Below are 144,179 nucleotides of genomic sequence, written 5' to 3' on the forward strand. Positions count from 1 at the left end.
TATCAAATATTTATGTTATGATTCATAGCAACAGGAAGATATTATAGGTATGAGAAGTATCAATGAAAACAATGTTATGGTTGAGGTCACCACACCATGAGGACCTGTATTTAAGGGTGGCAGCCTCATGAAGGGTACAAAGTACTGTTTCAAAGTGAAGAGACAAGTGTGCAGCTTAAAATGTCAGGATTATTTTATTCAAGAGCTAATTTCCCTGCTCATTTCTCATAGACTTGAAAAAGTGACACCTCATATGTTAAGGTAATTTGAGTGTTATCTCTCAATTTTCTTAATAAATTATGTGCAAGTTTCAGTACCAACTGATTTGATACTGTTATGACTATGAAAAAATAAACAGGAAAGAGCCCAGCATGTGGTATGCAGAGTTCATCAAAAGATATGGATATCTACTAATAAATTATGTTCTTCAAGTTGCAGTACTTACTTTTTTAGGAGATAGATAGCAACTACAAGCCACTCTGAAGTTTTATTTTTAAATTAATTCCTTTACAGTCAAAAATGTAGGCAACTAGGGGCAATGGTTATAGTTCTGAATTCAAAATCCTTTAACAAACTGTCTTGAACAATGTTTGCCAAGTGTATCAGCAGAAGGTAGATCTTGTCTAGCTAATTCTGGCCAATTTTTGTATTTGTTCTTCGGTAGTGCCTAATGAGATGGAAATCGTGTCTTTTTAAGCACAAAGTTCTGGATCATGAGCCTAGACCTGAGCCCATTTATGGCAAAGATAGCGTTGGATCCAGGAGGTTTACAAGATGTCTAGATTTAGGACAGATAGACACTACAGATCCATATAGGACCCTTTCTGCCGAGCATGAAACTTTCTCAGAGAGCTTCGTTAAGTCTGTGCTCCTCAAATACTGGACACACGGGGAGCGACACATGGGGAGCGACACACGGGGAGCGACACACGGGGAGCTCCTTGAAACAATGAGTCTGACCGAGCAGCTTCTGAAGTCAGGCCTCTAGAGATACTGATAGGGTTGGTCCATGAAATACAGATTAGTATTGATAACCAAGTAATATAGCATGTAACACTTAAGTTGTGGTTGCAGCATATAACACTGAAGTTGAGGTCATAGCATGAACAGTGAAGTTGAGTTCATGTACCACTAAAGCTGAGGTTACAGTGACTGCTCTTTTGAAAAAATGCCTTAGACTTTTCAAGCTTCTCTGTTCACAAAACCTTTCACATTTTTATGTGGCCCTAGAATACATGTAAAGCACCAAAATATTTAGTTTTTAATAATTACCAATATCGTTAGGCTTCTTTTTAGTAATTTATTATTTATTTATTTATGTTTTTTTGAGACAGGGTTTCTCTGTGTAGCCCTGGCTGTCCTGGAACTCACTTTGTAGACCAGGCTGGCCTCAAACTCAGAAATCTGCCTGCCTCTGTCTCCAGAGTGCTGGGATTAAAGGCGTGCACCACCACTGCCTGGCTATTTTAGTAATTTTTTTAAAGAATTCTTTTAAAATGAAGGTTACTATTTTGGACAGAAAATTTCTTGATTTCCATAATCTTCCAAAGTAAGTTATAATTAACACTGTTTTTAGTATTCAATCCCTTCCAAAGTAGCCGTAGGCTAAAACTTTTATCCTAGAATTGAAGTTCTAATAATAACTTACATACCTTTGGGATATTAACAGCTAAACGTGAAATATGCTACTTACTGCAGAAAAGCTAAAATGCTGTATTTGGAATCAACGAAATTGACATCCCTGGATCATAATTTAAAGCTCATGAACACTAAACTGAAAGATTTTGAAGTGTATTTCTTATACTGACAAATTTCTACGGAAAACACATTCCTATGATTTTTATCTCCCTTTTTTGGAAATACTATTATTCTTTAGTTACTTGGCCTGGCAAGGGAATTAAATTAAATTTTTTTGAAAGAACAAAAGAGAAATTCGCATGCAGATAGATATTACATTCAATCATGCTCTCAAGATAATGAAATCTTTTGAGTGAGTAGGGAATCAGTGAAACGTTCTAAAATATCATCGCATCTTTCCAGGATGGAGACTGGTGCTTAGATATTAAGAATGCACATACTGAGTACACATTAGAAAATCAGTTGTTCTGGGGGTCGAGAGACTAGATAAGTGTGAAAATAGCCACCACAGCGCCCAGCTCACAGGTGTGAAAGCTCTGCTTGATCTCAGTATTTGTCACAGCCTGTTCTTGGGAAGGTTGTAGAGACCTGTCTTTCTATGATGGCGATTCTGGTGTGGCTCCAACAGTCTTTTTTATCTTTCACAATAGCATCTTCAGGGACGTTAGGGTATAAAAATTAGGGCACAAGTTAAACATGCATGTTGTAATTCTATCACTCCTGAACCTCATGTCACACTACTTTGCTTATTTACTGAGCAAAGCTTCACAACCCAGATACAATTCAGAGACCATATGGAACATAGGAAGAAGGAAGACCAAAGTGCTTCAGTGCTTCTTAGATGCAGGAACAAAATACTCACAGGAGGAACTATGGAAACAAAGTGTGGAGCAGAGACTGAAGGAAAGGCCATCCAGAGACTGCCCAGCCTAGGGATCCATCCCATATACAGTCACCAAACCAGGATACTATTGTGGATGCTGGGAAGTGTTTTCTGACAGGAGCCTGCCTGATATGGCTGTCTTTTGAGAGGCTCTGCTGAGCATGACAAATACAGAGGTGGATGCTCACAGCCAACCCTTGTACTGAGCTCCGGTCCCCGATAGAGGAATTGGAGAAGGGACTGAAGGAGCTGAGGGGTTTTGCAGCCCCATGGGGGAGCAACACTGTCAACTGGCCAGACCCCAGAGCTCTCTGGGATTTGACCACCAACCAGAGTACATATTGAGGGACCCATGGCTCTGACAGCATATGTGGCAGAGGATGGCCTTGTTGGACATCAGTGGGAGGAGCGGCCCTTGGTTGTGGGGGATGGGGAGGGGGATTGATGCCCCAGTGTAGGGGAATGCCAGGGTGGGAAGGCAAGAGTGGCTATGAGGGTGGGGGAGCACCTTATAGAGGCAGGGAGAGAGGGGATGGGATAGGAGGTTTCTGGAGGGTATACCTGGACAGAGGAAAACATTTGAAATGTAAATAAAGGAAATATCTAATAAAAGAGGGAAAGTAATGTTTCAGCAGGTAAGAGCACTGACTGCTCTTCCAGAGGTCCTGAGTTCAACTCCCAGCAACCACAATATAGCTCACAACCATCTGTAATGGGATCAGATGCCCTCTTCTGGTGTCTGAATATAGCTACAGTGTATTCATAAGCATAAAACAAATAAATCTTTAAGAAAAAAGAAAAAAAACCGAATGAGCTTTAATTTTGTAATAAAAAAAAAAAAAAAGCTAAGGAGATCCAATCGATTCATCCTTCATTCGTTATCTTTAACGACCGAGCTAATCTAGTAATGTGCCAGGAAGGGTTTGTGAACCCCAAAAGTCTACCAAGGAGCCATTTCTGATGTTCTAATGTATTCACATTAGGGTGTCTTTATTACAAATTCGAGTTTGGGCTTATTTACCACAGACCCACAGAACAGTTTGGTGAAGCAGCCTTGAACTCTCATTGGGTACAGTTTTGTAGAAAATGGAAGCAAGTGTGCCTGTGGGGGTTATCCATCCTGGCAAGCATCTAATTGAATGACTATTGAAAACTGACAGGTGAGTGCTCTGAAGCAAGATCTTATATAATCACAAGCAGTCTGGAAGTGCCTCTGAAGCCATCAGACTAATCTTTGATTAACTGTTGTTAGGAAGTAGCTAGAGAGTAACTCTGGTCAAGGACAAGGCATGGGGTTCTTCCTGGTACTTGGGTGTAGCTTGGGCTCAGCTGCAGGTCAAATTTTCAGGCCCACCCCCTTTTCTTTTAAGATAGAGGACAATTCCAAGATGGAGTAGGTTTAGCCTGTCAGTAAGAAGAGCAAATTCTTTGCTGAGCACTTGCAATCAACATATTGTAACCAAAATAGGAAGCAAGTAATTTTGGTGATAAAGGTAGATACTAATTGTGCTACACATCTACTAAATGAAGCATACTTTCAATAAGAATTTCAAATCTCTTTATCTGCAGCCTATACAGCATTTGCTATTAGTGAGAGCAACATTAACTATTTCTTTCTTATAAATGTTTAGTTTCCTATTCAAAATTCTAGCCCTGAAAAAAAAATCAACCCCCCCCAAAAACAACAACAACAACAAAAAAACCAAACAAAAAAACTTGAACTTCAAAACATTAAAATGTATTCTTCCGAACAGTTGTGGATGTGAACCCATCTTCCCAGCACTTGGAAGGCCGAGGCCTCAGGAGTTTAAGGTCATCCTCAACAGCACAGCAAGTTTGAGGCCAGTTCTGGCTCAAACATAAATGAATAAAATAAAAGCCTCCAGTGTAGTATAATCTGCTCTCTAGTGTCTGGAACTTTCTAACAGTTGCAGCAGTTGGTCGTGTGAAAGCACACCTGGATTCTCTGGAGTCCGCTGCTTTTGTTTAACAAAACACACTCAACACCATTCGATACAGTAGAAGAGGTCCTTTGATAGCTCTAATCTTGAGCTCTGTCTTCCTGAGGTGTTGTATGCCGGCCTGCGGCCTACTTGAACCGGGTACACCAGGGAGGCAGGCTGGGGCTGAAAGAGACTTAGACAACAAGAGATTAATGGAGCCAAGACATGATTCCGTTCAAGGCCCTCCAGTTTACTAACAGAGTTTACTTATAAAAGGGGAAGGCTCATCCCCCGCCAGTCCCTTCTTGGTGTCTGAAGCCAGCCTGTAGGTGATGTGCAGAATAGATTGTCTCAGGGGCTTCTCAGCAGGTAGCAGGGTCTTGGAGAGAGCAGTGGCTGGTGGCAGAACAAAAGAGCCATCTAGGTTGGAAGGCTCCACCTTAGGTAATTTCCTTGGCAGCAAGGTCAAAGTCTGGATCAGCCTGCTTCAGGGCTGAGGGAGGCTACACTGAGGTAAAGTGGAAGAGAGCATGGATACTTCGATCATTAAACTCTCTTCTCCTGACTCCTGCCAGGGAACCCTAGTCTCACCCCCAGCTGTGCAGTAGAACCTGCACTTTATCTGTAGTAGATCCCACAGATCTTCCACTCCTAACTCCCCCTCCCCAACTCAAGGTTTTCTCTCAGTCCCCAAGTCCAGCAGGCTCACCCTGCTAACCCACAGGCCACGCCCCCAAGGGCAGCAGGTAAACTGATTGACAGCTTTCCCTCTCCCTCTGTCCCTCCAGATCTAATCCCTAAGCAGGGGTGGGGGGGAGAAGACACATTGAGTCAAAAAATAAACAACAAACAAATAAACAAAAACAAACAACAAAAAGGAACAAACAAAAACAAAACCAAAAAGATTCTAAGATTTCTGGCCATGCAGAGGCTGGCCAGCTGCCAGGCAACTAACTAGAAGATATCCAAGAGGTGTCCCAGTGAGGATTCAGTATTGATGGTATAGCAGAAGCCAGAGTTCTCGAACCAGACAGGAACATTTGCAGGTAATGCTGTTTTGGCAAAAGGGCATATACTGTGGGACACATGGTGACACACCAAAGCTTCCATGGGAAGATAAGGGTGGAAGGCATATATGGTGAAAAAATAATATAAACCTCATTTGTCTCCATTTAAGGACCAGGCCTGATTTGGGGGGGGGGGGCGGGGAGAGACCGTAAGGCACCAGCTACAGGAACAGACGCTAAGTCCCAGAAACTAGGCCATGAGATATCAGCTCTAGGAATGGACCATAAAACCCAGAACAAGGTCATAAAACCCCCTCCCAAAGAACAGCCTGGGGATAACCACAAAAAATGGGGAAATATCTCAGAATGGGCCATCTGCACTGGCCAGCCTATCTACACGAATGTAGACCTCTGACCACCTGTGACCTCCTAGCACCCAGGAATGACATTTTCAATTACCTAATCCCTTTAGAGAGTTCTCCTGGTTCCCCATAAGAAGGCCTGAGCCCCTTTGTCTGAGGTCTCCATTTTCAAAGAATGATTGACCCCTACAAACTGGTTGTTTGTGCAGAATAAATGCTCTTTGTTTTTTCATACTATCTGAGTCTGGGGTCTTCTTTCAGGGATTTTTGGACCTTTACAATGAGAAGATGCGTGGGATTTGCATACATAATGTAAAATTCATATAAAAAATCAATAAGAAGTTTTAAAAATTATATTAAAAAACTACCTGATAACAATTCCCCCACCTTGAGGATGTTTACAGTATGGAAGACAAAAAAAAAAAAAATGGGGATCTGATGTGACAACCAGACAAGCAAAAGTATTTCCAGATTTCTGGCCTGAGCAACGAAAGGGTGTAGGTGCATCTGAGGAGAGGTAGGGGCAGAAGTGAATTTAAAGCAAGTTGAGATAAGCAACTATGAGGAAAGGAACTGTGCAGCCAAATCAAATGTGAAATCTGCATATTTGACCCACTGCAGATTAAGCACAATCTGGAAGCAGAATGAACAGGTCTGCAAAGAACTTGTACAATGCCCTTGGTTGGCATTGTCCCTACAACACAGCATGACACCTACCTGCACAGGGTTTCCACTGGATTGGGTCTTGTATGTAATCTAGAAGTGGTTCAAACGGCAGGGAAGACTGCACACGGGCTATATTGAGATACTTTCTAGATACAGCATTTGAAGAGCCTCAGGTTTGGACACCGTTTTGCAGGGAGGAGCCCTAAATCAAATGCCATATAAAATAGAGGACTGGATCCTAGAGGAAGTGGGGACAAGAACAAGTTTGGTTGTAGAGGATGAAATCATAACACATTTGGAAAACACAGTCTTGTCTGGGGTAGGCACAAAGTCGCTTTTACAAGTTGTAACTGATTGGTCCTGTGAAGGTTGTTCTGTGCCACCGTATAAGGGAATGCCAGGGCCAGGAAGTGGGAGTGGGTGGGTTGGTGACCGGGGGAGGGAGAGAGGTAGGGAGTTTTTGGAGGGGAAACCAGGAAATGTAAATTTGAAATGTAATAAATTTGAAATGTAATAAATTTGAAATGTAAATTAAAAAAGAAGAAAAAACCAATAAAAAAATAAAAAAAATATAACGTCTTTGCTTTCGGTTTTTCAAAACATGGTAGCATGGATATGAAACCTAAGTTGATATAAAAAGTAACTGTGATACCAGAGAGGTGCCTCAGTGGGCAAAGATGCTTGCTGCCAAATCTGGTGACCTCATTTCAATGCCATATGCTGAAAGGAGAGAACCGACTTTTGAGAATTTGTTCTCTCCTACATATGCTCTTATGTGTGTGTGTGTGTGTGTGTGTGTGTGTGTTTACTGGGGTCTACAGAATCCCATGCCAGTCAAATGGAAAGCAATGTAGTAAAATTTAGCCTGGAATTTGTGTCTCTCTCTGCTTTTCTGAAATTCAGCTGTTCAATTCCAACACCCTCTGTCATGTTAAAGGCCTTTGCTCCAAGGAGATTTAAATACACTCATGTTTGTTCTATGCTGCCATTGGTTAGTACTCTTAGGCCGGATTGTACCTTGGAAACTTCGAGTAAAAACACTAAACATTTGAAAAAGTCTTTTCATTGACAGAACATCTGCAAATTTAATGAGGAAACCCACTGAGATAAGTGTGCCAATTAATAGATTCCTGTACAGTAGCTTCACCGGCCAAGTCCAAGCGATCTGTGGAGGCTTGAGGATTTAGCCATGGGTTAACAAAGAGTAGTATTTCACACAGTTGATTAGTGTATTGTTTGTGGCCAACTCTCACGAGCTTATAAAGCATGTTTCCTATTTGACTCTCCAAGGTCATTAAGTAATGACTGGACCATTATCTTAACTCTCTTGTATATTTATTATATGTGTTTCACTAGCTGGATTACTAACGCTTGAAGATTGGGAAATTTCTTCCATCTTTTTTTTTTAACGATTAATGTTAAGCGTCTTTATTTAATCAATTTGGTTTTTAGATGATTTCATACATATTTACAATGAATTCTGATGCTTCACAACCTCGTCCTTCCCCTCACTCCTGTCAGCCTCCCTTTCCTTACTAATTTATTTCTCATATTCACAAGTTTTTCTTTTGTTTCATTTCCCATAAAGGCGAGAGACATCTATGTGACCCTGGATTCAGAACTAACCATCAGAGCCTGGCGGACTCTCCAGGAGCTATAAAACTGGATGCTATTTCTCTGCTTTTCACAGAGATTCTTCTAGTTGACAAGAGATCAGCAGCAGGAGACAGGACCTTCTCCATCTATAGCTAACTGTTAGGAGGGCTCAGCCTCTGTGGTCCAGCATCAGTAGGGACAGCTGGGATGACTTCCTGATTGCCATGAAAACTTAGCACTTTTCAACTCTTCTCCCTATCTTCTGGGTTTTAAATTCTTTCATCTCCTGATCGTCAGGAGTGGTACACATCTTGTTTAGGGCTGAGCACTTAATCATCCTTTGTCCTTAGCACCATGTGTGGCTATGTGTTTCTACATTCACCTCCATTTTCTGCAGGAAGCTTTTCTGATTAAGGCTGAGAGTAGTTTTTGTTTGTGTAAATAAACATGGAACTTTAGAAGGTAATTTGATGCTATACCATTTCAGCTAAGCAGCAGTATTAGATTGCTACCTAGCCAATAAACAGGGGTTAAAATTATGCACCATTTACATAGAAACCCATGGACATCAAGCCAGTAAGCAGCACTCCACCACAGTTTCTGCTTCAGTTACTACCTCCAGATTCCTGCCCTGCCCTCCCTCAGTGATGGACTGTGACCTGGAAGTATGAGATGAAATAAGCTCTTTCCTCTCCAAGTGCTTTTGCTTGTGGTATTTATCACAGCAGTAGAAAGCAAAGTAGGATGGTCCAGGAGTACCAGGATTAAGTACAAAAAGTACTTGATGAGTAGAGATTCAATAAGGGATTACAGCTTCAATTATATGGCTCTATGCTAATTAACGGTTTGTTTTTCTTGAAGCAGTTAGTTCTTAAACAAAATTTCCAGAAAATTATATGATGCTTAAACTTCATGGGCAAAAGTTATTCCTAACTTTTTTTTTCTGATTAATGTAGGATGTAGAGCAACGTGGGTTTTTTTTGTTTGTTTGTTTTTTGTTTTTTTTTGTTATTCCTGATACTCTATTTCAGTGTCATTTTAAACCTAATTAGTTTTGTCAAGGTTGTATAAATTTTCTTACTTATCTAATAAAATTTGGATGTGTTAACAATTTATATGTGTGTTATTTTTCATTATTAATAATTCATTTGCATAATATTTCTTTTCTAATGATTACATTACAACACAATACTACATCTCAAAGACAAAGTAGTAAAGTTAGATGACACAAGGTAAGGCTATAAAAAAATCCACAGTTGAGCACACTATGAACAGAGCAAATGGTTGAATTATAGGCATAGACATGGGAAAAGAATCCCAGACCAATGGCGTAGATCAGATCTTCACCAAGATCATATATGAAACTTCCTCAAACTAAGGAAAGGTATTGCCATACAGATACAAGCAGCAAACAGAACATCAAATAGGCAAAACCCGAAAACACTAAATATACAGAATAGCAACAAGGAATGCCACTTGACTGTGCTCCAGAATTGAAATATATGGAAGTCGCATGGGTCTGTTCTACACATTAGTTGTTTTAATTTGTCTGTATGTTTTTACTTTTGCGAGTGGGCAATTATTGGCAAAACTGTGTGTTTGGTAAGAAATTGACTTCTACCAGTTTCTAGCTATATAACATGATAATGACAGACCTTTATGAACATTATAGAGGATGTGTGTGTGTGTGTGTGTGTGTGTGTGTGTGTGTGTGTGTTTTGGCCATGTCTAAACAAAGCGCATTTGCTGGTACTGTGATATCATGAACTGCTACTTTCTATAACATATTTAGTATGTGACTGAAGCAGATGATATGCTCATTTTCCAGACTCGTTGTGAGCAGGGTGTGCTTTAGGCATAATGAATTTTCCAAGTAACTTTTGGGTAACATAACCCATTATGACAGCATGGTACACTGGTGGCAGAATTTATTTTTAGATGTTATACTTGTACATATTCTAGGCATCTCATCTGTGTTCATATCTATTCTAACCCTCCGTAATATTAAAGGCATGATCAGCAGTAGTGAACTTAGACTAGACACTGCCCTGTGTGACAGCACATCTCTTGGCTATATACATTTGTGAAATAATTTATGGCAACGATATCCTTATGTAATTTTATAGCAATGAGCTAAGATTGAGGAGAATGAAATAAAAAATATTTTCCTATATTTGGAAAATTAACTCAAAAGAATAGAGAGTAACAACAATTTGAGAAAAAAAAAAAAACAAAAAACAAGAATAGTCAACTTGAACTCACAGCCATTTAAAGAAAATAAGAAACGTCATGCCTCATGAAAGAGATGCTGGCTTAAGTATGGAAGCTTAAAGGGGGTGTTACTCCTCCTCCTCCTCTTCCTCCTCTTCTTCTTCCTCCTCCTTCTCTTCTTCTTCCTCCTCCTCCTTTTCATCATCATCATCATCATCATCGCTAGAGATATAACTACAAATCAAAGAACAATCTATGAAGCATATAATATGGCAATAGCCTTTTGTGGTGTCTCTGTTTATGCCTATAGATAAATAACTAAGGCAGGAAATACAGGACATGGATGGTAGAAATTAACATAAAATGAATATTAACCTTGAGATATAGCTCCATGATGCATACAGCACCTGGTAAAGAACAGTTAAGGCCCCAAGTTTAACTCCCTAGGCCACCCAAATGATTATTAATTAAAAGATAATGAATTATCTCAGCAAGAAAAAAATGCTCTAAAACTTTGCTTTTCATCTGATAATATTTCACCTTCAAATGTAGGTAATCTCATTTGCAAGTCATTTGACTAGAATTTAGAACACGCTTTTTCCTATTAATTCAATGCTATAAACATGAGCAAGTTCCCCTATCTGTCCCTCTAGGATACTTAACTAATACAAGTATTAAACAGCGTGCAGTCAGGGCCAGGAAGTAAATGCTTGACACTTCGAAATTCACCACCTGCAGCAGTGTGATGGAGCTCTTGGGTCTAGGAACTGAAACCACCCGAGTCACCACGATTTATTTGTTTGTTATAGGAAAACCTTGCCTGGGAAAGATAATGCTGTAAAGCAATAAATAACCTCATTGTTTCAGGAAATACTTACATATCGGCTTATCTCAGAAAAGTAATCGTACCTTGGTAAAGAGCTCACTTATCAAGTTTACTTATCAAGACTTTCTTCAAAATAAAGCACAAATAGAATTTTAAAAAAAAGACTTCCTTTCAAGAACCTGGCACTGTGATACACACACACACACACACACACACACACACACACACACACACACACAGACACACACACACATGCCCACACAATGGTGTCCAGACACGTACAAAGCCCAGTCTTTTTCAAAATGGTGCCCAGACACTTACAAACCATAAATCTCTCCCTTCAACAATGCTAACCAGACTGTCAAGCTGAAGCTGGCCAACTGTGTTGCCGCAGTGGGTTCTAATAAACTTAATCTCATTTTTCATGGCTGTCTTGGAGTTCAGTAGCACTTATTAGTACAGTCCTCATAAGAGCTGCCTCACTGTTTTATGTTGTTATACATTTATCTGAGACTGAGTTACTTATATACAAACAAAATGCACTCTTTATGGTTCTGGAAGTTGGACAGTGCATCACGCATGGTGTTGGATGCTGATGTGGGCCTTTTTATTGTGTCTTTCGTGGTGAAAACCCAAAGGACAAAGAGTAGACACACCCCCATAGCTCATTTATAACAGCGGAACTTTCAGGACCTAAATACTTTCCAAAGGCTTCACTTCCCTTTGTTGGGGTTGAAGTTTTTAACCTGAGGTTTTGAGGAAATAGATCACACAAGACATACCAACATTATGAGGGGAAAAAAATTAAAAGACAAAAAATTGAGGTACACTAATGAGCTGAGCTACTTATCCAATTGACATCATTTTGACTTAAGTGATTTAAATCACGGGACTCTAAACTATGGTGCTTCCAGCTGAGGATTCTTAATCTGAAAAGCCTAAAACGGAAATGATCTAAAATTTAAAGTACTTTCTGTCACACATAGAATGGACATACTTGTCACACCTAAAAAAATTCCATGCCACAGAAGTGCTTTATATATAAAATTATTGAAAATTGAGAAAAATTCTTCTCAGGTTGTATGAAATACATATGAATTACAAATGAACTGTAGGTTTAAATTAACATTGCGATTGCATATTGGACTGTGCTCAGGGACCTCAATGGAGAAGTTAGGGCAAGGATTGAAGGAGCTGAAGGGGTTTGCAACTTCATAGGAAGAACAATATCAACCAAACAGACCCCCCCCCCCCAAAGCTCCCAGGGACTAAACCATCAACCAAAGAGTACACATGGAGGGAGGGGGGCACCCATGGCTCCAGCTGGATATGTAGCAGAGGACTGCTTAATTGGGCATCACTGGGAGGGGAGCCCCTTGGTCCTCCTGTGGACCCAGGATAGGAGAATGCTAGGGCACTGAGGTAGGAGTGGGCGGGCAGGTAGGGGAGCACCCTCATAGAGGCAGGGGGAGTGGGGAGGGACTAGGGTGTTTGTGGAGGGGAACCTGGGAAGGGGGATAACATTTGAAATGTAAATAAATAAAATAATGACTTAAAAAGTGGAAAAAAAAGAGAAGAAAGTGACACAAATTAACAAAAGCAAGTGAGATGGTTTAAGGGTAAAGGCACCCACTGTTGACTGATGGCCTGAGTTTGATTCTTGGAATCCACATGGTGGATGGACAGAGCTGACTTCCCAAAGTTGTCCTCTGACCTCCACAAACTGCTACGGCCCCCATGCACAAACTAACTCCCTTCCCTCCGAAAACAAGGAAATAAAAAAGATGCAATAAACCCAAAAATCTCAAAGCACTAAGCAACCACCTCACTTAATCAAGTTCAAACTGAACTGATATACTTTCTTAGCAAAGCAATGTGAGTGGGAAGAACTAACATGTTAGGATAGAACAAGATTCCCAGGTTTCAGAAATAAATTGACGATGAAATTACAGTTCTTTAGCGGGGGAAGTCCTGCTGGATGTGTATGTGTACGTTCATAAAGGTGAAGTATGACTGATAAAATACTGATAATCATTAAAGTCTGTGACCAGCACACAGGAATCCCTCACAACTGACCTGCCTCCTCCATGCACTAGAATCCTTACCAGATAAAAGGTAGTTTATCTATGGACAGTTCCTGGTCATGTGTGTGTGTGTTCCTGTATGGATATTGGCTAGAAACTCTCTAAGTAACCCCAAAGAAATGAAATCCTTCCCATCCTAGGGAGAAGCTCAACCATTTACAACAGCAGTTCCTTCCTCTTCTCTAGAGTCTCTAGGAGGACTGAGCCCGGAGGATGCCTTACCCAGCTGCCCAGCTCCTTGTGTATTGCTAAAGGAAGGACTCGTTCTACACTGGGAAAGGAGGCTTCCCATTCAAGCTGGCTTCACTCAGGCTGGCTTCTTATGGAGCACAGCTCAATTCCCCCAAGCATCACCCCATCGCTTCATCTTAGCAGGATAAATAGCCTCAGGAATCCTTACGTGAGTCCTTACTACTCATACGATACACATTTCCTCACGGAAAGAGAATATGTCCATATGTACCTTATTGGAACAGTCTAAAATATGCTCTATATTAGGCCCGTTTTATAACTGATCTGATCGTGAGTCTTTTCATATGTATATCCCCCTTTATAGCAATGTGGAAAAATATTCCAAAATGTTCTGGAAAATGCACATAATATTCAGCATTTCATAACAACTACATCTGGGATTATCATTTCCTTGATTGAGTAAATAAAGCTTAAAATGTGATGTGGGTAAACACTAAGGCTTCCAAATATTGAACAGAAATTAAAATCAGATTGTAATCTACTATTGACACACTCAAGAACATTGATCATAATATTTACATAAATTCTTATTTTATTACTGTATGCTTTGAGAATGAAAACACTATGATTTTGTTAGGCAATATTTTATTATTTAAAATATAGATTTAAAATGTTTACATAACAGGATATAAATGTTTAAGAAAGCAGTAAGTCCCCAGCCAGGCTGTCTAGCACTCTGCTTCAGCCACGATCACACTGCTTCTTCAGAGCAATGACAGCGTAGCATCTGGGCGACTGCACAGGGTCAAACAACTTCACGAGGGCAGACCAGGCTACACCGTCCTGAAAATTGATAAAGAATTTACATACACAACCATTTTTGAGTAAACAAAATGATGAATCAGAATACATAGATGATCATTGATGAATACATAGAAAATATAAGTATACCACCAATCAAACAAAACACATGGTGGAACTTGTGGCTCTAGCTGCATATGTAGCAGAGGATGGCCTAGTTGGTCATCAATGGGAGGAGAGGCCCTTGTTCCTGTGAAGTTTCTAGGCCCCAGTATAGGGGAATGCCAGGACCAGGAATGGGAGTGGGTGCATTGGGGAGCAGGGGGTAGGGGTAGTGGATAGGGGATTTTCAGAGGGAAAACTAGGAAAGGGGATTACATTTGAAATTTAAAAACAGAAAATATCCAATAAAAAATATAAGTAGAAACCAAAGGTTGTAACTTTTATGCTAAATAAAAATGAACATTTACAATTTTATTTTCAAGATGTTAAAAACATATATACCTATAGAGATTGGCTGCCACAGTATTCTTTGTTTCAATATAGAAAAGCAGGAGAAGGCCAGTAACAAATATTGTATTTTAAACATTATTCACCTTGTACAGACAAGAGGCAATGCTATATAAATTAAAAATAAACAGTAAACAAGTATTACAGCTTTAAAGTGTAAATAATGTGCACACACACATGTGCATGCACAGTCTACATGTCTGACATCATTACAAAATGCTCCTAGCATGTAATAACTGAGTCTGAACGGCAGGATGCTTATCACTCCTTTCACTTCTCTTTTTTTATATTACATAGCTTAGATTTTTAAAACTAATATGAGAACCTTCATAAGACATTTAAATATTCAAAATGAATGATCATATGCTTGTATCTTTTTATTTGGACCGATCAATTTGGTTGTGAGCTACTTTGAGTAGCTATTACCTAGGTCAATGGAGTTCTTTTGAGAAGGAAAATGAGTACTTATTAAAGCAGGGACTGAGTGTCTTGCCCCTCAACTAGGACCAAGGCTGTGTTGTGACTGGGAAGTAACTGGAGGCAAAGGAAAGTATATTATTTCAATACTTAAAAACTGCCTTAATCTGTAAGACCACCAATTAAAATGAAGACATTTATTTAGATCCCTTTGTTTCAAAGTCTTTTGAAAAGAAAAATCACAGGGGATAACGTGAAATGTAAATAAAGAAAATATTTAATAAAAAAAAGAGAAAAATCACTAAATGACATAATAAGGTTGTTAAAATAAAGGATTTATAGTGGGCAGTAAGCTGATTCCATGAAAGGGATCAAACAGTCTACAGTAATCTATTAACCTCAGCTCAGCAGACCATAGGACACAGATGAAACAATACGGTTGTGGGAGAGCAATACTCTTCCCTGATTACAGAGACATTTGTACATTAAAGGACACATATGTCCAAAGCACATTAAAAGATCAAATCTTACAAAGTGAAATCTGTACACAGGATCTTCAATATCTGGCCATAATTAATTTTGGCTCTAAAACATATATGGTTGCTTGTATTCACTGCCTATGAATATTAACTATCGTACAATTAAAAGAACATCAAGTTTATTACAGCAATTTTCTGAAAACATCTGCTGTACATATGTGTATCCATAAAGCAGAAAATAGAATGTATATTAAAAGCACTGGGGCATGGGAGACATCATCTTACTAATTTGTGTGAAATAACTGTATCCCAGCTATATGATTTTACTTATTTCATTCATTTACTTATTACATACTGTAATCTATGTTGCATATTGAAAAATAACATAATCTACCTGTTCCTTCAGGTAACAAAGTCGATCAAGAAGAATCAGTGTTTCTATGCAAGGAGCCAGAACAACTTTCAACTGCAAGAAAACATAAGAGGTAGTGGTACTTTAAAGGTTTGTTTGTTTAACAGTTATGTTTGAGAAAATGTATCTACAGAACTTTATATATGTCAGATAGCCGATATCCACCGTACATCTTCAGAAAATGGATCCTACAGATCAAAAGCGTTTCTTTACTAATTACAGAAAAAGAATGTCCTCTAGGAGACACGAGGTGGGATCCAGGAAGCCATCATGGGATGGAAAGCTTTTAAAGGACTCCCAAGAATGCAATTCATTAAAGGGAAAGCTTGTGAAATGACTGCTCTGGAGATCACCATGTGTTCAAAGGACTCCGAAGCATCGCTCTGCGCATTTATGATGCACTTTAAAAGAAATCTACCATGTGCTCTTTTATGACATTACTGACACCTAATATAGTTCTGAAATAGGAAATGATCCCAAATAATAGTTTGCTTATAGAAAGAAAATTCTCCCCCTCCCCCCCCCCCTCTCTCTCACACACACACACACACACACACACACACCACCACCACCACCAACCACCACCACCACCACCACCACCATCACCACCACCCATAATAAAATTTAATAGGCTACTATTCGAGTCTAGCATCATATCTAATACAATGTGTGTGTGTGTGTGTGTGTGTGCGCACGAGTGTGTGTGTGCGCGTGTGCATAACTTACCATATTAAATGCCTCTAGCTCATTCATTCTAGGCTTATAATTCTCATAGTAGTCCATTATAATTTCTTCAGAGACCTTTGAAATAAAAACAGTAGCAATAAATTTATCAATGGTTAAAGTTAAATAATTAAAAAATTCCTATAACACAACCTGAAGTAAAATAGCATAATATCAATTTAAGATAACTGTATTGTTAGAAAAACTGTTTTTAGGCAGAGAGCTGAATGGGAACACCATGGGTTTTGAAACCTCCAAGTCCACCACCAGCGACTCAACTCCTCCAACAGGGCCACACCTCCTAAGCCTTCCCAGTTTTACCAACTGGGGACAGAGCATTCATGTATGAGTCTTTGGGGGCCAGTCTCAAACTATGACACATGTAATTTATTTAATTGGTTGGTTGATTTTTATTTCATGAGATAAGATCTTGATGTGCAGCCCAGTCTGGTCTAAGATTTGTAGTCCTCCTGCCTGGGCCCCCCAAGTGCTGGGATTCCAGGGTACACCACCATTCCTGGTACTCTCATGTATTTCAACAGCTGTTTCATCTGGTGCCTCCCCTTTGGTTAGCACTTCACAAGATACTTACCTTATAAAAACAAGGTTGTTTACATTCACTTTATTGATTATGTAACTTCATCAATTATGTATTATTTATATTATTGTGATAATATAACTGACATCAAAGAGCTTAGAAATGCAAACAATTGACTGGCTAACCAAAAAGTTCAACTGCTGACTGCAGACTTGTATATGACTATAAAGTGGCTCCTGAGTGTGATAATTCAGTATATTATGGATATATATAATATATATATATATATATATATTATTCAGAGGAAGAAAATGGGAAATGATTGTTTATGAATGAGAAAATTACTTATGTGTAAACTGTATTGTTCTTGCATGCCTCCTGCCTTTAAGCACTGAATATACATTAAATGGCAGATGGAAGCACTGAAATAATTCTACTCTTTCCTGTTGTCCAATCTCCACGCCCTAGGAAAACCTGTAGTTTAACTGTAAGTAAGGACTATGGAGTATAGTCAAGGACATGGTCAGTTCTAAGAGACTTGGAATGGAAAACTGTAAACAAACTGTCATTTCAGGCCCTGTGTTCTATCTCCCAACCGCCTTGTATTTGTTGAATTATTCTGGCTGTAACAGAGCTTATATCTTGGGATAATGTATAACTATATAGAGACTACATATGTGTGACTACCCAGTGGATTTTGTACCCCTAACCATATGCATTCTGTCTGGAAGAATTTCAAGAATTAAAATTAAAATGGAAGCCATCTTTCTGTGAACTGTTCACTAACTTGTAATATATCCATCCATCCATATATATATATATATACACACACATACATATACACACATATACAGTAATATGCAGCTATATACATATATATGTATATATGAGTGTGTGTGTGTATATATATATATATATACACACACATATACACACACATACACACATATATATACACATACATACATATATATGTAAAGTGGAAAATACAGACCTGAAGAGAGGTAGTCAAATGAGAATTCAGAAAGAGTAAATACAGAAGCATTTTGGAGTCTTGCATAGAAATTGGTGAGCAAGTTTGTGGCCTTGGAGGTTTGGGTTGTTTTATCCACTTGTGTTTGCATCCAGAAAAATGAAATTCATGTGCCAAGGTAATAGCTTTTCAGACCGTTTTCTGCCTTTATTAGATATTTAAAATAAAATACTTCAAAGCCTCCAGAAAATGAAAGCAAAAACGAAGTATACTTATGTCCCCTATAAAATGAAAATCACGTCAACTATTTTATAATCACTAATATTTGACATGATAAAATACTTCAGTACAATATTTGCATGAGCAGAATTCATAAATGTTTCTTCATGCTGTCTAAATATTGATTGATTTTTATTTTATGTGCATGCGCGTTTGCCTGAGTGTGTGTGTGTGTGTGTGTGTGTGTGTGTGTGTGTGTGTACTGTGTGTATGTAGCTATCCACAGAGAGCAGAAGGTGACAGATCCTGTACACCTAAAGCCACCCTATGTGAGTACTGAGAATCGAATCCTGATCGATCTTCTGCAAGAGCAGCAAGTGCAGCTACACGCTGAGTTACCAGTCTTCATGCTAAGAGGTCAGCATGAGGGGACATTTACACACACACACACACACACACACACACACACAGCACGCACACACACACACACACACACACACACACACACACACACACACACCCCACACACACAAATCATGTTTTAGTGGAGTTTTGATAATGTTATATACATCATTTCCATATATGTATTTTATTTTTGAAAAACTGTATTCTGATCATATATTTCCCCTATCTCACCTCCTCCTGGAGTTTCCCCACCTCCCACCTCTCCATCATATACAGTGGTATATTTATTTTAAGAATTATTGTGGATTCATTATTAACTGAAGCCCATACAATATTCAGATTTCCTTGGCTTTTACATACATTTTACTACGTTTTCAGTTTTGGAATCAAACAAAGGATGATGTATAACATTTAGCTGTATTAGCTTTGACACTTTCTTATTCTTGTTTTTGATAGCCTTAACAAGTTTTGAGAAATATTGATCATATATTACAGAATATTCTTCTGGTATGGTTTAGATATTTTTCCTTCACAAAACAACGAGGGCAGGGAGGACACTGGAGTACAGTGCCATGCCCATGCCTCAGAGCGAGGGGCCACACTAGCCACCTCTCGTGTCACTGTTGATGCTGACCTTGACTCTCTGCCTCAGACAATGTCTGCAAGGATTTTTTTTTTTAAATTGGGGAGTTCCTTTCCGTCCCATTCCCAGAGTCTACTCTTCAGAAGAACGTGATCATGTACTGCCCCACCTAGCTAGTCCACAGTCACGATGCCTGTGTTTGTGTATAGAAGACTGTGGCGGTTTTAGTGAAAATGTCCTCCATAGACTCAGATGTTTGAACACTTGGTGCTCACTTGGTGGAACTGTTTGGTAGGTTTAGTATTACAGCCTTGCTGGAGGAAGTATGTCATTGGCACAGGATTTGGCTTTGGGATTTCGAAGTCACACACCAGTCCCAGTGTGATCTCTGCATTTCTTCTTGAAGTTCAAAACAACGAGCTCTCAATTTTTCCTGCCCCATGCCTGTCACCTACCCTGATTTTGTGTCATGACAGAATCTGGAACCATAAGCCAAATCAACACTTCCTCCTATAGTCTGTCTTGGCATGGTGTTCTATCACAGCACTAGCAAAGGGACTAATACAACTATCTATATAAATTACTTTTCAAGAGCGATTTCTCTCTTTTTATCTACTTATTCTGTTCTTAGAAAGATCAGTATGAGGGTCTGCAGTGTAGCAAAGGTGGCCATGACACTTAGAGGGAGCTCTGGATGAGTTCATGAGAGTTGCATAATCGTTCAGCTTTTTTTCCCCCACTCACCTGAGCAGGTGACTTAGTAACTGCCTTACCTCCTATCACAGGAGGGTGAGATGAAAGCTGCTGAGATGCCACTGGCTAGCAGAGAACTGGCTCAAGAACTACGGTAAATAGAAAACCTCCTCGTGTAATGCAGTTATAACACAATTCCCAACGTAGGGAACGATAGGGATGGATAAGTCCAAGAGCAATTTAGAACTCCAAATAGACCTGGCCAAAAAAGAATCTCTGAGACATATCATTTTTAACATGTTAAAGCTAGATTCTAAGTAAGTAGCAAGAGAAAAACTCATTACTTCCTATGTCAAGCACAGCAGAACAACACTGTACCTCTTAACAGAAAGCTTAAAAAGGAAGGGAAGCGGCTCTGTTGGTAAAGGTGCCAGCTGCTGTCCTGAGTTTAGTCCCCAGAACCCACATAAATATGGAGGGAGAGAGCCGACTCTACACAGCTGTTCTCTGGTTTCCACATGTGCAGTGCACCAAGGTATGTACTCTCCCATATGTACACACACACACAGTAATAACAAAACTTAAGCACGCTTAAAAACCAGAAACACATGGAATGATATATTTCAGGTCATGAAAGCAAGTAACTGTCAAGATAAATTATATTTTATCTAGCAAATATAGCTTAAAATTGCTGGAAAATACTTTCCAAGATAAGCACAAGTAAAATCAATTCACCCCCACTAAGCAAGCATTACAGGAGTTACTTAAAAGAAATTCCACACACAAGAGAAAGAAAGTCACAACACAGGAGCACACGAAAGAATACATCTCATGAGGAACAGACTAAGAAATGAGACTATGGGGCAGAAGATGGTTTTGTCATTAAGAGCACTTGCTGTTCGTGCAAAGGACTAGATTTCAGCTCACAGCACCCATGGTGGGCAAGTCAAGTGCCTATGATATAGATGCAGAAGACCCAACACTTTCTTCTGGCCTCTACTGGTCTCATATATAAATGTGCATATAAACACACACACACACACACACACACACACACACACACACACACACACACAGATAAATCTTTTTAATTAATGAAATCTCAAATAGAATCAAACATTTCTAATTCAGTAATCAATACATGTCTAAGGTAAAGAAGGGAGAAAGAAAAACAAACCAAACTAAAACAGTATCACAACCAACTAGAAATGTAGTAACCATAGTCAGCAGACATCTTAATGATAATGTAGATAGAGGTTAATGCTCTCAATGCTCAAATTAAGACATTTAGACTAGTTGACTGGATCAACCCATAAGATCCAGGCATTTGTTTTAAAAGACAACTCAACAATAAAGAATCACACAGAAAAACAAAGGATAGTAGTGTGCATCAAGTGAGCAGTAATAGGAAGCAGGCACAATATCTCACAACGAAAACAAAAGACAAATATAGTCTAAAGAGGTAAAAAGGTCACTAAGTTACTACATATTGTAAGGAATACAGTCTATCAAGAAGAATCAACAATTTAAATACATGCTCACCAACTGTTGGGGCACTTACGTTGAGAAAACCAACCATGGGGCATAAAGAACAGCCAGGCCTACATAATGACATAAACAGGTGACCTCAATACCCCAGTTTCAGCAACAGAAAATAATTCATATAGAAATTCAACAAAGAAAATTGAGACTTAACCTGTCATAGATCAAACGGACATAGAAGACATCTAAAAGGTTTTGTTCCCAACGGCTACAGAGTACACAGCATACACTCTGAAGCTCCTGAAAGTGTCTCTAAAAGAAACTACAATTAGGGCCTTATGTCAAGTCATTAAAATACAGAGGAATCAAATTGATTTGCATATGTTATTAGGAATAATGGAATAAAAATAGTAATAAGTAGTAAGAGAAACTACAGAAACTCTGCAAACACATGGAAACCAAGAAACATGTTCCTAAATGACGGGGTGGGCGGGGCAGTTACTGAAGAAATCAAGGAGAAAAGTAAAAAGTTCTTAGAATTAAATGAAAATGGAACTACAAATAGATGTAAAAACTTCTAATGAATACCTACAAACTCAGCTCAACAATACATTATAAAAATCATACAATATAGTCAAGTTTGTTTCATTTGAGGGAAGCCAGCATTGATTCAACATATACAAACCAATAGGTACAGGATATTACACAGACCAAAGAGGTTAGGAGAAGGACTGTACCTTATATAATAAAAAATACGATATGGCAAATATATTCTGAAAACAGTACAGTTCTAAATATAGTGTCTGTAACTAAAAACAGAACCACCATATGATCCACCTATGCCACTCCTGGGGATGTAAATTATTCTACTAAAGAGAAATGAGTTCTACCATGATTATTGGAGCATAATTCACAATAACCAACTTTTAGAACAAGGTTAAGTGTTCATCAATACATAAAGAACAAGCCAGACACATAAAGACAAATGTCATGTACTTTTTCCTAAGATATGAAACCTAGTTAACAGACACACATAGACAGACAAACATATATACGGACACCATACACATAGCATGGATGCAACATGCAAATTAGGCGGGGTGGTATTTGAGAAGGAGGAGTCTAAACAGGCAGGGAGTGAATAACCTTGAGCAAAAAATGCTATTATTAAAATCAGCTTGTACAACAAATATATTCTAATAAAAAAATTAAACCATTCTTTGTATATATTATCAAAATAAAGAAAAAGAAACAAAAAGCATTAAAAGAGGCGGCTCTAGAGGTAAGGTTAATTTTTAAAAAGTTTTTGATTCTTTGTGAGTTTCATATCATGCATTCCAGGTACACTCATCTCTGTGTCCCCTCATATCCACCATTTGCTCTTGCATCTTCTCCTCCAAATAATATACATACACAAACACAGACACAGACACAGACACACACATAAACACAGACACGCACGCACACACACACACACACACAAAGACACAAACACAGACACACACACACAGACACACACATAACAACAACAAATAAAGCTGTAGTATGTCACAGTGTGTCCCACAGTATATCCCTCTGTCCACACATCTTCACTTGCAAATGTTCATTGGTCTGGTTCAATATCTGTGATTTCTGTGACACCATCAATATTGGATCCACATCAGAACTCCTTCCTGTTATCCTGCTGTTGCCCCGTGTCATGGAGATCCTGCAGCTCTGGAACAACAGGGCAGGCCTTTGCAAGCAAGCATCCCAGATGCATATACACTTGCATTTGCATGTGATACAGAATGTGGGGTCTGACAATTCAGAGACCTGGATCTGGGCTTGGGCCAACCACTCCCCACTACCTGCTCTCCTGAACCGCTCCAGCTAGGCAACCCAAAGCTGCCATCAGCAGGAGGCAGGGGCAGCTCTCCTCTTCTCATGCCCCCAGGGCAGCGCAGTGTCACCCACACCTCCAGCGCCAGCTCCACCGTTGCACTGTGAAAGTTCAGAGGCCCGTTTTCTCAAGGGGTGCATGCAGTGTGGGAAGGGCTGGGCCAGCTCTCCTGCTCTCACCTCTGCAGACTCTCACAGTGCCTTTCCCATCAGGGCCAGCTTCACTGCCCAGGTGAGGTGCAGGGCCTGCTCTCTCATGATCCCAGGGTCAGCGCTCCTGGATACTGCAGGTGCTGAGAGCGTAGAAGGGTAGAGCCCCCCGGCCCCTCTCCACCCGTCACCTCAAACCAGACGAGTGGCAGGGCCAGCTTGCCCACCCCTATCAGGGCAGGCTCACCTTTGCTTCCTACACCAGGATTAGCTTTATTGCGCTGTCCAGGAGGTGCAGGACCTGCTCTCTCACTCACGTGGCCTGGGGCCAACCCCTGGACTGCCATGTTTGGGAAGAGTCAAGGAAGCTGAGGCATCACACCTGTACCCACAGCCCTCATGACTGAAGAGTGGCAGGGCCAATTCTAGCCCTTGAGGCTGGTTCACCTGCGCCCCCCCAGCCCCCCCCCCCAAACCAGGGTCAGCTCTTTTGTGCTGTTCAGATGACTTCCTGTCTGTCTTGGTCCTCCAGTGCATCGCTGACCAGCTTTGATTTGATTTTTATGAGTTGTAGGCATAAGATAGCTTTGTCCACCAAGCCAGGCATCAAGCTAGGATGAACAAAGGACTGCCATCTACTCTGCCTCTGACTGACGCAAGAACACCACTATCATCAAAGGGTTAATTTCATAAATCCTCTCAAGCAAGCATGGACAGATAAAGCCAGTGGCAAAGAGGCTCATGTGACCATGGTGTAAGAAACTTACCATACTGTTTCTCAAAAGATTATTGACACTGTATTTCTTTGTAGAAACAAGAGAGGATTGAATTAACATACATATGACTTTTAGAAATCATACAATTATGTAGACAGGTATTTCTTGGGAATGTGAATCTTAGGGGAAGTAAAATAGATGTTTTGATTTGTTTTAAAAATGAAAGGTAAGCTACGGGGGATTGCTCCTCCTTCTCTTCTTTCATATTTGGGTTTTAATTATTAAGCTTTGAGACTCCATATTCCTTCTGGGCACATATCCAAAGGAAATGAAATCACCACCTTGGAAGAATATCTATGCTGCAGTATCCATTGGAGCATTATTCATGAGAGCCAAGATGTAATAACCATCTACTCTTTCACTGACAGATTAATGGATTAAAAAAACTACCCTGGTATTTGTGTGCATGTCACACACACACACACACACACACACACACACACACACACACTGAAATACTATTCAGCCTCCAACAAGAAGAGAATCCTGTAAACCTGCCACAGGTACTTGATATTGTGTCACAGTTGACTGTTTCAGAGGTACATATTTAGAATTAACTTGCTTGGAGAATGGTAAATGTGCTTTAAAAATAGTGCATACTTTATGAAAAGGGCCAATAAACATCACTCCAAGGTTATTACAACTATTCAAGATGAAGGAGCTAAGAAGGAATCATTTTGAATAAAAAGTCTTCAAAGATAACCATGTTCAACAGTCTGCAGTGTGCCTGACTTTCCTTTCCCAAACTTGGTGATGGTAAACTGCAGTTTAAAACATAGAAACATAACGTGACTGTTAGGTTGCTGCTGAGAGAATCATAAAAGGAAAAAAAAAAAGCTCAAAATTAGTGACTCTCAACAGGGGCAATTCTGGCAAATGCCAGGTTGTTTAGAATCGTTCTCCTGCTGACATCTAGTGGCCAGAGGCCAGAGGTGCTGGGAGTACACGGAGCTGCTTCTCACTACAAATTCAGATCCACAGGCCGGTGGTGCAGAGGTTGAAGAAGGCCCTGAGAGCTAAGTCCACTTGGCTTTCACAACTGACTGCAGACTCGTGGAGAAACTCTTCATGCTTTGTGAGAGCCAGTGTAAATCCAGCACATTTAGCCTCGGTGTCCTTTGAAAGGAGATGTCTCGGAATTTTCGGTTTCCTTTCATGTTTAGTATAATTTCTTGTGACTCCAATTTAAACGGGTGTAGTAAGTAATTCGCTTACCTACACTGTTAAGTGCACAGCAGTACATTTGCCACCCATGGAATTACACAGAAAGGTCATTAATAAAACAATTATGGATCTAGTCAAAGCTCTTTTAAGTCTTTTGGTATATTTAAAAATTAAAATTCTATATAGCATTTAGGATTTCTTGAAATAATGCTACATACAAATATCTATTGGTTGTGGTGAAATTTTTAATTAATACTCCTATTTCATAGTATGCACGCAAAATGAAATATTTGTATTTTATATCAGAAATGTAATTTTGGTTTTATCACTTTTCCTGTTCCAAACAAAGACCTAGAAAGCACTATTTTTAAAAATCTCTTTTGCTTAAAATCAAGACAGTAACCCACCCCCAAATCCATTCTTATAGGTTTGCTTCCGTTCCTATACCCCATTGTTTCAGACCCTAAGATGTTTGCTGGTTTTCCTCGTTCTCAGTGTACTCCAGGTCATACTTTTGTTTTCCTTTAAATCACTTCTATTTAAAACACAAAACAAAATAAAATGGGCCCTGTGATTATACGAGAAAACCAATAGGCCATTATTAACATCTCTATTAGTTAAGTAAAAGCAAGAAATCATTTACTACAGTCTTTTTAGTCAGTGATACTTGCCTTTTCCTGAGACTCCTCCTAGATGTATTTTGAATAATTGAAGCAGCTACCATGAGTAATTTTTTCTTAAGCTATTTCTTTTAGGAAAGTTCAGAGCACCTGTAATGTGCCCTGACAGCACACAAGCAGACGCCCCATCAGTGTCACAAGAACACTGCATTGGCTATAGAGAGACTGTACACCACTGCTGCCCAGGACTGTACTTTATATTGGGATCCAGTCTCAGAAGTATGCGTTTCAGAGGTTTAGGTAACTTCATGAATTATGATTTTGCTTCTTCTGTAAGTGTTATAGACCTATAGACCTATATTTTACATTTCTATATGTGACTCATTTCGAGTTTGGGAAAGATGTAAAGTTTGTTTCTAGAGTCATCTATCTACTGTGTCTGCCCTGTTGTCTGAACAGCATGTGGTGAAGAGGTTTTTCGCTCTACTCCATTGTCTTTGTCTCCTTACTAAAGTCCACTTGGCTGCATTTGGATGGGTCTACTTCTGGGCTCTCAGTTCTGTTCCTGGACCCATTTATCTATTACTCTACAAATATCTACTTGTCTTTACACTAAATCTTAAAGCTACCTAGTAACAATTTGTAAGCTTTCTTTTCAGTTAGTATTGTTAGCTCTTTTTGATTCTTTTCTACAAAAGACTTAGAAACAGTTTCTACGTCTACAGAAAACCTTTTTGAAATACTGACTGAGATGTACTGAAACATTGTCTCAAGTTGGGGCGCACTGACACTTGAGAACAGGGAATTTTCCTACCCATGAACACAGACTCTCTGTACACTTAACTTATTTCTAGTTTTGTACTTGAGAGGCATTTCCTTTGAATTCTATTAGAAAAACTGTATCTTTCACTTTAAGAGAGGATGCTCACATAAATACTGATGTATCTTAATTTACGTCAAACTTGTTCATTGTTGGTGTAGAGGAAATGATTTTCTCTATATAATCTATATCCTACCTTATTTAATTTTATTATTTTAATTGCTTGTTGTTTCTTTGGATTTTTTCCATGAACATTATCACGCCATCTTGAACAAGAACAGTCTTCTTTCTTCTCAATCAAACACCATTCACCCCCTTTCTTCTCTGACCGAGAGAGCCGGTAGGTACAGTATGATGTCGAAAAGTATGGAGGAAAAAAAATCTTGCTTCTCATCTTATTGAGAAAATGTTGCTTTTCACATCGAACAGAATGTAGCTGTGATTTTCTGTTGATTAAAGCTATGTGTCTTGATGCATTTTTTTTTGGTAACTTGTCTTGCTTGGTGTTGGTGGTGGTCTCTGATTTCTGGATCTGTGGTTTGGTAACTAGCCAACGGAAGACATTTCCATCATTAGCAATTCAAGTATTTCTTCTGTTCCTTTTATGTTTTTCATTCTGATAAAACTTTAGCTTGTCCAGTGCTTGGAATCCATGGTTTTATTTTCTGTTTTACAGTCTGACTGAGTTCACTGCTTGCATATTCTCAACCCTGAGGTCATTTCCTCTGCTGTGTTCAGAATCCTAGTAAGTCACAATTTCTTCTGTCTGCTTATACTCCGTTTTTATTCATCCATTCAGTCATTTATTCAGAAATCTTTCCTTTTTGCACAGGCAATACATTTTGATTGTTCTTTTTCACTTCCTTTAACTCCTTCCAGATCCACCCACTCTGCTCCTACCTAACACCTCATGTTCTCGCTTTCCTTTACTCTCCAAAACCAGAAACAGTGAACATCAAAACAAACACAAGTAAGATTAAAAAAATCATCAAAGTGAAACAAAGAGGCCACCAACCCCAATAAAACACCCTATACACGGGCACATGCACACAGATATGTGCATACACACATGAACACACCCACAGACACACACACACAAACAGCCACAGACACCATCCCCTACCACACACACACATGCACACACACACCACAAAAAAAGTTCTCCAAACCCAAAAAACCATGGAGTCTTGATTTGTGATAGCCAACTGCTCCAAAGCATGTTGCCCGTTGCAGAACACGGTTGACACCCACTGGAGAGATTTCCCCTTCCCTGCAGATATCAACTGCACAAGGCCTCTGGCTTAGAGGTGGGACGCCGTGTCTACTTCACTGTGCTAGGCTGGAGCTGTGCAGGTCTTGCTCAGGCTATCGCAGTCTTCGAGACTTTAGATGTGCATTGGTCCTGCTTTGTTTCCTTAGAGGCATCTGCCACCTCTGGCCTTCCATAATCTTCCTGCCTGGATATAATCTTTTTAAGTATTTCTATTTTAAAAACATTTTAACTGTTTCCAAAATCTCTCTACTTGCACTGCCCATCTGCTTTTGTCTGATGTCGTTTATTAATCCCAACTTTTAGCACATTACTCCATTTGCAATTGCAGATTATAATTCTAGTGTTCTTGTCACATCTCATGTGACTGTGATGACTTCCATCTCTTCAAATTTTTTTTTTTACTTTAGTGTGCATTGTAAATTTCTGTTATAAAATTGACGTACTGTATAAAAAACACTTTCATGGACATGCCATTAGTAGTGTGGTGGTAAAACGTATTTTGTAATCTTATGCTTGGATCTGTCACTGAATGTGTTTCTGGACTATGAAATTTCCCAGCACTTCTCCGTATTTTCAAGTCCTGTAGTATGGGACAGATTGATAGAACTGACTAATGTTGGCTACTTTCCTTGCCCTCTTCAGTTAGGTATACATGAAACTCCAGTAGCTGTGTTCTAATTAAATGCTGTCTTTTTAGAAGTGGATCTTGGTAAGAACAATTCGCTTAACAAAAATGACCTTTCTCTGCCCTTGCCTCAACAGTGAGGGGCCTTTTCTCCAATGTTCATCAGAACTGGGTTATATTCAGAGGCAAACATCTCAACAGCGTGGGGACCACTTGTAATTGTCTTGCTATCTCCAGCCTTTCATTCTTAGAACTGTTCATCCTGAGCCTCTGAGACTCTGCCAGATTTCCTAACTGTGGTTCGTGTATACGTCAAAGTTTGCTCCTATGTGTACAGCCTCCTGTATCTCTCCACTTTGGGGAAACCCATGGTTTACCCTATGATTTCAGTTATCTATTGTAAATGTATTTGTGAGGAGGAAATGAGGCAATGTGATCTCCTTAGCAGAGCATCTCTCACAAAGTGCTAAGTAAAAGTTAAATATTCTAATAATTCCACATTAAGAGATGTATGAAAGAACTTTTACTGTGGTTACTATTATTTATTAATATTACTATTGATAAACTTGAGAAGACAAAAACAGAAGAAAGAATAAACATAGTCCTGAATTCTAGTGTGTGTGTTGTTTTTGGAAAAGTATAGTAGTTTTCACTTTGAGTAAGCCATAGTGTCCTGTGCAATCATTCATTCAAAAGTAAAAGAGGCTTCATTTTATTAAATAAAACTAGTTACGAGAGTTTTATCAATTAGGTCTTAATTAATTATACACAAATAGAGATGAATAGTAAGTACTGTCATGCAGCTAACAACTGTATATAAATACTGGGGGAATTCTACATCTATCTTGTCATTTACTTATTTCTATATTTTTCAGCTCTTTCTTAACCATTTACCAGCTCAATTTGACTTTTTAGTTCATGTATAACTGGTATTACATTGAGTTTTCCCTTAGAGTCATCTAGCTTACTATTTACTTTCAACAATATTATCAACAATGTTAGATGAGATCCACTGTGATGTTACAACTTAACAGAAAGAGCACACTTAACAGGCTCTCTGAATTCAATAATGAAATTTATAGTTAGCCATAAAACTGCAAATAAATAACTTTAAAATTATTCATTTCTTTATTTAATTCTAATTTTACATTGACAATGTTCTGACTTTCAACCCTATATTATTTAGTGAAGTTATTCTTTTAACTAAATAATCTAAAAAAGTCTCTTTGGTACACAATAATAAACTTTCCATATATTTGACAGGGAAAATGAGTTGCAAAAAAGTAACAGAAGCTTAATTTCAATACAATTGAGACTTCACAGGAGGAGGATGAGCAGAAAGCCAACCACTGTATCCTGCCTCAACCCGTGACTCTACCAGCAATTCCTGTACTATGTGAAAATAAAGCGTAATCATTGACTGACCTTGGACTCATCTAATCCAAGCTTCTTTAGAGACATTCTGACATACTCCAGAAAAGAGGAACATTTGGAATAAATTTTACCAACGTGCTGTTCACTGCAAAACAAAAGCAAACATCTTTTTAGTTTTTCCACTTTCAAGTATAGATAGTTTTAAATTTCAACATGGAGTATTTTAAAATATCTTCCATCTATATGGCACAAGATCCAGATGTGATAAAAATGAAGTAATACTTTTGTGATATTTGTAAGTGACATTATATCAGGATCTGCTTTGGGGAGTTCCTGGACCATGCAGCAGTAGAAGATAATATTCTGCACAATACTATGTAAGAGATGTTTCAAACTTATACTATTAAAAAATCTCAGTTTAACAAGGTCCTCAAGTTTCCACTGTGCTCAAAACACATTTTCCCTTTATTGGCTTGACATTACATTACACATTTTATGGCAACATGCTCTAACAGGGGCAATATTTCAGCTAGTGAGGGAGCTACCAAGCACTAACAGCCAATTGGGGTCTGACTATCATTTATGCCTTAAAGATTTTCAGTGCAATTTAAACAAAGTGTCATGAAATAGTTTTCAATTTAAATAATGCTAAGATGGACTATTACATCTCTCAATTTTGGCTACAACTTAAGCATAATGTAAAGTGTAAAAATCAGAGGCATAAAGAACATCAGTACCTACATGCTATCAAAAGTGGTAAATAAAGCCTCATTTACTGGTGAGAGATTAAACCCATGATTAGACATTATATTCTACCCTTCTACCTTAGCAATGTAGCTTAGATTTCTTCAGTCACACGTCAAGACAGCAACCTCAATTCTACTTACCATGTCAAATAATCATAATTCCAAGTATCCCCTGGATGATTTTGTAAATTACTGTTTGAGAATTTTATACACAGATCCATGCACATACTTTGGTCAAATTCACCCCTATTTCTTCTTAGCTCCCCCCCCCCCCTAATCCTCCATCACCTTTCCTTCTCTCCTCCAAGTGCTGTGCTTAGTAAACCATAAAGCCCAGTAAGTGTTGCATGTACATGCATGGGTTGTGCATCATCTATTGAAGCATGAGTAGCCTCTCCGGGGTCTTATAAAAACTGTCTGGCTGTCTCCCAGTCTCTGTCAACTGCTAATATCTCTTGAGATAGAGGTGAGAGTCCATGATCCCATTCCCCACTCATGTGTCTAATTTGGCTGTTTTGATATATTAAGCATTGAGTCACAACTTTGTATGTCCAATGATGCTGTCATGCCTGGCAAATACGGCTTTACTACAGAAGGCCACTACCCCTGGCTTTAAGGTGAAGAGGCAGGGTACAGATGCCTCATATAAATCGAAAGCACCCATAGTCTCTTACTCTCTGCAGGTTAATTAGTTGTGGATCTCCATATTAATCACCATCTACTGCAAAAGTCAGCTTCTCTAGCCGAGATATGTATGGATATAAAGACTAAACTATGGGTATGAAGATAAGAGCATGGGGTGGGGCAGTGCACTGCTATGTCCACTTAGTAGAATAATAGTATTGGGCTGTTCCCTAGGGTCCGTGACCTCGCCAGTTATGGGATTTTGGCCCAGTTGACAGTATTAGGCATGAACTCCATCTTGTGGGGTGGGCTTTAAATCCAGCTGGAATGTTGCTGGTTAGTTCTATGCCATCTGTGCCACGCCAGTGGCATATCTGCATGCCACCTCTTATCATAGTTTTCAATGTTCACAACTGAGTAAGACTTTTGATGATTTTTCTGCCACATTAGTATTCATGGAATGTTCCAGAACCATGAAAACAGCCTGTGAGAAGAGAGCTTCCAGGTGAGTAGATACTTGATTCCTCCATATCCGACAACTTAAGTATTTGACGTCTTTTAAAACATAGGACTTTTCTGTCACCGTCTGGAAGGTAATCAAAATAAATGGCAGTAGCTTGTAACTTTTTGGAGGTGGGTTATGCTACCTCATTGGCTAACAACTCAGAGAGAGGTAACCCAACGTAGCACTGGGATTTTTATTTAAGGGCCTGTGGTATCTAGGAGGGGGCCGGTGCCATTACAGGGTAACAGGGCTTAAACTTCTTTCCCGTATGTGTATGCACATGTACATACCTTTGGAAGCTTCTACAATAGGTTTCTATAAGGTGTGTTCCAAATTCTGTCCTCTTAGCTAGCCCTCCCCACAGCCTGTCCTCTCCCACTTCCCGCTCCAGTTGGAGCCTCCTGCCTCCATCACCACCAGTGCTCCATACGCATCCTTGAGACCTTAGTTCATTTCTGTTTACATTCTTTTAGAAGATTTTTTTTTTTGTCTTTTAGAAGTGTTTTGTCTCTTCTCTACCCCCAAAGTTGTGACTAACTATTCCATCAATTATACAACCAGGACCCCCATTTACAGCAATGCTTCCCCACCTTCTCACACGTTGTCGACTCTGGTCTTCTCCTCGTAGTGCTTGGTGACTGGTTTGGAATGTCTACCACACTTGCGTTTGTTTTATGTGTGCAGGTAATCACTTCTGAACAGAGAAGCAGATCCCGCCCTCCTGGGCTGTCTTAGTAACTCACACGGAAAAGCCCACGTGCACCAAGCCTTTTTCACAAAGTGGCTATCAATCTGCTTATTCTGAATTTCTATTCCTTAGTATCTTCTCATTCAATCTGTTATTCTACCACTGTCTTGAGTACGAAGGCGATTGAATAGGTACAGCCTGAGGAAGCCAAAACAAATGCTTTACAGGGCTATATGTCATTCTTAGTTTCGACAAATAGTTACCCATCTTATCCCCAACAGATATTGATAGAGTAGACAGGTACAGCTGAAACATCATAGAATACTGAACCGAACTGCTTAGCTAGTCACAAAAGATGCCATCTAATGTCACTTCCTGCTTTTCATCTTAAGAATGCCTCCAGGGTATCTTCCCTGCACCCAAAGGGAAAAGCCATTAAGTCTTCCCTTGGTGAAAGGCCTCTACTGTACAGTGTTCACTGTCACCTTATGGAGTTCCTCCACAGAGAAAGTACATAGACAAGATTGTAGCTTTCTGTGACGCTAGTTCTGCCATCAACTAGCAGCAGTAGTACTTCCTTATTAGAGAACATTAGGATTACCATGGCTAACACATGTACAGTTCTTAGAAGAAGACATATTAACTGTCTCTATGCATAGTATCCTTTTATTTTAAAATTACATTTACTTTGTGCATGTGAGCATGGGTATGCGACGGTGCCTACTGTGGAGGACAGCACACAGTCTGCAAGCCTGCACACCTATTCTACTGTGTGGGGCCCAGGGGCTGAACTCAGGTCATCAGGGTTGGAGCAAGCACCTCTACCCAGTGAGCCTTTTCTCTTACTCTACTCAAAGCAAAACCACTCCTGAACTCATATTTCTGGGTTAGTCTGTGTGTGACTCTTTTCCTCTCCATTTCACTTCTTCAGACAGGGTTTCTCACTGGCCTGGAACCCAGCACTTTATCTAGACAGGCTGGCTGCCGAGGCTGACGGCTCTCTTGCTTTGCCACTGTGCTTTAGGCTTGCAATGGTTTTTATTATAGGTGTGGTTTTATGTGGATAGATGAGATTCCCAACTTGGGCCCTAAGGCTTGAGCAGGAAGCGTTTTACCCAATGAGCCATCCTCTAAGCTCCTGGAATTTTTTTTTAGCCTTCAGTGTAAATATTTTATTAACATTTTTATATTCAATATCTATTTGTGTCTGTTAAGTAATCTTCTGCATATAAATATAAAATTTTAACTTTTCCTCTCTGAGAATTTCCCATGTTTTCAGCCTATTCATCATCCCCCCAATTCTTCCCAGATCCACCGCTCTTCCCCACTGACCTACGACCTACCCACCCACCTTGTGTCCTTTGTTTTACCCAGTAAGTCCAGTTCCTGCTTCCCACGTAGTCGTGGATACATGATCTTCCACTGTCATGAGACCAACCTACCAGATCTCTCTCTCTCTCTCTCATCTAGAAGCTGGTTAAGTAACATCAAAGTTACCAGAATTAGATGCATTACAGGCTAACATCAGAATGTAAGTATAAGTGGAGTGCTTTGATTCCTGAATTTATTAATTTAGACTGCTTAAAAGTAAAAGAAATATTTTCAATTTTCATTTCCTTTATAGCTCAGCTATTGTTAAGACTACTCTAGAACACTATACAATAATTTGTTACATAAGACATTTGAAATCTTTGTATTATTGTCTTTAGCAATAACAGGAAGAAACTATAAGCCAAGTAGAACTAGAAAGGTGACTGGTTGGGTCACTCTCGCTGTTTAAATTCTTCACGAGTGTCCCATGAACCCTGAATCGTAAGGAGTAAGCCGGAGCCCTGCCCTGAGTGAAGCAGGCTGGCCTGGCCCCACTGAGTGTTCCAACACTGTGATGACACTGTCTCCTCGGCAACACTGGCGCTTGCACAGCTTTTGAGCATGCTTTCTTTTAACTATAAACACTGTTCTTAGAACATTCATTCTACTTTCAAGCTTTGTCCTTGGAAGCCCAAACTCCCTTCAGAACCTACCTCAAACAGGGCTTCCTTACGGAAGCCGCCTCTGGCACTCCAGATGAAATTAGAATCCTGACACAAACATTCCTTTCACATGTTCTTATTTTTCTGATTATTCTTTTCTTGATATTTTAACTTAGTAGGCTTTTCCAAAGGGGACGAACATTATAATTTTATTCTTCCTTTCATTTTTTTTGCCTTCTTTATTCCATATTTTGAGCTCACTACAAAAGTTCTATACTAGCGTATCACACAATAAGTATTCATTTTATGTGTAAGATATGACACATAAGACTGTGACTGTGAGCATGGGTGTGTTGTAGTGCCTATGTGGAAGATAGCAGACAGTTTGCAAGAGCCTGTATGTATCCTCTTATTCTACTGTGTGGGGCCCAGGGGTTGAGCTGAGGTCGCCACTATTCTCAGCAGCCAAGGACAGTCTCTACTGCTTTGTTTCTGAGCACACTGCTAGTGCCTAGCATAGCAGACAAATATGGGAGCATCTCAATAGTGGATCCAATCATTTATCAAACAACCAGAACAAACCTTATTACACAACAACAGGAAAATGTATTACTATATTTACTGTATGTACTGAAGGAACACAAACAAAGGCAAACCTAAGGATACAAACAAGACTAAGTTGGGACACGGTGGAAATGTTAAAGGAAACATGAGGTGAAGCGCAAAGTAAAGAACACACTGTTCCTTCACTGGGCCCTTAAACCGCTCCATGGGCTAGCTCTTACTAACACCATTAACAAAAATAATTTGAGAGGTTTAGCAAGCTGCCTGGTGTCTGTTTCCACGCTTCAGTCAGGAACGGAGCCAATGCTACATCCTGCAGAGCAAGGATGGAACTCCTGCTTTATACTACTAAGTTGCAAACGAAGAAGGGTCACCTCTGAGCTACAGGCAAACTGATATAGGGATCTCTCAGAACACCTTTCTATGTCTATGTCCTTACAGAATAGCCATGCAACAATCCTGTCACACTCAAGGAAAAGGAGTTATGGAATTTCTGATACAGAATATGACCTACTCTTTTGTAGTTGCAAGAAAAGTTTTTTTTTTTTGACTAGAATATAGAAGCATTTACTGTTCTAAGGATAGATACTGAATTTTGTTAGTCAATATGAGAAAAAGATGCAGGCCCAAGACCTTTAAGACTTAAATTATGGAAAATAAATGAGTAGAATAAAGATATACACAAATGGAATATGGATATATTATGTTTTTAGTAATGTTAGTCATTTTGTGAGAACTTGCTATAACTAGTCTGCACCCTCCAGTTTTATAATCACCATTTATAACAATGAAATCTGATTAGATAACTTCAGAATATAGGAGCCTTAAACATAAAGTGCTAATCTCACTTTTTCACTATGAAACAAGATGTATTTTGAGTCTGCTTGGATAACTTTATTACTTACATGGCATATTCACTGTCTTAATTTATGTTGAAATATTTCAATTAAATTTAAATCTTTTCATTCATTATTTAGGTAATATTTCCTGCCAGAAAATACACAAGATTAAAGATTTGAGTGTTACTCTTTTCCTTCCTTTCTGTATCTTGGAACCCTTTTTGTTTAGATTTATGTGTATGCATGTGCATGTACGTGCAAGGAAGGCAGCATCAGAAGATGGAGGCTCCCTTAGATCTAGAATTTACAAATGATGTTCCCAGCCCAACATGGGTGCTGTGAACTGAGTCTGCTCCTCTGGCTGGAGAGGGAGTGCTCATACCCACTGACTCACCTCTCCAGTCCCGTTCTGAAATTCTCTACTCACAGGCTCTTTATTTTCATTATATAAAATTCTTCAAGGGGAACTGCTGAGGTAGCTCAACAAGTAAGAGCGCTGCCACCACGTCTGATGACCTGATCTAATCCCAGGACCCATGTGCTGGAAGCAAAGAACTCCCTCCTGCAAGCTGTCCTCCACACAGGCGCCATGCTACATGGACAGCATCTCCCAAATTCTGAATGAAAACACAAAATCATAGATGTAATATTTTAAAAAATATATAAGGACAGCCGGGCAGTGGTGGTGCATGCCTTTAATCCCAGAACTTGGGAGGCAGAGGCAGGCGGATTTCTGAGTTCGAGGCCAGCCTGGTCTACAAAGTGAGTTCCAGGACAGCCAGGGCTACACGGAGAAACCCTGTCTAGAAAAGACAAAAACCCAAAACAACAACAACAAAAATATATAAGGACAAGATGTTCAAGGACCCGTGTAGATGCTCGGCTGGTGTTCAAGGACCTAGGTTCAGATCCCTGAACTGAAGTAAAAATCTAGGCTTATGCTTTTAACCCAGCCCTGGAAAGCTGGAGAGATGCAGACAGATAGGCCAACCAGCCTAGACAAACCAAGAACGTCAGTTTCAGAGGCAGAAATTATCTAAGAGGAGAAGGACCACACAGCAGCTGTTGGCCTCCACGTGCACATCGGTATGCACTTGTACACACAGGGAGGCATGCACATCAACACAGATACAGACACGACAAAGCTTTCATTTGTGAAATAGAAGAACACAAGCAAGCAAGCAAACAGCAATAACAAAATACAACCCTATCTTCTAATCCCGCATCCCCATATTATTTACTATATGGTATATATCATATGAACAGAAAATACATTAGAGTTGATTCCTGTGAGCATTTAAATCACATGAATCTAAGCAATATTTGCTTGGTATAACATTTAAATTGTTACAGAATATTTTAAACAAGTATTTTGTGATACACAGGCAAATAATATGCAGAGGAAACTGTCAAAAATAATTGCCGGCTTCTCGACAGATGGAATTCTGTCACATATAGACCTATCAAGGACTGCGAAGACTAGTGAGCCAATGAAAAGACGTTGCACAAAACTTCCAAGATGTAAAACACGTCTGTATTTACTACAGCTAACAGAAAATATGAATGTAAACAGTTCTATTTAATAAGAATCTTAGTACCTTACAGTTGTTCACAGGTGTTTATAACATTTATGTTGCTGCTGTCAGTGCCTTTGGATTTTGAACAGGCAGATACTGAGTTAAATACCAACAGAGGTTCTCAGAGGTGTCCAAATAATTCTTTTCATAATGTGTTTTAAAGTCTGTTTCACAAAGCAGTTTAAGACTATTAGCGTGCATATACTTTGAGAGATGGTTTTAAGAAAGATATTTACTAGGAAAGTAATAACACTATGTTTCAAGCATTGTTTTGAGCAGTGACTGAACTTTCCCAGTACCTCTTTAAGGTATCACTATCAATCTCAATTTGCACACCACAGAATGGAGGGGAAGGGACTCAGAAGCACGGAAAACATCAGTTATTACATGGGGAGCAGAATTCATGCAGAGCTCTTGCACTTATGATCTTTTTCTTTATCTCTGTATTTGTGAGACAGAGTCTCACAAAGTTGCCCAAACTAATCATGAAATGTCAATCTTATCTCAGCCATCCCCAAATACCTTTCTTATAATGACTCTGATGTCTCTCATCCAATGACCTAGTCTTTATGTGTGAGTATGCGGGACTGTAGGCAGGGGGCCATCAGATAATGCATGAATTTACATTAACGTCTCTACCAAGTACTTTCCTAATACCATTCTGGAACAATTTGGAGGACATCAACCCACACTGATCAAAGTCCAATTTGTCCTTTTTCAAATGTCTAAAAATACTTTGGAGGCAGGTTATCAGGTCCTACAAGTTGTACTGATGAAAACCAAGAAAAAAAAATCATAGGAATTCTGAGATGACAACAAGGTAAATGAAATAGGGAATAAGAATGAGAAAGTGCAGGAAGAGAGCACTACAAAAAGGAGTGAGGACAGAGGGAGGGAGGGAGGGAGGGAGGGAGGAGGGTGAGTGACTGCTCTGCAGACAATGATGCTTACTGAGAGAGCTCCAGGAGGGTCTGCAGTGGAGCACTCCAGCCAGGGAACAGAGGATGCAAAGCCCTAGTAGCTCTTCCAGCATTTTCAAGAAACACCAAGCAAATCGGTGCTTCACTAGAATAGGAGAGAAGGATGCTTCAACACAAAGCAATAAACTGTAGGCAACACAGATCCCAGGCAAAGACGGATAAGGGCGGAGCAATGCCGGTGACATCAGCCACAGGGAAGTCAAGGCTCCTGAAAAGGCTTGCTAGCTTCAGTGGGGGAAGTAAAACACAGCACAATATACTCAAAGGGAAGTAGAATAGGAGCGAGAGTAAAGGAAAAGCATTTATAACTACAAGTGAGTTGGGAGATGATCAATAACGGGAACTGTGGTCCACAGAGGACTTTCCGCCTTTTTTTTTTTTTTAAATTAGGTATTTTCCTCGTTTACATTTCCAATGCTATCCCAAAAGTCCCCCATACCCACCCCCCCCCAATCCCCTACCCACCCACTCCCCCTTTTTGGCCCTGGCGTTCCCCTGTACTGGGGCATATAAAGTTTGCAAGTCCAAAGGGCCTCTCTTTCCAGTGATGGCCGACTAGGCCATCTTTTGATACATATGCAGCTAGAGACAAGGACTTTCCATTTAACAGGACTGTGGCCATAGGAGTTCACCAGGTGGTTGAGAAGGACAGGTCATTTTACTATGAAAATCATTAGAAGCCATTTATTATAGTTTAAGTACAATGGGCAGAAAGAAGGTTAAAAAAAAAAAGTTAAAAATAAAACTCCTGTGTGGAGTTGAGCGGACACTCAGGGTTCCACGTGCTAGGGAAAGAAGTGGCAGCAATAGGTAAGAGACTATACCAGGTATATCAAAGCCTCCCCAAAGCACGGGAGACACAAAAATAGCCACACAAGATACGCAACAATCCAGTGCAGCCAGGGAGCACGGGCAGCTGCTCAGAGACCAAGGGATGTATTAAGTGGCAAGGGTAGATGTGACAGATCAGAAGTGGCTTGGAATGTGACAATGAAAATCTTTAAGGTTGGCTATATAAAGGTGAAGCATTATCAAATATTTTCAATAAGTTAGAAAAATGTAATGGTTGAAAGAAAAAGGAAGGGAAATTCAGGGCAGATTGAAGGGGCCCTGTGTGAGAGTAAAGCACGGCCAGCATGCTAAGGAGGAACGCGCTCCTTCCTTTAATAGAAGTGAATACATTAGATCTAATTACGATTCTACTCAAGGCAAGGCACCACTACTCACACGCTTTCCCCTGAATACAACCCCACGAGCACGGGGGCGGCACACATACTCTCCAACCAACAGCTGTGTGCAGTTTGAGGACACGGTGAAGCAGCAGCACACAGGGTAAATGGATGCAAGGACACAAAGAATAGATGTACAAGGATCAGCTTCTCCAGCCCCACCAGAGAGCCACGGACTCACCGAGTACCTTTTATGCGATAATACACATTAAAGGCTTCAAACATCATGTGCGAGACCGTCCTCTGTAAATCTTTAAACTACATTTCAGTTTTAAAGATAAAAGTCCTTTTAATTTTAAATTGACTACACAGTGCAGCTTAGAGGATCTGCTGTAATTTAGTGAGAAAGTTTTAACGATCTGGGTTTTCAATTTACTATTGGGTAAGACTAAAAAAAATAAGGTTAAATTTGGTAACTCATAACTTACAACAGAAATAAAACAACAACAACAACAACAAGAAACCAATCAAAACCCGATCTGCTTCTTATGGCTCTCACTACAGAAGAGAGAAACATGGATAGACAGTAGTGATGTAGTCCAGCAGTGAACTGTTTGCCTAGCATGCATCATCCCCAACACCACAGAAAGACAAGGACAGAAGTGAATGAAGGGTGAACATGCACGATTACTAAAACACAGGACTGCAGTTATGTGGAAAACTGTCAAAGAACGTAAGGAGCACAGGACTCCTTCCCACCCTGCTGTACCATCCCGCCACCGCCGCCTTACTCCTTCCCTTGTGTAACCCTGCTGTCACGAGACCAGCATCTCCCTCCCTCCCCAGCCCCTTCATGACTGTCTTAGCTTCATTTGCTATTCAGCTTTCTTGTATATGTGCTGGTAAATTCTGTGTATGCATCGACACACCCATGCTCTGGGTTAGTCCTTAAAGGCTCTGGACCACAGGGAGCCTGTAATAAACGGGAGCACTTGCATTTTAGTTTTTCAGTACATTCATTTTTCTATTTATTGTATTCCTCATGAGTGTATTCAATGACAGTAGCTAGGCTTCTAATTAGACGTATTTTTCTTTCTCTTTTCTGGTCATTTGGACAGAATTTCCCTACATGGTCTAATCTGCCTTTAAACTTTCATACCTTCGCCCCAGTCTCTTGATTAGCTGGGGCTACGGTATATTTGACCATGCCCAGGTCTAGATATGGCTGATTTTTTTTTTAGTTAAGATTCTAGTGGTATTTTAAAATTATGCTTTTAAATGATGCCTGGGTAAAGAACCATCTTTCTGAAAATCCAACTACCATCCTGAGATCTTCTGTGTAATACTTGGTAAGTTTCTCCTGCTCCTTCAATTTATCAAAGAGACTTTCCAAAGCCTCCCATACGTGCACCTTTCTCTTCATTCAAAGTCAGGCTCCACCCTCCTTCCTCTTCATTCTGTTCATTTACTGTTATTTGTTATTTAAAATTACAGTTTTTATGTGGGCCACTATTGTATGTCTCCCATTGCTTTTATGAAATGTTTTATCATAAAATGTAAGATCACACAGAGTTGTAAGAAAGAAGATGCATGACTGAGTGTAGCTTCCTCCGGATGGTAAAGTAGTGGACACAGATTCTAACCACCGAGACAGCATGTCCATCACAGCAGGGTCACTTGGTCTGCTGTCTTACAACCATACCCACTCCTTCCCACCCTACCTTCTTCCTTTTTCCCCTAGAAATCAGTAATATCTTGCAACTAACTTTCGTCATTTTAAGAACGTACTGAATGGGTCTATTTTGTTGTCCCCCAATGTAACCTCCCCTCCCCAGCCTGAAACCTGTTTGCTCAGGTTTCAGTGTTAGAGAGCATCAGGGCGGAGCTTGCCGCCCTATTGTCCTGCAACTCCTACTGCCGCTGCCTGCCAACTAGCTGTTCTGGACCTATCACATGTTCACCTGCAACTTTACTCCAAGATGAGTTAGCGGGAATCGGGCCCCTTCCCCTGCTTCATAACTGAGTGTTGGAAATAGTAAAATTGAACCTTGATCAGACTGACTGTCTTGGTTTCCTCTCTCTCTCTCTCTCTCTCTCTCTCTCTCTCTCTCTCTCTCTCTCTCTCTCTCTCTCTCTCTCTTTCCCCCCCCCTCTGGCGCCGCCTAGCCCCCCTCTTCTCTTCCAGGTTTCCAAGATGCCTTTCCAGACTAGAACCAAGACATGTGAGCCTATGGTCGGACACAACACCCCAACACCTTGCCCTGTTGTTACACTGTGCCTAAACCCATGGCCTTGTGCATTCTAAAAAAATTGTTCTTCCACTGAGCTATGCTTCATCCCCTAAATTGGGTAAAAACAGAATCACATACTATATATGCTTTTATAATTGTGTTTTCTTCTCCAAGCCAATTCTCTGAAGATTCATCCAGGTTTCTGTACATAACGGTATTTTGTTCCGTTTTGCTGCCCATCGAGTAGTCTCTGATAGGAGCTATCAAGGGCTGTTTTAACAACAGATCTACTGATGGCCATCTATTTGTTTGTTTGCTTCAGTCTGTATATCTATGAATAAAGCGCTAAACCATCTGCAGAGTCAGTCTCCACGGATGTCTACATGCTTGGTGGAGTTCATCCTAGCTACTGCTATGACCCCAAGTGATCTCCACTGACAGTGGAGTAGCTGATTACTGCTGAGCAGCAGTGTAGTGTAAAGTCTCAGTTTTTATTTTCCTGTGTTTGGAAGGAGAAAGGGGCAAGTGCCAGGTAGCTTGATAGGGAGGAAGCAAGCTTTTCATGTAGACTCTGTAAGACTAGGTTGTTAGTGACAAAGTACTTCTCACCAGAGGTTAGAGTGCCAGTTTTCTATTCAGCCTTAACCTTAAGTGACAGGACTCTACAACACTGAAGAAGGCAGCAGAGTTTAAGAGCCAGAGCAGGTAGATGACTCCAAGGAAACAGTGTCTTCTGGACACATGACAGCTGCACATATAAACTTATAGTAGCCATGACAATGTACACAAGACCATGCAGCCAGACTAAATTCTAGTATGGAGAGGGGTAACTGGGCACAAAGCTCCACCCCTAACTGAGGACTATCAGCACTTGTCACGTGCTAGTTAGTTAGTTAGTTTAGTTTAGTTAGTGTAGTCCCTGTCTGGCTAGTCAACTACACTCCACTGTATGGACACACATCCAAGATGATTTGGGCAATACAAATTAACCTTGACGTGGGGAAAGGGGGAAGTGGCAAATCATGGGTATAGGAGAAGGAAGACAAAGGGTTGAGTATGTTCACAAGTCACTGCACCATCTTCCCCGACAGTGAAGAGCCCACCCTTTACCCTCCAGGCCCTACTTCTCCTCACTGCATCTTTCTGCTCTGTGGTCCCAGGAGCTCAGCCACATCACAAGATGCCCTGTCCATTTTAAAATCCACTCAATGGAAGCCTGTAAACCCAGGTATTTGCCTTCAAAAGTCTTTCTGTTTGGCCACACAATACCTTGGTTTGAGAACAGCTGAATCATGGATTTCTTGGGTTTCTGATGGACTCTCATGTAATATCTGAGTGTCAGTGTGTGTCACCATGAAGGGAAATGGAAAAATCTGCTTTAGTTATAAAGCAACACTGGAAGGATTATCCAAGCCCTTTAATATTAATAGAACAAGCTTTTACTAATGGAAGGACCAGCATCTATCTCCTCACTTCCAACTGCCAGACACTGTGCCGTTTGCTTGACTTTCAGTCACATCCTTGCTTGTGGAAAACGCGAGGCTGGCACTATCATTCCACCGCTGCAGGGGCTGAAATGTACCTAAGGTTAGGGACACTCTTGCTCCTCTCTGCTTGGGCCAACTCTGTGCCACACTGATTATCCTTTATTAAGCATTAATAAACTCAATGCTCTCTCTCCAAAATGTTTTTTTCAAAGAATAAACAAACTAAACTATTTATAATTTATTTTTTCTAAACTAACCTAAATATTAAAAAAATCCCTACTCATCTAAAAATATAACACAGGTATTTTATTTATATACTCATTGTTTGGTTGCTTGCTATTGAACCAAAGGTATTTCAAGTTATAGGTAAACTATCTATCTCTGGGTCCCAGCAAAAATGACAAAATAAAATTCTCATACCATTTGCTGATGCCATAATAATCCTTAATAATATTCTGAAGAACAGCACGATAGAAGAGTGATTCAGTAGGCAGCTGAAAAAAATGCAGATATGTGCATAAAAATAAATGAAACTCAGAAACAAAATTAACAGTAGAGACTTGGGGGTCTAGTAAGCATTACAAGCCTGACCTACGGAAATGCCAAGTATTTTGGTAGATTTACTCGTTTGAAATATCGTTAGTTATAAATTGCTTACAAAGTTCTTCACTTTTTCTTGGCACAGCTACAGAGTAGATGACAATTTCTCCTTTACATTAAGATAATATATACATATATTATAAAAAGATACTTTGTAAATAAATGGATATTTTATAAAAAATAAAAGAGTAGTAACGACAGACTGTATGAGATGCATTTGCATTTTAAACAAGGTAATATACATAAATAAAGTTCACAAAGAAAAACAAACAGGACAAAACCAACTATTATTCCCAAGGTTATCTATCATGAGCAAATAAAGCTTTACAGTCGTTTCTCAAGAGAAATGAAGGGAGTTACCAGTCCCTTCCAGTGCTCATTCTTGGAATAACTCGTCTACTCGATCTTGTGGAGTCCAGATGGGAGGGAGGGGAAGACAGTCAACATTTCCTACGCTGCCTGTGCTTGGCTGGCCTAGGAATGAACTAGATGTGTCAGAACTGACTTCTCTTTTTTCACAAGTAATCAATCCACCTAACACTGACAGTGTATTTTACATGAGGAAAAAACAAGAGTGTGTACCCCCTGACACATGTATTTTGTGTGTGACACATAGGACGAGGGCAAAGGGTAAATTTTCCTCAAACCTTCACGTATCATGCTGAGAGTTCACATTACTTTAAACACACGGCGCATGTATACACTTGAATGTGCAGCGATGACAAGAGGAGGTGTTATTTATTAAAATCCACCAGGTTTCAAGTTCAACAGCAGGTCAGGTCTGAAGAGGGCTTGAGAAAAACCACATTCGTTCGTTAGCTACGTTAAACACTTTCACTTACCCCTTGGCCAACTGCAACCCGCTGCAATGCCTGAAAGAAGAAAGAAACAAGACAAAGTCTGCTGACACATTGAGTCTTAGGAGACTTGTAAATATACTCGACAAGGATTTACACAGTGACAATCAAAAAGATTAATTACGTAATAACACAGAAGTTTACATAGTTAAAGCATTAATATTGTTAAAGAATGTTACCTCATACCCTTGTATAAATTAGGACTAATTTATAATGGAAATGTGTCATATATAAGAACACATTCATATTCTGATTATACATTCTGAATTGTAGGAGGCATTAGCAGGAAATGGCAGAGTCTAGCTGGTGTTTAGTATGATTAGGTAATTAAATCCAAAGTTGCTCTTATGTATGGCACACTCATAGATGGATTTGTAAACTTCTTTGTGATATCTTACACTTTATGGGACATGCAATTCCGTTTTTTTCCTAAGTTTTCCTCCAGCATTGGGAATTAAACCCAGGTTCTTATTCTTAACTAAGCAGGTATTCTACCAGAAAGCTTCCCCCTTGATCTGTTAATTTCATCTTTCCCAAGAAAGCATGAACAGATTGTAGGTAGAAGAGTATTTTAGGGGAAAAATATAACCTGCACGTTATATGAATTTAAAGCACATTTTCATCTGTCTAGTGTCAGAAGAAATGGAACTTGCTAGAAGTGTGCAGTGTCAATATGTGTTCTGAATGCTTGCTGGCGTTATTTTGGGAGGCTGTAGACCATGTCAGCGACAGTCAGCGGGGGGGGGGGGGGATTAATACTATTAATGGATGTTTGAAGGTTACACCCAGTCTCTGGAGAGTCATGGTGGCTCTGCGTCCAGATGTGCAGTGGTGTGAACACTATGCCCTCACTAACATGAATTGGGCTGCCTCACTCTGCCGTCCCTGCCACAATGGACTGAGACCCCCTGAAACTGTGAGCCAAAAGAAAGCTTTCTTACATTGTTACTGTTAGGGATTACAGTCACAGTGACACAAAGATAATTAATACAGCACTACAGCACACTTCTACAAATCTATATTATTGATTTTACATTTGTACTTAAGAACTCAGATATTTTATAAAAACATACCCTAATTCTTTTAATAATCATATTGAATATATATGATATTTACCATATAATTTATATATGGAATAAGCCTTTATAAAACTTTTCATTTCTTAGACATGCATTTCCACATTTATTGGATGTTAAGTATTTAACTAAAATTTTGTTTTAAAATTTTAATTAGAAACACTCCAAACAGAGGACAGATAAAGTATAATTGAGCTGCGTAAGCTTGCTACTAATATTTTAAATCTCTCTGTTTTGCTTCAGGTGTCTAGGTTTCCATAATAGGTCTTCAGCTATAGCTGAAACAAACACATTTAGAATGAAAATGAACTGTACAGACTATCTTGTGTAAGCGCAGCTTATCCGTACACACAAGGTCACTGGCCTGATCAGGATCAGAAGCTTGCCTGAGATTGGGAGGCTAGTTAGCAAGTGGTTATAAGCTAACCTTGTTACTTAACCCATTAGTCATACCTCTGCGCCTCATGCCACAGAGATCAGGTGCGGATGCTCACATATGGAACTGTGCTTCCATGTATGTTACAAAACAAATGTTCATCAAGTTAACGCCCTGAAAAACTCTATTTCAATTTCCTGCCTTTAGGTCCATGCCTGGCGAGCGTTGTTCCATGGTCATGACCTTTCAAGGATGACAGCTATTCTAACAATAGTCTCAGTTTGTTTCATGTACACATAGAATGAAGAAGAGAAATTTCCAGAGAAGTATGTTAAATGTGCTTCATAAGAAAATTATTATTTGAGAAGAAATAGATCTCTAAGCTATTCACAGGATACACTGCTATTCACAGAATACAAAACCTCTGCAGTAAATTACATGCACGCAATAGCAGACTAGTAATGTAGAAACAATGGGTTTTGAAAGAATTCATTTCTCCAATGGCTGGACATTGAGCAAATTGTTCAACCAACTATATCTTATTTTTAAAAACTTACTCTATGCTTATGTAAACCAACACGTTGTGATGCCCACATATAACTAGTGAAAGGATTAGTTCAGCTAAGCCATTTCACATCTCTATTATTGTATGTTTTTGTGTGTATGTGGTAAGAGCACTATGCTCAGAATATTTAAGAATATAATACTATAATATTAATTATTATCTTCATTCTATAATTTAGTTTTCTAGATTCATTCTTCCAAACTAATTGCATCATTTAAGCTTTCTGGTGGCAAATACTCACCTTTAACATTTAGCTTGCCCTTCTGTAAGCTCACATGACAACATGGACAAATAAGTAATGCCAAGGGCTAAAATGTTCTACATCTAGGGACACCATTTAAATCAAACAAAATAACATTTCTGACTAAATTAAACAGTTTAATAATTTCCTATTCTATTAAAAAATAGATTATGAAAAGACTTTTACAAATATATAGACACTGTGAAGCTATATATAATAAAGTACTGAACTAATTCTATGTTTAAGACCTGTAGTTGATGCACTTCATATCATAAATAAAACAGCCATGTGTAAACTTTTCTATGATGCTGCATGTAAAACGGATGCTCTCTTCACGTGGCTATGCCCGGTTTCCCTATCTGAAACGTAGGAAGACTAGCATACTTAGTTCATAGAATTGGTTACCTAGTAACAATTCCTAGTAATAATGGAGATGTGAAAATGATTACCTGAAGTAATCAGAGAATAGCATACCTAGTTCATACCTTTATCATATTTTTCACAAATTGTTATTAAACAACAGTTGCCAAAAATAATGAATTCCATAAGATCTGGATAAAGTTCTCGTGTTTTCTAGGGAACAGACGTACCAAACATGCTGACATTCTTGCATTACGGCCGCAGCACCATCTCTCCTCTTTCAGATAGTGGCACATTGGAAACCCCCAGTTTTCGTTAGCACATCCTGCAGATGGGAAAAATAAGGATCATTTAAATAAAATCCTTCCGCTTCCAGGGGCCATAAATAATCTCCTGAGAGAGAGGCAGTCAGTCACTGAGGCAGTCAAACAGTGATGAAAATGAAGTGGTGACAAGATGTTTAACAGTGCATTCCAAGTTTGTCAACTGACAGCTTGTTAATGTTACCAAATGTATTTGCTTAACAACAGCTACCTCGTGTTTAAGCTTCAGATCTCATATTAACCAATTTGCCAAAAACTATTTATATAAGATTTAGCAAAAACAACTTAAAATTCAACAGTCTTCCTACTCAGTGTAACCATAGGAGACAACTAATGACACACTAGACATTTATTGTGGACCCATCTTTCTAAGAGGAAGAAAATACAACAGCTGCAATTTCCTGAAGAATACTATGACTTCACTCCTGACGGCACTGGAGCATCGTCCTTCCTGGCACTGTGGTCCCTTTTCTGGAACAGAACAGCTGTATGGGCTCTTATTTTTCCTTTGCTTAAGAAAGCATAATGGTTTTGTGCACTGCCATTTGGCTCAACTGCACTTACGTGGTTCAAACAAGGACAATGAAAACCAACATTTCTGCTGCCAACTAACTCAGATGTATACAACTTGCTAAGGGTCAAACACCTTACGTGGACAAAACCACTATACTTTGGGAAGACAACTATTTGTATTTTAAATTGAGATCTCTGAAACAGATATTAATGTAATTAAAATTATGACAAATAATTGAAAATTGAGATAAACATACATTGTTTTTGGATTAAGGAAAACCAAAAACTTGAAAAAAAATCTTTAAAGAAAATGCAATAGAGGTTTATTCTACTGAGAAATGCCTGTACTATGAAAGATTGGGTAAATTTTGATGAAAAGAGATAAAATTTAAATTTTATGTGCATAATAAATCATTGAAGTATTAAATTAAAATTCATTAACAAAGCTACCAAAAGCCAGACTCAAAGTCTGACTCTCCTACCTTCAGAGCTGGAGTACACGTGTAATTCTAGTACTGACGTGGTATTCAATACTAGGAAATAGCCCCGTGAGTGCTTTAAACGTACCGATGTGCAATGTCTCTGTAGCAATTCTATGAACTGGGTATGCTAGTCTTCCTAGGTTTCAGATAGGGAAACGGCATAGCCAAGTGAAGAGAGCATGCTGGTTTGCACACTGTCACCCGGGCAGTGCGACTGCAGAGTCCATGCTTTCGGATACCCAGCGATGTCAATGCACACTCCCGATCCGTCTCACTGCAGCTGCATCCGAGTCATGCAGCCTTTGAGGTCCCCCCCCCCCCCCCAGCCTGCAGTGATCCCTGGACCACTCTCACCATTACCTGGAAAAATGGTCTGAGCCTTGCTCAAGTTTTTATGACTTAAATGTGACATTAATTGTTGCTTAATGGAAGGATTATCACAGTTAATTCTTCTTACTTGAAACAAAAGAGATCCACTGCTGCCCCCCAAACAAAGAAGCTCCAACTCCGAGGAAAGCAGGCGAGCTCACTGTAGATCTTCAGCTCTCTCTCCTTTCCTCTAAATCCACTCCCACTCTCATCCCAGCTCTGTAACAGACTCCCCTCCCCTGCTGCAGCAGCCTGCCCGCCCCCCATCTCAGTAGACCACAGATCTTCTCCACACTGCCTTCCCCTCACACCTCACTCTATTCCAGCTTTCCACTTCAGCAGGCATTCCCTGGTACCCACCAGCCAAGCCTCCCAAGGAAAGAAATAGGTCTGTGGGGCAGATAGGTGAGCTTCAGACCTCCACTCTCCCTCCTCTCCGCCATATCCAGTCCTCTAGTCTTATTCCCGGTTCTGTAGCCTCTCCTCACTCTCTGCCTCCATTCCCAGGGAAGCCACCCTGCGTGCTACCAAAGGAGAACTAGGAACACCAAGCTAGCCACAAAGTCTTTGATCTACACTGATGTCCTAGCATGTCTTCCATGCTAGGGCAATGGTGGCACAAAGCCTGTAGAGGTAACCAACCAGTTTCTGATTTGAGTTAAGGTATAATGCATGAGGTGGAACCCATCGTACACCACACCGCTTGGGTTACCAAGAACCTGAGTCTACACAGATAGCCAGAGACCTAGGGTAAAACCAAATACTACTGTTATTAGAAAAGGAGCAACGAAACAACTCCTAATGCCATGCTGCTACACTCAAAGATCAGTGCCTTGTTCAGCCATCGCCAGAGAAGCTTCCTCCTGCAGTAGATGGGAACAAATGTGGAGGCACATAGACACACACTGTGCAGAAAGTGAGGCCTTGGAACACTCGGTCTTTAATGGATGTGTTCATCCCTCCTCTCCAGGGCCAGAGAACTCCAAATGGAGGAAGCAAAAGCACAAAGAGTAGAAGGGCCAGCAGAAACGGACAACACCAGGAAGAGAAGGCCGTCAAATCCGAAGACTGCGTATACGGACAGACTCACGGAAACGGAGGCAGCATGCACAAGGCTTACACGGAAACGGAGGCAGCATGCCAAGGCTTACACGGAAGCGGAGGCAGCATGCACAAGGCTTACACGGAAGCGGAGGCAGCATGCACAAGGCTTACACGGAAACGGAGGCAGCATGCACAAGGCTTACACGGAAACGGAGGCAGCATGCACAAGGCTTACACGGAAGCGGAGGCAGCATGCCAAGGCTTACACGGAAACGGAGGCAGCACGCACAAGGCTTACACGGAAGCGGAGGCAGCACGCACAAGGCTTACACGGAAGCGGAGGCAGCACGCACAAGGCTTACACGGAAGCGGAGGCAGCATGCACAAGGCTTACACGGAAGCGGAGGCAGCATGCCAAGGCTTACACGGAAACGGAGGCAGCATGCACAAGGCTTACACGGAAACGGAGGCAGCATGCACAAGGCTTACAGGGTTCCGCACCAGATGGGGTTGTAGAGCTGAGAGGACAAGTGGGCACTAACTCAGAAGAAATCTCTGTTGATAACCACTTGCAAATGAAAATTTAGTTTTCTCCACGAGTGTCTCACAGGGGAAACAAGCTCCCTTTTAGGGCAGGCTGGCAGGAGGCATGTCCATCACTAGATGGAAAGAAAAAACAAACTCAACAGTATCGTTGCAAGTTCCCTGTCTCATTCTGTCATGTCTGGTCTTTTCCTTTTTCTTACTTTTTTTTTTTTTTAAATTTTACACACACACACCCTCTACTATAAAGTCCTTTCTATATATAATATAGCCTTCATAGTGTTTTTATGGGGTTCCTGAGGTACAAACGATAGTTTGTTTTTTTATCTTATGATACTGATTTTCATATTATCCCTTTGAAACCTGCTTCTGTTTTTTCTAATCAGAGACGGAAAGGAGGTGGTGGACCCAGATGGGAAGGGAGGTAGGAAGCACTGGGAGAGAAGGGAACATGTAATCAGAATATATTATGTGAAATAAAATGAAAAAGTACTAATACAGTTTTAAACTACTCCAACCTCCAAACAATGGTTTTATAATGAAAGGCACAACTGCTCTGCAGTGCATTCAAGAACAAAAGGATGTTTACCTGCCTGGGAATAGGTAAACACACTCTCATAGAGTGATAAATGAAATTTAGACTGTAAAAAAATTACTTAATGCGAGATTGAAAAGAATACAGAATTTCTAGAAACAAAACAAATAAAACAAACCTTGGAAGGGGTATATTATTATCAGGGCAAAAAAGTTAGTAGTAAGAAACTCATAGCCAAGTTAATTTCCTAACCTCTTAACTATAGGAAGGAGCTGGGAGAAATAATAAATTACTGTGGCTGCAAACATGAAGTCTCTGGGTTGCCTTCTGACATGGCTTTAGGGCACAGACATAGTCCTGCAGTTAACAAGGAGCTATAAGGGGGTAATTATTGTAAGTGCTGCAGCTCTAGGGGAAAGGCTTCCCCACAGTGTAACAGCTCTAAAGGAAAAGGTATCCTGGTGGTTGGGAGCCACGGAATACCACAGCTGTACAACAAACCTCAGAGATTTATTGGGAGGGACGGACCCAGGAGGGTGGCTGCCTCTAATCGGGCAAGCAGCAGCAGAGAGCGGGGCGGAAGGCAGGGTTTATATAGTGTTTCTTGGGGAGTGGAGCTTTTCGGAGTGAGGACTGGTGGATTTTTAAGTCTAGAGCTTGGGCTTTTCACTCTGTAGGGTGGGCCAGGGCCTAGGAGGTAGGGAAGCTGGAATGTACTATGGGTAGAAACTCATGGTTGGAGGTCCTCAGGGGAGGGGCCTGGCAAATCTCATGCCTTGAGTGGCTTACAATTATCCCAAACTAGAGAGTGGGTACTGCTAAGGGAACGTGTACTTCTTCAGGGGAAAGGACAGGTCTTCACTATGTAAAAAATAAAAGAGCGTTAAGAGCAGATGCTCCATATAGTCATAGTTCTGGTACTTCTAAAACTGAGAGACTGCACGTCTGCAGTAGTAGGACTTTGTAGTTTAGAAGTGGGAGACATGTATAATTAATTATTCAGTAGAGTCTTAAAAGAAACCTAACTGGTGCTTTTGGGTCTTTCTCCCCTCCCCTTCCCTCCCTCCCCTCCCTTCCCCTCTTCTCTTCTCCCCTCCCCTCCCCTCCCCTCCCCTCCCTTCCCTCCCCCCCCCTCTCTCTTCCCCCCCCTCCTTTTTGGGGTGTGTAGGTGGTGCTTGTTTGTCTTTGGTCTTGCTCTATGGCTCTGGCTGTCCTGGAACTCACTATAGAGTCCAGGATTGCATTGGACTTTCAGAGCTTCCCTTGCATCAGCCTTTTAAGTGCTGGGTTTTAAAAGTGTGAGTCACGACACCCCGCTAAAGACGGGGTGTTACGGTCTGGGATGGGATGTAAGGTCTGATGGGATTACTCCTGAGACTGACAGTAGTAAGGCAGAGTCTTGTGGTATAGGGAAGGGACTTTTCTTGAGGCAACAGAGAATTCTCTGATTTCCCAGGCTCCTTTTGGTAATAAAGAAAAGGCGTGGGAGGCACACCCAAAACTGCCCATGCTTTTGGATGACTCAGCAGGACAGCCAGTTAGAGAGCATCCAGCAGAAGAAACTATCGCTGGAAAAGCAAGGCGATTAAAGAACTTCACGTTTCCTAACTTGTAGTCATGGGTACAGCGAGGACAGAAGAAGGGTGTACTCTTTAGAACACATAAAGTTAGTACTATTACAATGAGGGCCAAGCAGAGGTAACTCTAGCTGCATGGAAGACATCTGGACTACTTTCCTTTCTGTTGCTGTGATAAAACACCATGATCTAAAGCAACTTCCAGGAGGAGAGGGTTTATATGGCTTACACTTCCATGTTACAGTCTATCATTGATGGAAGCCAATGTCGCAACTTAAACAGCTATTTACACTACAGCCACAGCCAAGAGCAAAGAGAATCAGATGCATCCATGTTGCCTGTGAGCTTAGTACTTAACTACCCATCTCCTCTCCTCTTATACAGTCCAGGGACACAAACCAGGGAACAATAACACCCACAATAGGCTAGGTCTATTCATAACTAAGATAAACCCCTCCCACCAAGGCATGCCCATAGGTCAATTGGATATAAACAATGCCTAAATTGAAATATTATGCTCATATGATGTGTGAACAGTTGAAATTAACCAAAACACACACACATACATACATACACACACATGCAGAAAGAGAGAGAGAGAGAGAGGAAGAAGAAGGAGGAGGAGGAAGAAGAAGAAGAGGAAGAGGAGAGGGAGGGGGGATGGGGGATGGGGATGGGAAAGACAGAGGGAGAGCAAACTATAAAGGACGGAAGTACAGTCTTAATGCATGCCCTGGATCCCCGATTCCCTACTTAAAACACCTATAGGACTATAGCCATTGACTGGGGTCCTGTGAAACCACATCCCTCGAATAGATGGGACATCGCTGTGACGTTCTCTGAAGTTGCCTCCGTTTCCTTAGTTGTTGAGATCACAGTGCCATCACAACTCAGTTCTTTGAACACAGGGTGTGGATATAACTGAAAATCTCAGTGAAGGCCTTCTGTGTAAATGTTAGACATTGTCTTGGAAGTCATTTATCAGATTCACCCAGACTCCTGTGAAGAATAAGGCCTTTATATCTCAAATGAAAGCCACAGTTCACCACTTCTGTTAGACATGTTCTCATAACATTTTATTTTAGTTAAGTTGAGCATCTGTAGCCCTTGTTACCTTTGTCTCTTCCATGCTATCATTTCCTATTATTTCCTTCTGTAAGACAGAGAGTTTTACTTTCCCACTCATCTTCATTAGCTCTTGACTGACACGCAACACCTACTTACTTCCTTATAGTGAAACCACCGTTTACTTCCCTCTTGTCAGGTTGATCCTCTGTCTTAGGAATACTATTATCTCAAGGGAACAGACACCTAGCTAGGCCACTTCAACACTTGTCATAAACTCAATAGAAATTGAGTCTTTTTCCCCAAGAGTTATTTACATTTTTATCCATGTGTGTCTGTCTGTGTGTGTGTGTGTGTGTGTACATGTAAGTGTGCTTGTGTGTATGCCAAATGCATACAGATGTGCACAGGTGTCGATGGAAGGAAGAGAGAGCTAATACCCTAGAAGTGGTATTACGGGCAACTGTGAGTTACTTGAGATGGTAATGCGAACCTAACCTGGTTCACCTATAAGGGAAGCAAGTACTCTTAACCACTGGAGATCCCTAGTCCTCAAACTGGGTCTTTGCAAGTTAGCTAGCTAAAAGGAAACTATGCTGTGGATGCTGACTGATTTCTTACTGTAACTCCTTAGCTATTTTTGATACTTTCTCCTTAAAGCAGTCTTGTCTCCTATCCAAGTACTAAACAGGCCTGACTGCTTAGCTTCCGAGCTCAGACGAGGTTGGACGTGTTCAGAGTGGTATGGTATCTGGGTTCTATGATACCACTGTCTCTTATTTGTAGGTTAAATTCTCTTCTTATCATATTGTTGGCTAGTTATCTTCTATCTTGTGCCAATATTCCTATAGCCTGTCCTCATACTTTCTACAGTTGTTTATTATTTCCACCTGCATTAATGATCTCCGTTTATTAAGGCTGTTTCAAATAGTACTGAAAACATCACCTAAAAATAAATTTAATATGAAGACTGCTACGATTTCTCAAGTAATAATGAGCTACTGCTTTCTCAAATATATTAAAACTAAATGGATAATCATGATTATATATCTATATATCTATATATTATAGCATAATAAAGAATATAACATGTATGAATAAATTTTATTCACCATAGATAAAAAATAAATAAAAAGTAAGTTTAAAAGGAGTTCCTACTATCTTGTGCAGAATTGGTTTAAAATTTTGGAATCTCTAAAAGAGACGTCACATGCAAACGCTAAATGATTCTCGTTGGAAAGGGGTTACTAGACACAGCTCCTAGATGTCGAGACAGCATAATGGCCACATGCTCAATGTTGTGGTTTCATTCTGTAAATGTGTTAAGGACCTTTAAGTCCCTAAGATACAGATTCCAAAAAATCTGCTTTTGCTTCAAGGAATGTTTTAAAGGGCTAACCACAATGGCAAAATGCTCATTTCCCCATCAGGATAATAGGAAAAGAACAACGTACTGTTTCGTATTTCTTTCTCTCTGGGAAATGTCAAGTTTATGCTAACTTGATGGTGCTTCAAGATGTACACGTGTGTGCTTAAACATTACTCTGGATACGTCTATAATGCAGGTTCCATGAGACTGAAATTTAAACTGGAAAAGTGAGTGAATGAAGCAGCTTCGCTCCCCGGTGTGAGGAGGAAGCACCCGACGGACACCCTGGGCCACACTGAGCAGGAAGTGGAGAAGGCTGGGCTGTCTTTTCCTCCTTGACTGCTTGAGCAGAGACACCCACCCGGGTTCTGACTTTGGACTCAGATGTCTGCATCAGTGCTCTAAGTTCTTAGATCTTCAGTCTCAGGGTAGGATGCATACAGTTGGCTTTTTAGTGTCTTCATTCTTTGTAATGTGGGACTTCTCAGTTTCCACAATCAGCGTGAACCAACTCTTTAAATCATGTATGTGTGCGTGTAGGAAGGTTCTTTGGGTGTGTATGTAATACGTGAGAAGCTGACTTCTGATTCTTAATACACTTCCTCATTTGTGCTAACCCCCAACTGTAAAATTATTTTGTGCTTCTTCAGAACAATCTTTCTATTGTCATAAATTGTAATGTAAATATCTGATATGCTACCACCCCAAAGGGGTTGTGACCCCCAGGTTGAAAACCACTGTGCTATATGCCCGCTGCTCTATGGTGTCACTTATTCTTCAGTTTTGAATACAAGGCAGATATGTAACTTCAGCCTACACATATGTAAATGATAAGTAAATATATATGTGTATACATACACACATACGCAGTGAGAAAGTATACAATGTAGCATCCATCTAGATTGCGAGTGTTTGTGGTGGACGGTAGTGCAGACACGACTGTTGCATTCTCCCTCAGGACTTCAGACTGGCACAGCTCATTGTGCTGTTCTGGTCAATGCTGGAAGGACAGCTCCCCAGCGAGGAATATCACTGTGTATGACCGGGGTTCCCCTGGCTCTATGAAGCTGTGTTTTATTAAAACCCAAACTATACTAAGATACTTGGAACTTTTGAAGTAACTCATACAAATACTATAGATTAGACTGTGCTTTTATTTGTTATTTCAGATGAAGGAGGAAATTTAGACAATTAGTGTATGATTTGCTCAGAAAAAAAAAAAAGATATCAAATGCAATGTATTTTTAGCCAATATATATTTAAGAGCATTTTCTCTAAGGTATCCAAATCCAGATGTGCACATAAGTGCAGTGTACTGTAAACTAGTTTCTTTAATATTATGTTCATAATTGAAATTATTTCCCCTTACTCTTGCTTTTGTGGGTTTTGTGTGCTTTGTATATAAGTGCAATTTGTGTCCAGGTGCACACACATGGAGACCAGAGATCAAGTTTGCTGTCCCTCGAGAGTCTGCCACTTTGTGTTCTTTTTGAGATAGATCCCTCCCTGAGATCTGGTGCTCACTAACTGGGCTGCCTTCTGGCCACTGAACCAGAGGGATCCTGCTGTCTCTGCCTCTAGATTACAAGTGCCTGCCACCACTCAGTTTCGTGCACACCGGAATCAAACGCATGGCCTCAAGGCTATGTGGCAAGCTCTTTCCCAACCAAGCTGTCTTAACAGCTTGCCTTCATCTGTTTGTTTGTTTATTTCTTTCTTAATTATGAGTAGATATATTACATTTTGTTTTAGGTTTATTCAGATTTTTTGTCTTCTTTTATTTACTATAAATGAACATAAAGGATGGACTTTTGTGCTGACTAACCCTACCCTACATAAGCTTCAAAAACATTTTATATTAGTTGGAGAAAATAATGAGGTGCAAACTAAAGTAAGAAAGTAGAAAAGTATATTAAAAATCCATTTCTAGAAAGTGTTAGACAGCTAAAGGATGCCCTAGGGCAAAAAATAAATCATTGCCAAAGTTGTAGAAAACGGAGCTGACTGAAGATCAGATACAGCTGTTAGTATAAAGAAACTGCACACTGAATGCCAAATACATTAAGAAATCTGCATTCACCCACGCAAACTGCCACAAAGTTTTCTGTGACATAGCTTTTTTTTTTTTTTAAGCGATGGACTATATAAGAAAATCTATATAAATAGTCAACTCTCAAGCTTGGTAGGACAATTCATCTGCCCGCTTGATAACTGTCAGAGAACAATACCAAGAACAGTCAGGTCTGACCTTTTTTCCAGGTGAGACTGAGGTAGGTGCTGATATTTTCTAATTGTCAACTAACTATAAAACTTAACGCTGCTGACTAAGGAAGTCAAAGCTCAGCTAGGTATTTGCTATAAATTACTGTTAGACTGAGTTCTTAGAACCCAAACATAAACACTTGGAGAAACAGAGAATTTACGTGCACTATAACACTGGTGCAGACTGTTAACTTTCACAGAGGCAACCGAATGAATCAGGGCAGGAAACCGATTATTTGCTTATGTAAAGCCAATGTAATGAAGAAAATGAGACAAAACTAAGTCAGAATGTTGGATAAAATAAGTTCAGATGAACTAACCTGCTTTGGACAGCTGGATTCAAATCAATCATTTCAATTTCTAAAATCATTTCAGTTATGAGACCAAGGTCATCAAAGGTAACTTCTCATCTTTCACTAATTTACAAAAGAGCTCCAAGGCAAACTGAGTTACTCAAGGACACGACACTAAAAACACACAGGAGAAGTCTACTTAGACAAGCTGACTCTGCTGAACAGTGCTTCAAGAGTTTCTAATCCATTTTTTTACCTAGCTCCACTATGAGAAGATGAAGCGGTTGGAATGGGCAATGGCCCACACTGGCTCACGTGTTGAACACTTGTTCCCAGCTCATACTGGGAAACCTTTTGGAAGTGGAGCCTTTCTAGAGGAAGAGGACAACTTGGTGGGACTTGAGGCTTTGAGACATGTTTCCACTTGCTGCTTACTCCCTGATTCCCAAGAGTGAATGCAATGTGACCAGCCTACCAGCTTCCTGCTCCTGCTGCCAAGACCCCGCCCCCGCCTGCTGCATGGTAGACTGTATCCCTCTGCAACCAAAAGGGAAGTAAGTCCTTTCTCCCTTAATTTGCTATTATCAGGGCATTTTATTATAGGAATAGGGAAAAATAGAATGAAGATGGGGTTTAAGGCACACATGTTCAATGTCCTTACATGACAGTAACAACTGAGATGTTAGAGCACCTGGCATACTGGACAGTGCTGTCAGTTGTACGCTTATTTAGCTATGTTTAGTTTATTATATGTATAACATAAAATATCTGTTCATCAGCAATGGCTTGTGCTGTAAGATCAAGAATTGACAAATGGGACCTCAAAAAATGGCAAAGCTTCTGCAAGGCAAAAGACACTGTCAATAAGACAAAAAGACCACCAACAGAGTGGGAAAGGATCTTTACCTATCCTAAATCTGATAGGGGACTAATATCCAATATATAGAAAGAACTCACGAAGATGGACTCCAGAAATTCAAATAACTTCATTAAAAAATGGGGTACAGAGCTAAACAAAGAATTCTCAACTGAGGAATGCCGAATGGCATAGAAGCACCTGAAAAAATGTTCAACATCCTTAATCATCAGGGAAATGCAAATCAAAACAACCCTGATATTCCACCTCACACCAGTCAGAATGGCTAAGATGAAAAATTCAGGTGACAGCAGATGCTGGCGAGGATGTGGAGAAAGAGGAACACTCCTCCATTGCTGGTGGGATTGCAAGCTTGTTATAACCACTCTGGTAATCAGTCTGGAGGTTCCTCAATAGGGGAGTTGGGCAGGGGAGGGTATGGGGGACTTTTGGGAGAGCATTGGAAATGTAAATGAAGAAAATACCTAATTAAAAAAAAAAAAAAGAAAAGAAAATCGGACATAGTACTACCAGAAGATCCAGCAATACCTCCCCTGGGCATATACCCAGAAGATGTTCCAACTGGAAATAAGGACACATGCTCCACTATATTCATAGCAGCCTTATTTATAATAGCCAAAAGCTGGAAAGAACCCAGATGCCCCTCAACAGAGGAATGGATACAGAAAATGTGGTACATTTACACAATGGAGTACTACCCAGCTATTAAAAAGAATGAATTTATAAAATTTTTAGGCAAATGGATGGATCTGGAGGATATCATCCTGAGTGAGGTAACCCAAGCAAAAAGAACTCACATGAGACTTTAGCTCTTGGGTGGTGAGGGTACAGGTAGTTTGGGAGTATAAGAAAACAAAATTGATTTGTGAACAATGGTGTTGGGTCCCTTCTCTGCAGGTGTGTTTGGGAATAGTTTGTTAGTGCCCTTCTCTTCCTTTTAAAATATTTACGGGGGACTCAGCAGAACTTAGGAAATTAGTCTGAACAGGTGAGAGGGTGCGCCAGAGAACCAGACAGCTTCTGGGACAGGCGGAAACACATAGCCGCTGAGGCAGCACCCTTGGCGGGCCGCAGACAGCCGGCCACCATCCGGACCAGAGGACAGGTGTCCGCCTGGCTTGGGAGGCGGCCTCAGCCTCAGCAGCAGCGGTCGCCATCTTGATTCCGGGACTCCCTGGAACTTAGGAATTTAGTCTGCACAGGTGAGAGTCTGCACCACAGAAGCTGACAGCTTCTGGGAACTGCCAAAGCAACACAGCTTCTGAGAAAGGCCCTGTTTTGGGCCTTCTTCTTCGGCCAGGAGAAGGTCCAAAAACAAGATATCTGCGCACCTTCCCTGTAAGAGAGCTTGCCAGCAGAGAGTGCTCTGAGCACTGAAACTCAGAGGAGAGAATCTGTCTCCCAGGTCTGCTGATAGACGGTAACAGAATCACCAGAAGAACAATCTCTAAACAGAGTCAACTATAACTACTAACTCCAGAGATTACCAGATGGCGAAAGGTAAACGTAGGAATCTTACTAACAGGAACCAAGACCACTCACCATCATCAGAACCCAGCTCTCCCACTTCGTCCAGTCCAGGACACCCCAACACACCTGAAAACCTAGACCTAGATTTAAAAGCATATCTCATGATGATGGTAGAGGACATCAAGAAGGACTTTAATAAATCACTTAAAGAAATACAGGAGAACACTGCTAAAGAGTTACAAGTCCTTAGAGAAAAACAGGAAAACACAATCAAACAGGTAGAAGTCCTTACAGAAAAAGAGGAAAAAACATACAAACAGGTGATGGAAATGAACAAAACCATACTAGACCTAAAAAGGGAAGTAGACACAATAAAGAAAACTCAAAGCGAGGCAACACTAGAGATAGAAACCCTAGGAAAGAAATCTGGAACCATAGATTTGAGCATCAGCAACAGAATACAAGAGATGGAAGAGAGAATCTCGGGTGCAGAAGATTCCATAGAGAACATCGGCACAACAATCAAAGAAAATGGAAAATGCAAAAAGATCCTAACTCAAAATATCCAGGAAATCCAGGACACAATGAGAAGACCAAACCTACGGATAATAGGAGTGGATGAGAATGAAGATTTTCAACTCAAAGGACCAGCAAACATCTTCAACAAAATTATTGAAAAAAACTTCCCAAATCTAAAGAAAGAGATGCCTATGAACATACAAGAAGCCTACAGAACTCCAAATAGACTGGACCAGAAAAGAAATTCCTCCCGACACATAATAATCAGAACAACAAATGCACTAAATAAAGATAGAATACTAAAAGCAGTAAGGGAAAAAGGTCAAGAAACATATAAAGGCAAGCCTATCAGAATTACACCAGATTTTTCACCAGAGACTATGAAAGCCAGAAGAGCCTGGACAGATGTTATACAGACACTAAGAGAACACAAATTCCAGCCCAGGCTACTATACCCAGCCAAACTCTCAATTACCATAGATGGAGAAACCAAAGTATTCCACAACAAAAACAAATTCACACATTATCTCTCCACGAATCCAGCCCTTCAAAGGATAATAACAGAAAAAAACCAATACAAGAACGGGAACAACGCCCTAGAAAAAACAGGAAGGTAATCCCTCAACAAACCTAAAAGAAGACAGCCACAAGAACAGAATGCCAACTTTAACAACAAAAATAACAGGAAGCAACAATTACTTTTCCTTAATATCTCTTAACATCAATGGTCTCAACTCCCCAATAAAAAGACATAGACTAACAAACTGGCTACACAAACAAGACCCAACATTTTGCTGCTTACAGGAAACACATCTCAGAGAAAAAGATAGACACTACCTCATAATGAAAGGCTGGAAAACAATTTTCCAAGCAAATGGTATGAATAAACAAGCTGGAGTAGCCATCCTAATATCTGATAAGATTGACTTCCAACCCAAAGTCATCAAAAAAGACAAGGAGGGGCACTTCGTTCTCATCAAAGGTAAAATCCTCCAAGAGGAACTCTCAATTATGAATATCTATGTTCCAAATACAAGGGCAGCCACATTCATTAAAGAAACTTTAGTAAAGCTCAAAGCACATATTGCACCTCAAACAATAATAGTGGGAGACTTCAACACACCACTTGCACCAATGGACAGATCATGGATACAGAAACTAAACAGGGACACACTGAAACTAACAGAAGTGATGAAACAAATGGATCTGACAGATATCTACAGAACATTTTATCTTAAAACAAAAGGATATACCTTCTTCTGAGCACCTCATGGTACCTTCTCCGAAATTGACCACATAATAGGTCACAAAACAGGCCTCAACAGATTCAAAAATATTGAAATTGTCCCATGTATCCTATCAGATCACCATGCACTAAGGCTGATCCTCAATAACAAAAAAAATAATAGAAAGCCAACACTCACGTGGAAACTGAACAACACTCTTCTCAATGATACCTTGGTCAAGGAAGGAATAAAGAAAGAAATTAAAGACTTTTTAGAGTTTAATGAAAATGAAGCCACAACGTACCCAAACCTTTGGGACACAATGAAAGCATTTCTAAGAGGGAAACTCACAGCTCTGAGTGCCTCCAAGAAGAAATGGGAGAGAGAGCACATACTAGCAGCTTGACAACACATCTAAAAGCTCTAGAAAAAAAGGAAGCAAATTCACCCAAGAGGAGTAGACGGCAGGAAATAATCAAACTCAGGGGTGAAATCAACCAAGTGGAAACAAGAAGAACTATTCAAAGAATTAAGCAAACGAGGAGTTGGTTCTTTGAGAAAATCAACAAGATAGATAAACCCTTAGCTAGACTCACTAGAGGGCACAGGGACAAAATCCTAATTAACAAAATCAGAACTGAAAAGGGAGACATAACAACAGATCCTGAAGAAATCCAAAACACCATCAGATCCTTCTACAAAAGGCTATACTCAACAAAACTGGAAAACCTGGACGAAATGGACAAATTTCTGGACAGATACCAGGTACCAAAGTTGAATCAGGATCAAGTTGACCTTCTAAACAGTCCCATATCCCCTAAAGAAATAGAAGCAGTTATAAATAGTCTCCCAACCAAAAAAAGCCCAGGACCAGACGGGTTTAGTGCAGAGTTCTATCAGACCTTCAAAGAAGATCTAATTCCAGTTCTGCACAAACTTTTTCACAAGATAGAAGTAGAAGGTACTCTACCCAACTCATTTTATGAAGCCACTATTACTCTGATACCTAAACCACAGAAAGACCCAACAAAGATAGAGAACTTCAGACCAATTTCTCTTATGAATATCGATGCAAAAATCCTCAATAAAATTCTCGCTAACCGAATCCAAGAACACATTAAAGCAATCATCCATCCTGACCAAGTAGGTTTTATTCCAGGGATGCAGGGATGGTTTAATATACGAAAATCCATCAATGTAATCCATTATATAAACAAACTCAAAGACAAAAACAACATGATCATCTCGTTAGATGCAGAAAAAGCATTTGACAAGATCCAACACCCATTCATGATAAAAGTTCTGGAAAGATCGGGAATTCAAGGCCCATACCTAAACATGATAAAAGCAATCTACAGCAAACCAGTAGCCAACATCAAAGTAAATGGAGAGAAGCTGGAAGCAATCCCACTAAAATCAGGGACTAGACAAGGCTGCCCACTTTCTCCCTACCTTTTCAACATAGTACTTGAAGTATTAGCCAGAGCAATTCGACAACAAAAAGAGATCAAGGGGATACAAATTGGAAAAGAGGAAGTCAAAATATCACTTTTTGCAGATGATATGATAGTATATATAAGTGACCCCCAAAATTCCACCAGAGAACTCCTAAACCTGATAAACAGCTTCGGTGAAGTAGCTGGATATAAAATTAACTCAAACAAGTCAATGGCCTTTCTCTATACAAAGAATAAACAGGCTGAGAAAGAAATTAGGGAAACAACACCCTTCTCAATAGTCACAAATAATATAAAATATCTCGGCGTGACTCTAACTAGGGAAGTGAAAGATCTGTATGATAAAAACTTCAAGTCTCTGAAGAAAGAAATTAAAGAAGATCTCAGAAGATGGAAGGATCTCCCATGCTCATGGATTGGCAGGATCAACATTGTAAAAATGGCTATCTTGCCAAAAGCAATCTACAGATTCAATGCAATCCCCATCAAAATTCCAACTCAATTCTTCAACGAATTAGAAGGAGCAATTTGCAAATTCATCTGGAATAACAAAAAACCTAGGATAGCAAAAAGTCTTCTCAAGGATAAAAGAACCTCTGGTGGAATCACCATGTCTGACCTAAAGCTTTACTACAGAGCAATTGTGATAAAAACTGCATGGTACTGGTATAGAGACAGACAAGTAGACCAATGGAATAGAATTGAAGACCCAGAAATGAACCCACACACCTATGGTCACTTGATCTTCGACAAGGGAGCTAAAACCATCCAGTGGAAGAAAGACAGCATTTTCAACAATTGGTGCTGGCACAACTGGTTGTTATCATGTAGAAGAATGCGAATCGATCCATACTTATCTCCTTGTACTAAGGTCAAATCTAAGTGGATCAAGGAACTTCACTTAAAACCAGAGACACTGAAACTTATAGAGGAGAAAGTGGGGAAAAGCCTTGAAGATATGGGCACAGGGGAAAAATTCCTGAATAGAACAGCAATGGCTTGTGCTGTAAGATAGAGAATTGACAAACCGGACCTAATGAAACTCCAAAGTTTCTGCAAGGCAAAAGACACAGTCAATAAGACAAAAAGACCACCAACAGATTGGGAAAGGATCTTTACCTATCCTAAATCAGATAGGGGACTAATATCCAACATATATAAAGAACTCAAGAAGGTGGACTTCAGAAATTCAAATAACCCCATTAAAAAATGGGGCTCAGAACTGAACAAAGAATTCTCACCTGAGGAATACCGAATGGCAGAGAAGCACCTGAAAAAATGTTCAACATCCTTAATCATCAGGGAAATGCAAATCAAAACAACCCTGAGATTCCACCTCACACCAGTCAGAATGGCTAAGATCAAAACTTCAGGTGACAGCAGATGCTGGCGTGGATGTGGAGAAAGAGGAACACTCCTCCATTGTTGGTGGGATTGCAGGCTTGTACAACCACTCTGGAAATCAGTCTGGCGGTTCCTCAGAAAATTGGACATAGTACTACCGGAGGATCCAGCAATACCTCTCCTGGGCATATATCCAGAAGATGCCCCAACTGGTAAGAAGGACACATGCTCCACTATGTTCATAGCAGCCTTATTTATAATAGCCAGAAGCTGGAAAGAACCCAGATGCCCTTCAACAGAGGAATGGATACAGAAAATGTGGTACATCTACACAATGGAGTACTACTCAGCTATTAAAAAGAATGAATTTATGAAATTCCTAGCCAAATGGATGGACCTGGAGGGCATCATCCTGAGTGAGGTAACACATTCACAAAGGAACTCACACAGTATGTACTCACTGATAAGTGGATATTAGCCCAAAACCTAGGATACCCAAGATATAAGATACAATTTTCTAAACACATGAAACTCAAGAAAAATGAAGACTGAAGTGTGGACACTATGCCCCTCCTTAGAAGTGGGAACAAAACACCCTTGGAATGAGTTACAGAGACAAAGTTTGGAGCTGAGATGAAAGGATGGTCCATGTAGAGACTGCCATATCCAGGGATCCACCCCATAATCAGCATCCAAACGCTGACACCATTGCATACACTAGCAAGATTTTATCGAAAGGACCCAGATGTAGCTGTCTATTGTGAGACTATGCCGGGGCCTAGCAAACACAGAAGTGGATGCTCACAGTCACCTAATGGATGGATCACAGGGCTCCCAATGGAGGAGCTAGAGAAAGTACCCAAGGAGCTAAAGGGATCTGCAGCCCTATAGGTGGAACAACATTATGAACTAACCAGTACCCCGGAGCTCTTGACTCTAGCTGCATATGTATCAAAAGATGGCCTAGTCGACCATCACTGGAAAGAGAGGCCCATTGGACACGCAAAATTTATATGCCCCAGTACAGGGGAACGCCAGGGCCAAAGAGTGGGAGTGGGTGGGTAGGGGATTGGGGGTGGGAGGGTATGGGGGACTTTTGGTATAGCATTGGAAATGTAAATGAGCTAAATACCTAATAAAAAAATAAATAAATAAAATATTTAAGGTTAAAAAAAAAAAAAAGAACTCACATGATATGCACTCACTGATAAGTGGACATTAGCCCAGAAACTTAGAATACTCAAGATATAATTTGCAAAACACGTGAAAATCAAAAAGAAGGAAGACCAAAGTGTGGATACTTCATTTCTCCTTAGAATAGGGAACAAAATACCGAGGGAAGGAGTCACAGAGACAAAGTTCAGAGCTGAGACGAAAGGATGGGCCATCCAGAGACTGTCCTACCTGGGGTTCCAACCCATAATCAGCCACCAAATGCAGACACTATTGAGTATGCCAGCAAGATTTTGCTGACAGGACCCTGATATAGCTGTCTCTTGTGAGGCTATGCCAATGCCTGGCAAATACAGAAGTGGATGCTCACAGTCATCTATTGGATGGAACACAGGGCCCCCAATGGAGGAGCTAGAGAAATTGCCGTATTAGATGAAGGGGTCTGCAACCCTATAGGAGGAACAACAATATGAACTAATCAGTACCCCCACAGCTCATGTCTCTAGCTGCATATATAGTAGAAGATGGCCTAGTCAGCCATCATTGGGAAGAGAGGGCCCTTGGTCTTGCAAACTTTATATGCCCCAGTACAGAGAGGAACTTCAGGGCCAAGAAGTGGGAGTGGGTGGGTTGGGGAACAGGGCAGGGGGAGGGTACAGGGGTCTTTTGGGATAGCATTTGAAATGTAAATGAAGAAAATATCTAATAAAAAATTGTTTAAAAGTATCTGTTCATATATTTTATATATTATATACAATATACATAAATATACTATATATAAATTTAAATATAATATAGATATGTTTATATAAATGTAAATTTATGTATCTTATATATAATAAATAAAATAACATACAACATAATAAAAATATATTTTCTCTCTTTATATAAAACAGCTTTTAGTAAGGGCAGCCATTTACCAACATACATCTAGTCACAACCCACTGATGAGTTAAAAAATCGATTTGGTGAACTGTCATTAGCATTTTATAAAATTTATGAGAGCACAGTAGAAGAAAAATGTCAACCTGAACCTTGATGTTACATTAAGGACCTATTAAAGAATGAATATTACTCAGAAAGAAAAAAAGTACCTTTTTATAAAATTGAAGCATTTTTCTGTATTTCTATAATTTACAAATATAGAGTAGATCCTAACATTGTGTGTGTGGTGGAGAGTGGAGGCTGGCATAAACATGCCATTTCATGGAGCACATGTATCAAACCCTAAAATGTAATTCTTTAGGTGAACACAGCAAAGTGTGCGACTATACCACTCTTACTAAAGAAAAACGGATAATTTTCACCCACATACATATGTTTTACATTGTATGCTTTGCTGGTTAAGGATCACAGATTGGGAAAATAGGAGCTTCGGGGTTTATAAAACATTTGGGCCTTTTCTTCCTTCTCAGTAACTACTGGGAAAAGCAACTGTAGCTCATGAGCAGGAAGAGTCAGGTCAGTGACTCCGGTTAGGGATGAGCTTAATGTGCTCGACATGGTTAGTTCTCTCAGCAAATATCTTAGTTTCATATTGAATCAGTTATTAGAAATTAGAAATTTTATTTCCTATGTTGGTTTCTCTTAGTTACAGTTCTACTGCTGTGAAAAAGAATATGAGCAATGCAGCTCGCAGGAAAGAAAATATTGAACTGGGCGCTTGGTTACAGTTTCAGAGGAAGCAGGATGCTATACTCAGTGCTTGCTATATAGCTAAGCTATAAGCTTAAAGATATGGCTAAAAGATATGGATTTGCCTTTGAAGATGTGGCTCTTCAGAAACCAAATGCTATTTACAGACTTGGGTTATCCTGAGATTTTCAACCTCTTCTCTTAGAGCTCATAGGACCCATACAAATTGTAATAGAACAGAAAGACAAAGTCAATTCCAACTCTATTCACACACAGACACACAGAGATGGGGGAGGGGAGAAAAGAGAAAGAAAAGAAAAAGAAGAAAAAGAAAAAAAAAAAGAAAGAGAAAAAGAAGAAAAAGGAGCAATTAAAAGTGGGTATACCAGTTGTGTCATGGTTGTATATGCCTTTAACCTTAGCACTTGAGAGACAAAGGCAGGCAGACATCTGTGTTTGGAGCCAGTCAGTGAGTTTCATACCAAGCAGGGCAAACAAACAAATAAACAACAATATCAACAAAAAAACCCCCAAAAATCTCTGAATATATCAATTATGTTAATCTGATAAAATTTAATCTCAGTACACAAGACATTTTACACACACACACACTCACAAAAGATTTGGTAGACAATACATTTCAACATCTTTAAATTTTCCAGCTAGAAAGTTCTGTGCAATCAAATATGTTCAGTTAGTTAAGTGCATAGTGACATACAACAAGAGATGCTGTCAGGTCTATATTGATAAAATAGTAATTACAAACATTGATGCAATGATGGAATTAATTCATTGCTATTGAGTCTACCAAGAGAATAGTCATATCTCCATAGCTTTTAGTCATCTTCACAGTTTTTTATGCTGCACATTAAATATCAGGAAGTAGAGAGACATAATAAAAGTTGGTTTTTCATCAAGTACGTTGTTAGATTTTCAAATGCTACATTTTCCGCATGCTTTGCTTCAAGCTCTAGATCTGTGTAGGAGACATAGCTCTAAGAAAGCAATGAAACTACGTCTTAAAACCCGCAGAGCATCAGACAAAGTATCTAGCTCCCACTCCCTTTTGGCAAGTTTTGTCTGATAAGAAGTAAGTATCAGAATGAATGCATCCTTGTGCTGCCTAGCTGACAAGTGGAGAGTCTAATAAGGCAGCGGAGAACACGCTTGTGAGGAACCCTGTAACACGTCAAAGGCTGAGTGCAAGCTCCAGGCAGGCCTCTCCCGGACCCAGACTGCAGCAGACTTCCTTCCTAGTGGCAGGCGGGAGCAGGTGGGAAGGCTTTGATTACATCCCTGGAAGCAGGTGGGAAAGGATGCACGGTTCTGCCCCTGGCCAGAGCTGTGCCGAGTATAGCCAGGGAAGAAGGACAATCAAACCATCCTACTGTCCGGGGGCCTGCCCTGTTTCTATTCCCCCAGTCCTTGCCGATCAGTGAAATGGCTGCATAAACTTAAAGCGTCTGCCTTCCGCGGCTCGGACTCATCTGGCAGCTCATTCAGAACACGCATCATTTCTAAGGATACACTTGAGTGCCAGGGTAGGGCAGATGCAGACCATTCTGTTAGGCTGAGTAAACAAATACACAAAACCAAACGAACACGTGGCACATATCCCTGTGCTTTGGACAGCTTGAAGAACACCAGGCAGGCCAGTGAGAGGGCTGAGCGGGGAAGCGCGATTGCTGCTAAAGTCCGGCAACCTGAGTTCAAGTCTCAGAACCTATGGGAAGGCGGGAAACCAGGACGGAATTCTCAAAGGCACGCTCTGACGTTCCCACACCAGCCCTAGCATCTTCTCTGCATCCTCTAAACTAATAAACAAAAATTAAGAGCGACAAAAACAAACTCAAACCACAACCCAGTCAGAAACGCTGCCTAGGAGCTGTGCTCGCAGGCTGTACCGCTAACAATTGTGTCTCAAACCTACTCCTACTGAATCAACATAATTTAGAATAAATGAGACTCTCTTAGCTCTATGGTTACAGAAAGGCTTAACTTGCCTGATAACTGATACCTGGAAAAGATTAAGGTTTCTTTATCAGGAAGAGTTGTGTGAGTCTGGGTTATTTCAGACATATTTTATCATATTTCATTTCCATTTGTATAGGAAATAGCTAGGCTGCATTGAGATGTGAAAAATAAAAAAAGAGCCAAAAAGGAATGGGCAGGGTCAGTGAGTGGGATATAAAGTGAATAAATATATGTGTGTGAGTGTGTGTGAGTGTATTATATAAAATTTAAAAAGACTAAACTACTTACTCCTTCTTGGAGAAGAAATAATAAGACCATTTCTACTTAATTAAGTCATTATCAAGTCAAAATGTTAAAACATTAGTTAAGCTTTGGAAAATAAATATTCTATAATACACTGCAATAAAACTGTTTCTGTTACTTAATGTTCACTTGGGGGCTACTGGTTTATAATGAAAAGTATCTATAAGTACTCCGTAAAACATATGGTATAAATTTAGTATTATAGGGGAATTTTTTTTTTGAAAACTAACATTCATGACAGACCACCTCTATGGTCTACCACAGTGTTATGGGGTAAATATATTCATATAAGACACATATTGTTTACATAGTCAATATAATCATAAAAAGTTGCAGTGTACATACCAGAATCTTTGACTATATTGTGTAAGACAATTAACAACTCAAAGTTATACCCCAGTTCAAACTTCAAAACAGCTGTTCAAATAAAGTGAGGCTAAAGGGTCAGGTGCATAACACGAGGTGAGGGACACATAACAAACATGTTTGTCCATTCTGACAGAACTCCATGGAGCCTGATATATGACAGGAATTATGCTAGCCTTGTCCACACCAACCCTGTGAACTCAGCTGTTCTAACATAATGGATAAAATATATAGTGACATACTCCTATTTCTGGAAAGAACTCTAGTGTCGCAGCTGAAAGGTTGGCTTAGTGGTTTAGATCTTGTTGCTCTTGCAGAGAATCCAGGTTTGCTTCCTAGCATCCACACGGTGTCTCAGAAGCACCTGTAAATCCAGACTTACAGGATTTGGGGCCCTCTTCTGACCTCTGCAGGCACATGGTGCACGAACATACATGGGGTAAAACACTCATCCATGTTAAAAACAAAGCAAACAAAACTGAAATGATTTAAAAAGTATAGTACATGTACAAAGGAAGGCTGGCTGCATTTGTGTTCCACTGGCTGCTATACCGCCACGCCCCCCCCCCCCCCTCCCGCTCGCCCCATGCGACCCACAATGTGCTCACCAATGAAGAACTGTAAGCTATCAACACTCTCTTGGATACTCTCTTAGTTGCTTGTGTCTTTCTTGTAACAGAACTGCTAGCTTTTGGCTGTAGTTGAGGGTGCAGTCCATCAGGGCACGGGAATCTTAGCACCAGGGCCTTGAGGCACCGGTCACACTGCATCCACAGGCAGCGAGCAGAAAGCAACGACCTCCCGTGCTTGTGTTGCTTTCTCCTTTTTTTTTTTTTATTATTATTAGGTATTTTCCTCGTTTACATTTCCAATGCTATCCCAAAAGTCCCCCATACCCACCCCCACAATCGCCTACCCACCCACTCCCCCTTTTTGGCCTTGGCGTTCCCCTGTACTGGGGCATATAAAGTTTGCGTGTCCAATGGGCCTCTCTTTCCAGTGATGGCCGACTAGGCCATCTTTTGATACATATGCAGCTAGAGTCAAGAGCTCCGGGGTACTGGTTAGTTCATATTGAGTCCCAGCTCATAAACTGGTCCTGTCTGTATATAGGGGAGTCTTCCCATTTAACTAACCTAGTCTTCTAAACTAGGCAGTGTCTCGCGGCTGCCCACAGGAGATTTGCCTCCATGGTGAGGCTAAGTCTCATCCATCTGTCAATCAGGATTAACTATCAGATACTCCTTGCCTACTTCAGGCTTTCCCCATGAACGTGTCTAGCCTCAAACTCTTCATTCCAGACTTACAACATAATTTCCTCTGTTCCTGGATCTGCGTCTGCTAGAAAGCTAGTGGCCTGTTCTTAGAGCATTGTTAGAACATCGAGGCTGGCTTCTGCATGGCGACTTTGATATGTCTTGCTGGGGTCATGTAGCTCAACCTTCGGTTCTGGTCTGCAAAGTGGCATCTGAATATCTCTGCCATCTAAGTCTACACAGAAAAAGTTAAAATAAATAGTGCGTATTTTCTTCAACATATTTCTACAAACCATCTTCTCAAATTCTATGTCTTAAGAGAATTATTATAATTTCACTGTTTTTACAGTGGTGTTCATCAGAATTCCATATGGAGCTTCTGACAAATTCTGATACTCATGTTCTGTAGGTAGGCTATAATTCAAATGGTCACGGGCAGTTCTCTAGCAAAGTTGAATAAGCTGTTGTTATCTCAAGATGTGAGCTCTCAAACACGGCTTCAGAGCCTGTCTATCTACTCCCATGTTCCCTGCCATGGTGGTCATGGACTCACCCTCTCAAACTGGAAGCAATAAAAAGTTAACTAAGAGGATTCCAGAAGTGGGATATTCCTGTGACAGGCCCACAATGCTCCTTTTTGGAAGATCGTGGGACTTAAGATTTAAAAAGTGGTTGAGTGCTGTATCCTGGGCTTACTGAGCCATTAGGAGCTTGGAATAAAGTAATGTTGAGAGCCATCTGGACAAAGCATCAGCTATATGGTTCTGACTTTAGTGTCATGGAGGATACAGCAGAAAGGGGTTGCATCTTCTGTGGTTAAGAAAGTCACTAAGAGTGTGGCAGGAGAGTTCCTGGATGGAGGCCTGAAGAAACCATTACAAGAAGCTATAAAAGTGAACCTTGGATTGCATTGGGGACCCAAAAATGGTGGGAGTGCCAGAACCATGGGATGCTACGTGGGAAAGTTGCACATAGGGAGTAGAACCAGGCAGAGAGAGAAGTGTGCTACAGTCAGCAAAGATGGAAGGATAGAGTCATGTAATGCCAGCCACTCTTGAATGACCAAGCATTCAAATCTATGAGCTATGGGGGCCACTCTTACTCAAACCATAACAATGTCCTAGTCAAACTTAATTTAATCAAAATACTACTTAATACAAAACGGAATAGCCATTATTAATAGCATAAAAATAAGGAAACAAATGTGAAATAGCAGTTTTGAAGCGATATATTGTAGAGAGATTTATCTTTCAAGCCCCACTAAGCAAACACTGTATTACAAGCTGCCAACACACTTCTCATTTTGCTTTGCAGCCAGAGTCCAAAGAACACAAACTGAATTTTACTATTTTAATAAAATAAAAGTACTAAAGCTTTTCAAGCTCATAGAAATCTAAGTACATTGATTACTCTTTTTAAAAAGATGTTAATTCTTTAAAAATGAAAACTGACAATGAGAATAAATTTTTGTATTTATGAAAATAATATTACTATCACAATCACAGCAAAACTTAGAAGTATTTACAAATATAAATCTTATAAAATAGATATTGTATATTATAGAATTTTGGAAATATTTACAAAATTTTCAGTCTTCACTAAGTCCTTCTTATGACCAAAGAAATGATCATAAAATATAAAAGTGATATTATATCTCATTTCATTAATACTATTAATGTTAAATTTGCAACAAAATTAGATGCTATCTCAAATGTTAATTCAAGAGACAAAGTGACTGGGCATGGCAGCCCAAGCCTCAAGTCTAGTGGTTCTCAACTGTGGGGTGTAACCCCGAGCCTTTCACAGGGGTCACATATCTGATATCCTGCATATCAGATATTTATTTGTGATTCAGATCAGTAGCAAAATTACAGCCACGAAGGAGCAATGAAAACCACTGTATGGCTGGGGGTCAGCACAACATGAGGGACGGTCTGAAAGGGCCCAGTGTTAGGAAGGATGAGAACTGCTGCTCTAATCCCAGCACTCAGGAGGGAGAGGCTGATGGACTCTTGAGTTCCCACCAGCCTGGTCTTTCCAGTGAGCTCCAGGACATCAAGACTATACACGGAGATCCATTCAAGAACCAAACAAAACAAAGCAATCGTGTCACAGTAATGATTACAAGAGAAATAGAAAATAGTCCTGATAACTGGAATCGGTGAAAATCATGACTCGTACAGTACTTACTATCTTTATGCTGGTTTTCAAACTCCTCAGATAGGAGATGGTAGCAACAACCCACACTGCAAACTGCCTTGACTTCAGCCTTGGATGTAAATATCCGCAGAGTACTGGGTGCAAGGTCACCACAGGTATGCAGTCCCACCATTAAACAGTCCTTTGGAGACAAGAAGAAAAATAGCAATTGACAAGAGTTAAAAAACTACACGGGTAAAGATTTTAAGTGTCTTTTTAAATATGTGGATCTTTTAAATGATTAATTCTACCTAAAAAGTATTATATATCATTTTATACTCAAAATGAGTAATTCCTTTTAGGCAAAATGGTAATACTTTCCTATTGCTTCTATGGGGTTTTGTTTGTTTTTGCTTTTTTTTTTTTAATTTCTTCATTGATATTTTCTCTCATTCCTTTTACAACTAATATTTGCTCAACAAATAGATACTGCAAATTAAAGGTTAAAATTAGGTCAAAAATGCAGCTACTCTGATAACCTGAGATTTGAAATGTTTATACGATACTAGCCAAATTTCTTTTATTTGCTGAACTTCTTTAGGCTGCTCAACTTTTATAAGAAACAGAAATGGTACTAAGTTGTCATTTCTAGTCAAATGCCAATACATTTACTTATTTTATTCATTGATCAAATTTAACAAAATAAAAATCAAGATATGTAGTTTTTTTCCTCAAATTTCTAGCATGACTTTTATGTAAAAACTGTCTTATGAAATTGTTTCCAGTTACTCAAATTCTAATTTAAATGTACTTACATGTAATGGAGTACAAATAGATACATGAATAGAATTTTGTCAATCTGGCAATCTTCTCAAAGTAATTTCTCAAAGTAATTTATTCTTATGTTGCTTGACATGAATCATAAAAGTAAATTAACAAAAGCAAGTGGGACTTCTCTGTAGAAAATCTGTGTCCATGTACTTTTGTATTTGGATTCAAAGAGTCTCAGGGAAGTTCGATGATCTTTTGAGATTTTAAGGAGATACCGTTAACATAAATAGTCCAGAGATCACACTAGGATTATATTTATGACTTGAATAGAGTCACAGCAACTTCTCAGGGTTTTTTTTTTTTCCCACAACATAAAAACAAAACCAAAAGAAAACATAAACCATCATATCCTCCAATGCTCAGTCAAGAATTATCCATCTTAACAGCTTAATTTTTAAATACCAATTAAACTTAAATTTGAAGGAATAGATAAAGCCAGGCTTAGCAGTAAGAAGTCCTAGCAGTCAGGAGACTCAGGCAAGAGGACTGCTGCGAGTTTGAGGCTGGTCTGGGCTACATAATGAATTATAGGCTAGCCAGACTTATATAGCAAGACTGTGTCTTAAAACTAAACAAGTTACAACAAAAAAAATAAATATAGATGACATAGTCTTTAAGAGATATCAAAGAATTAGTTAAGCCTCAATGAGTCTAATTATACAAAAAAAAAATATCAGTATCACTAAGAACATAAGCTTGAGAAACAGCTGAATTTAGAGTCTGCTTCATTAGAAATATGATTTTGCAACTTTCGTTAACTTTCCAGTTTGTTATAGATTCCCTATGATAATGTCTCCAGGCTGTCCTTGAATTCAGGGTCCCCTTGCTTCAATCTTTATGCTATCCCTAGCATATGCCACCACGATCAGGTTGCACAGTTCTAGTAATGTAATTCCAAGAATGTTTTGAAAAATTTAAGTGACAAAATGCACTAAAATTTCGTATTTTACTTATAAAAATTGTTAAAAAATAACCTAATTCCTGCTTTGAAATGCATGCAGACTAAGGGTCCATGGCTGGGGACGGGTGCACTGGAGAAGCAGCGGAGTGCTTAACAGCATTTCCTGCTCCTGCAGAGAAGGCAAGTTCGCTTCTCAGCATGCAGACTGGGCGCCTCGACTGCCCACAAGATAGATCCAGGGCATCCACCCTCTCTTCCCGCCTATGTAGCTGTGCACTCCCATGCACAAACTGTATAGAGACACTTGCATATACACATAATTTAAAAATAAGAATAACATCTCTAAAGTTGAAAATCAGTGACAGGGCAACCCTGTAAAAATCATAAAACAAAGATTTAAATATCTAAAGAATTCCAGTATCTTTGCTTAGACATTTCTTTTAGAAAGATATTTAAAAATTAACAAAGAATAATATTAACTTCAAAAGATCCTTAGTCTTCTAAAGGAGTCAGGCTACATCATCTCTGGCAGCTTCTGTATAACACTGTTATAACATCTAGTGGTAGTGCATTTGAGATACACTGCCTTCCAATTATAAACTTGACTACTTAGAAAATATGAAAATCTTAAAGAATACTCATAGGCTATTACTCAGAAAATATTAAAACCTTAAAGAATAGGCTATTCCTGCTCTAGGAAACTGTGCTAGTTAATAACTCTGTGCTCATCTCCTCTCTAGCTGTTCTCACCATCCTGAACTGATCAAGTGTGCGCGCAGGGTTTTCCCCATGCTGTATGCTGTACCCCATGAACAGCTATAATCACGGTGTCAATTCAAAACAAGAAAATTATGAAAATAGACAGTTTTTGAATTAGAATTTAAACAACCTCTAAACTGTGGAAATTTGGCTTCCTGACTAGCAGTTGTGCTAGCTCTTCTACCTACAAGTGAAATGAGTAGAGGGTTTTGTATTCTACAGTGTACCCTTATTCAATGTTGACAGCTGTGGGCACAGTGAAAGCCAGTTAGGATTCTACTCTTGCTCTTTAGGATTACTCTGTCAGCTAAGATTACATTAATACAATAACAAGCTACTGAAACTGTATCTCTGTCAACAGCACTTTTGCAAACTAAAAAATTTGAAAGTCGAATCACCTCCAGATCTTCAATAATGTCATGCAATTGTGAATCAGCAGTGATGAAAGAGGTTAGTGGTGAATATATGCTTGAGTCCCTTGCCTTGGATGCCGTATTTCTTCTCTCTTTTCTCAGTCCAGACTTTTCTGTGTTCTGCACCTGTGATGAAGTAGGTTCGATGGCATCAACAGGTAAAAAGTCTATGAGAGAAAAGGCATCTTCAAAATACAAATTTTCTTCCTCAGCTGGCTGAGCAAGCACGTTTTTTTGCTGTTTTCTGATGACTGAAATTGCAGAGCCTGAGAAATCAGGCAAACCATCGGTGGCAGACAGGTCTGGATTCCCAAGCCTGCTCCTCTGCACGCTCTCAGCGTCCCCCTTACACTCCACTCCCTTTGGCACTTTCAACTCTCTGGGCCTTTCTGATGCCCAGCCGTTGGCGTCTGCTCTTGAGTGAGGGTGATACAGGCTCCAATGCTTCTTCAACTTCCTGTTTCTCTCCTTCGCGCCGTGAGTGTTAGTGTTTGAGGAATCGATGCCATAAACGTTCAAACCATATTTTAAGGACAAAAAGGAGCTTAGATAGCCTTTACCAGAACCCACGTCAATTATCTGAAGAAAACAAAACGGAAGAAACAGTCCATGTGTTTATTAAGATGAGTGACAAATGCAATATATCCTTTATATGCTATACTTGCTAATGTTTTGACTTCTATTAAAAATAAATTACTGATCATTTTTATTCAACATTTTCCTGTTCCAGATTGTACAGTGAATCAAAGGAACAACTAAGGAACAAAAATAATATTGAAAGCAAGGAAGAAACTATGTTTTTATCATATATTGGCACTATTATCTCCACAGAAAATTCCAAAGCTTTAGATGCCAACAAAATTAACTGCTGTACTAAACCACGTGCCAAGGTGTTGGGATAACCATACACATTGCATCAACTGGGTATGAAGTTTGGTGCTCTCAGTTCTTAACGCTGTGTCAGCAGTGCCCAGCTAGCAGGACATGGAAAAGTTTGTCATTTTCTCACCTACCCACAAAGAAAGGCAAGCTGCTGTGGGGGAGAAATCTCTCCCACTATGCTCATAGCTTTTTGTTTTGGTTTTTTTTGAGAAAGAAGTGTGGTATTTGACCAACAAAGTGCTGTAGGCTGAAGCTTGTGCAGAAAAGCAACAGAGGAGAGAGAGGCAGCCGGACAAAAGCAGAAGGTGAGCAGGGAAATAGTGTGGTGAGAGATAAAGTGGAGGAGAAATCTGCTTAAGTTAGAGGGGCTGGCTGAGGGACCGTGCCAGTAGGCAGGACCCCCGAAAGTCCCACAATACAAAGTACCAAGGAAGTAGAGAGTACCACTGATCCCACAGAACATATATAACCCAACAGTAAGGAATGTTTGAATGCAAATGTTTTAAAACGAGACAATATAACAATACCTAGCAGTTAAGTTTAACAAAGGACAGAAGGTGCATACATTGAAAACTGTGACTGTCACATAAAACCCTGAAAGGTTAAACTGAGACACAGCTGAGATAGCTCATGTCATGAATCAACAATCTCAATACCAAGATGGCAATTATTCTCTTTCAACTCAGAGATCAACACAATCTTAATTGAGTCCAAAGACACTGAAAATCATATACTACAATTTATATGCAAATGCAAATCAACTGTAAATAACAAAAACATTTTTCAGAAAGAATAAAGTTAAAAGATATTATTGGTTCAACAATTAACTTAATAGGCTCGGAAGAAGACTCAGTGGGTAAAGAGATTGTCTTGCAAGCATGATGACCTAAACTTAGATTCCCAGAAGCCACATAAAGTGGGGCAGGTATGAAAGCACCTACGAGCAAAGCACCAAGAAGCAGGACAGGATCCCTCCAGCAACCTGACATGCCAATCTGAATTGGCAGGGTCTGAGTTCAACAAAAAATGATGCTTCAATAAATAAAGTTGAGAGTGACCAAGGGAAGTCCACCAGATGTCAGCTTTGGGCTGTCACAAGCACACCCATACATACATCATGCATACATGTTAAAGACGAATACAGACACTGGAGGCATACTACACATGAATACACATGCAAAATATTAACATAAAACAATAACCCAAACAGATTAATAGTGCTCTAAGAACAGATATAAATCATCAGGGAAAGATTCCGGAATTTTATAATATTAGGTAGACCACCCAAGGATGAAACAATCTTTTCAATAAATAATACTGTGGTAAAGAAGTAGCTAAATGGGAGGAAATAAGCTCTGCCTCTCACATAGGAAACACGTATTAAAAGCAGATTATGGGTCAAATTGTAAGACTAGATAGAATATACTTTGCAAGAGGACATGAAAATACAACCTTTGTGATCTAGAAATAGGCAAAGATTTTGTATACAGGACACAAGAGCAAGAATGACAAGATAGTTCAGATAGATTTCATTAAAAATAAAGCTTTTGCTATTCAAAATGTACAGTTTAAATTTAGAAAAAAATATCTTTTATGTGTTTGTTTTAATTTGTGTGCCTGTGTGTGTGTGTTTCCTTCTACCTCCTTCCACCCAAGGCCTGAACTCAGGCTGTCACTCTTGGAGCTATGTGGGTTTCTCTGCTGCATCATCTTGCCAGCCTCTATACATTTAACATACATAGCTAAATGGAGTAGGGAGAGGGCTAACTAGCCTCCCCTGGGCTGAGGCGCTACTGACAGTTGATGGTGAGTAGGGAAGGCAGGTCAGTTTTCTACAGTCTTTTTAAGGGTGGGACCCAAGCAGGTAAAGCATGCTGCAGTGAGTAACCCCAAGCCCTGAGTAACACAGGCAGCACGGGCTGACTTGGGCTATACAGAAAGAGGGAACCAATGTTGGGAGGAGAACAGAGGGGGTTAAAAATTCATACTTCCAATACACAGTGGCACAGAGCAAACGTTTTCATTAAAAAGGGAGGATGGGGATATGGTGACCAAGGATTGAACTAAAGCAATACTGAAACACGTTAGGGAAAACCACAGAACTCTGACATTCTAACAGCTCAGGCTGTGCACAGTAACTCAGGCTTCCCAGTCACAATGGCCTCTCTGGATCTCCTCGCTGGGACTTTGACTGCCACATGCTGCCAAGTCTTAGTGACCCTGTGAAATTACGGAGGAAGGAAACATGACCAGCTCAATCTTACATCTTTTACGCCTCCAAAACAATACCACGTGGCAACACTGTCAGGTTCCAGTGCCAGCTCAGGACAGAGCCTGCCCCATCTGGACCCTGGTTTCAGTAAGTTCTGTAGGCTGAAGGCGGTGGCTTTCTTAGGTATCTACCTTCCGGGAATAGAAAACCTCTTTGACTCTTTCTTTTCACACTTTTGACCCTAAAGTGTATAGGGTCTTGCTCTCTAGGTACCTGTGATGGCTATTCTTGGCTGTCAATACAGGCCTTTGAGATGTGAAGGCACATTAGTTTATTAGTATCTTTTGAAGTGGAAGATCCACCTCTAATCTGATCCATGCCTTCTGCTTGAAGCCTCTATAAGGATATGGAAGAAGAAAGCTTTTTCTCTTTGCCTGCTTGCTCTCTCACCTCACCAGCAAGTCCATTCTTTCCTAGGAATTCCAGCCTGTCTCTCAAGAATTCCAGTATATACTAAAGACCAGCCTTTTTCTTATTCTAGCTTGATGTGGCTCATGACAGATCTTTCAAGGAAGATTTAAGAACTGTGTGTAATCTCTTTGTTAAGTAAAATAAACACGGAAAGGAAAGTTGAGGAGAGGAGGATGCCGTGGGGAACAACAGTCCACTAAAATGTAGAAGTAGGAAAGGAAACCTGAGTGATACCAAAGATGAGTAAGACTTGTAAGGAAATATTCTTACCTGCTTTAAGCCACAGTAATCAGCAATACTGCAGATTAGCTCTGACATTGCCTGAACCTCATGAGATTTTTTTGTATTCATAAACTCAATTGCCTTCACATTTTCATCTGAACAAACATAAAGAAAATTAGAATACTGCTATATGAGAATTTTAGTTGTCACCTGAAATTTACAGCTTTTTAAATTAAACATTAAAATGGCATGAATTCTATTGTGATATCTGTGTAAATACATTATTTTAACAGTTATGATTTAAATTGAACTAATAAAAATCCACAGATTACTAAAATCATTCCATGATATAACAAATAGTTAACTCTAAGTGAAAAAAATTGAACTACCCAAAACCAATCAACCAACCAACCAAAGAAAAAAAACTTGTCATCAAAGAACAGCTTTAACAGAGTGAAAAGATAAGCAAGCAACAAACTGGAAAAGACATTCTAATGCACATATATAAAAATAAAACCAACCCCTATACATCAATAAGAAAAATACTGCCCAACATAAGAGCAGACAAAGGAGCAGCCATTTCACTGTCTGCACCGTCCAACCCAGTGTCTCCCAAGCACGAGATTATTTACACTCACACATAAAACTACCAAAGCCAAAATGCAAAGTAAACTTCTAAGCTATACTAGTCATATTTGAAGTGCTTAATAGCCATATGTGGTTATTTTCTCCTATATAGTATAAGCAATCATATACACTAATATATACATGAATATAGTGTATAGTATTGCAGAGCATTCAACAACACAGCACTTATAACAAGGCAGTCAGCAACATTAGACCTGTGGGAATTGGGTGGAGGCAAGTTCACCCCAGGAGGGCTGGGCTAGAAATCAATCTATTAAGGTGTGGCAGTGCTCACATGCAACATGCCTGCTTACAGGCTGAACCTTTTAGTTTTTCAATAGGAAAATGCAAACCTTACTAGTAAGATGCTTCCAGGATCAAATGGTTTTAGTAAAATTGCATTCCACTGACAGAAACCAGCGTAGAACACAAATAAACTGATGTACTCCAGGATGGGGAGTATATTCCCTCCATATGCAGCTAGCTGCCACTAGCTTGTCTCTACACTGTGACGCCGGCTTTCTTTCAGTGGTATAAGACATCATCCATCTAGATCTTGGTGATCACACCTGCTACCCAACACATAGTACTTAAATTTTAGAAGGCAGGGGGACGTCGAGGCAGACGATCCTTACTGAGAAATTCACTCACTTGTGGCCAGTTTAGAAACCTCTGGGATAAAGTACTGCGTTGGATACAACGCCAATAGGAATGTTGCTGATGAGGTCAGTTCCAGCCAGAACACCCTTACCCCGAGCTATGACTTCTCAAAGTCCTTTGTAATTTGTTCCAGTGAAACATGACCATGTGAAAATGATTTTATTAAATACTCAAAGATAAAGGAAGAACAAGAAAAATGATGCAAAGCTTGTATCAGAAGGGGAAGATAAGCTCCCTTACAATGAAGGGCTTCTGTGGATCCGCTTTGGCTGGCAAACACTAATCACTGGTAATAGGACAAAATTACATATGCCTCTTAGCGAGGTGCACGAAAAAGCAAGTTAATTAGCATTCGAGCTAACACTGTAAAGCTGATTAATCATGGGAAATAATCAAACAAGCCTTCCTGCATGTGTCAAGTTACCAGCATCAGGATAAACAAGGAGAAAAAGACTGAGGTAAACTGAGGCAAACTTCTCGACGGAAGGGATTTAAACATTACATCTAGGTGTCATGAATGAGTCCAGACTGATTCCTACAGGAAGGAAAAAGCAGGCTGGAGAGATGACTCAGGGTAGGAGGAGTTGCTAGTTTTGCAGAAGATACTGGGTGATTGCCTGGCATGGCAGCTCACAACTGCTCAAAACTAGTTCAGATGCCCTAATCTGGTCTCTGTGTGCACCAGGTAAACACTCGTACACAGACATGCATATAAGCAAAACACTCTCATACATAAAATTAAAAAATGTAAAAGACAAAATAGTTTAAAAAAAAGAAGCTGTAAGTAATTTCTGCCACACTAAGACAAACTTAAGTACAGCCTGATTATTAGATAGTATTACTAACGCATAGCTAAAGTCCTGAATAAACCAACATGCTACAGGGTAAGCAGGAATGTATTGGGTTCTTATGGACATGTGCTAAAATACTTGCAGGGAATACGGTATCTGTAGCTGATGGTCAAAGGACTCAGATTTTAGAGAAGTATGTGTGTGGGCAACAGCAAACAGCAAACAGGCAGGGGTTTAGCATGGTAAATCTCGGTCAAAGTATCAGGATTCAAGCAATGCTTCTCTAAGTTTATAGCTTTCTAAAAAAAGTTGGTGAACTAATGAGGGTCAAATGAGACAGCACACAAGAAAGACCTTAGGAAACAATAAAGGTCACATAGTTTTGTCAGTGATGTAATTAGAATTTAACCCATTGTCTGTACTACTAAAGCTGGTTCCTCAGCACAGAACACAGCGGCTTTCAAAACCACAGCCTCTGATCACCACCTTTTAACTGGGGCATCTTCTGATTCTTACATAACTATAGACATGAGTTTTACTCTATCTGGCCACCTGAGTTATAATTTGGACAATCCCCATTTTCTGATATATTTCCCCAGCAACCACCTTCCACGTTCTTTATATTCTTCCCCTAAGAACCAGCCATAGAGAAACCATTATTCCAATGAAATAAAGATGAATGCAAGTATTTTAGCATCTGTACTAGCACAATACTATATGTGTTTGAGATTCTGAAACTGTGGTAAAGACATTCAGAGGAACATAGGAAACATAGGAAAGAGCATAGAGATCTGTAAGTGTTCTTAATATGGGATAAGGGAATCTGTTCTTTTCAGTATGAGCTAACTTATCAGGGCTGATAATATCCTACAATATATAAACTAAGACTATAACGGACAGACAGACATGATATAAGCCACATCCTGTGTCTAAGGACCTAAAAAGCGTATGTAGACATCACAACCACACATACCAACTCTCTGCCTTTTATTTCCTTGGAGGGCTGTGAGCAACTGCTCAGAAGGAGTGCACAGTCCCAAGTTTTGCACAGAATAGTGCTTTGCAGTTCGGGCAAAAGCTTCCACACTCAACAGCTTCTGAGAAGTTTCACAAAATATTTTGGGGAGCTCAGTGAAACCTAAAAAAACGGACATAAGAGATTAGCAACAGTTATGTTTGGGATCTTTAAAACAGCAAATGAACAACCAGGATTTTACAGCAACTTACAATGTTTTAACTTTCAATCTCTGCAACATTTCCAACAGTTCGTTTGCATTTGTTATTTAAACTCTCAGCCTCCACAAAACCTGGTTTTTAGCATTTTCTCCAATCATGTCTTTAAAGATCAAATTAAAATTTGGTCTTTGAGCTTTCCAGGAGCAACAACAGCAGAAGTCTTACATCTAAAGAGTAACATATTTAATTTATGAACTGTCTTTCGTTCCTACAACCGTGCATGTTAAGGTGCCAGTCTGTACCACACCACTGTTCCTTATTCCTGTTAAACAGTGTTGCACAATTGTATTCTTTTATACCGATGTCATGGGATATTGTTTCTAAAGTTTTTTTTTTCTTTGCATTCTAATTTATACATAGCAGTTCATAAATCTTTAGTGAATAAAACAGTTAATTCATTTAAAAAGTATTTTTAAAAACTAAATCAAAGTGTAACAAACTAAAAGCAAGCTTACAAAACCAACAAATCCAGGGTTGAACAGCAAGCGTGAAGTATTGAAGTATGCACGGCATCCTCTCTGGGGAAGCACACACTCCAGAGAACACTTTGATTCTACCCAAGCCAAACCAACACCATAATCCATATGCCATGAATGCTGTCCACTAAAGTCCACGGAGACACAAAGGAAACTGCTGCTCTCTGATAAAACTTGAAAATAATGTACATGATAGCTTCAAATTCTAAATAAAAACTATATGCTTCTGCATATACATGCTTTCTTTGTAAAACTAGTACCTCTTAATTTGGTGTTATAATGTGTGCTATATTTATTATTTAAAAATAGCAGGGATATGCGACTTCAACTTTATCAACTAAATAGAAAATAAAACCACGAAGTTACTGTGGTGAATTTATTTAATATAGATTTTGGGACATTTTACAAGCTGAATTTACTGATGTAGCCAAAAGTAATTAAATCTACATCAAAATATTTAGATATGATACCGGGGGAGAAACTCAGTCAACTATTAAGTGAGACTTTCAGGTTTAAGAGCAGTCTCAACATCGGCAGGGTCCAGGGGACCAGTTTCTTAAAGTGTGATAGAATACAAATATTAAATGGCAGTGAGCAGAGGGGCCGTTATAATCGTCAGTTATTGGGCAATGTTGCCAACAGAAAGAAATGAGATGTTTCTGTTGGAAAAGTCAATGTTTGAATCAACTTAGCTATCCTACTGAAAATTCTTGAAAAGATTCCAATTTGACTTGAACTAAATGCTATTAATTTGCTTTTAATTACAGACACCCCCAAATTTGGGATATTGGATGCCTAAGTTAAAGTGTTTTCAACAACAGTTAATTTTTTAAAGGGGTATATATATTCTGAGTCAATCTTATATCTTTAGAGCTAAAACCAGTTTACTCAGTCCAGAGTTCCACGATTAGAAATTATTTTGATCATATAAGTAGAGCTGAGGTAATTTTCTTCTCTTCTTTTGAGAGACTCAGTTTTCTGCTTTTAGAGAGTCACAGAGAACAAGAAAGGAGAAAGATCTTTCCTTTCTCCTGTGGTCCCACATGTGTGTCTTGCTGACTGGGTGTCTTTATAATCAATCAGTTTGTGATTAGCAGCTAGGAGCAGAGAAGCTGCAGTGTAGTAGACTAGACTAGCCTTAGCTACTTCTTAGTTGGGTGCAAATATTTCTCCCCACAGGGAAGGATGCAGTGTTAAAATCGCTGCCTGCTTGCTACACTTACACACTCCACAGCTGGACGGTTTTGCTTACAGCGCCCTCTACTGGAAGTTCTTGATCTTACTTCAGTGTCAGCTTCTATTGTTTTCTTTGTGCAACCATTATTATCTGGATGCCAGAGCTATAAGGCAGTATGTGAAACAGATTAACTGAGAGCCAATGAGCAGGCTCAGTGGGTAGAGGCGCCTGTGCACCTTCTGACAACTGAAGGCTATCGATCGTCAGGTCCCATGTGGTGGCAGGCCAGAACTGACGCCTGCACCTCTTCTCTGACCGCCACAGATTCACGAAGGTAGGCTACGTAGGCATCCATACTAACAGGTCAGGCATACACCACACACACACAACAATAAATAAAATAAGATTTAAAGACAATAACAACTTAGGAAATAAGATGGAAAAGAGGCAGGAGAGGATGTTTTAAAAACATGATACCAAGACACCGCCAACCTGCTTTTACTATTTCTACCAGATACGGATGTATATAGGAAACCAAAAGTCAAACACACAGACCATAGAACCTTTGAGGAAAAATGCACAAAGCTTTAAAACTAGAGATAAAATCAATGAACGTATATTCATAATCAAGTAAGATTTCAAAACTACTTACCTGTTATCATATGTGAGTGTCCCATAAGACTCTGAGGAGGACGAGCTCTGTCAGATCTCACAACAACACACTACCCCATTGCTAAGATGTGCTGAATGCTTAATACCACATGCCAGGCAGGGTTAAACATTTTACCTGTCATCTGAGCAAGTTAATTGTTGCTCTTATGTCATTTGCAGTGGAAAAAACCAAGACTTGACAAGATGGAAACTGATTCAAATGTGCATACACCATCAGGGCAAATAAAACCTTGGCAGTCTGACTTCACACTCTGTCCTAATCCCCACGTTCCATTGCCTGCCACAGCAGCGGGCAAAGTCACCGAGGGCCTGACTATACGGGACCTGACTACCAGAACCAGGTCTGGCAACGTCTCTGGTCGAGATCAGCCTAGAGCGGTATGCTAAGATATTACACACTTGCTTATTTTTGTAGCCACTTTCTTTACTCTTCTTAACATTTCCTTCTCCACAGAAATGATCTTGGTTCCAGAAATTAAAATGTAATTTGGACATATGAGATGATTAATGTCTCTGAAAGGACAGTAAAATACTCGTGTAAGATTTTCTGTGGTATCTACTAGAAACAAGGAATGACTCCTGTTCCATGTTCGGTTGTAAAGCAAAAGTATTTTGCACACAGTATGAATGAACGGATGATGGATGGATGCATGCATGCATGAACGACAGCATATTTCAATGCACTTACTATTGTAGCATCATCAACTACGGAACTCTCCTAAGACTCCGTAGTGGCTGTAATCACTGAGGCCACTACGAGGACTTCAATAGCAGCACTGAGCCTGTTAGGGAAGCATAAAAGCTCGTTTCAGCCTGAATGTTGGCAATGTTAGTGTGAGACAATAGTGATACAGATCACAGAACACAGTATAAGATACAAATACGTGCTAGTTACAGACATAACTGTGCTATACGGGTTGGGGAAAATCATTATTCACACAGCCAATGGACCAGAATTTTAGGAAGATGCTGACAAGAGTATCTTCCTGATAATTATCTTCACAGTGATATAAAAATATCTTGTATTTATTTCTATAAATATTCTTATTCCTGACATATCTTTCTCTTTTCCAACCTCCTGTGTTGATCTTACTGTTAAAGTTAAGAAATCTTTTTATCTTTCACATTGTGTGTGCCTTTCATTTATGTCTAGCTAGCAACCTAGCCTGATGTAAATTGTCTTTCATTTGAAAATCCCTCCTCATCGCTGCTATGGGTCAAACCCCTTAGTTCCAGCACTACCCCAAAAGCCTCATGGTCATGTCCCTTTGGATAAAAAGCACAATGCCCACCCCTCCATGGTGGAAGAGTTGAGCGTGCTTTTTCTAAAAAGGAAACTTTTATCCCATGAAAATTTAATAAAACTTTTAAGGTTCTGGCTTCTTCAATAGTTGACTGCAAGATTTAATTGTTAATTGTTTAATAGCCAAAAGTTAAGTTTGTCTTTCTAAATTTAGAAAATGGGTTGTGTTAAATTCTACAAACTTTGCAAATATCCATCATACTGTAATGCACAAAGAGAACAAATATAATACATATTGTTGCTTTTAGTGTGAATCAATTATATGATCCAATTATGTGCTAGGATTTATCCTTTTTCTTTTTTTTGTCTAAACAACTCTAGCTTAATTTATAGTTGCATATAAAATGAAAATATATTATTGAAACATGCAAACCTTGCTTTTGGATGAAATAGTACACATTAAGGACTGACACGCAGATTTTTACTATACCAATATTAACATCTTAATGAATGCACAAATACAGTCCATCACTCTTTAAGCATCTTCACAATGAACTACATTACGTTTGAAAATGAAACTAAATATAAAACTAGAATTAATCATAAGAATTGAATTTAAAATTTCTTTACATAGCTTATTTTTTTTCAGAAATAAACTATACAATGTGACAAATTTAGAAATGCATTTGCTAAATAAAATAATAGATAAAAAGCAAAGTAATTTAGGGGTGCATACTATTGTCAAGTTGTAGTCATGGACACTAAAATGGCACGGAGACCCTCAAATATATAGATAAAGAACAGGGGTGGGGAGAAAGGTCAAGGCTAAAATGCTTACCACATAACCACGAGGACCACAATCTGGACCCTCTACCCTCCTAAGAAAGACAGATGAATACAGGAGCCGCCCTGTCCTAGGGGACTTCCTACTGAGATGGGGAAAGACCGTACTTGAGGAAGAAAGGGTTTATGTCCCAGTCAGTCCAACACTAAGGGAAATCAAGACAAGAACTGGAGCGGTCAAATCCCTGGAGGTAGGAATTGAAGCCGAAGCCATGGAGAAATACAGCTTCCTGGCTTTCTCTTCATGGCTCTGTCAGCTTGCTTTTTTATACAAGCAAGGACCACCTCCTGCCCAAGGGAAGCACTGCCCACAGTGAGCTGGGCCTTCCCACAATATTCTTGAATACAGAAAACTTCCTCCAGACTTGTCTGCAGGCCAGTCTGATTGATAAGAGGGCCTTCTCAATTAAGGTTTTTCTCTTCCCAAATAACTGAAGCTTCTATCAGGCTGACAGAGCTACCCAGCCCCTGGCTATAATTCCAGCTTGTGGGAGAGGGAAGCAGGGAATCCTTGGAAGGGCAGACTAGCCAGACTAGCCAAAATGGCAAGCTCTGGGTTCAATGTGAGACCCTGTCTGCCACACGACGGGTGTGGAGAGCAATCAAGGAAGACACTGAACATCAATATCAGGTCATAACACACACGTACACCCACATGCATGTGCGTCCCTCACAAGAACATACATATCCATATGTACACAGACCACACAAGCACATCAACATGTGGAAGAACAGTGTTTTAGTGAAGAACAGCTTGACTGTGGGGCAAACAGTAAGAATTTTATTGTACAGAATTTGAGAGAATAGCTTGAAAGCAATGTAACAACTGAGATACATACATGTTTTATGTCGTAAGAGTAAAAAAATGGCAGTTGATGATTGCTGGCAGATGAGGACACATTTTCCTCAGGGGTACAGCCTGACAAGTTGCTCATGCTCCAGTAAATAACGCTACATGCATACTCATACAAGCAATTCTAATTAAACACAGGGGGACGCACCACAGGCATGAATGCATGCACGCGCACACACAAAGACATTAAAGTCGGAAGGAGGCTAATTAGGAAGAAGAAAGCAAGGAGTTAAGCAGGAGAGGGAGGGAACAAAGCAAGGTAATGATGGGTGAATATGATAAAAGCATGCTATATACATGCACAAAATTTTCAAAATAATAAAAATGCCCTTTATATGCTAAGAAGGATTTAAAATGTTGACAGCTGATTTGAGACACACAAACAACTAGATTTGAGAAAACAAAAGCTGCATCTCATATATGTATCACATTATACACACACACATATATCTATACACATATACATCACATTCTCATGTATATACATCACACCAAGTACACGTACATATATATCACATCACATACATATACATCACATACATATACATATACAACATATCACATATACATGCATATACATCACATACATGTTCATACACATCACATCACATACATGTGCATATCACCTAACGTATCCTCTGGTCAATGCTTAACACATAGGATTTTCTTGTATTCATCTAGAAAGACTATAAAAAATTAATTCTTAAACTGCTGTAAATGAGAGAAATGAGAACAAAATCCCAGTTAGAAGGAATGCTTAAATTTGCATCGTTTTGTACAATTGCTGAGGTCTGTGATCTCCCCTGGGATGTAGAATTTGCTTAACCTCTTCCACTGCTGGATTTCCTCACAAGTTTAGAAAGAGCTTGTGGTAGATTGAACAGGAAAGGCGTCACAGATCATGTCTTCCAATGCTTGCCTACAGGGAGTGGCATTACTAGACTTGACTCTGTTGAAGTAGTTGGGACTTGGTTGCTGGAGGTTGTGTCACTCGTGGGTGGACTCTGAGTCTCAGCAGCTCACCCGAGGCCTAACGGCAGAGTCTCGTCACGCAGCCTGAGGATCAAGACGTAGGCCCTCAGTGCTGGAGAGATGGCTCAGCGGTTAAGAGCTCTTCCACAAGTTCTGAGTTCAACTCCCAGTCCCCACATGGTGACTCACAAGCATCTATAATGGGGTCCAAGCCCTCTTCTGGTGTGTCTGAAGACAGCTACAGTGTAATCAGGAAAAGAAAAAAAAAATCTTAAAGAAAAAAGAAAAGATGTAAGGCCCTTATTTAGCTCCTTCTCCAGCCATGTCTGCCTGCATCGCACCATGCTGTCTCTTCACAGAACTAGATGACAAAATCCGAAGGACTGCTTCCAATAAGTCAGCTCAAAAAACAGCTGGGAATTCATAAAACTCAAAAAGTTATCACGTCCAGAGTCTAGTCTCTGAATTGGTACTCAGACTTTTGCACACACACACACACACACACACAGAGGAAACAGGAAAAAAAAACTTTTAGCAAAAGCAAACTGCAGAACATACAATAGGCACCAATGAATCAAGCTATTAGTATATATAAGGTAATAGCCCATCAGGAAGAGACAAAGTTAAACAAAGGTTTGCTCTGCACTTAAAAGTTTTGTTTTCTTGTATTTTCTTCGTTTTTTTTTTCTTTTTGAAAGCCAACAAGAGTCACTTTTTTTCAACAAATATTTTATAGAGTACTTAATGTATGCCAAATAGTTTCCCACACGTTGGAATCCTGGTTAAGGCAAATACGGTTCCTGCTTTCTACAAGTTTATGTACCAGGTTATCAACGCAGAATACTATGGGAGCAAACTGAAAGGGTGTCTAACTTTCCAACAACCAGGAACTATTGCCCAAGAACCAATGTGTCTTAAGTTCTACCATTATAACCCCCCCCCCTCCATGGCCCCTACCTCCGCCCCCGGGGCACTTTGCATTTACAGGCTGCTTCAGTGATTAAGTAAGTTCACTAATGCTGACAACATCTGGAACACCTGGAAGCAAAGCACAAGCAATTCCAGTAGCTGCTACTGTTCCTGTTCCTCTATTTCCAGAATAGAATCTAAGTTGGTAGAATCTAAGTTTCTTGCGGGTATCAAACTCCAGAGCCTAGAAAACACCAGGGTGCATAACTGATATTGAAAATACAGTTTTCTTCTTCTTCTTCTTCTTTTTTTCCCCGAGACTGGGTTTCTCTGTGTAGACCAGGCAGGCCTCGAACTCAGAAATCTGCCTGCCTCCGCTTCCGCCTCCCAAGTGCTGGGAATTAAAGGTGTGTTTTCAAATTAACTAGCGAGCACTCAAAGCTTTCACTATCACCATCCTAATCCACGATACCTTGTGCCGAGTAGGAACTGGCTCTTATTGGTCCCCCAAGTCCACTTCTACTTTGTATTGATCATCACACAGCCTTTAGATGTTTTCAAAACTAAATTGTTGAATCAATAAATGAAGGAACGCCTCTTCCCCGGGTTGACTACTTTAAGTTGTGGAACTTGACCAACACCCAGATTAGAACCCAGAGGGGACCCCGCCCGTCTCCATCCATCCTCGCTATTCAGCTCCCTCCAATTCATCTCCTAGGTAACAGCATCCTTCAAGTCCCTGCCACTTCCGCCGAGTTCCACCAGGGGGCGCGCTGACAGCCCCCGCCCCGCCCGCCCCGCCCGCCCCGCCAGTCACCTGATCCCGTCTCTGCCTCGCGCGGCTCGGCCTCCACCGCCGACTCCCTCAGCGCCGCCAGCACGCTCTCAGGGGGCAGGTCGACCAGCTCCTGCCAGACCGACTTGGTGTAGAAGTCCACCGTGTGCGCGCTGGAAATGGCCAGGGCGCCCCTGAGGAAGCTCAGCAAGCCCTGTAACTTGTCGTGCAGCGTGGGCAGGTCCGGGGTCCTGGGCAGAGGGCAGGCCGCCGCCATGACGCTCATCCTCCGGGGCTGCAGGTGGCGCCAACATGGCCGCGCGACCCCTCTCTTCCCCGCCGGAAGCGGCTCAGGCTGAGGCAGTCGAGCTCCGAGCACGCGCCGGGTTGGGCGATTGATTGCTTCCGCCTCGTGACGTGTTAGGTCGGCGTCCACTGGCGTTCCAGGAACTCCCACCGTGGAAAAAGATGGCGCCTTCGCGGCCGTCTTCCAAGTGGCGGACCGGAGGGTTTGCGGCGCGTGGGGAAGGGATCTCTCAGGTCAGATTCGGAAACCAGAATGGGAAGCGCAGGACTTGGCGGCCGAACCCCCAGCAAGCCTTCCGGGGGAGCGTGCGCAAGGGTAAGGAGGGACAGCCGTGGAGGAGCGCTCGGGCCCGCCGAAGTCGAGGGAGTAGGATGGGATCCGGCTTGAGATCGGGGAAGCCGTTCCTAAGCTCGCCAAGTCCGAGAGCTTCTCAGTCCTTTGACTGAGAACCGGACGGTGCGGTCAGCTTCAGTGATTTAACGCAGATCTCAGGTCTAAGCGAAGACACGGGGCGTCTAGAGGTGCGCTTGGCTAAGAAGCACCCAGACATACTTGCATCTCTACTACAGCAAGTATGTAATATAGATACAATATTACATTAAAATACTCTGCCCCAAAGCTTTGATAACCAAAAGACACCACAGTAGCCCTCCAGTCTCATACTGCTGCCTTCCTTAGATTCGATTCGATGTCTTGTCTTTGAAGGCCTCTCGTTGCATGTCAGATGCTTAAGTGGTTTTTGTTCGATCTAAGAATAATCGACAGGTGTTCAGAAAGTTGTACAGTACCTCCCCCTTTTGTTTTGTGTTGTGTTTTGGAAAATAAGTGATTAGTAAGATCCTCCAAGGGAAAAATACTAGACTACTCTACTTTATTTATTAAGTGTTTACTGAAGACCCAAGTGAGATTGTATGTGGATTAAATAAAATGTAATTTGTGGATATGAGTCTAAATTCAAGGTGAGCAGTAAAGTTTAGTTTACTGTACTTAGAGTTTTTAATGTGATGTCTGACAACTCGCTGTTACCCTTATATTTAGGTAAAGGGCCACCTTGCTCTTCAGTGTACCATTAAATGGTTGCCTAACCTTATCTTTAAAGCAAAGCCAAGTAATTCTCTCATTTGAATATAAAGTAAAAGAAAAAAATATTTAGTTTTCATTTTCTGTTAAAGTAATTGTAACTGAAATCCTTCAATGTTAGGACAAGGTTTTGCATTTCGGAGAAAACTGAAGATCCAGCAAAATTACAAGAAATTGCTGTGGAAGGTGAAGGAGGCACCAGCGTCACAGGAGTCCCAGTTCACAGATCGTTACCCAGAGCACCTGAAACACCTCTATCTGGCCGAAGAGGAAAGACTCAGAAAACAGCAAAGAAAGGCTGGCCTGGCTTTGTCAGAAGAACAGGTTGACCGGCCTTTGCCTGAAGAGGAGGGCAGCACTGAGCAGACTTCCTCTGAAGAACCGCCAGGTGGTCACCAGCCACAGCCAGAAGAGCTGAACACAGGAAGGTAAGCACCTCCGTCTTCAGAAATTCCTCACTTTAAATGTAAAGAATGTTTTACTGACGACACAGGGAAAAATTTGTAAGAATCAGGATTTTTCTTAGCACTTTTTTCAAGTCATGTAATGGTATTTCATGGAGTCTCCCCACTTAGTGTTAAATGACTGAAAGAGGCTAGTTGAGCAGAGATGTCGAAAATAGGAAATGAGAATTAAGAGATCTGAGTTTTGAATTGCAGCCTCTCAAGAACATGTAATATAATTGGACCGTAATTAAGCGCAGTATTAATGTGTGCATCTTAATTTGGGGGTGGGGGACTATGTTTGATGTTGTAGATCTGGAAGCCCAACATTTAGGAACCTGAGTCCAGACAATTCCCAGTCCCAGGCCAGCATGGGCAACATAACCAGATACTAGAAAAACAATGCAGATGTGTAGCCATTGCCACTTTGGCTTATAAAGCCAGACTTTCCATAGTGGTATACCAGTGTCCACTATGATAGAAAGGATAGTATAAAATGATTTGAGAGCCACGGTGGACACCATCTTTTATAGCCTCATCCTGGATCATCTTCTCAGTCAATGATGTCCCTAAAGCATTACATTTCATGACATTTTATCATGTTCATTTATATCAAGTATTCTAAAACATGCCTGGTGTTTGGTAACTTTATGACTGCTAACTGCTGTTGTCTGTATTCTCATTTGCATTTTCTACAAAGGGTCCAGGAAATAGGTTGCGGTTAATGAAAACCAAGCAAGGGATGGTTTTATATGCCTGTAATCTTCTCAGAAGGCTGAAGCAGGAAGATTGCTGGTCATTCAAAGCTAGCTTGTGGTTCATAGTAAGATGCCATCCTATAAAACAACAAACATATTTAACACATGGACTTCTTCCTGAATGATTGCTGGCTTACCCCTGATAATCCCTGCACACAGGAGGCTTAACTCAGGAGGCCCCAATAGTGAGAGGCTAAGCTGAGGTAGATGGTGAGTTTCAGACCAGCTTACACTATTTTACCTTAAAACAAAACCCTGCTTACCCCTTGATTTTATTAGAGGTAGTTTGTAAGACTGTTACTACATATAATTCAAGCAAAACTGCCTTAACGTGCACAGCAAGGCATTACTTCAGATCTTAACTTTTTTTTTTTTTTAAACCAAAATGTTGTCTTTCAAAGCTAGGGCAAGGATTGCACGCACAAATCATATGCAGAATCAAGCCAGGTCAAATCCCATCATGGACTGGGGAGAGAGTTACAAAGTCCCATATGGAGCTTAGGAGAGTTTGGCAATTGATGGCTGGGGCGGGCGAGTCTGCCACGTCAGACAGCCCATGCCCCAGTAGGTGGCTCCACACCCATGCACGTGCACATGTTGGCATCAGGAAGCAGACTCGTTTTTTAAAAAGTACAAAAGATGCACATGAAGCTAGGAGGGGGAAGTGCAGAGAAGTAAGGGATGGGATGGAATTGAGGAAGAAGAAAAGGTGGGTAGGTTTGACCAATAATACTTGTAGGGATGTATATAATTCTCAATTTAAAAACAAAACTGAGCATTATTTGTGTTGCAAATAAGAAGAAAGTATGTAGTAGGAATAAAAGAAGAAATGAGGGTTGGTGGTATTTTGTTTTTGGTAGATTCCTCTGTCAGGAAATAGTAGGTGAGACAGGTCAATCCTTGGAGCTCATTGGCTAGCCCCCTGGTTTGTGGAGAGCCCTTGTCTCAGATATGGTGGTGAGCAGTGCCTTAGTCTCCAGACATGTCATCCACTATGCCCAAACCTACAGGAACACTCATGTGCATGAGGATTAGAAGTGAAGAATGACACTGTCTCACACTGACGTTTTCAGAAGTACATAATGGAAGCAAAAAGCCCATTGAATATTTGAGGCTGGGGGATCAGGATTGTCTTGGTAAGGGCAGTTTGGAATGGTGGAGCAGAAATTGTGAGTCAGAGAGTCAGTAGTGAGTAGGAAGTCATGACTAGTTTACTCATGTAGACATTTACTCTGGTAATGGAAGACGTGCATTTATTTGTAACTGGGAAGCTACCAAGTCAGGTAACAGGTGACACTAGCGACTGCCCTTTCCAGTGCAGAGCACAGCAAACGAAGGCTGTGTTTGCGAGGGATGACTCGTGCTAAGAGGAGGAGGCAGACACAAGGTGACCACAGCAGTCACATACAACTTCTGTTGTATCCAGTACTGGACGTTCTATCTGCTCTAATAGCTTACTATCCATTCTGACTACACTTGTTAAATATTTCTCCCCCAAAATCTATTTACCGTCCTTTAATCTGTAGTCGTGATTATACAATAGCTTTAATGTCTTATTTGGGCATTTTCCTTTTGTTGTTGCTGTAGGTGGTATTGGTAATTCTTTTCATGCTTTCTTCAATTTGTATTAGTAAAGTTTTTGTAGATACTGGATCTGACACAGTAGCATAATTTTGGCTAAATCATTTTTGAACAGTTTAACTTCCCTATCTTAATCTATCTTGCAAGTTCTGTGACTTTTCCAAAGAATAAGAAAAAGAAAACTTCAAACCAGAAGGCACAAGAAGAGTATGAACGAGTACAAGCGAAGCGTGCTGCTAAGAAATTTGTAAGTCCTACTTAGTGATTCTGGAGCCTTGTTTCTCTTTCTCTACCATGTGTGCAAGCTGTGCTTCTTAGGATTGCTACATAATGTTATCTGTACCTACTTTATGCTTTACTCAGTAGACTTGTAGAATTGTACAATGTTCAAAGTCTTTGACTGGCTCAGATAATATTACTAGGTCAATGATAAGATTTAAAAAAAAAAGCAAGCAAGAAAATGTTGCTGGTCAGATAATGACAGCAGCATCTGTGATAATGTTTCTCAAGCTATGGCCTAGGAACTGGGTTCTTTAGCAAGTTCCTTGAAATAATTTTATGTGCTGTAAATTTGAGTTCTGGGGACCTAATTAAGACAATTAATGAATGATTTTCAGACGTTGTTAAGGCAGGGCGTCAATATGTAGCTCTGGCTGGCCTGACTCAGAGACCCGCCTGCCTCTGCCTTGTCAGTGCAGTGATTAGACACGTGCTTCACCACCTCGGCCAGCTTCTTATCCCTGTGTGTGTTTACAATAAATGTGTGCTTAACTGATGTTAAGGAATGTGACGGAGCATCCTGAGCACTTGAGAATCTGTTTATAAAACCAGGCTCTGCCACAGAGTGGTCCCCAGCAAGGCACTTCCTTATTATCACTGGGCTTACTCCTTAGACTTGAGAATCTGTTTATAAAACCAGGCTCTGCCACAGAGTGGTCCCCAGCAAGGCACTTCCTTATTATCACTGGGCTTACTCCTTAGATGTGAGACCAACAAAGTAAACTCGGAATGTGCTATAGTTTCACAAATTGTATGTAAAATTCCTTGCTAATTATAATTACTTGTAGTTACGAGTCAGTGTGAGTCTGATGTTTGTCTAGTATATCATTTTGAGGCTCCCTGGACCACTGATGAAGAACACACTTAGTACAGTGCAGCATCTTTTCAGCTGTTACATTGAAGCTAGTAAGAATGTTAGAGTGCTTGTTAATGCTGGATCTTCAGAGTTGCTATCATTTTGAATTATAGTTGTCTATACTTAGACTTGAATTTTTATCATAGCAAGTGAAATGAGCATCATAGTTCCTAAATGGTGAGACGCATTGTCTAGCAGAGTGTTTTCCACTTATGTAGTAGGTGGGTAGTCAGCATTGTCTAGGTTAAATCTGTGGATTAGTTAACAACAACAATATACAAGTACGGTTTACTGGAAGTGAACTTTTATTGTTACTAGGATATTAGCAGTTAACCTCTAGCCCATTTTTTTTTTTCCGATAAAAATTTAGAAGGTAATTTGTTAGTGGACTTAAACAATGGAATTGTTAAGTATTTGACTTCTCAGTGACGTTGTTAAACACTTGGTTTCTCTTTTATTTACATACAAGTGCATACAGTGCTGCCCTGACTCTGTTATTCTCTGCTATTCCTTATATCATTATGGTATTAAAGCAGAGAGGACAACTATGCCAATTCTCCTCTTGTACCATGTAAGAGACAGATTATCAAGGCTCGCAGAGTGTCAGCAGTTTCAGAACAGTTCTGACCTGTACTTCCTGCTTATGACTAATGAACATCATGTGTGCTTATGATTGCAGGAATTTGAAATGAGAAAGCAAGAGAGAGAAGAGGCTCAAAGGCTCTACAAAAAGAAAAAAATGGAAGCTTTCAAAATACTGAGCAAAAAGACTAAAAAGGGCCAGCCTAACCTGAATTTACAGATGGAGTATCTTCTGCAGAAAATACAAGAAAACAGTTAAAGCGGACACTTTGTCTCTAAGGACTGAATCCTGACTGACTGTCGCATCCTTTTGTATGTGTATGGGAACCTCCTAATAATGAACTCAATTTGTTGGCATCAAGTGGATTGTTAAATTATTTTTGGTTTTTGTGAAAGAAAATTTTGTATATATATTCTCCACCCCCCCCCCCAAAAAAAAAGACTTTATCCTGAAGATCTTTAAAAACTTCAGTGGAATTTATATGAAATATACTGCTTTGAAATAGGTCTGAGCTCACAGTGAGATATTTTCAGTGAAGTGAACATGTTTCACTTGGTTACTAGAAATTAAACTTAGGTCTGTGCACTGGCCTGGCAGCTGTACTAACATTAAATACATCGTCGCCCCCGGGAGTTTTGAGATAGAGTTTCAGCTTATATATTTGCTCTGAAACTTGTGCTGTTGCCTCCGCCAGGAGGACTGGAATTTCAGACCCACATCACCAGCCCTGATAGGTTATTTAGTGTTTCCATTCATTTTAATTAAGGAAAGGAGTGACTCCTTTGCAGTTTTTATTTACTAATTTTTAGTGTATAATACAGGAAAGCGGGTTTTCTAGGCTACCTGAAAGTACACTAAAAGAGTTTGTATCTCCATAATAAGGTAGACCTAATAAAGAGATTTTATTTATGAATGGAGTGTAATAGAAGCGTTTTCATAGTAACCAAGCTCTCCAGATCCTTCAGAGGGGCCCTACACTTTGAAAAGGATTGTCACCATATATTAGTTAGAGAACCTTCCTGCCTTTGTTGTAACAACAGGAATGCCTTAGCATTGTAAGCAAAAAGGCTACATAATAACGGTGGTAAAACTGCGTGCTTTATAAACAAGAGCGAATACATTCTAGAACTGTCTTAAAGGTTTTAGAAAAGCTTCGCCTATTACAGCTTTCATCCTGTGTTTAAAAGTTCAGGAACATGCTGAGGAAATACAAAACTTGATCTCTGCACGGAACAATAATGCTTAGAAGTATGCGATAAGCTATTGCACCTGAACAGCCAAGAAAGCCACAGTCTGATTAAGGAAGCCTGCACAGCGATTTCATTGAACTCCTTTAATCACATTCGTGTTCTAGATTCTTCAGGTTAAAAAAGCTGGTCCTTTTAAGATTTAGGTGAAAAATAGGGTTAAGTTCCTTTACTACGTTGTTGAGGAGACGTCTACCACGTTGAGGGCTTTTTGTTGTTTTATTTTAGTCTTCTTTGCTTGGTTTTGTTTTACTTTGTTTATATCCAAAGATGTTTTAGGACAGCAATTAGCATTAGGTTCAAAACAAAAGGTTGAGATTTGAGTGTGGTAACACACGCACACACACACACACACACACACACACACCCCTCATCCAAAACCTACACCCTGAGGTTTGAATAGCAGAGATTGGCTCAGTCATGGCTGTTGATTCTTATGCCACTCTTACCAAAGCCTTAGCCAAAGCCTCATGGAAGAGATTTAATGGAAAGAAAGCGTGGAGGCTGAGACAATCCAAAGCCAGACAGATTAGTTATATTAGCCTGGGACATGTATGGAGAGAAAAATAATTGTTGGGGTAAATGCTTAAGTCTTCAAGGTTGCAAAAGTTAGAGACAGAACAGAAGGGAAACGAGAGAAAAGGGTTTGAGATGTAGTGAAGTCTATACAAGTAATTAGGAGTGGAGATAGTATTTCTACTCTTTTTTGGGGTTTTGTTTTTTTTTTTTTTTGGTTTGGTTTGGTTTGGTTTGGTTTTTTTCAAGACAGGGTTTCTCTGTATAGCCCTGGCTGTCCTGGAACTCACTCTGTAGACCAGGCTGGCCTTGAACTCAGAAATCCGCCTGCCTCTGCCTCCCAAGTGCTGGGATTAAAGGCGTATGCCACCAGCGCCTGGCCCACCTCTATTTCTGATTGTCCTTCCTATGCAGAGAAAATAACATTGTCTCCTTATTGGCTGACTTGTTCTGCCTTAGGACAGTGCTGTAACTGAGAACAGACAGGCTGGTTTAGAGTATGTATAATCACCCTATCCCAACCCACCCTGCTTGTATATATGTTAGGTGTACATATACTACATTATATATGTATACATGGGTGTGGACACCAACAGTTGAGGTCTTCAATCACACAGAACCTGACTGAGATAGTTTCTCACTAACATGGGGTTTTCTTGTCCCTGCCTCCCCAGCACTGGGGTTACAGGAGCAGCATTTTGGCCTTTAAGCTGTTGCTGGGGAATCCCAGCTTAGGCCTACCTGCTTGGACAGCACAAGAGTCATTTTACTGACTGGGACATCTTTTGAGATGGGTTTTTATGTTGTTTTGCCTAAGCCTGCCTCAACTCCTGCACTTGATCTTCCATATCCCTAGGAGCCAGTAGCCATATAGGCACATGTCAGCATTCACCATTCTCATAAATTACAACAACAAACTCTATTGAGAAAGGATAAGAACGAGGATAGGCACAGAACAAGGACAAGGCCAGTGTTCTGAGCAGTGCAGCATCTGAGAACTTGTTCTGTAGGCTGAGGTTACAGCTTAGAGGACGGTTGCTTGTCCCGATTGTCAAGGTCCTGGCCTAAAGCCCCAGTGCTCCAAAACAAAATGATGAAAAAGTTAAGTCACATATGTCAAGTTAGCAAGAGAAAAATGTAGAAGGCAATTTACATGAAGAAGCTTTGGGTGGCCAGAGACTGATTTCAGGCATTGAATTTACCGTACAAAGAGGACGTTATGCCATAGTTTTAATTTGTAGAAGTGCAGTAGGCTTTTAATTGCTTCCTTTTGTCCTGCCTCCTCCTCTTCCTCTTTCTTTGTTGTCCTCTTCTTCCTGTCTTGTTTTTCCTTCTCCTACTTGTTCTGTCATCATCCTCATCGTCCTTTTGAAACAGAGCTTTGGCTGTCCTGGAACTGTGTGGACCAGAGTGGCATTAAACTCACAGAGATCTGCCTGCCTCTGCCTTCCCAGTGCTGGCGTGTGTGCCACCACATCCAGCTTTCTGCATTCATCCTTAAAAGTATTATGATGAGAGTTTAGCCTGAACTCAGAGCATCCTTGTCTCCCAGAAAAATATTCTATAGAGATGGAGTGTAATATTTGGCCTTAAAAAGAGGATTGGAGACCTCAGACAAGAAGTGACATGTGACATAAAGGTGCTGGACACGGCCTTCAACTAAGGCACAGCATCTCCTCCCTTGTTCTTGCCAAACTTAAAAGCAAATAATCCTCTCTGGCATTATGCTTGAGACGGTGGCTCATGAAAGCTGGTGTCCCGGATGGCCACAGCAGATGGCAGCCAAGGTAAGACTTGGCAAGCTCTCCTAAGTGTGCTAATACCAAGCAAGCAAGGTAACAACAGGAGTCAGCCTCCAATACAGACAGCTGTGGGTTGACCTTGACCTATATTTAAAATGCATATACGAGCAGCAGGTGCTCATCAGTGGCTTCCAAAACTAGATAAGAACCTTATTTACAACACAGACTCAATGACAGAAGATGATAATTGGGTACGCTAGACATTATTGATTAATCAGTGTTTGCTGCTTTTATAGATCCAAGACACATGCCTGTGTGCAGTGCAGAGCTCCAGAGACGTTCAAGGTCTAGCCTGTTCACACCAGTAGTTGAATCGCATGGTACATTGTAAGAGTTTGACCATTGTAAGTGGGAAAGAACAAATCAGTTAAAGGAGCCCAGTCGTTTGGAGTAGCACTGTTGCACATGCTTTGCTTTTTAACGTTGTACCGGGATCTCAAATACACGCTGGCGCAGAGGAGAGAATCAGTCTGCCCTGCTGAATGCACAGGGATGATAAATTTAACTCCTCGTTGGCAGAGGCCTTCCAGTTTAGTTTTAAGTGTGCATCAGCAGCTATCTTGCCCATTTCTCTAGATCCATGACTTTCTACTTCAGAGGCTCTGATATTTGGCCATAGCAGCCACTGGGTTGTAGGAGTGAAATCACATACAGAATAGCTGCCTTTTAAATGAGGGCATGAGACAAGTGTGGTGATCTTGGGTGTTTTATTAATTTGCCGGGCCTTTGGAAAAAGCAAGAGACACTCTAGACTTGGTGTTGAATCAATTGAGCTTTTGAAGAGCTCAATGACTCATGTTCGTTCTTAAAATAGACAATAAGGCTACACCTGCTGAAAGCTCTAACCGAGGATTAGGCACACTCTTGGCTGTGTGCCCTGTGTGTGAAACATAAAACTGGGGAGAACGTCAATTTTATTTATTTATTTATTTATTCATTTATTTATTTATTTAACAGTATGAAAGTCAGAATCTAGGGGTATTTTTTTTTTATTGAATGTTAACCTAGATGATGATTTCATATGAAGATTCCACTTTATTCCAGGAGCCTGATTAGGAATAACATACAGAAATAGAAAGCAGAAGTATTTTCCTTTCTTGTCCGCTGGATTTCTCCTTTATTTGGGTAACTTTTATTAAGAACACCACCATGAAGTCATTCACAGGGCTGCCAGCTTCATTGAGGCATGCCATTAAATATGTAAATGGAAAACTCGGTGAGTCTGACGTCTATCTGCACAGGAACTCTCTCTACGGTCTCCTAGCAATGAGCATCAGCTTCAAAATATTCTTCCTGGGCCTCTGTAATCGGTCCTCCCAGGGGCCCCCACACTGATTCAAAGCAGCACCTGATCAGTTTTTGTTACAATTCAGGCTGCATTTTCAGAATAATAATAATAGTAATAATAAGAACAACAACAGCAACGGTTCGATACTGTGCTCTATTTTTCCTGTTTTTCTAGTCAGCACCAATACTTGTCAATTCAAATGTGTTACTTCAGTAGTTCGTTTCTACTGAAATAGGAATATTTTATTGGATAGGTATATTTTATCAGTTATTGATTGTTACATGAGCTACTCTCAGTGTTTGGCCATAACAACTAAAGCTATTTTTTTAAACACGTGTATCTAAGTCTTGTATGGGTCAGTGCACTAATTTTCTTTTGGTAAATTTGAAGGTACCACATGGTTGCGTTATATGATCGAAGGATTTTTTTTTCTTTTTTTGGTTTTTTGAGACAGGGTTTCTCTGTATAGCCCTGGCTGTCCTGGAACTCACTCTGTAGACCAGGCCTCTGCCTCCCTAGTGCTGGGATTAAAGGCGTGTGCCACCATGCCCGGCTGATAGAAGGATTTTTAATGTTCAGAAATGTCGACAGATGTGAAATGCTTAGATACTGTAATAATATCTTGCTCAGATGACAAAAGAACTATAAAGTCAAATTGGAAAAACATAATGCCTTCTAAGAAGTTCAGTAACACCCCCACTATATCCTGAGCATCATGTCTGCTTTCGGAGTGGACCTTCTCCTTCTTAGTGGATATACTTGATCTTAACTATCTCTGCTTTATTTCTTACATGCCAAGGTAACAACTGTTTATCTTGAATAAATACTGATAACTTATAAACCTGACCAGTACTGCAAATTTAACAGTTTCAATTATGTGCCAATTTTAACTTACTAAGTCTTACTTTATAATATTATCAAACTGAGTGATCACCAGATGTTAGCACATTCGTTCCAGTGAGTCACAATGCTTCTCTTGCATGGACCAGCCTCTCTTGAGGTACTGTTACATCAGGCTCTTCCTATCATGAGACTTTGAAAGTCTACTGATAGGACTAGAATATTTATAGTTGATTAAATGGGTCCTTTAAAACCACAGTGACACCATCCCATTATCCACTCAAACCTGAATAAAACCCAGTAGTAAATCTTTACTAGAATAATGATAGACACATCTCAGACCCTTGCAACACTCTTAAATGTTCAGGTAAGTACCTAATCAAAGAAGGAAACTCATATTTCAGAACATTCATTTTCAAGTAGAAACAATGAAACGGATTCCTAGACTGTGGTAGCTCCCAATGGCAAGGTGTTCTGTCAATTTCCTGAAGAGCTAGATAATGCATAAGTATATGGTAAGTATGTATACAATGAGAGTTGGCACTTGTTTGCTATTTTAGGTATATATTAGTAGCCTGCATGTATGGTTATATCATGCCTGAGTTTTATGGAATCTCCTTGTGTTTCTCCTTGTATTTAATTATAAATGATTTAAATGAAAGGATTCTATAGATTGTAATTTAAGCATAAAATCCTTATCTGCTTCCACTCTATCTCCTGAATAATTGACACAAAGACCTATTAAGTTTGTTAACAAGCTGTAAGCCTAGGCTGGGCAGGTTCTGAGCTATTCTAACCCTCTGAGGCTGTTAGTATAAGACAAATGCACATTACCTACTTATCTAGTCTTGCCTTGGCTTGCACTGGTGTGTCCTCACATCTGCTCTCTCCTTATGACTTTGTGGCAAATCTTCCACATGTTCCTTCTCCTAATTCTCTCTCCTTGGGACCCTGGCTGGGATTGGAAGTCCAGCTCTTCCTTTTTCCTCTGATCAGCTCTTTATTGACCAATCAGAAGGTGAGGGAAAAGGATGTTTACAAAACATTGAGACATGCGATGCTTCATTTAAAAATAACAACATTAAAGTCCAGCCTGTACTCAACTCTCTGGCTGTATGGAAATCAGCATTTTAATAATACAAGGATAATCTTTACATTGTGTACAAAACATCACTCCAACAGATTCTCAGTGTGTTTTGGACATTATTTCATCTGCATATTATGTGAGGGGCTGGCTCATACTGTGTATAGTTGGTACATTGCTATCCTTACTTGATATAAATAGAACACAAGAAAACTCTACATATCTTTTTTTCAAAATTAGCTGATATATATTTTTTTAAAAAAAAAGTCACAATGCTGTCCAAAGCTGGAGAAATTATTTGAATCACTGTATACTGTATACACGTGGATATTTTCTGCCCTGCAAAGAACAGACCACACCACTAAAAGAGGATGAAAATATTAGAAAGACTGACTGGTAACTGAAAGAAAATTAAATAATAACACCCTTTAAAAAAAAATAGTCACCTCAGGAACCTTTTGAGATGGCACTTCCTAAGTCTCCTCATGGATACAAGGGTGAAAGAAGCTTTCTCTCATGTTTTTCGGTTCAAAACCTTCCGACTTGAGTGTCTCCTTTATTTCAGAAGGGGGCAATGGCACATTGTGAGTAATAACCCAGCAGACGCTTTCTATTGCCTCATAGCATATTCCTTCAGTTAAAAAAAAAAAGTCTACATATCACATTTGCAGGGGTGGCTACAGCCGAACTGTTTGAAGCATCTGTTGATATGCAGCTTGCAACAGGGTTTGGTGACCTGGGCTAGCTACTCCGGTAGCTGAGGCAGCAGGATTTCAAACTGAAGGCTTGTCCATGCTATAGAACGAGTTAGTCGTATCAACTGCTAAACATCATTGTTTAGCACTGTTCAAATCTCACTCGTGAAACCGGATTTCCTCTTTATAATGAAAATCCACTGAGCAATAATGGAAGCTCAGTGCAGCCGAGTCAGATCTTAGATAAGCATTTGATGAATTTTACTCTTAAAGGTAACAGTATCATCTTCTTTTGTTGTATTCATTGAAAGCGAGGTCATCCTGACAGCTCCATTCTACCATGTTCGGTCCTCCCAGGAGGCTGAATTAAAAGCCCTGACTCAAACCTGTATTGGCGCTCAACAGATAAAAGATGAAAGAGTAAGAATTGCTTATAATTTTGATACTTTGTGAAAACCGAAAGGATTTAAGACTCCACACTTTTTTGATTATCAAAGAAAAGATCAATAGTGAGAAGCTATTAAACACTCAGTTTATGAAGATAGAAGTAATCTTTGAGGTAAAAGATTGAATGGAAAAGTGGGAAGCAGAGATGGAGGGATGATGGGGGCATGTTGAGGATGAGGACTAGAAAGTATACTTGAAAATATCATGTGGAAACCTTTTACTTGAAAGGTAATTACAAAACTAAAAATTTAAAAAGAATATGTGTAGACCAAAATTCAAGGTCAATGCCTTGTGATATTATATGGAAGATGAATAGCACTGCCATCTACAAAATTAATGAGTTGTTGCCAAATCAATATGTAAAAATACCAAACCTTCAGGAAGGTAGTAATAGACCCAGTTCAAGCAGGCTGTTTGACTGACATCCATAAGTTCAACTTCTGCCGATAAAATGGGCCACCCCAGGGATCTGTTTTTCAGACAGATAGGTTCTGGGTGCCAGTATCTTGAGTCAGAGCAAATTATTTTGATTGTTCGGTGTGTGGAAGTGAGGGATTGTTTTGCATGAGTGGTGGTGAAAAACTAATGTAAGCCAGGGAAATGTGTATGGGTGAGACCCTTCTGCAAGATCTCAAATAGGCTTTGCATAAATAAGGCTCAAGGAAGATCTTAGCAACCTGAGGCTCTGCTACACACCCTCTTCTACTACTATCCTTGACACCCTGACACTCTTTCTATGCATGGACACTCCTTGCCCAACAATATATCTAGCAACCTTTTGGAAACTCAGGACTCTATCAGCTTCTGACTGCCTAGGTACCTGTTTTAAACAATGGAAATAAGTGGCTACCTCTCCAAAATCCCTTGATAATGACCTTTTTTCTACTCAAGCATGTCTAAGTCTCTGTTCTACTCTCATGACCAAGGCAACTGTTATAAAAGAAAGCGTTTAATTGGGGGCTGGCTTGCAGTTTCTATGAGCTAGTCCATTATCATCATGGCAAGGAATATGACAGCATTCAGACTGACATGGTACTGGAGAGGGAACTAAGAGCTTTATATTCTAATCTGAAAGAAGCAGATATAGAGAAAGACAGAGAGGCACTAGGTCTGGCCTGATCTTTTGAAACTTCAAAGCCCACCCCTAGTGACATACCTACTCTAAAAAGGCCATATATATTTCAACGAGGCCATATCTTCTGTGGCAACTCATAAAATGGGGACTAAACATGAAAATAAATGACCCTATCAGGGGCATTCTTTCAAACCACCACTAAAGATGTTAGGGAACATATTAAAAGCCAAGGCATGTGCCCAGTGTGATGGTTTGTATATGCTTGGCCCAGAGAGTGGCACTATTAGGAAGTGTGGCCTTGTTGGAGTAGGTGTGTCACTATGGGTGTGGGCTTAAGACCCTCATCCTAGCTGCCTGGAAGTCAGTCTTCCACTAGCAACCTTTAGATGAAGATGTAGAACTCTCAGATCTGCCTGCACCATGCCTGCCTGGATGCTGCCATGCTCCTGCCTTGGTGATAATGGACTGAACCTCTGAACCTGTAAGCCAGCCCCAATTAAATGTTGTCCCTTTTAAGAGTTGCCTTGGTCATGATGTCTGTTCACAGCAGTAAAACCCAAACCAGTTGGGCCTGAACTGGTGTTGGGTACACAAGCCATAAGGTGTACAGTGACCTCTCTGTGGACTTTTAGGGATAATTCCTATTACAATCTTAAGCCTATGCACAAATGAACTTGTGAATGATTAAACTCAGATGTATGTAGTACATAATTTAAATTTGTCAAAATTGAGAGCCACTACTTGCAATAAAATACTTCCATTTCTAGAGCTCTGTATTGCCTAGTTTTATGCCAAATTGATGCAAGCTGGAGTCAACAAAGGAGGGAGCTTCAATTGAGAAACGATCTCTATAAGATCAGGCTGTAGGCTGGCCTGTAGGGCATTTTCTTAATTTGTGATTGGTTGGGAAGGGCCAAGTCCATTGTGGATGGTGCCAATCCCTTGGCTGGTGGTCCTGGGTTGTATAAGAAAGTAGGCTGAGCAAGCAACAAGGAACAAGCTAGTAAGCAGCACCATCCATGGCCTCTGCATCACTTCCTGTCTCCAAGTTTCTGCCCTGTTTGAGTTCCTGCCCTAATTTTCTTTGATGATGAACTGTGATATAGAAGTCTAAACTGATTAAACCATACTTGTCTTTGAGGCCACCCATTTCATCTCACCATTCTTAGAAAAAGGTCTCAGAAGTTATGTGTAAATTAATTACTCTTAGGGTTTGAGGGTTAATTTTCAGGTTCTCAATGGTAGACTGAAGTGTGGTTTCATTTTATAAGCATTAGCATTAAGGTTGCCTTATATTTTATACTTGTTTCTTGAGAGATATGGTTTGAATGTCTTCAGTGCCAATCAGTTTATTAATTAGTGTCCATATTAGTGCAGCATATTAAGTTATAAACGTTTGCAAAAGTTGTTTGAAGTAAAAAGGGATAAACTACTGTCACTCTATTGCATTTTACTCTCAAACCACGCGTGATGGTTTGAATAGGTTTGGCCTCCATTGACTCCAGTGTTTGAATGCTTGATCCACAAGGAATGGTACTATTGGAGGTGTGGCCTTGTTGGAGTTTGTGCAGCCTTGTTGGAGGAAGTGTGTCATTGTGAGGGTGGGTTTTGAGGTGTCCTATGCTCAAGCTCCATCCAGTGTGGAATTCCAGTCTCCTCCTGGCTGCCTGCAGAAGACAGTCTTCTTCTGGCTGCCTTAGGATCAAGACGTAAAACTCTCACTTCCTTCTCCAGGTCTAAGTCTGCCTGCAGCCTCCCATGTTTCCTGCCATGATGATAATGGACCGAACCTCTGAAACTGTAAGCCATCCCCCAATTAAATGCTTAATTTTATAAGAATTGCCCTGGTCAGGGTGTCTCTTCACAGCAATAAAATTCTAACTAAGACACTATCTTTACAGAAAAATTTATATTTTTGCATGCTTTAGTAACAGCAAAATATAAAAACAAATTTGAAAATTAGTATCTTGAATCAGAGAGCAGAGACTGACACTTTATAGCAATACCTGTCTAATCATTTAAAAATATTTTATGACACAAATAATATGATATACATTAAAATATTCTTCACAGGGTGTCTATTATTCCAGTAACTAAAAAGACTTCTCTAAATTCTTTGCTTTCATAAGAATGGCATAGTAAATGGAGATTCCACATGAATCATGTGCGAAAATCCTTCTGGTCAAACAGAACTTTTACCAGCATAGAATATAGAGTGTTCCAGAAATCATCAGTCCAGTATAAAAAGTGAGTATTGATCTTGGTTCTTGATTGAAATTATTTATCCATTTGTTGTGTGTTGCTGTCCCAACAATGACTCAAAGTTCTGAAGCATCCCTGAGAATTTATATAGAGTGCTGTAGGGATGTAAGCGCTTGAATGGTTATTACCTTACATGTTCACAATTTGACTGCTTCTGGCATCTGACTTTGGAGTCATGATTATGAAATTACTCACGACTTTAACACTATTAAGGTCTTTTAGGACGAGTTTAAGTTTTCTATCTTGAGGGCATACTGCAGATGACAAATATTCACTTCTGTGAAACTAGGTCACACCACTTTCAGTACTAGACCCTGAAATAATCAATGCTACTCTCAGGCCTTCCTAAAAATGTCTAAATTCACTGCACGCATGCCCGTCTATCCCACTTACGATTCCTGAAAACAGAATTTTAAATATGATTTAGATTTTAAGAGTAGAATTATGTGATAGAAAAAAATCGCGCTTCGTTTCCGCTCAAGGTCACCCAACATTTTAGTTCCTGAGTTAGAAACAGAAACTGTTTCCTGACATCCATCTCACGCTGCTGGAAGATATATCTCTAGAAATCGCATCTGTGAAATTTCAATCAAGACGGATATATTTAAGCCCTTGAAAAGCTTTGCTTGCTCTGTAATTCCATATCTCAAGCTGGTTATTATATAGTAATTCACAGCAGGGTTTTGAATTGTCTGTGCTGGCCCAGCATTTGCCATCCTATTAGAACAAACAAGACACACACTCCAATAAGTTAATATTTTTGCATCCAGTCATCTGGCTAACCAGCACGACCTTCTCCCCAAAAGACAAAATTATTCCTTACCTAGCAACATTAGGAACAGTAATTTTATTTAGTTTTAGGATTTTAATGACCATCAGGTTGTGTATCACATCTCACCTTCAAGATGGTAGAGTCATGGAAAAAGAGAGGGTGGGAGAAACCTTTAAATTCACCATGAACTATTTACATGGAAACAATTCACATTTTAATTGCGATTTTGTCCAATTACCTACTTTATCTCTGCCCCATTTATTTGTCCATGACATGAAGAAGAAAGTGGCTCATAACTAACTTCTAAACCTTTTGGATGAGTGTGGTGTGTTTAGAATCCACGACATTTGGACTTTCAGTAAATGGCTGCAAACTCTTCTTGTTTTATAATATTATAGTAGTTGGAGAAAGAAGGAGGGCACTAGTTAGTTCAGGTGAGATTTCTCTCATGTGGGAAAAAAAATGAAACCAAGTGGAACTTTCAAAACTATTGGACGGAGACTGTAGATCTGGGATAAGATGAATATCACAGAATAACTTAAATGAGAAATGGATAATACAAGGCTCCTAGAAGAGTGACTGGGCCTTATATGTTATCCATTATTATTATAACATTATACATCTCATACTTTAAAAGATGATAGTTACTCTTTGCTTTAACCATTTTATTTACAAGGACATAGCATAAAGTTAATTAGCTCTTATATACTAAGTATGTCTTAGATGAATTTGCATGATTTACTGACAAAAATCTCTGTCCTTAGGAAAACACTAAGTGTCAAAAATAACAGAGACATCAAAGGAAAGAAAGCACAGATACAGCAAATTGAATTATATGTCTTGGTTATTTTGCTTAACTAGTATGATCTACAGGTTTGTTCCTTTCTGTGACATTCAAAAATGATTTGCGGGTATTAAAAATTAATATATCACTACAAGTTCTTTTTTTGTTGTTTGTTTTTGGGTTTTTGTTTTTGTTTTTGTTTTTTTGTTTTTGTTTTTAGACAGGGGTTCTCTGTGTCCTGGAACCCACATTGCAGACCAGTCTGGGGTTGGCTTCGAGCTTACAGAGATCTGTCTGCCTCTGTCTTCCAAGTGGACAAATTTTTTGTTTTTTAAATAAAAGATCACTACCATGTAGCTCTGGATTCTGTTCCCAGCACAGAAAAAAGAAAGAACAAAGGGAAGGGGGCAGGACCCTGTTGGAAGGCACCCAACAGTATAGTATGTCTTCTTTACCTTTGTTTCCTTCCCAGTTACACACACACACACACACACACACACACACACACACACACACATACACACACACACACACTATTGTTGGCCTCAAATTCCTAAGTCCTGTTCCACAAGATGAAACCTATACCTGGCATGATTATCAACCCAAGAATCTATAGCTGGGTCGGCCATAGGCCCTAGGTCTCCACTACTGTTCTTCTGTTAAGTGGACACAATACTGAACTGACCCCTAGTGACTTACCATTCTAAAGGTACATCAGTGTATCTTTCAGCTTTCATCAAAGAAAGTTTTCTACTTTCAGTGATTAGTGCAGGGACATGCAGTTGGTCACAGTGTGAAGATTAAGAGTTTACATAATGCTAAGCCCTAAATGGAATACACGTAACACACCACATCTTCCCTAAGGCTCAGGGTTCATTGTCAGTCATTGTGGTGGGGGTGAGAAGAGTGTGAGAGCCAGAGGTGATGGATGATTACATGGGAACACTGTCCTCAGGACAGTGCCACACAGTGACACAGCCACACAGTGACACATAGGAACAGACAGCAGCTGTAACAGCATGCACAAGGCCTGTGAAGTCCAAGCTAGACCAAGCCCCAGCATGGGGATGGGAGATGAACATGAAATCCCGACCTAGCCTTGGAGCTATTGGCTGGGTTTAGCTTCTGGAATGAGAGACAGTTTAGAGTGTAGCCCTGGGCAAGGCAAGTAGGAAGAGCATCTATTGAAGAACATTTGGGCAATGCAGGCTTGTTTTGAAGGGTTATAGTCAAAAACAAACATAAGGACACATATTTGGCTGGGAAGGGAAGGACAGTGGATATAGACGAGTTGGGAGCCAGGTGGCTATGATCAAAAAATTCATAGAAACGGCAAGAGTAGATGGGTGGGTGGGGGAGCACCCTCATAGAAGTAGGAGGAGGGGATAGGGTTGTGGAGGGGAAACTGGGAAAGGAGATAACATTTGAAATGTAAATAAATAAAATAGCCAATAAAATAAAAACCTTAAACAATTGATACCTCTTTTATACAGACAAATTAATTATGTACACATTGTATTTAAAAAGAATCCAACAATATATGCATTCCCTGAATTGTACTGAAGGTTAGAATTTCTAGGTCATAATATACATTGATATTTTAACATACACTTAGGGTTTCTAAAAGGAGATGAGGACATAAAATTTGCATTCTATCCAGTCACAGCATGAGGCTGTTTAAATTGCACTTGGATGTGTACAGCTCCTTCCTCCTAATTCTCTCTGTGGTGGCTTCACTGGATTGCTACGTATTAAAATTAAAATGCACAACTCTTGGCTTGAAATGTATTAATGCATCTTTTCAGGCTGGGCATTCGCTGCAAAAACCAGACTTAGAGACGAGAGATAAATGGCTGTGATAGCCCTGTTTTACCTTTTGCTCTGAGGGGAGAATAACCTCTTATGACACAAAAGCCCCCTGGAAACTTTCTTCTTTCTATTACTCCGACTTCATCCCTTGTTGCCTTTGTATTAATAACTAAATTTTATATGTTTATAATAAGATTTTAATTACATAATGTGTAACTGTGGGTTTAAGGGAATAATTGTATGCTGCAGAGTGCATGGGAAGATCAGAGGACAGCTTTTAGGAGTATATTCCTTCCTCCTACTGTGTAGGTCCTGGGGAATCTAATTGAGGTTGTTAGGCTTGGTGGCAAGTGCTTTGACCTGCTGAGCCATCTCAACAGCCCTCAGAAGTGACATTGCCTATCAGTTGTAGAAATAGCATCTCAGAAGTAATGAAATAGTTATGAGCTAAGTTTGATCTATGGATGTCATTTGTAATGGTTCTGTAGTGTAGTGAATCACTTATTCCTTAAATGGTGAGCTCTAGCAATTTAAAATGAAATGAAATGGTACAAACAAACAAACAAACAAACAAACAAAAAGAGTAACTTTCCATTATGCCACTGGTATTTCTCAGCTATCTCTTGTAAAAGTATTGCCATGAATAGTAAGAAGACTGAGTGAAATGTCTCTGTTTCTTAGTTCTGACAGGAGAATAAGATCATTTGAAGGAGGATCTACTTGTAAAAATGTAGTCTATTAAACCATTTTAGCAATAGATTAGTAAGAACAGGGAAGGCATCCTTAAAACTCTACAGTGCTAAATGAAACAAGCTGAACTCAGAAAGACAAATTATTGTTCTCTCTCTCTCCCTCTCTCTCCCTCTCTCTCCCTCCCTCCCTCCCTCCCTCCCTCTCTCTCTCTCTCTCTCTCTCTCTCTCTCTCTCTCTCTCTCTCTCTCTCTCTCTCACACACACACACACACACACCAAGAAATAAGAAGAAATGATACTTACTGAAGGAGGACATGGGAAAATACCAGGTGGCTATGAGCAAAGCACGGGATGTACATATTTGAAATGTTATAAAACCATTAAAACTTAATATCAAGAAAGGCAGTGCTTTAAAAAAGTCAACCAAAATGTCAGTCATTTAAAATAATAGCAATAGTGCCTCTCCCAGTAACTACCATTACATATGCCTCATTCATATGCTGGTGATTCTGTTAAACTAGTTCTTCTTCTGGTTCTGCTGTTTTTGAAATCTGCTTCTGAGCCAAAGTGGTTCTTGGACATCATAGTTAAGTCCTCTGATGCGATGTGAAAGTTGCTTGAGAAATGTCTGCATAAACTCCGAGGTCTGCAACTATGAAACTTTTTCTAGAAAGACTGTCTGCTACACTCCTTTCAATGAATCTGAGACTGATTCAGTTTTATATTTTACATGGATTTATATGGCACAGCTTTTGAGAAAACATGCAAAAGAAATTATTAGCTTCCTCAAAGACTGAGTATCAGTATTCTATTCATCAGAGCAATCAAATATTAGACGTTTTGAGTCCAGGCAAAATTTTGTGTAGCACATCAAACTATCCTGGAATTTCCTGTGTGGCTAAGGTAGTTAAATCCTTGATGCCTCCACCTCTCCTTCTATGTGTTGGCATTACAGGCATACTCAACAAAACTGGAAAATCTGGATGAAACAGACAATTTTATAGACATATCAGGTACCAAAGTTAAGTAAAGATCAGATAAACCTTCTAAAGAGTTCCATAACCCCTAAAGATATAGAAGCGGTCATTAATAGTCTCCCAAACAAAAACAAAAACAAACAAAACAAAACAAAACGCACAAAAAGCCCAGGACTAGATGAGTTTAGTGCAGAGTTCTATCAGACCTTCAAAGAAGACATAATACCAATTTCTTCAAACTATTTCCCAAAATATAAACAGAAAGAACACTACCCAATTTGTTCTATGAAGCCACAATTACACTGATACCTAAACCACACAAATACCCAACAAAGAGAACTTAAGACCAATTTCCCTTATGAATATCAATGCAAAAATACTCAATAAAATTCTCAAAGATTGAATCCATTACTGTTTTGGTACATTGTATTTTTAAATCAAAATTATTAGAAGGAGGAATGTCCACCAGTCAGATAACAAAACCAGATTCCCATTCATTGATGCCACAGGTAGAAATTAACTTACTGACCACAAGTGAACCAATTTCATGTACACAGATTCCCAGATAATGTTCAGGATATTCTGTGATCTCTCTTCTTGTTTAGCAAAAGTGAACACTATCTATTTCCATTTCCATTTTTATCTTCCTTTTGGTCTGGGCTACTGTTACATTGTTAAAGCAAATGGCAGTATATTCAGAGAAGGCAAAACAATTTTGAAAAAAAAAAATTTAGTTTGACTTCAAACCTTCCTACTAAGTGACAGTAATCCAAAAAAGGTGTGCTACTGGTACAGAAAAAGTCATAGAGACAAGTGGAACTTTGTTAAGTCCAGAAATAATTGATCCATTTATGTGCTTTACTTTTTATTTTTTTTATCAATTTTTCCATTTTTGACATTGTTATTCAGTGTGAAGATCACTATTGTTTCAACACATGCTAGTGATTTAGTGGGGCATGCGTATATTGCAAGGATTAAATAGAACATAAAATCATCAGCCTTGCTTTGTGTAAAACAGGAAACACTCATAACTCATAACTCAGAGGCCAGAGATTCAGTCCAGTATCATCAAGGTGGGAACATGGCAGCATCCAGGCAGGCATGGTGCAGGCAGAGCTGAGAGTTCTACATCTTTTTGTAAAAGGAGTAGCCTATACTTTTTGATACAACGATGCAAATCTACACACTTTTGATACAATCACGCAAATTTATAAAGTAATGAAATAAATATCTACACATAGATTTGCCTCACTGGAAAGAGTCTGAATGCTTTTTGACTGGAGACTACATAAACTACAGAAGGCTGCCTAGCATCAAGAAATAAGAAACCAGTTATACATGACCATATTGTGCTAAGTGAAGGAAGTGTCCATGGTCTAAGAAAGTGAAAACGATAAATAATAAGAAAACCAGTGGCTGTCTTAGGGGCTGGGGTAGATTATAAATGGATATGGGGAGATTTGGAAAATGATGGTGAATGAATTCTTCTAGAATTTGTCAGAGTTCCTCTGTTGCTGCCTCTAGAAGGTGCTGCTGAGGTTCAGGGAGGGCAATCTGGTTTCAGATAATCTGACAAAAAAAATTCTTCAAAAAGTTCAAAAAGGGTGCATATCAAGATGTGTTTTCGTTAATACCAGATACATTCAAGTTGACAAGCAAGATTATCCATCACACTCAGTCACAGTGGTCCTTGTGCAACAACATAAATTTACTCACCAAACAAAATATTTAAATAGGAAGAACCATACACATTCCACACAATGAAGCCAATTTAAGATAGTGTGAAATGGGGGAAATACAGCAATGGCATACAGTACCATAGTGAAAAACCTACTTTCCTCTTATGTATTGTTCCAGTTGGTCTTCCTCTTCAGGATGCCAGGCTGAGGCACCAAGCAGACTCCAGGCGCTTCTGCGGCACAGGTTTAAGGCTTGCTAATAATGTTAAATCCCCGCTTTGCTGCAGAATCACCTGGAGAGCCATCTGAAAATAGTAGCTTAGTAAACCTTGTGTAGCTCCAAGATAGGGAAAGTACAGCAAAGCAGGGTGTTTTGTTTGTTCCCTAGTTGATTCTAGTGTGGAGCCAAGGATGAAGAAAAAAGAACAAAACAAAATAGTGCACTGTCTTTTTTTTTTTTCCTGGAATAATTTTGGAAGCTATTTTGGGCATCCATCGCCAGAACCTGCTATCACAGCCAACCGGAAGGAATCACATGAAATGCTACTTGGAGAGACACTTACTATGGGTAATCTGTAAGCCTACAGCTGTAGGCAGGAACTGGGTTAGAAGGCTAAATCCAAAAGCCACTAGGGAGCTTAAGGATATGCTAAGAAGAGGAATTAAGATGCCAGGGCCAGGAAGGGGGAGTGGGTGGGTTGGGGAGCAGGGCAGGGGAAGGGTATAGGGGACTTTTTCGGGATAGCATTTGAAATGTAAATGATGAAATTATCTAATGAAAAATTTGTTTAAAATTAAAAAAAAGAAACAGTTCAAGCAATTGTCCTACACATCCTTAAAGATGTGATATATGAGTACTTCCTGTTGACTGTGCAAACTAAGCGATGTCATTAACATATTAATACCGTCCTAACTGAAATAATTAAAATGTTACCAAGTACTGAAGATTTATAAAGAAATATAAAGCTGAAAATTATTTCCACCCTACCCATTCGTACCTCCTTGTTAGTTAATATAAAGGATTTAGTCATTTCCTGACATTTCTCTCTCTCTCTCTCTCTCTCTCTCTCTCTCTCTCTCTCTCTCTCTCTCTCTCGCTCTCTCGCTCTCTCTCTCTCTCAATCATATATAAATGTTATATCATCATCTATACTTTCCTTAATGACTCATTATGATCCATCTGAGTGATTCATCTTTATGATCAGTGCATACATTTCTAAAAGATTCTTCTAATAATTGTATAATAGGATGGCTATACAAAAATTTAATCTTATTTTTCTCATATTTGAGTTTTGCTGCTTTTTGCCGCACCAAATGTATCATGTACTCATATCTGAATATTCTTGGGTAGTGACCTATTGAAATTTTTGTTGGATAAATTCTAAGTAGAATTGCTTCACCAAAATTATATGTGTGAAATGTACATGCATTTATAATTTACAATTAGCGCCAAAATATATTATAACTTTTGCAGCAGATTAGATGTGATGCTATTGTTTCCAATTTTGGTCATCAATGATTTATAATCTTCATTTAAATATACATATATATTATACATTATATATGTATTATATATTCTATATGTATTTATATATACATATATATGTATGTGTGTGTATACACACACACACAAACATATATATATATCACATTTTATTTTATTTTCCTAGATTAATAATGTGGGTTCTAAAACTTTTACACACTTACTGGTGGTTTAAATTTTTCTTTCTATGTCTTCTCTCCCCTCTACCACATTTCCACTTTTTTTTTTTTTTTTTTTTTTTTTTTTGTGAGAAAAGCAGCTTTGACTAGTTCAGGCTAGCTTTGAACTCCTGATTCTCCTACCACAGTCTCCTGAGTTACAGATGAACATTGTCACGGTGAGCTTAGATTTCTTTTAGGCATTTCTTTTAAATAAATCTTTATTTTTTTCCATGGAACTATTTTTGTTTTCTCACTGCTCCATGGTCAGACTTTGCAATCAGAGAATTTGTGCAATTGTACAGTATGCCTCGTGCTGTTTTTGACACCGATCTTTGCCTCTGCCTTTACCGAGTGTTCCTCTTACAAAAATGCATTTGCAGTACACTGTGCCGGTCATTTCTTCTGTGACTTTCCCAGTTTCTTACTTCTGACAGTCCCTACTGACAAACAATTCTTCAAACTGCTAGTAGTCTTTCTATAGATTTAGAGTTTTCTATTTAACGTTTTTAGACTGCTGCCTAAAATTTAGTTTTATGTGAGGTTTGTGGATGAGGCCTCTGTTTTTTTCTATAAATAAGAACAATTATCTCATCATAAATTATTAGCACATGCTTGACTCTGTGTTCAACCCGTATTATTTGTAAATACTAAATGATTTTCTGCTTTTGGGGCTCTTTTGGTTTTTCTCTTTGTCTGCTTAAAAACTTCCAATTAACTTGATTTCATGCTGATAGCCTCACTTTCCAGATCTTCTGACTCTAAGCTGTGCTTTAGTCCTGAAAGAAGTATACGAACGGTTAATTTTTACTTAGATTTTAATTATAGCTTAAATAATTGTGTAGTGTTTAAAGCGTTTACAAGTGTTTCTCATTTTTCTGTGCTAAACTACTGTGCAAATATACTCTTTGTAAAGTTGAACTATCCTCTCAAAGCCAGCAGAGGGCAGACAAGCAACTGTTTTTTGCTAGCGAGGGATTGAAAATAATTTTTAAATGTATCATTTTACTGATTTATGGAATAAATTTAAAGAATTCAAAATATTTACTCATTTAGGTGTTTTCATTGATCACAGTTACTCCTACACAACCAAACCTTACCTAAATATTTTCATGCCTTCCATGTATTGTTGAATTTAGGGATGAACCTAGGTCTTTTTTTGAAAGGGAGAAAGAAATTTGGGGCATAAATTTGGTTTATGAATATAACAATACAAGTAACATGAAATTGATATAACATGGCATATATTTGATGTGACTCCTACTTATTATTTTTTTAAAGACCAAAGCTATGAAAAATTGCAAATGACTGTACAATAGTAAGTGCATGTTATTTTTTACCATCCATTTCTTAAGATGAACAGTGCTCTAATGTGAGACTAGACATAGAAACAGTCTTCTGTGAGCAGCCACAGTAGATATCTGTAAAGTTCCTGCTCATTTGCATACCCTGTAGGAAACCTGAACACACCCTGTACCCAACAAGCGAAGACAGGGCTAATTGAATGAATTTATAAATGGGCTGTTTTTAGATGTTTTGAAAACCTTCGTTATTCCAGTGCTGTTTTTGATTGTGGCCTGCTGCTTTTGGCTATTTATAAATATTAGAATGGTGGAGACTGGATGAAGTAGGAAACGCTCCACTGAACCTCTCAGGGACAGTAATTCAATCAGGCAAAGGTTATAAAAGCCCCGTGGGCCACTTGTCTGTTATGTGACAGCACAGTAGAGCTGGTTTTGTTGTGTCAATTTTTTTTTTAAGTCAGGAAGCCTAGTGCTAAGTTAATGCTCTATCAGACCAACTTCATTACTCTGAGTTTGCTATATCCACTTAGTTTTTGTCCCAGATAGAGTTCTGTCTGTTGTCAAGCTATAGTATTTGGTGTATAAGTATGTACTTATTTTAATATGTAGAGACATGTGTTAATATACTCTAAAAAAATAACAATATAAATAAAATTAAATAGGGACAAGAAAGTATTTACAGTGGTTTAAAATTTTACTCTGAGTCTAAAATTCCTTGAACAAATGCATTTTGTAGAAAAACTTTAAAATTTAAAATAAATATCCAGATAATATACTCTAAAAATTACCACTGTTGAGATTTCCCCTTAAAAATATTTCACATAGTACCTTGCTAATGGAAACAAATTTAACTTCAGTACTTTCCAATTTGTATTTACGGTTGAGAATACAGCTCATTCGACCATCATTTGCTAACTCCAGATGCAATTCTCAGCACACACACACACACACACACACACACTCACACACACACACACTCACACACACACTCACACACACACTCACACACACTCACACACACACATTCACACACACACACACACTCACACACACAATCACACACACACATTCACACACACACATACACACTCACACACACACACACACACACTCACACACACACACACACACAGAGGCACGTGTGTGCAAGACACAAATGGAGTTATGAATCATGGAAACCTAAGTCTTATGAAGTATGCTCATTTGAAAATGGGCTTATGAAGTATAAAGGAAAATATAGATCTGTGGACACAGAGCCCGCTATCTTACAAGCGTGATCTCTTACGGTCTCTATTGCTGTGAAGAGACATCCAAACCACAGCAACTCTTACAAAGGAAAACATTTCATTGAAGTTGGCTTACAGTTTCAGAGGTTTAGTTCATTATTACCAAGGCAAGAAGTATGGCAGTATACAGGCAGACATAGGGCTGGAGAATGAGCTGAGAGTTCTACATCTTGATCTGCAGGTAGCAGAAGGGGGACTGTGTGCCACACTGAGCATAGCTTGAGTATATAAGACTTCAAAGCCCACACCAACAGTGACACACTTCCACCAACAATAACACACTCTCTCCAACAAGGCCACACCTTCTAAAAGTGCCATGCCTTATGGGCCAATCATTGAGACACATGAGTCTGTGTGGGCCAATCTTATTCAAACCATCACACATGGGGACCAGAACTCAATCAGGTAAATGCAAGTTGAGCATATAGCAGCCTGCTTGTAATCCCAGAGCCCTGGAGGCAGAGGTGGGGTTCCTGCAGCAATCTGGTTGGCTAGATTGGCTGATGTGGCGAGCTCTGGACTGAGCTGAGAGACCATGCTTTAACATATAATGTAGAGAGTAATAGAAAAGACATCTGACATCAGTATCTGGCTTCCACACACCAGTGCACACACATGCACATAAATCCTCACACCTGTAACAGACATATGAATAAATACATTTGTAACATTTGCATATGTACTTGATGATCCAAGCTTTTCTAGCACTGAGGAAAAATCAAGTAGTACCTTGAAGAAAAAAGGGTTTATTTCACTACAAGAACTTACAAATATATCTGCACATCAAATAAACCTTGTCAGACATAACAGGATCAAAACTGGTAAGATATTTTTATAATGTATTATAAATCATAAGTCTCAGAGTAAAATTTTCTCATTCATGGGATAAACTCTCCCAATTCAGAATTTAAAAATAAAACATATGTTTCACAATACAGGTGCCAATCCAAAGTATTATGAGACAAAACATCTCCACAAGGATCATTGGCTTCCCTTTGTGATGCCCATCTGCTGCTGGGCATGGGAGGTACCTTTAACTGTGGTTTATAGACCCAATCATGTGATGGTTGTCTGCTGCTGGGCATGGGAGCTGCCCTTACCTATGGTTTATGTACCCAATCACATCCTACTGGAGAAGACTGAGTTTTTCTTTGTGAGCAGTTGTCACTTGGAGATAGCTTGTTCCTCTCTCAGCACTAGGACCCCATCTGGCTTGAACCTGTGTAGACCCAGTGCCCATTACCACAGTAAGTTCTCTGTGAGTTCATATGCATTTCAGTTATTTTGTTTCTGGAAGGCCTTGTTTCCTTGGTGCCTTCCATTCCCAGTGACTATTACAAACTTTCCACCTCTTCTTTCAGCAAAAATTCCCTGAACTTTAAAGTGAGGGGTTTGATGAAGACATCCCATGTAGGATGGAGTGTTCCAAGGTCTCTCATGTTTTGCACTTTGTCTAGTTGTGGGTCTCTGTATTAATTGCCATCTCCTTCAAGATGAAGCTTCTTGGATGCTGGCTCAGTGAGATACTGATCTATCTACGGACACTTGCAGAATGTCATAAGAAGTCATTTTATTCCTGTTTCTTTAGCAGAACAGTAATATTTGTTCTTTTCTAGTTCCATAACCTATCTAGTTTCAGGTTCTTGGACACCTGAACAGTGTTGGGGATGGGTTCCAAATCACAGAGTGAGCCTTAAATCCAACCAGACAGTTATTGGTTATTTCCACAGCTTTTGTGCCACTCTTCCATCAACCTATCATGAAGACAAGTCAACATTGTAGACTGAAGAGCATATAGCTGGCTGCAGTTTCTGTTTTTTGTTAGTGTTGGTGGGGTTTTTGGTTTGTTTGTTTCGTTTTGTTTGTTTTGTTGTTTATTTTTTTATTTTCCAGTAGTGTTGCCAAGTACTTTCCAGTAGCATGGACACTAGTCCAAAGGAATGAAGACTTTCCTTAGGCACCAACTCAACTTCTCTGTGTTCAAGGCGATATATAAGTGTTGTCTTCAGAAAAATGGCCTGCTGTCAGTTTGTGAAGCCCAAGCAATAGCCCTGGCCTTGATTGGGAGTTTCCATTGGGGCCTCTTTGGTCAATAACTCAATTAGACACAAGCCATTTCTATCATCGAATATTTCACTTGGTAGCAAGAGAAATCTATTTGGGGCTTTGTTTTCCCCATTCTTTGGTGATTCTATTTAGATTTTTCTCATATATGTATATATTTTAAGGAGATCCTATTGTATTTGATTTCCATATGACTTCGCAAATGGCCCTTAGTGTTAGCTGTCCCTCTCTTTGTTGGCTCTCATATTCCCCCTCTTCCTCCATCCTCTGTTTAATCCTCCCATTCTGGTCTCACCCTTTTGGGGAGCCTTGCTATTAAGGTAGAAGTTGCCCATGACTAGATGGCTTTCTAAGCTCATTGCAAAATGGAGGACTCTCTTTCTCAAAGGGGCTTCCCTGTCTCTGCATGTCTTTGTCTAGAGAGTAAACCTGAACAAAGCTGGCCGGCGTTGTCTGCCTGGCCTTATCTAAAAGCCTCTGCAAAGCTGCATAACTCAGCACACACATGCTGCTCTGGATTCCTGCCTGCATTATAATTTGGTGTTGTACTATAACCAGTCAGCCCTTCCTGATCACTTGATGCCATGACCAATTTAGCCCTTTTTACCCATGCCCCTAAAAAAAGCCCGTGTATACACTATCCTCAATAGGTGCCCAGAGCAGGTTAGCAAATTACTTCCATTCAGTTCCTCCTTCCCTCCTGCATTTTCTTTTATTGATTTATTTATTTATTTATTTATTTATTTACTGCAAATACACTGCTAGTCTCTTCTGACTGCCAGAAGAGGGCATCGGATCCCATTACAGATGGTTGTGAGCCACCATGTGGTTGCTGGGAATTGAACTCAGGGCCTCTGAAAGAGCAGTCAGTGCTCTTAACTGCTGAGCCATCTCTCCAACCCCTACACTAGTCTCAAAACAATAAAGGAGATTTTTGTTGATACAGCAGTCTCTGGTGGCAATTCTGTCCATACTCACAACCCTCCTGTATTGGTTGTATGGACTGTAGAATGCTTATTGACAACTTAAACACTAACATCCAAACTAAGAGAATAAATGTCACAGTGATTAATCATCTCTAATACTGTCAGGTTTATTCTCATGCAATTTTTATGCCAATCTGTTTAAGAAGATAGCACTTGTCTCTAGGGAATTTTCTGGAGAAGATGAGAGAACTATTTGTCTAGTTTGGAAATTCACCTTTCTGCGAACATAGAAATCATGTAAAGGTACTATGGACATTCCTGGATTCTTAACGACTGTCACTTTGGGCATCTTCATATTTTGTGATTCATCAAAGGCACTGTAAGTTCTTATCATTATTGCTTGAACTGACTCTCTTACCTGCTGCTTAAAGATGACACAACTGTAATCTCTTTTCTTATTCCACCACTTTCTTTTCTCCTAATTAATTGAATAATTATCACCTCCCTCTCCTCTCTCTCTCTCTCTCTCTCTCTCTCTCTCTCTCTCTCTCTCTCTCTCTCTCTTCTCTTTATGTTTTCCTTTTGTGTCTTAACCAGTGAACTTGTATTTAAATCTTGAACCTGTAGTTGTAAGTACAGGGACAGGACCTTACACAAGGTTGTGATGTGGATCTTGTAGTGACTGTTTAAAGAGTCGGTCTCCCCTTTGCACTGGATTAGCAGAGAACCTTGGCTTCTTGCTCTGAGCACAGGTGCTCCAGAAGGATTTGGCCTGCACAAGGACCAACTTCGTGAAATCACTGGAGACAATTGTGAATATCTGTGTAATAGAGATTCTTGGACTTTGACCCTATTTTCTTAAACTTGTTTACCACTTGTGTATATGCAAAGGAAACAGCAGATGAATATTCCAGCAAGATGATAGTGTTAAGGGGGTAGAAATGAAAAATTAGTGAATGAATTTATTTTGATATTTTATGTATGATGATTGGATGCTGTTATAAGCAATTTGTAATGAGTGCTACACATGAAAGAGATCTCAATTCAGCATAATATTCTTTAAAGTTTGTGTTTATTAGTAGCCACCAATTCACTTAGACAAAAAAATAACTTGCTTTGCAAGCATTCCATCCAGTCTTAGAATTATACAGGAGAGAAATTTCCTAGTTGTGTTATCCTGCTGTGGACATTAGACAGTATTAGGCCTTTTACCACTAACGTGAACGCTTCCATTTTGAAGTTCATTCAAAAGATGATACCTCTAGGAATTCAGAAACCTTTTACACTTCAAATCTATCTGGTATACCTCTAGGGAAATCTGTTGGGTTGTCTTTCAATTAGTTGAGTTCAATTCTCTGAAAGCCTTTTAGCAGCACTTCAGTGATCTCAAGAATCTACTTTTATAAGACCCCGTTTTAGCTGGTGAAAAAAAAGTCCTTCCCCATCCTACAGATGATGCTCAGTCTACCTGTTGATGGCAACAGATACTGTGGAAAATCTAGTCCTACTTCTGAGACTTCAAATAAGGCTATATAGGTCATATATGAGAAAAACAAGAAAGACATTACCAATTTTCTCTTGGCTTCATTGTTTAGTACAGTTTTTCACCTTACAGAGCATGTTACTTAATTTTCTCATTGTTTTTACCAAACACACTTGGAGCTGGCCTGGCAGACTTGAAGATATTCTAGAGACACAATGTCTCTTATTCTATCAGACTTTTGAAACAACGGGGTGCAGAGAAATGGAAATTTCCACGAGAATCTTATGTTAGGTGGAGAAAAAGACCTCTACCAGAAGGAGAACTTGTCTCTTTCTCACAGTTCTAACTGCTTGTCAGATCACTTTACAAGATGAGGCTAAAACCTAGTAATGAATCAATGGTGGGCAGTACCACATCTTTGTCCTGGCTGCTCAGGGGCACACACCTTGGTCTTTTATTTAAACTTTAGATTTATCTATGTACATGGGTGTTTTGCCTGCATTTATGTATGCATACCATGCACATACCTGGTTCTACAAAGGTGATAAAAGGACCCCAATTGCCTAGAAGTGGAGTTCGGATGGTTGCAAAACATCATCCAAGTGGATGTTGAAAACTGGAGCAGGGTTCTCCGAAAGAGCAGCAAGTCTTCTTAATGGCCAAGCCATCTCTGTAGTGTGTAGTGACAATTTTGGAATTTTTGTTTCTTAAAAAACACAACCATGCCGGGCGGTGGTGGCCCACGCCTTTAATCCCTGCACTCGGGAGGCAGAGGCAGGCGGATTTCTAAGTTCAAGGCCAGCCTGGTCTACAAAGTGAGTTCCAGGACAGCCAGGGCTATACAGAGGAACCCTGTCTCGAAAAACAAAACAAAACAAAACAAAACAAAAAAACAAAAAATACAAACATATTATATAAACGTGATTTCCTTTTAATCCCAGGTATGTAATATGGGGCTGCTTCATAGCAGCTGACTATGATTTTTCTCGTGCTCTGGCAGGGGCATGATAGTTTCTGAGGTTGTATGGTGTTTAGAATTCTGGGGTATATAAATGCTAGGGCCCCGAGAGGCAGGGTTAGTTGTTGATGGGATGTTGGTTGGTTGTTAGTCACAGTTTGTTAAGTAGTCACGCACAAAGAAGAAACAATGACAAGAAGAAATGGAAATATCTTTATGGTAAAAAATCAAACTTGCCCCAAGTAACTTGGCACTCCAATCAGCAAGAAGTAGTCTAATGATAGCATCATCCCCTTTCAAATCCCTGACTTTATTCAGGCATCTCTCTCCTTTCCTGTCTTTTTTTTTTTTTTCAATCTTATCTTCTCTTAGGGGCTTAAAAATGTCCAAGAAAAGGGGATGGAGAAGAGAGGAAGAAAGGAGACACCACAAAGTAGCAAAAGACAAGCTACATTAGCCTCTTTATTTAAGCTTTAATTTTACTTTATGGCCCCTACCAAAGATGGATCTTGTGGAGTCCCTAGGTCTTTGTCCCTCTTCTGTATGTGATCTCATTGACTAAATCTTCTGTTTTCCTCTATTAACTTGGTTCTTTTAATTGGCTTGTTGAGAAAGGATAAGCAAACTTGGATTGGGGCATGGGCAATGACTCTCAAGTTCATAATGCCTTCCTTGACCAAGGCAACTTAAGGAAGAAATGGTTTATTTTGGCTTACAATTTTAGAGTCCATCATGGTAAGGAAGCCACAGTGGTAGGGGTGTTAAGCAACTGTTTATGTGTGTTTATAACTAGGAAGTAGAGAGAGATGAATGGTGGTGTTCTTCTCTCTTTCTCTCTTTTATTTATGCCAATATCCAAGCCCATTGAATGATATTTTCCACATTCAGAGAGTCTCTGACTTCCTCAGTTAACCTTTCTGAAAGCAAACTCATAAATAAACCTAGAAATGTGTTTCTATGGTAATTTCAATCCCACCAAGTTGATAATCAAGGCATTTCTACATTATAAAAACTGAAGATTTAAAATTTAAGCTTGTGTCTGATGGGTGCAGGAAGTGAAGGAATCGCCAAGCCAATATGTGTCTGACATATTTCCAGGCTTTCTTGTTCACTCTTTTTCTTCAACGCATTTCAAAGAAGCAACATTGTGTGGCTAAGATCATTAAGATCAACGAACTTTATTTTTTAAAACAACGATTTTTATTATATATTTTGTATATCTATATGCCATGTTTTGATCAAGTCCACTCCTTGTTTTCTTCCCTTCATGCTTCCTTTACTCTCCTCCCCACTTCCTGATCTCATGGAATTTGTTTGGGTTTTTTGACTGTTTATTTTGTGCCCTACTTCCATTGAATATACTTACTGCTTCCCGAAAGTGCCTAGTGCACTACCTAGCAGACACAGCCAGGCTTAGCCAAATCAACACGAATCAGCAGGAGGCATTTGGATCATCAGGGATGCCAGGAGACTTTCTGGGCTGTGCCTCTCTCAGCAAAACGAAGATTGTGAGACCAAGAAGGTTTGCACAGCTAGCTCTACCAGAAAGCCCCTCTCACAGTCCATTGAATCCTTTTTATACTCCCTTTAAACATCATGTGTCCGCCACAGGTCTTGCCTCACCATGTGTCTTGGCTCAGTATGTGAGTCTGTCTGAGGTGAACATCATTCTGCCAATTGGCCCAAGTCCTCAGAAGCAGCAAGAAGTTGCAGCACACCACTAGAAGTCTTTTGATGTGTTTTTCTCTGTGGAGTCCTGACAAATGGAGCTCAACTATGCAATGTAAGGTGGACCAATACATGCATGCCATTAAAGAAGAATCCTTCACCACATGTTCTTTCACATGCTTGCGTTAGCAAAGCACACTTTTCATTTGTGTCTGCTTCAGGAAAACACTCCTTTGCCTGTTTGCTCCAGCAGAACACTGTCTGATACAAGCGACTTTCCAAAGAACCCTTAAGTTTCCACTTCAGGTTATGTTCTGGGACCTATGACCTCTCTACAAATAAGTTCTTAGCCTCAAGAATGACACAAGGCACAAGGCTTCTCTTGTAGAACTAAAACTGTTTATAAGTAAAAGAAAGACATGAATGTTATAAATAAAAGTGGTTTTGCTGATGTGACGAGGGAAGATTAAAAGACATTGTTGGATTCTGATTCCTGATGAGTGGAGGAATTACATTGTAGTTTTCCCATAGTTTCCGACTTAATGGTTCTGCATAGCACTTGTGTTGCATATTTACTTGCCTGCTTAAAAATATTTTCCCACTAGTTAATATGAAGTTAAATGAAGCAGAGAACTTGTCTACCATGTCCCCAACTGTATTTTAAATGCTTAAAATAAATCTGGCACCCAGGAGACACTCAACTATTTTTAAAGCAAATCAATAACCCCTCATTGCAGAGAACCACACACCACAGGAACTCAGCTTATGACTTGCCTGTTTGTGTGGACCTACTCAGGCTAGAGAATAGAAATAAAGAATATCATATTTTTACAATATATAATTATAAAAGAAAGGACTTAAATTCTGTGTCTGGAGAGAGATGTTTTGCTACTGAAAAGTATAAGGTCACAGAAGGATAGAAATTATCAAAGCATAATCATATGGCAAGAAGTTCATGAGTTTCTTTAGATCATTAAATATGCTCTTCGTGTGATTAATATCATATTTCCCTGCTACATTTTTTAAAAGACAGATTTTAGTATTTATGTTGAAAGCATTACTGGTCCTCTTAATAATAGAAAACAGTTTTGCATGGAATCTTATAATCTATCACAAAATTTTATGTTTAATCAGTATATATAAATATTATTTCATGTTTATTCAAGCATGCATTGAAATAGTTGGCATGTTTTTGGCAGTTCTGGTCAAATTACTTCCTCCATTGGGAAATGTTCAAAGTAAACTAACAATTTGGCTTGTCTGACAGCCTCCATCAATGACTGTCTGATTTTTTTTCATAGTGTAAACCAAATGATTTCCTTGCATATGAGCTTAGCCCCATAATTGTTATTTTGCAGTGAGCTGAAAGTCATGTATTATTAACCTGAAATACTCCTTCAAGGATTATGTTAATGGTCTTAAGTACTTATTTTTGTATTCCATTTTATTTTGGAGGGGTAATAAAAATTCCATTCTGAATGTGAAAATGTCTTTTGCTTAACTAATTTGAATATCCAAAGATTTCCAGTTTTGAATTTTCTGTTTAAATGTCATGATATGTGAGAAAAATCATTTTCTCACTGTTATATTTAAGGTAATATTTTAAACTTTAGAAGTCAGTGGGAATGTTAATTGGCATTTTATCAGTTTCTACGTGTCTGTCTTTACAGTTTTTGCTTCTTTGTTTTGCTTTTGCTTGTTTGCTTTCATTAAAAAGCAATTTTAAACAGAAACTTATCCTATCTTTACTAATACTCTCTTATATTAATGGCACTCCAACTTTTTAACTTTTAAGAAAGAATTGTACATATTCTCACTGTATTTCCCATAATGTGATACTTATTTAAAGCTTGAAGGATTTACTATCTTAATGTGTCATACAAGGAAAAATAAAATGAAGACCACCTGGCTTGGCCATTTGTTTTTGTTTTTTGAGACAAAGCTTCTCTATAAAGTCCTAGCTGTTCTGGAACTCAGTATGTAGACAAGGCTGGCCTTGAATTTAGAGATCTGCCTGCCTCTGCCTCCTGAGTACTAACATTAAAGACATACATCACCATACGCAGTCTCCAGTCCACCAGTTTTATGGCAAATTAATTTAACATACTATGTTAGAATCTGTATTGCAGTTTATTTGATAAAGAGATATTAAGGATATGGTGTTTTTATTTTAATTAAAGCTGTTACTTGCACATAATAGGAAATGAACTCAAAGCATATAAAAAAAGACAACTAATAGATGAATTATCAATAGTATTACAGGACAGATAGGGTACTCTTCCCTATAGTCAAGATCACAAAAGATATTAGGACTTCTGTTAGACTTGGTCCCTTTTCTTTGTCTCATCCCCTGTGATGGTTTGAACAGGAATAGCCCCTTATGATTCATGTGTTTGAGTGCTTGTCCCATAGGGAGTGACATTATTAGGAGGTATAGCTTTGTTGGCGTAGGCATGCCCTTGTTGGAGGAAGTGTGTCACTGTGGGGGGCAGCTTTGAGGTCTTATATGCTCAAACTATGCCCAGTGTGGCCCACAGTCTCTTTCTGCTACCTGCAGATTAAGACATAGAACTCTCATCTCTATCTCCAGCGCTATATATGCCTGAATGCCCCGTGCCTCTCAATGTGATGATACCAGACTAAACCTCTGAAACAGTAAGCCAACCCGAACTAAATGTCTTCCTTTATAAGAGGTCCTTTAATCTTAGTACTTGTCATAGTAATGGAAACCCTAAGATGACACCGCCTAATACCCTCTTTCTGTTTTTGTTGTTGTTGAAGAATGACTTCTTCTGCTTTTCCATATCTTTGTTTACTTGCAGGCACTGACTTAACCAACATTGTTCAGTCTATCCTAACTGATTGCTTCTGACTTTTAATTCCACGTTTTTTTTAAACAACAACAAATAAAAACAAACAAACCAACCGAACACCTAAACCTTTTTTTTTTTTTTTTGTTAATTTAACTTTGATGCTGCTACAATTACCAGTAACTTCAATCACCAGCTACAATCACCAATGACTTGATTTTTCTTTCCACTTCATATGCGTGTCATAGAATAGTCCTTCCACACCCCATTATGGTTGGGTGAGACCATGCGACTTATTCAGGTCAATGAGGTGTGAGCAGTAGTGATGTGTATCATTTAAACACCAGTAAGAGACTCTCCAGAGTGTGTTTTTCCTCTGCTGCGATGATCAGTGATGTTACAGCTAATAGCGGCTTCATTAGCTCCGGCTCTGGAGTGAAGAGAAGGCAAATTAAGGTCTACATCCATCCCTCAATGGAGCAAGAAATAAAGCTTTATTACTGAAGTCACTGGGATTCTGGTACTGGTTATCTTACTGTAGTCAAGCCAGTTTCACTAACTGATACTTGTATGTGGAACCAGATTAGACTCAAAGTGTCTTCAGCTAGTTGTGATGGTAATTTGAAGCCTCTCTTTTGGACATTGCTTGTCCCAGTTTGTCTCTCACTCACACTACTCTCCTGTCTCTGGCATGGTACCATTTTGTTCAGTCATGCTGTGTTTCAGGAGACATATGCAAAGGATTAAATGTATTGGCATAAGCATTGACTCAGGAGTTAGAAGACATGGATTCTTTGACTCATTTATTGGTCATGTGACCATATGGCAGCTTACAATGTCGATAATTATTACTTTTAAATCCTCTGTTTTCTTACATGTTTTTATCTATACTTGAATAGAGTTTGGGGTAAAAATGATGGTTATAGCTATTTCAAAACAGAATGGGCCATATCGGTGTGCTAATGTAGCTATGCTGTTCATTGACTGTCAACAGATAACATCTATATTTCTGGTTTTATTGTTGTTTATATTCCAAAATGCAGTGAGGAAATTTGTGAGATATGCTCTGCCTTTGTATCTGACCTCTTCACTAAATTCTATAAGAAATTTGAATGAAAATGTAAGGTCTGTTTGCTGTTGATTTTTATGCTTTTTCTTCAGTTTTGGTATTGAGATATACATACCTGTTAGACAGTATTGTTGTATTAATCAGGGTTCTCTAGAGGAACAGAACGAATAGACTCTCCCTTTCTTCCTCTCTTCCTCTCTCTCTCTGTGTTTCTCTCTCTGTCTCTCCCTGTTTCTGTCTCTGTCTCCCCCTGTTTCTGCCTCTGTCTCTTTGTCTCTCTGTCTCTCTTTATGTCTCTCTGTTTCTCTTCTCTCTCTCTCTCTCTAGATAGAGAGTATATATATATATATATATATATATATATATATATATATATACACACACACACACATAAATACAACCACATATATAGAGAATGATATAAAGTGTGGATGTATGTGTGTGTAGAAAGGGAATTTATTACAATGACTTACAGGCTGTGGTCTAGCTAATCCAACTATGGCTAGTTATGAACAGAAAGTCCAAGAGTCCAGTAGTTATTCAGTCCATGGGGCTACATATCGCATCTGGTATTCTGGTATTGAGTATATTGTGAAATTCTGAAGAAGTAGGCTCTGATGCTAGTGAAGGAATGGACTTGCTAGGAGGCCAAGTGTAGGAAGCCATTTCAGGCTGTAAACAGGCCAGCAGGACGGAAGTCTGCTCCAGGTAGTAAACAAGCCCACGTTTGGTGGATGGCCCACCCTTAATCCCTGATTGGCTGAGCGAGCCTGCCTGGTGAGGTGATGTGACCTGTGGTGATTGGTGGGGGCGTGGTTGTGGCTGGAGTGGAGAAAAACACTTGTAACTAGAGAGGCTGGGGGATTTTAAGTAAGTAGCTGCCTGAGTAAACTGCTTTAAGAAGAACCGGTGGTTGCGTCTTTCTTGCTGGTCGAGTGGGATGCTACAAATGATGCTGAAACCCGGGAACTACCATCACACCAGTGCAAGGGAGATCCCTCGTTCGCAAGGCGGAACCAGAACTGCGGGACACATTACAGCTTTACGAGGTATGTCTGGCCTTGAACTTTCTCCAGCGTTAGAAGCCTTTCTGTTCCTTTTCACATGTCAACGAGTGGTTAAGGGAGAAAGGTACCAGCAAGATAAAAAGCGAGCTACTCAGTCCAGAAAAAGGCAAAAAGTGGCTGGTGAAAGCCAGCTTGCTGCTCGGCCTCTGGACTGTCGGCTTCAGGGTCCTAGTGCACCTCAGCCCTATGTGCAGAGGTACCATTCAGAGCCTTATGTGCAGAGGTACCATTCAGAGCCTTATGTGCAGAGGTATCATTCAATTCATTCATTCCAAAAGAGGAACAGAGAAAAGTGCAGCAAGCGTTCCCAGTTTTTGAAGGAGCTGAGGGAGGGTGTGTTCACATTCCGGTAGAGTATATACAGATTAAGGAGCTCACAGAAGCAGTTCGCAATTATGAAGTCAGAGCTAATTTCACTATAGCACAAGTTGAAAGGCTTGCAAATCACGCTATGACTCCTGGTAATTGGCAGACTGTAGTAAAAGCTGCAGTCCCCAGGTTGGGAATGTATCTTGAGTGGAAAGCCTTGTGGCAGGACTCCTGCCAGATGCAGGCAAGGGCCAATGCCACCATGGAAGGGGACCAAAGAGCGTGGACGTTTGAATTGCTTACAGGTCAGGGACAGCATGCTGCTAACCAAACAGATTATCATTGGGGAGCGTATGCTCAGATCTCAGCTGCCGCTGTTAAGGCATGGAAGGTACTCTCTAAGAAGGGAGAGGCAAGTGGGCATTTGACCAAGATTACTCAAGGTGCACAGGAGTTCTTCTCAGACTTTGTGGCCAGAATGACAGAGGCAGCAGGGAGGATATTTGGAGACCCAGAAGCAGCTATGCCTTTAATTGAACAGCTGGTTTATGAACAAGCTACGCAGGAATGCAGATCAGCAATTACACCTAGAAAGAGTAAGGGGTTACAGGACTGGTTTGCCTTGAGCTTGGAGGGCTGCTTACTAATGCTGGATTGGCAGCAGCCATTTTGCAGGAGAGGAGGCACTCGGATTCAACTGAGCTCAAACTTTGCTTTAGTTGTGGCAAACCAGGACATTTAAAAAAGGACTGCAGAGACCCTATAAAAAGCACAGCACCAGGATTGTGTACTAAATGTAGAAAAGGATATCATTGGGCTAAGGACTGTTGTTCAATTAGAGATATACGAGGCAGGCTCTTGCAGCCTACAAGGTCTTATTGTCCACCCTGGAGTTGTAGATCAGGATTATAAAGGGGAACTTCAGGTTCTCTGTTCTTGTCCTCAAGGTGTCTTTTCTATATCACAAGGGGCCAGAATAGCTCAACTAATAATTTTGCCAAGCCTACATGGCTGTTTTCCTTCCTCTGGTATTCCTCGAGCTGCCAGAGGGATTGGTTCTACTGGAAATGATTCTGCTTATTTAATAATGCCTTTAGATTCCAGGCCATCCTTGGAGTTAGTTATAGAAGGGAAACAATTTAAGGGAATTTTAGATACAGGAGCAGACAAAAGTATTATTTCTTCTCACTGGTGGCCAAAAACCTGGCCTGTAACTCAGTCATCACACTCTTTACAAGGGCTAGGCTATCAGTCCTGCTCCACTATTAGCTCCCGTTCTTTGAGCTGGCAAATGGATATCACACATATTTCCTCTTTTGGGAAAAATCAATATTTACATGTTTGCTAATCTGTCTAGGCAGATTTCTTTGTATCTTGCAGGAAATTGGTCTGAAAGATTCGATGAGACCCTTGACGCCCTGAGAGCGGCTGTTCTCAGGATCAACTCGACACGAGTGGACCTGTCATTGACAGAGGGTCTCTCCTCCTGGATTTCATCTGCTTTTTCTTATTTTAAGGAATGGGTGGGGGTGGTTTTATTTGCTGCTGCCACCTGCTGCGGACTTGTGTTTATGCTCTGGTTGGATTGTAAGCTCAGAACCCAACAAAACTGTGACAAGGTCGTGATCGCTCAAGCACTTGCAGCCATTGAACAAGGGGCCTCCCCTGAAATTTGGCTGTCCATGCTTAAGATCTAAATGGCATCTGAGTTCTCTGCTATTGTGTCCCACGGATTGGTGGATACATTGCACTGGGATGTAAGAGACTCAACGCTCATTGATCAGCACTTACACCTCACTGAGGTTTACTAATTCGTTTTTTGGCTGGCCTCTTTTATAGAGTTAGCCCTAGATCATTTACCAGTTACTGTCACACAGTACTGTGGTATCTAGGGACGGGCAACTTTCCTCATGCACAGACCAACCTAAGACACGGGACCCGGTGGCGATAGGGTTACCCTATGACAGGAAAGGCTATGACATTGGAGGAATGACCTAAGACAGGAGCCACAGCAGATGGACATGACTGCAGAGGCCTAGACCAGCCTCAAATTTTAATAAAATAAAAAGGGGGAGATGTGGAGAGCCGTCAATCGCGTGCGTGCTGTGAGCAATCGCCATTATAAGATGGCACTGGCTTCCACTGCGCCTAACTAGTAAACAAGCCTTATGCACAAGTAAGTGCAAGAGTGAACTCACGCCAAGTCACTGCCCATCTCGCGGCATAGTAATTGGGTGATGGGTGAGCAACGAATCAGGAGCTGTCACGCCACATCAGGTGCTGAAACGTCACGCTGCGGGCTATATAAGCAACACCATTTTCCCGGTTCGGGGTCTTCCCTCCTGATAAGTAAGCAATAACAGCTTTGCCGCAGAAGATTCAGGTTGTCCTGAGTGTGTTCTTGCCAGGGGGGACAAAAGCTCGGGCAATAGCCAAGAGTAAAAACTTCCTTCTTCCATGCCTTTATACAGGTTTCAAACAGAAGTAAGTGCTCAGATTAGAGGTGGGTTTTCCCAGATCAAAAGATGTGGCTTAAAGACATGTTTTCCTTCCCAAAGATATGGATTGGAAGTAGATCTTCCTACTTCAAATTAGGCAAAATCCTCTTGTAGATGTGTTCTTCATTTTGGAGATTTAGTTAATTTCAGTTTCAGTCAAGTTGACAACTAAGAATATCGATAACATGGTGGTTTGACTTCATCATCCTGGCCCAACATGTTATTGAACATGTTTATTTCTGGAGCTGTTGTTCAGCATTTGTTCTTGCAGCCTTTTTAGTATTATTGTAAGTATCTGACCTGTATCAAATCTATTTTTTCCATTAGTTTTTATATCTTTATGTTTTCTTTTCTTTTTTTATTACGTATTTTCCTCAATTACATTTCCAATGCTAGTCGAAAAGTCCCCCATGCCATCCTCCCCACTCCCCTACCTACCCATTCCCACTTTTTGGCCATGGCATTCCCCTGTACTGGGGCATATAAAGTTTGTGTGTCCAATGGGCCTCTCTTTCCAGTAATGGCCGACTAGGCCATCGTTTGATACATATGCAGCTAGAGTCAAGAGCTCCAGGGTACTGGTTAGTTCATAATATTGTTGCACCTGCAGGGTTGCAGATCCCTTTAGCTCCTTGGATACTTTCTCTAGCCCCTCCATTGGGAGCCCTGAGATCCATCCATTAGCTGACTGTGAGCATCCACTTCTGTGTTTGCTAGGCCCTGGCATAGTCTCACAAGAGACAGCTACATCTGGGTCCTTTCGATAAAATCTTGCTAGTGTATGCAATGGTGTCAGCATTTGGAAGCTGATTATGGGGTGGATCCATGGATATGGCAGTCTATAGATGGTCCATCATTTTGTCTCAGCTCCAGACTTTGTCTCTGTAACTACTTCCATGGGTGATTGTTTACAATTCTAAGAAGGGGCAAAGTGTCCACACTTTGGTCTTCATTCTTCTTCAGTTTCATATGTTTTGCAAATTGTATCTTATATCTCGGGTATACTAAATTTCTGGGCCAATATCCACTTATCAGTGAGTACATATCATTTGAGTTCTTTTGTGATTGTGTTACCTCACTCAGGATGATGCCCTCCAGGTCCAACCATTTGCCTAGGAATTTCATAAATTCATTCCTTTTAATAGCTGAGTAGTACTCCATTGTGTAAATGTACCACATTTTTTAAATCCATTCCTCTGTTGAGGGGCATCTGGGTTCTTTCCAGCTTCTGGCTATTATAAATAAGGCTGCTATGAACATAGTGGAGCATGTGTCCTTCTTACCGTTTGGGACATCTTCTGGATATGCCCAGGAGTGGTATTGTGAGATCCTCTGGTAGTACTAAGTCCAATTTTCTGAGGAACTGCCAGACTGATTTCCAGAGTGGTTGTACAAGCTTGCAATCCCACCAACAATGGAGGACTGTTCCTCTTTCTCCACATCCTCGCCAGCATCTGCTGTCACCTGAATTTTTGAACTTAGCCATTCTGACTGGTGTGAGATGGAATCTCAGGGTTATTTTGATTTGCATTTCTCTGATGATTAAGGATGTTGAACATTTTTTCAGGTGCTTCTCAGCCATTCGGTATTCCTCAGATGAGAATTCTTTGTTTAGCTCTGAGCCCCATTTTTTAATGGGGTTATTTGATTTTCTGGAGTCCACCTTCTTGAGTTCTTTATATATGTTGGATATTAGTCCCCTATCTGATTTGGGATAGGTAAAGATCTTTTCCCAATCTGTTGGTGGCCTTTTTGTCTTATTGACAGTGTCTTTTGCCTTACAGAAGCTTTGCAGTTTCATGAGCTCCCATTTGTAAATTCTCCATCTTACAGCACAAGCCATTTCTGTTCTATTCAGGAATTTTTCCCCTGTGCCCATCTCTTCGAGGCTTTTCCCCACTTTCTCCTCTATAAGTTTCTGTGGCTCTGGTTTTATGTGGAGTTCCTTGATCCACTTAGATTTGACCTTAGTACAAGGAGATAGGAATGGATCGATTCGCATTCTTCTACATGATAACCACCAGTTGTGCCAGCACCATTTTTTGAAAATGCTGTCTTTCTTCCACTGGATGGTTTTAGCTCCATTGTCAAAGATCAAGTGACCATAGGAGTGTGGGTTTATATCTGGGTCTTCAATTCTATTCCATTGATCTACTTGTCTGTCACTATACCAGTGCCATGCAGTTTTTATCACAATTGCTCTGTAGTAAAGAATTAGGTCAGGCATGGTGATTCCACTAGAGGTTCTTTTATCCTTGAGAAGAGTTTTTGCTATCCTAGGTTTTTTGTTACTCCAGATGAATTTGCAGATTGCTCTTTCTAATTCGTTGAAGAATTGAGTTGGAATTTTGATGGGGATTGCATTGAATCTGTAGATTGCTTTTGGTAAGATAGCCGTTTTTACAATGTTGATCCTGCCAATCCATGAGCATGGGAGATCTTTCCATGAGATCTTTCTGAGATCTTTAATTTCTTTCTTCAGAGACTTGAAGTTCTTATCATACAGATCTTTCACTTCCTTAGTTAGAGTCACGCCAAGATATTTTATATTATTTGTGACTATTGAAAAGGGTGTTGTTTCCCCAATTTCTTTCTCAGCCTGTTTATTCTTTGTGTAGAGAAAGGTCATTGACTTGTTTGAGTTAATTTTATATCCAGCTACTTCACTGAAGCTGTTTATCAGGTTTAGATGTTCTCTGGTGGAATTTTTGGGGTCACTTATATATACTATCATATCATCTGCAAAAAGTGATATTTTGACTTCCTCTTTTCCAATTTGTATCCCCATGATCTCCTTTTGTTGTTTTATTGCTATGGGTAGGACTTCAAGTACTATGTTGAATAGGTAGGGAGAGAGTGGGCAGCCTTGTCTAGTCCCTGATTTTAGTGGGATTGCTTCCAGCTTCTCACCATTTACTTTGATGTTGGCTACTGGCCTGCTGTAGATTGCTTTTATCATGTTTAGGTATGGGCCTTGAATTCCTGATCTTTCCAAGACTTTTATCATGAATGGGTGTTGGATCTTGTCGAATGCTTTTTCCATATCTATCGAGATGATCATGTGGTTTTTGTCTTTGAGTTTGTTTATATAATGGATTACGTTGATGGATTTCCGTATATTAAACCATCCCTGCATCCCTGGAATAAAATCTACTTGGTCAGGATGGATGATTGCTTTAATGTGTTCTTGGATTCGGTTAGCGAGAATTTTTTTTCATTTTTTCTTTAATTAGGTATTTTCCTCCTTTACATTTCCAATGGGTTAGCGAGCATTTTATTGAGTATTTTTGCATCTATATTCATAAGGGAAATTGGTCTGAAGTTTTCTATCTTTGTTGGATCTTTCTGTGGTTCAGGTATCAGAGTAATTGTGGCTTCATAGAATGAGTTGGGTAGAGTACCTTCTACTTCTACTTTGTGGAATAGTTTGTGCAGAACTGGAATTAGATCTTCTTTGAAGGTCTGAAAGAACTCTGCACTAAACCCATCTGGTCCTGGGCTTTTTTGGTTGGGAGACTATTAATGACTGCTTCTATTTCTCTCGGGGATATGGGACTGTTCAGATCGGTAAGTTGATCCTGATTTAACTTTGGTACCTGGTATCTGTCTAGAAATTTGTCCATTTGATCCAGGTTTTCCAGTTTTGATGAGTATAGCCTTTTGTAGAAGGATTTGATGGTGTTTTGGATTTCTTCAGGATCTGTTGTTATGTCTCCCGTTTCATTTCTGATTTTGTTAATTAGGATGTAGTCCCTGTGCCCTTTAGTGAGTCTAGCTAAGGGTTTATCTATCTTGTTGATTTTCTCAAAGAACCAACTCCTCGTTTGGTCAATTCTTTGAATAGTTCTTCTTGTTTCCACTTGGTTGGTTTAAACCCCGGAATTTGATTATTTCCTGCCATCTACTCCTCTTGGGTGAATTTTCTTCCTTTTTTTCTAGAGCTTTTAGATGTGTTGTCAAGCTGCTAGTGTGTGCTCTCTCTAGTTTCTCTTTGGAGGCACTCAGAGCTATGAGTTTCCCTCTTAGAAATGCTTTCATTGTGTCCCATAAGTTTGGGTATGTTGTGGCTTCATTTTCATTAAACTCTAAAAAGTCTTTAATTTCTTTCTTTATTCCTTCCTTGACCAAGTTATCATTGAGAAGAGTGTTGTTCAGTTTCCACGTGAATGTTGGCTTTCCATTCTTTATGTTGTTATTGAAGATCAGTCTTAGGCCATGGTGGTCTGATAGGATACATGGGACAATTTCAATATTTTTGTATCTGTTGAGGCCTGTTTTGTGACCAATTATATGGTCAATTTTGGAGAAGGTCCTGTGAGGTGCTGAGAAGAAGGTATATCCTTTTGGTTTAGGATAAAATGTTCTGTAGATATCTGTCAGGTCCATTTGTTTCATAACTTCTGTTAGTTTCACTGTGTCCCTGTTTAGATTCTGTTTCCACGATCTGTCCATTGATGAAAGTGATGTGTTGAAGTCTCCCACTATTATTGTGTGAGGTGCAATGTGTGCTTTGAGCTTTACTAAAGTGTCTTTAATGAATGTGGCTGTCCTTGCATTTGGAGCATAGATATTCAGAATTGAGAGTTCCTCTTGGAGGATTTTACCTTTGATGAGTATGAAGTGTCCCTCCTTGTCTTTTTTGATAACTTTGGATTGGAAGTCGATTTTATTCTATATTAGAATGGCTACTCCAGCTTGTTTCTTCAGACCATTTGCTTGGAAAATTGTTTTCCAGTCTTTCACTCTGAGGTAGTGTATGTCTTTTTCCCTGAGATGGGTTTCCTGTAAGCAGCAGAATGTTGGGTCCTGTTTGTGTAGCCAGTCTGTTAGTCTATGTCTTTTTATTGGGGAATTGAGTCCATTGATATCAAGAGATATTAAGGAAAAGTAATTGTTGCTTCCTATTATTTTTGTTTTTAGAGTTGGCATTCTGTTTTTGTGGCTGTCTTCTTTTTGGTTTGTTGAGGGATTACTTTCTTGCTTTTTCTAGGGCATGATTTCTGTTCTTGTATTGGTTTTTTTCTGTTATTATCCTTTGAAGCGCTGGATTTTTGGAAAGATAATGTGTGCATTTGGTTTTGTCATGGAAAACTTTGGTTTCTCCATCTATACTAATTGAGAGTTTGGCCTGTTTTAGTAGCCTGGGCTGGCATTTGTGTTCTCTTAGTGTCTGTATAACATCTGTCCAGGCTCTTTTGGCTTTCATAGCCTCTGGTGAAAAGTCTGGTGTAATTCTGATAGGCCTGTCTTTATATGTTACTTGACCTTTCTCCCTTACTGCTTTTAGTATTCTATCTTTATTTAGTGCATTTGTTGTTCTGATTATTATGTGTCGGGAGGAATTTCTTTTCTGGTCCAGTCTATTTGGAGTTCTGTAGGCTTCTTGTAAGATCATGGGCATGTCTTTCTTTAGGTTTGGGAAGTTTTCTTCTATAATTTTGTTGAAGATATTTGCTGGCCCTTTAAGTTGAAAATCTTCATTCTCATCAACTCCTATTATCCGTAGGTTTGGTCTTCTCATTGTATCCTGTATTTCCTGGATGTTTTGAGTTAGGATCCTTTTGTGTTTTGTATTTTCTTTGATTGTTGTGCCGATGTTCTCTATGGAATCTTCTGTACCTGAGATTCTCTCTTCCATCTCTTGTATTCTGTTGCTGATGCTTGCATCTATGGTTCCAGATTTCTTCCCTAGGGTTTCTATCTCCAGCCTTGCCTCACTTTGGGTTTTCTTTATTGTGTCTACTTCCCTTTTTAGGTCTAGTATGGTTTTGTTCATTTCCATCACCTGTTTGGATGTGTTTTCCTGTTTTTCTTTAAGGACTTGTAACTCTTTAGCAGTGTTCTCCTGTATTTCTTTAAGTGAGTTGCCAGGGACTCTGGTGGAGTCAGCTTGACAAAGCGAAAGCTGGGAAGCTGGTTCATGAATCAAAGAGTTTCAAGGAAACTCCCTTCTCGGGGGCCTCGCATTTTCTCCCTAATCTATATAAACCATAAAATTAATTTTTCCATTCCCACATTAGTCTAGTGTATAGATCCACGTGCACTCTATATAATATTACCTTATAGTAAATGCCTTTTAAGATTGTATTCTAACATAGCTAAAGCCTTTTTCCAGTGTTCTTAGATTCCAGATAGCAGCAAGGAGCTTAACCCATTCAGTAAACAATTAAGCACTTGCCATTTTACTCAGCTGTTTACAGATAGAGACTAAAAGTCTCACTGAGATAGAAATCTTTTACTACAGGCTACTTCCATGTCAAGTATAAGTTGATATACTACCCTGATAAGGGGAAACTCTCCAGACAAGATAAGTTTTATTAGACCTAAGAATTTAGAGCTCTGTGATAGCGCATTACTCTTAAGGCCTGTCAAGAGTTAACAACCCCCTGATGCTTTTAACCTTAAAGTGTGAAATTCTTGCCTGGCATTAGGCTGATCCTAGGCAGGGCTTGTTATCCCTAATGTAAACATTTAATTAGTCCCTGTAAATTCCTTTCTGCTGTAACTGGTGAATTTCAGTGTATCTTGTCTTTTTGTGATTTGTATCCTCTGATAATTCGTTGTTATATAATTCTGAAGCTCAACCAGAACAATACATTCAGATTCAACACATCTTTCGTGTATCTGTCTGTCATTTTCATCCAAATTCTTTGCCCATCTGCCTAAAAAATCCCGTTCTTCACAGACCAGGGACCTAGAGAGTCTGTGGCAGTGAGTTATTAAAGTCCTTCTTGATGTCCTCTATCATCATCATGAGATATGCTTTTATATCTGGGTCTAGCTTTTTAGTTGTGTTGTGTTGCCCAGGACTAGGTGGGGTGGGAGTGCTGCTCTCTGATGATGGTAAGTGGTCTTGATTTCTGTTAGTAGGATTCTTATGTTTGCCTTTCACCATCTGGTAATCTCTGAAGCTCTTGTTATATTTGTCTTTGGTTAGAGCTTGTTCCTCAGGTGATTAAGTTAGCCTTTATCAGCAGACCTTGGAGCCTAGCTCTCTCCTTAGTTTCAGTGGTCAGAGTACTCTGTGCAGGCAAGCTCTCCTCTTGCAGGGAAGGTGCCCAGATATTTGGTGTTCAAACCTGCCTCTTGGCAGAAGTTGTGTTCCACTCACCCGAGGTCTTAAGATCCCGTGGGGGATCCTGTGTGGGTCCTTGCGGGTGTCTGGAGACTCCGCGGGCAAGGCACCCCGGTGCTGGAGTGGACCAGAAGGGACTTGTCCGAATCTATTTTTTTAAATATATTTATTTTATTTATGTGTATGTGTGTATGTCTGGCATATATGTGAAGACACCCACAGAGGCTAGAAGAGGACATTGAATTCCTTGGACCTGGTAGTTGTGAGGTGACCAACGTGAGTGCTGGGAACCAAATAGGTTCCTAGGGTTCTCTGAAGATTAGCAAACATATTTAACCATTGAGCCATCTCTCCAGTCCCTTAAAGGTATCATTACATAAAATATTTAGAATAGGACCTCTTAAACTTCAGTTGGGCTCAGAAGAAGGTGAAGGGCTTTAAGAACCATATTATATGGCTGTATTCCCAGAATATTTTATTAATTAGGCACAGGTTTAGAAGCACTAGAAGTTATTAGATTGCTGATCAAAGAAGCAGACTTAGAGAATCATTGATCAAGACTATTCATTTCCTATTCAGACTATATATTAAATCTTCATCTCTAAATGCTTCAAGTCATATGGCTTATAAGGTCAAGTTCATTTGCATCTCAAATAGAGAATATTAATTATATATTTATAGTATAATGCACTTTGAGGTTTTTTATATAAGTTTTAAAATTATTTAAAATAAAATAATTTTAAAACTACAAGAATAATTTATGGTGTTTATATATTTGTTTTTCTTTGGAATAATTTCTGTTGGGGTAATATCATACACACAATAATATGCACAGTGACGTACATGTTTTTAAAACTGAATTTGATATTAATAATGATTAGTTAGGTAAGAGTTTGGATACCATAGAGGATTAAAAATTTATTTTGAATGAAAATTTCAAAAGATCTACCTTTGAAAACATTGTTATGTATGTATACTATCCACGCTAGAGGTTATTCTTATTGTAGAAAGAAGCTTAATTATATTTCAATGTAGTTCAGTATTTTTGTTTTTACATAAGCATTTTGTTACTCAAATATTCAGAGAATGAGTTGAATTCCTTTGATACTTGATCCACTATTATTTATTTATACATTAATACATTTTAATTCTTAGAGCAATTTTGGCTCATAGAAGAATTTCTGAAGTACAGAGTGTCTATATTCTCCAAGCTGTCATTCAGTTTCTTTTACTATTTACATCACCATTGGAGTGGTATATAGTTTAATGACTCTATACAGCCATGTCATTATTACATGGGGTTAAGTTTGCTTTAGCATACTATTCTTTGTCTTGTACATCCTATGGATTTGAGCCCATATAATGTAGCCTGTGACAACAATAACACTACACAGGATAATTCACTATTGTACAGTTTTCTATGTCCTATGTGTGCATCCTTCTTTTTCCTACAACTCCTGAAACCCTCTTATGCTTTATTGTCTGTTATTGCCTTCCAGGACTCCATGTAGTTAGTGTCAGGTCCAAAAGAAGCTGGGGTCAAATGGTTAACTGTGGTGCCTATTAGCATATTGAAGTGTCTGCTGGCCTCCAGTGTCACTCAGTACACATGTCTTCCCTCAGCTCTTCTTATCCTCCCACCTACTCCAAAAACAAACTTCTCCAGTCCATTGGCTTCTCTCCTCCTACCTTCTCATTCCTATATAACCCTGATATTAAACCCATGAGCCTTCTGGGCCCTCTAAATCCCTTCTCTTGGTCTCACTCCTTTCACTTCTCTTCTTCTCTCATTCTCTCACCTTCCCTTTTCTCATGGCCTAGTTAATTCTACTGGTCATGTTTAGTCTACTACATTCATTCCCTGCTTTGGATTTTTCCAGATGCCTCTGGCTGTACTTTCTTTCATCTCTACCATAAAAATTTTATTGTAACCTTACCTTGGAGTGGTCAGGTCATGCCCTCATTCCATTGTTGGAATCCTGTTTTATAGTCTTTTCAGATTTTCTTTCTGTTTGTATATATTCAAGAATTCTTTGCCTCTTTCCATAGGATCGTTTACTTGTAGTTACAAGTAATATTCCATTTTCTGGCTGTACTACCTATTCATTTACTAGAAGGTATGTTTGTTGCTTCCATATTTTGGCAACTGTACACAATGCTGTTTTTAATATCCACATACAAATTATCATATAAATACATTTATATTTGGGCAAATATAAAAAGTATGATTGCTGGATTGGGTAATAAGAATGTTTATTTGTATGTGAAACTCCCAAATGTC

The 144,179-nt window shown here is 39.7% G+C and overlaps 2 protein-coding genes across 27 annotated transcripts; one reads left to right on the forward strand and one right to left on the reverse strand.

Moving 5' to 3' along the window:
• Positions 1-13,974: 13,974 nt before the first annotated feature.
• Positions 13,975-92,170, reverse strand: Mettl25 (methyltransferase like 25). Of its 26 annotated transcripts, none has more exons than XM_030245033.1 (17): positions 91,866-92,168; positions 88,310-90,377; positions 86,917-87,010; positions 83,895-84,003; positions 83,641-83,805; positions 80,638-80,744; positions 76,788-77,381; positions 73,950-74,100; positions 48,015-48,109; positions 45,152-45,181; positions 44,130-44,203; positions 30,378-30,471; positions 21,858-21,955; positions 21,723-21,762; positions 16,754-16,828; positions 16,010-16,081; positions 14,037-14,251 (listed from the first exon to the last, which is right to left on the reverse strand). In XM_030245033.1, exons 6-17 carry the CDS (start codon positions 80,716-80,718, stop codon positions 14,150-14,152), a joined length of 1,506 nt encoding a protein of 501 aa, XP_030100893.1. In that variant the 5' UTR covers positions 80,719-80,744; positions 83,641-83,805; positions 83,895-84,003; positions 86,917-87,010; positions 88,310-90,377; positions 91,866-92,168; the 3' UTR covers positions 14,037-14,149. The 26 variants fall into 26 exon arrangements, 18 of the variants coding, with proteins under 18 accessions (NP_997405.2, XP_030100897.1, XP_030100896.1 ...); XM_030245032.1 differs by having other exon boundaries at positions 83,895-84,070; XM_030245031.1 differs by lacking the exon at positions 83,895-84,003.
• Positions 92,171-92,268: 98 nt separating this feature from the next.
• Positions 92,269-98,300, forward strand: Ccdc59 (coiled-coil domain containing 59). Its single transcript, NM_025602.3, has 4 exons — positions 92,269-92,445; positions 93,332-93,638; positions 96,140-96,239; positions 97,807-98,300. Exons 1-4 carry the CDS (start codon positions 92,292-92,294, stop codon positions 97,966-97,968), a joined length of 723 nt encoding a protein of 240 aa, NP_079878.1. The 5' UTR covers positions 92,269-92,291; the 3' UTR covers positions 97,969-98,300.
• Positions 98,301-144,179: the final 45,879 nt, after the last annotated feature.

Source organism: Mus musculus, chromosome 10 (genome assembly GCF_000001635.26).
Source record: "Mus musculus strain C57BL/6J chromosome 10, GRCm38.p6 C57BL/6J".
Lineage (NCBI taxonomy): Eukaryota > Metazoa > Chordata > Mammalia > Rodentia > Muridae > Mus > Mus musculus.

Coding starts and splice junctions, on each gene's coding strand:
- Mettl25 (XM_011243411.3), bottom strand. CDS start 92,109: ATGAGCGTCATGGCGGCGGCCTGCCCTCTGCCCAGGACCCCGGACCTG. Junction 74,101..76,787: donor ACATTATTGAAGATCTGGAG/GTGATTCGACTT, acceptor TTGTCTCCAAAG/GACTGTTTAATGGTGGGACT. Junction 44,204..45,151: donor GGGTTGCAGTTGGCCAAGGG/GTAAGTGAAAGT, acceptor CATTTTTTTCAG/CTGCCTACTGAATCACTCTT.
- Ccdc59 (NM_025602.3), top strand. CDS start 92,292: ATGGCGCCTTCGCGGCCGTCTTCCAAGTGGCGGACCGGAGGGTTTGCG. Junction 93,639..96,139: donor GAAGAGCTGAACACAGGAAG/GTAAGCACCTCC, acceptor CTATCTTGCAAG/TTCTGTGACTTTTCCAAAGA. Junction 96,240..97,806: donor AGCGTGCTGCTAAGAAATTT/GTAAGTCCTACT, acceptor TTATGATTGCAG/GAATTTGAAATGAGAAAGCA.